This window comes from Lutra lutra, chromosome 9 (genome assembly GCF_902655055.1).
Source record: "Lutra lutra chromosome 9, mLutLut1.2, whole genome shotgun sequence".
Classification (NCBI taxonomy): domain Eukaryota; kingdom Metazoa; phylum Chordata; class Mammalia; order Carnivora; family Mustelidae; genus Lutra; species Lutra lutra.
The window spans coordinates 52,479,680-52,601,575 of record NC_062286.1 but is presented as its reverse complement, the minus strand read 5'-3'; the positions used below and the strand labels follow the sequence as shown (position 1 = coordinate 52,601,575).

General features: G+C 47.2%; 1 protein-coding gene and 1 long non-coding RNA gene across 6 annotated transcripts; one reads left to right on the top strand and one right to left on the bottom strand.

Annotated features, from left to right (window-relative positions):
- Positions 1–606: 606 nt before the first annotated feature.
- On the top strand, positions 607–76,712 carry LOC125109540 (uncharacterized). Of its 4 annotated transcripts, XR_007130267.1 has the most exons (6): positions 607–724; positions 911–985; positions 4,194–4,297; positions 7,334–7,412; positions 56,770–56,814; positions 76,575–76,712. It is a non-coding gene; the product is annotated as an uncharacterized LOC125109540 (long non-coding RNA). The 4 variants fall into 4 exon arrangements; XR_007130268.1 differs by lacking the exons at positions 56,770–56,814; positions 76,575–76,712 and adding an exon at positions 27,482–28,582; XR_007130269.1 differs by lacking the exons at positions 56,770–56,814; positions 76,575–76,712 and adding an exon at positions 27,479–28,582.
- LOC125109539 (L-lactate dehydrogenase A chain-like) lies at positions 41,236–42,821 on the bottom strand. Of its 2 annotated transcripts, XM_047746566.1 has the most exons (2): positions 42,100–42,801; positions 41,236–41,830 (listed from the first exon to the last, which is right to left on the bottom strand). In XM_047746566.1, exons 1-2 carry the CDS (start codon positions 42,784–42,786, stop codon positions 41,675–41,677), a joined length of 843 nt encoding a protein of 280 aa, XP_047602522.1. In that variant the 5' UTR covers positions 42,787–42,801; the 3' UTR covers positions 41,236–41,674. The 2 variants fall into 2 exon arrangements, with proteins under 2 accessions (XP_047602522.1, XP_047602521.1); XM_047746565.1 differs by having other exon boundaries at positions 41,236–42,821.
- Positions 76,713–121,896: the final 45,184 nt, after the last annotated feature.

Genomic DNA, 121,896 nt, shown 5'->3' with positions numbered 1-121,896 from the left:
TTCCTCCCCTCACCTTCAGCTCCTGGCTTGTGGCCAAATGGAATGCCTGAACATCTAGCCGGGGCTCTTCCCTTTGGAATTCCTCCCTCCTGCTCCTCATTAGCACTACTGTAGATGGCATAGGGTGATCACATGTTCCCATTTGCCTGTAATGGTTGGGATTCATACCTGTTGTCTGGGTATAATCATTAAGAGTGTCCCCTTTGACTCTTAAGAGTGTTGCAATTAAACTGTCACTATATATAAGGAAGCTAAACTAAAGAAAACCTTGTCAAAGGTCATAAAGCTAATAAGCACCTCAGCCAGGACTTGACCCAAAACACAATTTCCTCCCAGAATGCCTCACAGCCCTCCCAGATTGGCTCACGCCCCTCCCAGTATGCAGCAGGCACCTCCCACCCACGATGCCTCACGCCCCTCCCACGATGCTGCTTGCGCCTCTCCCACGATGCCTCACACCCCTTCCAGGATGCCGCATGCGCCTTCCACGATGCCTCACGCCCCTCCCATGATGCCGCATGCGCCTTCCACCGATTCCTTACGACCCTCCCAGGATGCCTCACGCCCCTCCCAGAATGCCTCACGCCCCTCCTACAATGCCTCACAGCCCATTCAGAGGGCCTCCCTTTCTGGTTCTCCCTCTCCCTGGGGGTAAGGGTAGTGTATATCAGAGTGTGAGCCTGTGTGCTGGTCTCCTAAACTCCTGACAGGCCTTGAGAGACAGGTGAAGTCACTTCCCTCTCTAATAATCTTTCCCAGCTCTAGGGTGCACCAGAACCTGGAGAGGTTTCTGCAGCCTCAGATTTTGGTGCATGGGTGGCCTGGCTGAGACGGAGGTTGAAGCCTTACTCAGGGGCATGGGATCTTTTTGCAGGGTGCTTTTTGTTTTTTTCCCCTCAGGCTTGCTCAGAAATCTGGCTGTGGAAAATGTGAACTTCCTGGGAGTGGAAGACACACAGGCTCGCTCTTCCCGTTCTCTGGAAAGGTAAGTATGAAATATGGAGCAAGGCAGGTGGATCTGGGAGTTAGTGGTGGAGTGGGAAAGCAGGAGCTAATGCTTTGCATGCTGCTGGGCTTAGGGCATGAGGCTTGGGGCCTGGGGCCTGGGGGCAGGATTTTGGGATAGAAGGACAACATTAGCTACAGGTGCTGTGTGCTAGCAGTAACTGCCCCCATGAACCTGGAACATGGTGTTGGGATAGCAACTTTGAGGCACAAGGCCACCCCCAAAGGCTCCTGGTATCCTTGTTTTTCCAGGCCACCCATAGGCACTGACCTGCTGACAGGTTTCTGGCTCTATCAAGGGTACTGGCCACAGACTCAGGAGGCCTGGGACATTGTCCCACTGGACCCAAGCCCTGAGGCTTTGCTGGGAATTTGCCATATCCAGTCTAAGGACTGTGCAGGAGACACAGGTGAGGGGGCAGTGCAGGGTGCCTCCCCCAAGAAGCAAACTGCTGGTCAGGGATGGAAGAGCAACATATTCTCAAACACATGCACACACACAGACATAACTCATATGGACCACATTCACAATACCCACATAACCTATGCACACCCAGACTCATACCAAACACAGGCACACTCACATCTAGATATCTCACACATACTCACTCATCCTTATCTATGTACGCTTATACACATACATGTGTACAGATACAAACACACATAGTCACACACATATTCATACACACATGCATATGGATACATATGCATAGCTGATATAGATAAATATGCAAAGAAGATACTCACGTGTGTGCAGGAATGGGGACTGGTCCCCTGCCTTGAGAAAGGGGACGTGCAGAGCTCTGAGAACAGAGGCTGTGAATGGAGACTGCCCCGGTTCTTAAGGAGTCGGGGCTCAGGAATACAGGAAAGAGTGGGTGACTGTTGGATCTTTTGGCGTGTGAAGGTAGCATGACCAAGGCAGCCACTCTCAAGCAGGTTCCCACTCCATTGTCCACACTCTCAGTGTCCCAAGGGATGAACTTGTTGCCCCTTCTGCCCCTTAGCCCTCTCCTCCTGACTCACTGGAGGAAAGAGATTACTTACAAAAAGAAACCTAAACCAGATCGGCACCAGACTTCTCCCTGGCAATGATGTACACAAGAAGGCAGTGAAATCTCATTTAAATGATTCCAAACTGGTCTCTATTGAATTATGTTGCGGGAAGCAAGGGGAAGGTACTATGTCTAGTTGAAGTTGGAAGGTTGAAGAGAAAAGTTCTTCAGTGATCCTTTTAGAGGACACTTCCCGTCAGGATCCTGTGGGTCAAAGACCTTTGAAAACCTCAGTGGAGCATTCAGACCAGCCTCCTCAGGCAGGTGGCGCTGGATATAGTAGGATTAGAGTGAGCAGAAGAGATGAAGGACTGCTTGGTGGGGAACTCCAGGGCAGGGGTCCAGAGGCCAAGCAAGCTGGTGTGTTTGGTAACTATTTGGCCCTTTCAGATGCTCCAGAAGGTGCTTCTGAGTCATCCTTTCTGGGAGCAGTCACTCAGGACCTGTTTGCTACAGGTGGCCCTGTGTTTGCCCAGATTAGACCTTCCTGCTCAAGAGCAGGAAGCCCACATGGCTGTCACTCAAGTGTAGCTAGACTGGTGCACCTTTGGGCCCATGAGGCTATGCTATGATTTGGTGCGTTCCATTAATCCTGTTTCAAGGTCAGAGGTTAGTCTGTGGTCAGGGTCAGGGTCAGGTTTTGTAGCTAGGGTCAGGATTAGTCTTTGGACAGGGTCAGTTTTGTGGCCCGTGTCAGAGGTTGGTCTTGGCTAGGGTTGGAATCCGTCTGAGTCAGTGTCAGGGTTGGTCTGTGGCCACAGTTGTGGTCAGTCTGAGGTCACGTTGATGTGGCCAGAATTAGGTCTGAGCATGACTGGGAAGCAGTTCATCTTCAGTGTAACTGATGCGGATGAGACCGGCATCACAAAGCCCTGGATGATGAAAGGTTGCCCAGCCCCTTCTCCAATGGAGACACATGCAATGTCTTGACATTTACAGCTTTGAGTTCTGAAGTCCTTGGTGAGGCCTGGGGTTGGGGGAGCAGCGGATCTGCCAGGCCATGTATCCCTACAGCTGGAAGGCCCCAGCTCACAACTGAAGGGGTTCTTGCACATGGCCACAGTCTGGGGGGTCCTGTGGGAACCATGGCAGATGGTGGCCCTGACTGGAGTTTGGCATCTGGAGGCCAGGCTTTGGCATGGAATGTGGCCCATGGCAAGGGCTCTTCAGATGTGCATGGCTGTGTGTGGGCCTTCAGCATGGCTGGGTGACAGCCCTCATCCCATCCAGGCCCATTCTTCATCCCCTAAAACAACCAGTGTGCTCGACGCTGCTCCTCTGCCCAAGAGAATGGTTCCTTTGCCCTGAGCTCATGCTTCTTTCATTGTGTTGTCCCCTAAACTGCTCATTCTAGAAGGAGAAGCAGGGAAAGGAAAGGGCTTGGAAGGCTGGGAAAAGTACGGGCACTTCCGCTCTGGGTCAGCCCAGTGTCAGAACAAGCTTGCAGGGAATGGGGTGGCTGGACGGGAGGGCTGCAGTCCTGGGACGCTCAGATGCAGGTCACTCCAGTGGTATCACTTGAGACCCTGCTGTGCTCTAGACCCTGGCCTGGGCTCTGCAGGGAAATTAAGAGAAGAACTAGCTCCTCTTGTCCAAGTCTTTACTGTCTGTATGCAGACAGACAGCAAATGCTAGACTTGCTCCCCTGCTCAGTGGTCCCCAACCCAGGCTGCACACTAGAATCATCCGAGGAGCTTTTTAAAAATAGGGATGTGTGCACTTTCCTCTAGATGAGTTGTAGCCTGAATGTAGGGAAGTCCACGGCCAGGGAGGAGCCTGGGTCTCTCCTAGGCTCCATGAGCAGAGGTTTCCTTAAAGAAAATTGGGAATGGTGGTGACTCTGATGCTGATGTATGGCGGAAGCAAGAGCAGGAATAATCACAGCTATTCTTTGAGTCCATGCCTCATGCCCCCAAATGCTCACAACAAAGGTGCTGGGTTTCAAACATGGCTGCCACATTCTTTGACATCCTTTCCAATAAGAGGTGGAGTCTCTGTTCCCCTTGCATCCGGGCTTTGGGACAGCTTGGCCAACAGAAAGTGGTAGAAGTAACCCTCTGTGAATTTCTGGGACCAGGTCTTAAGAACCTGGTGTCTTTCACTTCCTAACCTTTGGGACATTTGCTTTTGAAGTGAGGGAGCCAGACAGCCACATGGAGAGGTCACACACAGGTGATCTGACCAACCGTTCCAGCAGAGGAGGTCCTGGCTGACAGCTGCCACCCACCACCAGAGAGGTGAGTGAGCTGGGCTTCAGACAGTTTCTTCCCTTGGGTGACTCACTCCTGGCCTCGAGCCACCTCACATGACACTTGAAGGAGCAGCGATAACCCATCCCACTGAGTGTGGCTCCAAAGCAGATTTATGAGTGAAATAAATGACAGATGATGTGTTAAGCCAGGGGCTAGAAAACTTCCTCTGTAAAGGACGTGATAGTAAATATTTTGGGCTCTGTGGGCCCTCAGGTCTCTGTTGCAATGACTCACCTCTGTCGTCCTGCAAAAGCAGCCACAGGTAGCCTGTGAATAAATGGGCGTGGCTGTGTTCTAATAAAACTTTATGTATATTGAAGTTTGAATTTTGGATGATTTAAACATATCGTGAAATAGTACTCTTTTAATATTTTTTTTAACTTTTTAAAAACCTAAGAAACTGTTCTAAGCCCATGGGCTGTACAAACCTAGAGAATGGCCCAGAGTTTGCTGACCTCTGTTTTAAGTCGTTAGGGTGTCCCGCACCCAGAGATAACCAGAGTAACTCAGCTGCGTCGGTGATTTTGTGAAATTTATGTGAAATCGAGGTATAGGGCATTAAGAAACTCCTTTGGGTCCACAGCTGTAGTAACTGTGAACTTAGCTCATTGATGCTTAGCTCATTTACAAGAGGTCAGGTGGGTTGGAATGGTGAGATGAGAATGAAAAAGATCAGAGAAACAAGAGCTGCGTGCTGTTTGCCAACCCTGTTCAGGGAAGAGAGGCTCAGGAAATGGGCTGGGGCACCCACTTGCAAAATTGAATTATTTTTTTGGACTTCCCTAGAGCAAAGTAAAATTTCCCTCCAAACCAATCCATAACTCTTTCCGAGTTCCGCATTCACCAAGCCATTTTCTGGGTAAGACTTTGCCTTCTCAGGTAGTAACAGTTGTTACAGTTAACATTTATTGCATGCTTAGTGTATGCCAGACACTGTTTTAATCTCTTTGCATGTACTAACTCATGAAATATTTACAATAATTTGTTACTATCTCAGATTTGTAGTGAGAGAGTATAAGCTCAGAGAGCTTAAGTGAAAAGAGAGAGCTAGGATTTGAACTCAGGCAGCCTGGCTCCTGACCTCATGTCCTTAACTATACTCAGCCACTCCGTTCCTCACCCTGACCTTGGGAAAGGGTATCCTGGAGTGGAGGGAGGGTGCATTTTAGGGTCTAGAAAGGGACAGTCCCTGCTGCAGAAGAACAAATTGGCATCTGGTTTACACTCTGGCTTGGGTAAATTGAGTTAATGCAAGACTGTGTCAAGTTCACTGAGACTCTTCAGCCCCCAAGGACTGGAGAGGTCAAATCTTCCTCCTGGAACGGGAGGCCCTGCAACCTGGCTGGGGCTGGGAGGGCAGCTGGTAGGGAGGGCAGACCGGCAGCTTGCTGCCCCTGTGGTTGCTGCCACAGGTCAGCAACCTGGTCATCCTGGTTCTTATTTTACTTGATATCTCAGCAGCATACAACTTTATTCTCACACATTTTTAAAAAATCACATTCTCTTAACCTTTTAAATCTTTACATCTGCAGAGATGTCCACTTTCTCCTCTTGTTGGTATTGTCTTCTCTCATTTCATCTCTCTTGCTTTCTTTCTCTTGATCATTCTCATTAGTGGTTTGTTGATTGTATTAGTTCTTTCAAGGACTCTATTTTTCTCTTTGTTGAACCTCTTTATTATATATTTGTTTTCTATTTCATCATTCTCTGCCTTTATTTTTAATATTTCCTTTTATTATTTTCAGGTTAATTTTGATGTTGTTCTAACTTAGCTCATTGATGCTTAGCTCATTATTTTTCGGCCTTTTGAAAAATATCTACTGTAAGGCCGTAAATTTCCATCTTTCTGCTTTGGTTACATCACAGACTTCCATATATAATATTTTCATTACTGTACAATTGAAAATATTTCCTAGTTTCCCTATGATTTATTTTTAACACGGGGTATTTTTAAATTTCTAAACATAAGGGGATTTTTCTGTTATCTTTTTCTTTTTGTTACACTTTTCTTGTTTGATTGCACTGGGGCTAGGGAGCATGCTCAATGAGTTCATTCTTTCACATTTTTTGAAATCGGTCTTGGAACCAAATATATGGTCTATTTATAGAAATCTTCTAAGTATGTTTGAACAAAAAATGTATCTTCTGCACCTGTTGTCCTGTTTCCTACATAGGTGAATTAGGTAAAATTTGTTTATCCTGTTTTTCAAAATTTCTATGCCCTTACTGATATATTTTTTTCCTTTTATTATGTCAGTGACTAACAGAATGTCTTAAAATATCCTACCATGATTGTAGACTTGTCACCTTTTTTTGAAGTCCTGATAATTTTTATGTTTTATACTTTTGAGGCTCTGTTATTAGGTGCATAACATTTAAATTAGTTACACGTTTCTGATGAACTAAATCTGTTATGATTATGAAGGAATTACCTTATCTTTATTAATACCTTTTCCTGAAAATCTCTTGTCTGAAATTACACAGCTATTTTAGCTGTTCTTTGGTAAGGAGCTCCATGTCAGAGAATCTTAGGTTTTTGATATATTATGTAAATACATTTAATTGGATTGTAAAGTTATCTTTTTACGTAGTATAATAGTGAAAAAAACAGACTAAAGTATGATCCCAGTTACATAAAATTTCACAGTGTGAGTTGCTTTGAACTCACCCAGTGATGCAAATTTGGTTGGTGGTTCCAGTGGGGAGGCTGTGTTTATTTTATGACCTCTCAGTGGTGGCTTTTCTCATCTTCTCTTTCTTTTCCTTCTTTTCTTCCTTTCTTTCTTTTCTCCCCAAATCTGTTCTGTGTCAAGTCAGCTCTGCACAATCCTGGGAGGCATGTGCGTGTGTGCCTGGGTGCATGCATGTGTGTGTGTGTGTGTGTGTGTGTGTGTGTGTATGCATGTGTGTGTATGTGCGTGCATGTTGAGCATGTGTACATGCCTAATCCTCTGACCTCATCTTTTCCAAGCTTCTCACACTACACCCTGGTCACACTGGTCTTCCTTTTTTTCCTCTTAGGCTTCAAGCTCTTCCCCACTCAGAGCCTTAGTGTTTGATCCTCTCCTCTGGAAAGGCTTCAAAGAACACCCGACCTAAGGTAGGCCCTTTTGCCCAATCACTCTTTATTGTTTATCTTTTTTTGTTATTTTCATGGCCCTTATCACTGCCTAAGATGATCTTGTGTTTGTTTTCATGTTGATTTCACATTGCCCTCATGCCACCGGAAGCTAAACCTCTGTGAGCAGAGAACGTGGTGCATCCAACTTCATGTGTGTTAGAAACGTGTTGCATCATTGTTGAGTGAATGAATGAGTGAATGTTTTACTTCTTTTCTCTCTGTCTCTCCTTCTCACATCAAGTATTCACCATGTCTTATGGTTTCCATTTCCTAAATATGTCTCGGGATTGCTCACCTCTCTTCACCTCCTTTTAGTGCCTGGGTTCAGGCTACTGTCACTGCTCAGCTGGACATCTGTAAGTGCCTCCTAACAGGTCTGCCCACATCCCGCCAGGCCCCCTCCCATCTACTCTCCATGACCAAAGGATCCTTCTCATATATAAATTGATCAGGTCAACCCCTGCTTAAAATCCTTCAGGGCTCCCTGTTGCCTTCAGGCAGAATCCAGGGCACGATGTGGCCCCCACTCCCTCTTCTAATCTTGTCCTGCCCCTCCTGTCTCTCCCCCTCTCCTTCTAAGCACAAGCTCTTCTGACCTTCTTCCATATCTTCAGATGGCCTCCCTTCCTCTCACTCAGGTCTTTTATACCCAGGCTTGCTTTCTAGAATCCCTTGCCCCTGTGCCTTCCTGGCTTTCAGAGGTCTTCCCAATCCCTATCCACCACTGGCAGGGCTTCCAGCAGCCCTCCATCAGTGTTTTCGGCATACCTGGTTTGAGCAGCCACCTATGGGCTCCTGGCTCTCTTTCCCCCTGCTGCCCTTGGTAACTAGCATACCACCTGGTGCATGGTAGCTCTTGGGGCATCTTTGTGGAGTGAAGGGCCAGTGCCCCACACTGGGACCCGTGTGGCCCAGCCCCTTCCCCCACAGTGTTGCAGATCTCTGACAGCCACAGCCTGGGGAGGCTGCCAGGTGGCTCTGTGCACACACCTTGCCGAGTTGTGTTGACTACCTGGCCCTGGCTGTCAGAGACAGTGAGGGGAGGCCTGGGCTTTTTCACCTTCTCACAAGACCACAGCTAAGAGGGATTCCTCCAAGTTGGAAGGCTGTTTAAGGGGGGGGGGGGGGAAAGCACTGTGTGCTAAGTGTGGATCATACTGTTGACAGAGAGAAACTGCTGGACATTGTGGGATTTGGGGCCCAGGCAGTGATGCTTCAGAACCTGTAGCACAGTAATGGGGACGGGGATGTTCTCTTCATTTCTCCATGAGACCTGATGTATCAGACCCTCACCCAGGGAGGATCAGAAAGAAAGCAGTACTTTGATATTCTGCAGACTGGCTAACTTTGGGAGCTTAGGGACACCTGGGCATGGAGGAGGTTCCCAAGGGATAGTGGCATCAGGGTGAGACTTCTTCAGATGGCTTATGGTAAGCAGACAGATGAGGAGACTTATCCCTAACTGTGAGTGAGCCCCTGTCTGGGATGTCCTGGGAATGCTGGGGTGTCTCTGCATAGGCAGGAGGGCCTCAGACCTGGAGTGGTTCACCTTATTTATTACTATCTAATCCTGAAGAGGGATGACACAGACTTTCCAAAATTTAGAACTCAGAACCAAGGTTGTGCCCCAAAGGAACAACTGAAGGATCCTGAGAGGAGACGGTTAAGAACAGAAAAGTTTGTCAAGGGTGTTGGCTCAAGCAGCACCTTGGCTCATCTTGAGGCCAGCTGGTCCTGAGGGAGGAAGGGCCCATGGCTTCTTTCTCTGGGCCCCTTCCTGGGTCAGGCGCCTACTGCTTACTTCAGAGATCCCTCAGGATTCTGAACTCCAGAATTTTCCATGTCTCTCACTTCCATTTCTGCCCTGGCCTGAGTCTTCTTGGAGAAGAGACCTCAGCATAAGTCCTTCTGGAACTGGAAGATGCATGGAGTCTTGACCAGCTGATTTGGGGAATGAGATATCCTCTGTTATCTGCCTCAGGGCACAGCCGTGCTTCCCTGATCAGATTGGTGATTCCGGAAGATGCCATCAGAGCCAATTTTCTTGGTCCTCAGTTTGTTTGCAGACTTTGCCAGAGCCACGGGCTCCATCGCCATCAAGATCCCTCCAGCTCCTTCCTTCAAGTCTCTGGCTCTCATTTCCTTTGTGAAAAGGAGATCCAAGCCAATTTGGGAAACGCTCACTGCAGAGGAGGCTGGCCCCATGTCCAGGTCGGCAAGGCTATATTTAACTGCTATATTTGCAGTTCCACTCACTTGTCCCAACCCCAAGCCCTGCCTGCCACCCCTTTCCCCTCCCTGTCCTGCACCATCGGGGCCCTATGTCGCCCCTGCTCACCCTGCTCCAGCTGTGCAATTGTGGTCTGGGCCACAGGCTATTTTTTGCTTGGTGCCAAAGATTATTCAGTTATCAGGAATGTGTGTTTAAGTGGCCGTCTCCGGAACGTGGATTATAAATAGGAACTTGGGGTCAAGGCCTGGGCCCCTGTGTCCTCCTTCTCTTTGTCCCAGTTCCTGTCCTGGCTCCTGGATTTTACTTGGGGTGAACACCAGGAGGCTGTGGCGAGGTTGTCTGGGGAAAGGACCATAGGCTGGAAGGCCAGAGATCCAGGACTGACAGCATCCTGACAGGCAAGTCACCCAACCTCTTGAGACTTGCTTTCTCCATCTGAGAAATGAGGAAACTCAGATCCACTTGTCAAACGGCGAACACATAGTGGATCTCTGTCAGTCTATGGAGGGAAATCCACGTTAGACAGATGGGTATCTTGTAGGGCAAAGTATCAACCATGGAAAGCCAGTTTTTTGTTTTGTTTTGTCTTTGGTTTTTTGCAGGGGAGATGGGGGGTATTAAAAAGAAAAGAATAAGCAAGAAATAGTCTTGGGAGTAAACATGTAAAAGTGGAAGGGAGAGAGATCCAGAGTTGTTAGGGAGCCCCCAGTCTGATGGTGGAGGCTGGGCCCAGTCTCAGTTCCGGCACAGAGTGGCCTATACAGAATGGAGTGGGCACGTTTGAGCACAGGTACTTGAGATGAGGCTAAATCTTTCTCTGACAGAGTGAAGGGTGATTCTCGAGATTCCAGTTCTCTTAGACAACAGGTCCAGGCCAGAGGCCCTGGTCTAGGCAGTTTGGCTGGTGAGTGTGAGGGCACCTGGTCAAGAAGGCTGGACTACTTCCTTGTGACCAGTGGCCCCTTCTGTCCTGTGGAGAGCTGTCCTCTATGACCTGGTCCAGGAAGATTTGGCTCCACTTCACCCCACCCAGGGAGATGAGGGGCAAGGACAAAGTTCCACCAAAATATGGGGCTAGGACCAGTGTCTCCATGCTGCTCCCCTGGGTTCCTCATCAGGCTCCTGCCTATGAAGAAGGGTGTCAGCAAGGGAAGGACACAAATGTCATCACTTACCTTAGCTTTTCTGTCTGAAATGACAGAAATAATGCACAACCTATATCCTTGTAGTCATTAGTTATGAGAAAGATCAAAAAGGATATTGTTACAGGAAATGGTCATGATTATTCTGAGCAGAAGGGTACTGGCTGACTTGAGAGGGGCCAGCCTCCTGGACTCTAGTCCCCACACTTTGGGCCTCAGTCTTCCCTGTGGGTGTAGTTCTTTCATCTGCCCTGCTTTCTCAGTGCTCTTTCCACCCTTCTCTTCCCTGAGGCATGGAGAGCCCTTCTCCTCTCGTTCCAGCTTTCTGGACCCAGTAGCCACTTAGCTCTTTCTCCTTTGGTGGGGCCAACACCCTTCCCATATTTTGTTAGCAGGTTGGGGCTGCATTGGCAGGCATGGCATGGCACCTGCAGCTTTAGCCTTCATTTTGGAGTCATTGATGCACACAAAAGTCTCTTCCTTCTGATCTTGTTTGTGCATTGAATGTCCCCTATAACTGGAGTTGGGTTTTTTAGTACCTTGGTAAGACTTTTCATTTAAGTTCACAAGTGAGCAAACAAAATCCTTTAGCAGGCTACATGTTGGTTTTTAAAAGAAAGTAGCCATGGGTGGAGGAATGAGATATTTCCAAATGGAGGTGGAGCTTGGGCAGGGGGCTGCCCCCCATCCCCAGCTGATTCAGAAGGCTCTGCAGTGTGAGGAGGGTGGGTGAATGGCCAGGCTAGCCACTGACCAGGTTGGAGCTCTGGGGATGGCAAGCACATGGAGGATCTTGACTACAGGCTCTTACAGAGCCCCTGCTGTTTTATTGTCAAGGACTTCCTTTGCCTTTACTTCTGGGGACTCTTCTAGCTTTTTTTGACCATGCTGAGGATCCTAGGGGAACTTAGTCCAGTTCACAGGCAAGAGCAGATGACATCTGAAGGAATTTTCTAAGAGGCCCCCATATGCAGTATTGAGGGGTGGTAATCAGGAGACAAAGAGGGAGTCAGAGGGAAGGGGCACGCTTGGCTTATTCAGGTCCCCATACCTCACCTGGCCCCCTACCCCTGGCTGCTCTTCGGCTGGCTTATGTGACAGTTTCGGGGGTGGGAATGTGGACTTGTACTAGGCCGCCATCAAGATCCAGTCACACTGAGGACTGAATCAAGAGGGAGGCTTGAATGGTTTTATCTGAGGGCATAGCTGCCACCTCCTTTTTCTATGACAAGGTGAGGATGACCCCCAGCTCTGCAACTTCCTCAGCCTTTGGCCCAGTAGCCCCTACAGGAAAGAATCCATTTCCTTACCTCTTTTTTTAAAAATATTTTTTATAATTAATTAATTAATTAATATTTAATATTTTTTAAAAATATTTTATTTATTTGACAGAGAGAGACACGGCGAGAGAGGGAACACAAGCACAGGGAGTGGGAGAGTGGGAAGCAGGCTCCCCCCCGAGCAGGGAGCCCGATGTGGGGCTCAATCCCAGGGATCATGACCTGAGCTGAAGGCAGAGGCTTTAACCCACTGAGCCACCCAGGCGCCCCTCCTTCCCTCTTTCAATGTGAGCACGGCCCTTGCTCCTTGGCTGGTGGTGTTCACTTGGGGCTTTGTTTTCATTATCATACCCCTTTTATCTTCTCTTTCCCCTTCAGTCCAGGCTGGCAGTGTTTCTGTTAGTATGACATCCTCTGGAGCCTCACTTAAGTGACCCAGACCTTCTTCCCCTTCCTGTCAGGCTTACGTCTTAAACCCTACTGGCTTCAACTGCCTGTTTTGGATAATAGGCTTCTGTCCTCACCACAGGGGGTCTGATGTAGGACCCTTCTTCTCAAGAGAAGCAGGACTCTAACCCCAGGGCCAGCACTGGGGCAAGGAGAAGTGGTGTTGGCCAGCACATCGGCAGCCTGGACACTCTGGAAGGCAGGGCCAAGATTCTAGACCTGGACCATATTACCGTGGACAAGTCCACCCCTTTCAGGTAGAGGCAGGACCAGGGCACTGGGCTATTACTCTTCACAACAGCAATCTGAGGTGGACGTTATATACTGGTGGAGGGATGAGGAACAGAAGGCCCAGAGAAGAACAGAGGGTTACCTGAGTTCACACAGCCAGGAAAAGACAGACCAAGGACTAAAAACAAGGTGTCGCTGCCTGCCCCTCAGGACTCCTTACTGTAGAGGTATGAGGTGACCTGCAGACAGGTTACTACCTCCAGTTCCAGTACCATCATTAGGCTTGGGCACAAATGGCCCTATGCCTTGGAGTTCTTTCCTGGAGATATTTGAGTTTGCCTTCTGTGGTTAAAACTGACTGGATTTGGCAGTGCCCTCTTAGTGGGGCATCCTGAGCTTGGACGGAGCCTTAATGGTCCCCAACCCCTCTTTCTCTTCCTTCAAGTTCCCTCCAACCTTCTATCCCACGTGTGGGGTTGGCCAGATGCTCCCAGAAGTAATGAGGCCAATGCCTATGCAGTCATCCTGAGCCCTCATGGACATACTCGATTCCAGGCAGGCAGTCTGGCAAGTGGGTTGCTCCCCTGGCTGGTAAAGTATTTTTTATGTGCGATCACAGGGGACTGGGCTTTCAGAATGGGGCTGACACTGATTTTTTACCTACTCAAATGGTTTACATAGACAGGAACCTGGCAAAAACTTTTTTTCTGGGGTCCCATACACCTTAGGGATGGCTCTGCCATTCCCCTGACATTAAGCCATCCTGCTGTGTTATTGCTTATTTCATTAATTGATTTTTCTTTTTGTTGCCCTGAAACCTCTTTAAAAAGACCTACACCAAGAGAGTGTTCCCAAATTCCCTTTATTACCCCCTCCTCACCATGTTTCACAATCCTTAGATTTTAAAATTGGATCCAGATCTAACTTCCAGCCTTAATTCTTCAGCTCAAACAATCTCCCTTTGTCCTGGCCTCTGTGGACAGTGCTTAGCCCCACCCGACCCTTAGCCTTCTTGCAAAAAAGCAGGAGGCCCTCTCACACCCTGGGATTTCCAGGAGCCCTAAGATGTAATAAAGCCTGTCAGAGATCATATGGCTGTCCAAAGAGGTTTAGGATTGTCAGTTTATACTTCCATCCTGAAATTGGGTGCTCTGGGTTGTCAGTGGAGAATGTGGCCAGAGAGCCCAAGGGGCAGGCATCATTTGTGCCTGGCACCTGCTCCTCTTCCCTCTCTTTTCAGGCTTCTTCTCAGGGTCCTGACCCCCTGTGCCTCCTTCTGATGCATGCTCTGGCCTGTGCTCCCCAGTGAAACTGGGATGAGGGCTTGGAATAGAACAACCATGGTCTGGGGAGTGATTGTCCCTTGGCAGAGAGAGGCAAATGGACCATCCCTCATCCCGGGAGGTCAATGCTGTGAACCATGTTTCCTTCCCAGCAGCATCTGCCCATGGGCCCCTCTCTGAGCCTCTTTGTCTCTCTCTTCTCAGTGGGGCTGTCAAAAGCTGAGCCTCACAGGTTGTGACTAATCACTAGCAGATTTTTTTTTCCATCCAAGAAGAAGAAAAAGCTGAAGGAGATGAAGAAAAACCCCAACAGTGAATAACTCGGAAGAGTTTCCAACATGTGGGTGTTTTTCTGGGACCAAAGATCAGGAAGATTCCAAATGTAAACAATCCCAAAATAACTCAGCTCTCTCAACCCCAGGCATTCCCAGGACTGGATGTCCACACTCCCTCCCTCTCCCTCTGGGAACTCAAGGTCAGGGAGAGGTGGCAGGCTTGGGCACTGTGAAGAGCTGCTTGAGTGATGGCTTCAGGCAGGGCATAGGCTCTGTGAGCCTGGAATTGAATCTTCTTCATCAGATAATAGTCTTTTTGAGAGAGGAACTTCTTTCTGCCAGATCAGGTCTCCCTGGGATCAGGGACCATGACTATGGCTCTCTTTGCTCAGAGTCATAACCCATTGTGCTTAAACCAAGCTCCTGAGATTTCTTGCCAGCATAGTGTAATGGAAAGAATATGGACTTTGAAGTCACACAGGGTTGGAATCTTGGCTCCACAACTTATTAATTGTGTGGCCTTGAGTATGTTATTTAGCATCTGGGAATCTCAGTTTCCTCCTTGTAAAACTGGGGCAATGATTCTTACCAGAGGAAATAGTCTAACTAATGTGCCTAGTAGGATGCCTGTTACCTAGAAAGGGCTCAGGGAGTGTTCTCTTTACCCCTCCCTCTTCCCGTGTAGGTGGCTTAAGCTAGAGAAACAAATAGGTTCTCTACTACCCCTCTCTTTGTCCAAAGAAGGATTCTTCTACATGTTAAAGGTAGAAATCAGTCCTTCCCACATAACTGAAAATCACTAGTGTAACTTATATGGAAGAATATATTCAATATATAGTTAAGAAAACATTCTAGAGGTCATAATGCTGGAGGAGATGGTGGAAGTCTTGGTGAAGATTATGGAAGCGGTGACAGTGAAGTTGACGGTAGTCATGGTGATGAGATGATGGCGGAAGGAGGGGTGGTGATGTCAAAAATGATGGTAGTGATGAACACCTTGGAATAGATGATGGAGAAGGTGGTGAAGGTGATGTTGGGGGCAGTGGTGGAGACAGTGGTGCAGGCTACACCGAAGAAGAGGTGAGGGGAGTGGCAGGAATGAGACTAAGTGATAGTGATGGTGGTCATAAAGGCTGTGTTAGAGGTGATGATGTCTGTGTTGTTTGGAATGATTGTCCCACTTTATTTAGAGTCATGGTGAGATAGGTGATCAAGACTACCTTCAACAGTTGTCCACTCCTGAAGAAAGGCACAGAGGGAGCAGGCAAAGCAAGGTAGAAGAATGCTTTATGATTAAGTGTTACATTGGCCCTAAACTCCAATAGAAAACATTAGACTTCTTAATCATTGCTGATTGAACTCACATGTTTATCTTGGCTACTTCCAGAAGCCCCACTAACATGTTATTAATGGATTTTTCTTTGAAGCATAAACCCACAGTGAAAAAGAGAATGGGAGAGGGAACAGGAGCATAAAAGAGAAGTTGAGAATCTGGAAATTAGAAGGTGTATAGATGAGTGGTACCTGACTTAGCAGACCACAGAAAGCTGAAACTCAAGCCCACGAGGTTGTGGGGGTAGATGGCAGGAACCAATAGGTAGCAAAATATTTTTAGCCATAGGTTCCAAGAAAAGTCTGGGAATTGGAGGCACCAGTTACTTCTGAAGGCAGGGGTTCAGAATGCAGGTGGAAAATAGGATTGTTTGTAAGTTTTTTAAGAAAGGAGTAGAAAGCTCCCCATCCCAGATTTTCTCCTCTACCCTAGGCGTCCAGGTAACCGTCCCCTTCCATGCTGTCAGAAGACAGAAGATTTATGCTCAGAGATGCTGAATGTATAAGGTTCTGGACTTAGGTGGACCAGGCACAGCTGGCGGTGGGGAGAGGAGTCATTCTGAAAATAGGGATTAAAGATAAGCCTGTTTTCTGAAAGGTTAAGTTCTCAGCTCTCTTCCTCATCAATCCCTAGAACACTGGAAGCCAGGGTAATACCACATCGGCAAGATATTGGAGGAAAGTTTCCTGGGGAAACTGATTTTCCCAAGTTTTCTCCAAGGTTTGGTATTTGATCTCCTCATGAAACTGTGAGTGCCAATCAATTACCCTTTGGTAAAGCCCAGATGTCAACAACTTTCTCTCTCCTTCCACTGCTTCCAATCAGGACTGCAGTGCCTCACGCATCAATATGAATGGACAGCTAAGAATTACTTGGTATTTTAAGAAGACCTTCACATGAAAGGAAGACATCCAAACTAAGAGGGAAAAGGAATATAGAAAAAAAACAGTGAAGAAGAAAAGCATGGAAACTATGATTAACATTTTTAGAATGATAAAAGAAGGTTATGTCTTCTTTAAGTGGGAACTGGAGGTGATTTTTTTAAAAGGAGAAGAAAGAAAATTCTTGAACATGCAAATATAACATCCATACCTGATTAAAAGTCAAAGGAAGGAAGAGTTGGACTATAAAGTCAGGACAAAGTCTCAAAAAGTATAACAAAAAAATTTTTTTTTGTGGAAATTGGCAGAAAAAGTTATATGGGCAGTCTCAGAGCAGCATATCAAAATGTAAGTCCTACAGAGAAATATAATTTAAAAAGGAGGAAAATTTCCTAGAACTCCAAATAAATTTAAAGATCAAAATATTTCTATGAATATATGGAAAACTGAATTTAAAAACAAAACAACTAATCCTAAGGCACATTGCAGTGAAATCTGAGAACACTGAAATGAAAACTTTAAAAGTTTCCAGCATGGGGAAGGAAGTTTATTTACAAATTACTGTGAATTAGAATCACGGATCTCTACACCTACCATGTAAGAAGAAGAAAGTGAACAATGCTTCTAAATCCTGAGGAAAATGATTTTCACAGAGTTCTGTACCCAGGAAAACTAGCAATTGAGTATGGTAATAAAAATAAGGATACGTTTGGACATGAATGGACTTAAGAATTTACCTCCTAAGCAGTATTTTCCAGGAGGATCTTGGGGAGAGTTATCCACCTTACTTAGGAAATAAACCAAGGAAGAGGAAGGCGACAAAGGATTCTGTAATCAGGGTAGAGACAAGGGAATTTTGAGAATGATGGTGAAGAAAAGTGTTAGGATGACAGTCAAGTAAAATTTGTAGAAAACAGTCAGTCCACATTAGCCATGAGGATGCAGGACTCCAAGAGGGAGGTCGCCAAGAAGAAAATGAAACTGACGGTAATATACATTCAAAGGGAATTTTTAGTTCCTATGGAAAGTTCAGAGATGAATTAATAAATGATACGTGGAAAAATTAAGCAAATAGCAAAGCAAGGTAATTATTTCAAAGGGAAACCAAACAGTTGTAAAAGAAAAGTGGTTTAATTGTGAATGATAGTAATGCAAACCCTTAATATGACTACTCAATATCAATGTTCCGTGTGTGTGTGTGTGTGTGTGTGTGTGTGTTTTAGAGAGAGAGAGAAAGATATGGTGTAAGACAGCTGAATCCTCATCTTCCTTAGTAGGTCAATAGCTAAAACCTAATACTGAGCAATATAAAAAATATAAATATTACCATGTCAATTAGAAATAATCAAGTAAATACTAGAGGAAAGAGTTAAAATATTCAAAGTGCTTGCCTCAGGAAAGGAGGACTCAAAAGTGAGCAGGATTGGAGCAGAAGTCTTATGGTTTTCATTAGAAACCTTGTAGAACATTTTACTTTCAAAAATATGTACATGTATTACTTTGATTAAGAAAATAAAGATTTAAATAGAATATAAAAATGAGAACTCTAGTGAGCCATGCTAGATTATGTGGGGAACTTCTTGACCAAATAAGTCAGTCCAAATGGCTCAGAACCAAAATCAGCTGAAAGACCTGTTCCATCTACTGCCTCTAGGTCCAAACCCAAGTCTTGGATGTGTCCACATTCACCAGAAAGCCACAAAAGGGAGTGCAAGAAACACAGAAACATCTTGCATTTGCTCCATTTCTCAAGTCTTTCCAGGACCATGTGGCTGCCACATGGAAGAAAGAGAGAGAAATGGGAAGAAAAGGTTCAAGCCAAAAATAAGGAGAGATGATTGGGCCTTCTCCCTGGGGGAGCAGGCCCTAGCCCTCATACTGCACCCATGTGGGCTGGATGTTCAGTCTGGCACTCTGTCTCCCTAACTAGCACAGTGCACCATAAGATATTCTTGGACTTGAGTAGCTATTGCAGTGTTCCTCCTTGAGGGTAGAGCAAAGAGGGAGGAGAGAACTGTGGATAACTTCAAGAATCCAATAGTGATGGTAGCAGTGGAGCTGAAAGTGATAGTGTGATGTTGGAGCTGATAGAGGTGAGGAAGTGGCAATGACATTGGGAATTTATAATGAGCACAATAGAGGGAGTGACTGGAAGAGTGATAGATATAGAGATGGGGCTAGTCATATGGAAGGGATATTGATGGTGGTATTGGAAGTTATCATGCAAATAATTCTAGTGGGATGATGAAAATGATTGTATTCATGATGATAGAGGTATAGTGGCTGTGAAGATGAGATGTTAGAGGTGGGGATGTTAGCAATGATAGTGGAGGTGATTTGGTGGTGACAGTGGCATGGTGAGAGACATGGTATTAGTGGAGTTGATGGCAGTAATGGGAGGCAAACAAGGGGAAGTAATAGTAAGGTGGATGGCATTGATAATTATAGCAATGAAAGTGGAAGTGATAGTGGTGGTACTTGGAGATGGTGAAGGTGGGAATGATGGGAGTGATTATGACATTGATATCAGAAGTAGTGGTGGGAATGTTGGTGGTGCGATGGATTTCATAGCGTTGTGGATGCTGGAGTCGTTAAGGCCAAGATGGGGTTGTATTGGCAATGGAGGCAATGATACTGGACTTGGCAATGACAAACACAATATTATAAATATGAGAATATTGATCAAAATCATGAGACAGATACATATGTAGGGTATTTAAAGACAACAGTCTGAATAGTCTGGGTTATGCTGTAGTAACAAACAGCTCCTTTGGGAGTTTATATGGCAAAGTTTAATTCTCATGCTGTATGTTAGAAGGTGGTTCTGTTCTCATAGTCACCTATGCACTGTGCTGATGGAGGATCCAAGCCTATAGGCTTTTAGGATCACTGTGGCAATAAGAAGAGAATGTGATGAGTCATGCATTGTTTCTGTATTGGTCAGCTTGGGCTAGGTAATGCAAAACCCCCAAATTTCTGTAGCTTTCAACAATAGAATTTCTCATTCACATTCTATGTGCATTGCTCAGAAATGACACATATTGTCTCCGCCTACATTTTCTTGGCTGAAGTGAGTTTAAGCTCAAAAGAAGCAAGGAAGTGCAATCTTCTCAGGTACCTGAAAAGAGAGGAACTGGAATATTTATGTACTCTTTAATGACAGGCACTGTTTGCTTGTTGGGTACGGGAGGGAGTAGGACAGTGTAGGTATCATGGAAGGCTGCTATGGCCATAGAAGAAAGACTTGGTCAATGTGGAGGGCCTTATGGAAAGGGGAAAACGATTTAGAGGGAGGAGACACCAGGAGCCAGAGGCAGGACAAATTATGGCAAAGTTCACAAATGTGCTTGCCATCGCCCCTCAGTTCCCCTGGTATTTCTGGCTTCCCAGAAATCCAACAGATTCTAGTAAAGTTTTTTTGGAGCACAAGACTCATAGGAAAAAGCAGCAGAAGACAAGGATGGAAAGGTCAGCTAGAGCCATAGCATGGAGGGCTTTGAATGCCATACTGAGATATTTTACAACATAAACCACAGATAACATGCTACATAGCCAGATAATCTTCACCTTCTTGTACATTAACTCTCTTCAAACTGGGAAACCCACTGGTGATAACCCTGCCATCTTCAACATATAGCTTCCAGTACTCTGGGTGTTAACATCCTGCTCCTCAGGATGGGAAAGAACAAGGAGTGGGGTCGTGGGAGAATTTTATGGGTCGGGCCAGAAAATGGTGTACATTGCTTCTGCTAAAGTATCATTGGATTTAACTTAGTCATGTGTTTGCACATAACAGCAAGAGAGGCTGGGAGTGTAGTCCAGAAGTTTGCTCAAACAGGAGAGATGAAGTTTTGGAGGGCAGTGAATGTTCTCTTGACAACAGCTCTCCTCAGATCTTTAAAGGACTTGAAAGTGAATGAGGGCCCAAACTTTTGAGTATTGCTTCAGAGAGGAGGAAGAGATAGGGAGGTAGATGTTGGTTCAATGAATGGAAGGACTTCTTTGACCATTTTAGCGTAAGCATGGACTGTCAGGATTGGGAGGTACCTGGTGTGGCCCAGTCTCCACCTGGGCTGGAGACCCACTTCTAAGAACTCTGTTTAGAAACCTCTAGGGATGGAGCCCTCTCCATGTATAAGGTGGCCTATTTCATTTCCGGAGTTCTGATGGCTACAAGTATTGGCCACTGAACTCACACAGTGCTGTGAACAGGAGCATATGAGCAAACGCATGTATTTGTACTTCTTGTGTCCATCCCCACCTACGTACCTTAACACCTGGCTGGCTCTTAGTTTTAACTGATGGACACCTCGCCCCACAGATTTCTTCATATTCCTAAGTACAGGGCCACAGATGTGACAGCTTTTACTTATATTCTGGGGGTGATGTTTTAGAGGTTGTATCTCTGCAAGTATGGGCCAGGTGGGAGCTTAAAGAGTGACCTCTAGCCCTTGTGTTCTGAAAAGCCCACTCTCACCTCTGCTGCTCATCCTATTAACTGTATTTCTCTGGCAGGCCCAGCCTGGCGCTCATATATTGCCAAGCTCCAACCCTCTTCCCATTCCGAGGCACCATTTCCTATATCCTTGCCTTCTCTCCAGAATCTGTCAAATTATTGTTTTTGGTATGCCGAGAAAATGAGTTCCCTTCGTGTCCCAGCTCTTTTCCCTGAGGCCAGCTTTGCAAACCCTGTGGTTCTTCAAGGCACTCTGCTTCACACGAAGGTGTCTATTTGCAAGAGACATTATATCATTCCCATAGGAGGCAAGATCAGTGCAGTTAGTCAGGTGTTAGACGACTTTGGTTCTTTTCTCCCGCTATTCAGCCATCCCTCCATCCATTCATTCAGCACATTATTTTTTTTTTTTTTTTTTTTTAAAGATTTTATTTCCTCATTTGACAGACAAGTATGCAGAGAGGTAGGCAGAGACAGAGAGAGGAGGAAGCAGGCTCCCCCTGAGCAGAGAGCCCGATGTGGGGCTCGATCCCAGGACCCCGGGACCACGACCCGAGCTGAAGGCAGAGGCTTTAACCCACTGAGCCACCCAGGTGCCCCCATTCAGCACATTATTTATTGATCACCTACTATCTGCTGGGCACAGGTAAAGTGCCTAACACAGATTAAGGACTCAGTTACTAGTAGCTCATTTCCTTCCCTCCCTTCTCTTAGAAAATTCTCCCTGCAGGGGAAATGATGCCACCAAGAGCCCTTTAGTTCTAGATGGGGAGAGCTGTACGGCTATGGGATCGTCTTCCCCTGAGTTCAGGGCCCTGTGTCCCTCAGGCTCCTGCAGTGGAGACAATGACCTAAAGAGGGGTTGCACCTGAGTGTTTGACCTCCAAGGCCACTTCTGGCCTATAACTTCTGTGACTGACAACAGCAATAACCCTGACAGTCAGATGTCATCTGTGTAGACAGGAAATCTAGTCTTTGCAGGTGGTAACCTCACAGGGCTTCTGGGTAGTCCTCCAGGGATGTCTGAGCCAGTCTTGCAGGTGCCAGACCTGGCCAGTGTGTCGCTTTCTCTTCTATAGTCTCACTGATGGTCTCATTTACTGCAGTGTGTCTCATTGTATCCTGACCTCGAGAGATGCAATGGGCTTGCTTCCTCCTGTTGCCTCCCCTTGGGAAGTGGCACGATCTTATTTAGATTAGAATCTCCTGTGCTGGACTATTCTGCAGGGATCTGGCTCCCAGAGTGCCATCCAACGGTCAGATGACTAGGGCACCCCCATTCTCCATGTAGGGAAACTTCCAGACAGCCATTTTCCCCAGCTATAGAGACAGGTGTGCAGGTGTGTACCACTCCCAAGAGCATCACTCACATGACGGGGCACCCTGTTCTTACAGGCTGCAGTGTGAATGGTGGCGCCTGTGGTTGTATAGTATAGCAGCCACAAAGTCAAGTCCACTTTATTTGCATCAGTAATGTGCTTTCCTTGAGTGCAGAGTATTGTAAGCTTCCAAAGCCCAGATCTGTGCTTTCAGTTGATCCTCCAAACACTCTAAGATCAGGTGGCAATTCCATTTCATGTAGGGGAAACTGAGGAAGACAGACTGGCTTCCCCAGGGTCACACAGCTGGTGAAGCAGGAACTGGGCCTGGTGCTGTGCTCTGACTCTTAGCACAGTGCTCCAACTGCTGCATCATGTGGCAGCTACATGCCTCCTTCCCGATGTGCCCAGCCCCACCAGTCTCCTGCCACCCTGACTGCCTCCTCTGCTCTGTTTCCTATTCCTTTTGGGTTCAGGACCCTCATTTTCATAGCAAGTATACGGTAATAGCATGCGCTGATGGGAAAGGACAGCAGTGCCATCTCTCCAGGTAACACAGATGCATTTTTTTAGGGACCTTATCATTAGGGCCTCCTTGGTCCCTTAAAATGGAGGTGGGAAGGAAGGTAGCTTTGGTTCTTTTCCTGTATCTGGCCTAGGATGAAGCAGAGGAGGCAGGAGCAGTGCTGGGGTGGAGGGAAATACTGCTGGCCCCCTACATCCTACCTTGGGTCCCAGCCCCCTTCTTGTCCTCTGCTCCTGTCTGTTAGATGCTCCTGACATCCAGAAATCTGAGATGCCTGGAAAAGAGGGGAAGAGGCGGCAAGCGGCGATGAGCTCATCCTCACTGGCCGGCGCCGGGTGCCCCTGCGGGACCCTTTTTCCATGGCGGGGTCCAGGCTTCTCGGGTGGCGATGACTTCAGGGCTAGAGATTCCCCACTGGCTGCCCCGGGGGATGGACACTGGCTTGTAGTGCATTCCAGCCATGCTCCCCTCAGCTCTGGTGACGTGAGAACCAGAACCCTCGACCCTCTGTCTCCCCACTACTCTCCAGGGGAACCTCAGGCCTAGCATGTCCCCAACCGTCTATTTGGCACCTCCTCCTGACCCAGACCTTTCCAGTCCCCACTCTTCCTGTTCCAGTGATGGAAAGCCCAGGACCAAGAGATGGGTCCCTCCTTCTTCTTCCCTTTGGCCTAGCTTTCCCTTCTGCCTTCCTCTTCTCCCCATCAAGTCCCCAGTCTGCCCCTGAGCCCTTGGTTCTTCTTGCCCAGTGTACATAAGCTTGGACAGAGCCAGTGTCCCCAACACCGGACAATGATGGTCCCATGAAAGCTGCCTAAGAGAATCAGGTGTGGGTAGCCCCTGGATCCCCACGCCTGCTGCTGATATCACTTTGTGGGAACTTTGTTTCTTCTTCCCAAACCTGTCATGAAATACCATCCAACCCTTGTCCAAACATGCCTCCTGACTAGTCACTAGAAGTCACTGATTCTCCCACCCCAACCATTGCCTTCGCAATTCTTTCCATTCTCTTGATCTACGTGATGATCTTGGGATATTTTGTGGGGCCTGTGGATTGGTGTGTCCCTACCTAGGAATGATACCGCCTGTGTCCATGCCGGAACACTATGCTCTAGCCCAGGACTCAAGAGCATTCCCATGACTATAGGGCTTCCCTGTATCTTTTCCTCACTCCGCCTCGTCTACTAGCACTGTGTGCCTCTTACCATTGTCTGTGCACTATTGGTGATCTAGCCCACAGCCTGTCTGTTCAGCTCCCACCCTCAGCCTACCTTCCTGGAGCTGTTTGCACTTGCTTCTCTCTTCCACTTCCATTGGCTCAGCCTGTTCCCCTCAGAGCCTTCCCCTGCACTGAGTCCATGCTCAGCATGGTCATCAGGGACCCCATTGCCAGGTCATTCTCTGACCTCACTCTTTTGACCTCTGTGATAGCCCATTATATTTACCAGCCTCCTCCCTGGCCTTTCTGCTACCCTCTGAACCAATGGACCCCAAGATACCAAGATACAGTGGCTGAAGCAAGATGGAAATCCATTTTTCTCTCAAGAAGGCTGGGGGCATGGCTGGTGAGGCAGCTCAATGGCGTTAGGGTCCGGCTCCTTTGTGCTCTGCCATCTTCCGTGTGCCACTTTGGTTTCTTAGCCCTGGGTGGCTGCTCCTGATCCTGTCATCTGTGGGAAAGGGACAACGAGGAGGGGAAGATACTGCAGTTCCCCCTCAAAGGCAGATCTCTGAAATTGTAGTGTCCCTTCAGCTCACGTCCCACTGGTCAGAAGGCAGCATGTGGCTGCACCTTGCTGGGGACTATGCTGTCGAGCCAGGCAAAAATTCCATTGCCAGGTAAGGAGGAGAGAACAGATATTGGTGAACAACTACCTCCGATTGCTCTTTCTTAATATTTTCCCTGGGCAGTTCTCCTCTATCTGCCCCTGAAATGTTGGTGCTCTCTTGTCTGGCCTGCTCTCCTCCCTCTCTGTGTGTTCTCTGCTGGGTGCCGAAAGCAGCCGTGGATTCGAACCCCAAAGTAAGGTGTTACTTTGGGAAATAACCTTCCCAAAGTAAGGTGTTCTGCCACCTCTGTCTTTGCACAGAAGTACCTCCTGACCCTGCACCCACACTTCCACCACACAACTGTGCAATTCCTTTTGGAGGCCCCACTAATACTTCAAAATTAATAGGCCTCCAAACCCAACTCATTATTTTCTTCCCAAATCTCCTTTTCCCCATGGGGCTGTTACTCCTATGTGTGGCACCATCCTTCCGGCCCCAGGCTGTCTCCATCTGTTCCCATGTAATCTATCCCTCAACCTTCCTCACAGCCATCCCTTCCTCATCCTCATCTCCCTCCTGCCTCAGTCCAGGTGTCTTCTCTTTCCTCCTGACCTTATAGTTGCCTGCTAGCTGTCCCTGTGGCTCCTGTTTGCATCTGCCTCCCCAGGTATACAGAACAGCCACACCATGTAAAATGTGTACCCTCTGCTTATACACCTTCCATGGCTCCCCACTGCCCACAGAGTATACCCCGTCTGGCTGCTGCTCCTTCTTCCAGCCCGCGCCCTGCTTCTTCCTATTCCTGCTTTGCCATTCCAGGTGGTTTCATGAGCTCTGAGAACTGCACATCCTGTTTCTTGGTCTGTGTTTCTCACCCATCCCTCCCTCTCCATCTGCCCAACAAGGTAGATACCTGCTTAGCCCTCAGAACTTGGCCCAAGTGTTGACCCCTCTGGGAAGCCCCTTCTCACCTACTCCCATGCCTTTTGGGAGCTGTAAGATGTAACTCCAGCCCTTGGCCTCTATGGCACAGGCTCTGTCTGTGTCAGAGCAGAACTGTAATGCTCCATTTCTGTAACCCTTCCACCAAGGGCCCTCCGAGGGCAGGAATGCACTTTCCTTCTCTCTGGACGCAGCATCAGGCACAAGGCCTAGAAAATAACAAGCATCCAGAAAGTGTTTTTTGAATGAATAATTGATCATGTCACCCTGGCTCACAAAAAATCAGTGGCTCCTCACTGACTATATTATAAAGTCTAAGCCCTTTTCCAAGGCATTCAGGCCTCATGTGATGGGACCGTTGGGGTTTTCAGGCTCATTGTCGAGTCCATCACCCAGACACACCATTTCTTGTCATATCTGTTTACTCTTAGACTCCTGCATCTTTTGTCCCTTGCTTCTCCCAACCTGGAGTGCATTTTCTCCTCTCTTCACTGATCACACACCTACCCAACCTTTAAAACTCACTTCTGCGGTACCTTCTTTGGTCTTCCCAACTCAGTCACATAGTCCTCACTCCAGATTCCTACTGCGCATGCTGCGTGATGGTTCTGTATTGTCGCTGTCCATAGAGTGCTGTGTCCAGCTGTGCAATTAATACCCCACACCCCTCCTTCCATCTGGAGTCTCCTCCTCTCTCTGCTGTTCCCATCAGCACATGGTTGAAAAGAGGGGACTGCCTGGGTGTTTGGCAGCCCTACCTTTGTGGTCACTGTTGGGTCTTGGCCGAGCTAGATCAATTGTAGCTCCTTACCCTTCTGGTTCTAGTTCATTGGTCTAAGACCAACCACTTCACTCAATTCAGGCTACTCACAGTCATTCCCTGATATGTTTTTTAAAACAAAAACTGAGATGGGGTGCCTGGGTAGCTCAGTCGGGTAAGCGTCTGCCTTCGGCTCCAGTCATGATCCCAGGGTCCAAGAATTAAGCCATGGCATCAGGCTCCCTGCTCAGTGGGAAGTCTGCTTCTCCCACTTCTTCTCTTTCTGCCCCTCCCCCATCTCATGCTTGCTCTCATTTGCTCTGTCTCTCAAATAAATAAATAAAATCTTTAAAAAAGTAAAAATTGAGAAAGAGAATGGGGTGGAAATAGTATGATGTAAAACTTAGAAGCTCTTGGAGGCCGTGTCTTCTCTGTATGATGGAAACTACTGTGCAGTAAGAGAAGGAAACTAACACACAGAGAGGCATAGAGATATATATGGTGAGAGAGAGAGGAGAGAGAAGCAGAGAAGCAGGCCTAGAGGACCTTGAAGGATTCCTGAAGCCCATTTGCATTCTTGCTTTTGCAATGACTTGGTTGGGTTCTTTGAGTAAATAATATCCATCTTTCCCTTAATCTGGTTCAAGTTGCAACCGAGATTCCTGACTGATACATATACCTATTTGGTTTTGCTTAGTCCTGTAGCTATTTGAGTGCAAATGCGACCCCTCCCATGTCTGTCTCTGTGTTTGTAGAGGGCGCAGCCACCCTATTGGGTGCCCTCCATCCCCCAAGATGGTAGAGTCCCTTCTCAGGCCTGTGACCCTAGACCAGGGCTGGTCCATCTTTGCTAATTCATGAGTAATGAATTGCTAGTTCGTGACTAAATTCTCCCACACAGGGTGACTGGGTTACTGCCTGACCATGGCTTTCTTCCCATTTTAGACTGTGTAAACCCATCAACAATCAGCAAATTAGTAGTTTGTGATCCAAGGTCACTCGTGGTTTGTTTATGGCTGCCACTTTCCCCAGGGCTGAGGAGTCCTTTCCACAGGTGTTTCTTCAGCCTGGGCTTAATTTATTCCTTTTTTCTTCCCTCCGTCACCCAGACTAATTCTTGCTTTTGTTTATAATTGAGTTAAATAAACTGACCTCCATCTTCTCCAGCAGAAGCCTCCATGCCTACATGGCCCATTAATGCTGCTGTGGTGTGGCTGGACATCAGCCAGGCTGTAGGACACCAAACATCTGGATACTGAGAAGGCTTCAAGGGCTGCTGCCGAAGGACAGTGTCAGGGCTGGGTGAAAGGGACATGACAGCAGACTTTCATCACCAGTGACCCAAGACTTGGTCTGGCACTCACACCAAACCATTCCTGATGTGAAGTAGTGAGGTCAGCTTGGGTGTACATTCTGAGCTGTAGGCCATGCCTGGAGGGGAGCAAGATGTCTCCCTGGGAAGAGACCGTGGAACAGATCTGTGGAAGAAGCAATGACCAAATGGTTATGGATGAACAGAGGAGGCTGTGATGGGGGAGGGGAAGACAGTCCTCAGCCGGGTGCTACTGGGATGGGCAGTCACTGGCCCCTTCTGGCGCATCTGCCTGCAGGGGACCTGGAGCTGTAGGGATGGAGTCCAGCACTCTTCTAGAGCCCACTCCAACCAGGGACCCATAAATATTGGTCTGGTTTTGGTACAAAGACCAGCCCCAAGCCCATCAGCAGGGTGTTTTCAGCTGGGAGGAGCAGACATATTCTTTCACTCTGGCTCTCATGTGGTCCAGCACATGGGGAGCTGTCTGGGTGGGGGCTACCAACCAGAGCTTGGCTGCCCCCCAGCCCCTTGCCCTAAGCCCTGACGTCACAGCCCAGACATCTGGCTGTCAGATCTGATTGAGCTCATGCCTGGAGAGAGCTGGCAGGCCAGGAGGCCTAACTCCACACACATCCATGCCCACCCAGCCAGGATCTGCCTTCCCCTGGGGCAAAGCACTAACCACTTGGAGACTTGCTATCCTCATATGTGGAACGGGGATCATGATAACACCTCCCTGGAAGGCTTTTCATAAGGATTAATGAAAATGATGAGCTGAATGTCATCAACATACAGGACCTGGCAGATAGTAAACACCCAACTAGTGATAAGCACTACAGTAATGTATAACAAGATGCTCCTCTTACTCTCTGGGACAGTAATGGCCTGTGTGGTATTAGGCAAGCCACTCTTTCTGAGTCTCAGTTTCTTTACCTGTAAAGTGAGAGTATTTCTATCAAGCTTCCTTTTCTTTTTTTTTTTTTTTAATTTTTTTATTTTTTCAGCATAACAGTATTCATTATTTTTGCACCACACCCAGTGCTCCATGCAATCCGTGCCCTCTACAATACCCACCACCTGGTGCCCCCAACCTCCCACCCCCCACCCCCCACCCCTTCAAAATTCCCAGATCGTTTTTCAGAGTCCATAGTCTCTCATGGTTCACCTCCCCTTCCAATTTCCCTCAACTCCCCTCTCCTCTCCATCTCCCCTTGTCCTCCATGCTATTTGTTATGCTCCACAAATAAGTGAAACCATATGATAATTGACTCTCTCTTCAAGCTTCCTTTTCTAATCCAAAGTTTCACTCTCAGTGGAATGAGGATATTTTTGTATTTATTTAATGGGGGAAATAGAAAGAAAAAGGCTCAAATGACATATAGTCAATATGATAAAGCTTTGAAAAATATAAAGAACTGTTTTAACTCAAGAGATGATAATGACAATGAGCAATAATGTAAATGCTAATTAATGCTAGTAGTTTCCCAATATGCTTTATTTGCTTGCTAAAGGGTTGGAGGGGAGAATTTCCAGTGTATGTGCTGAGGAAGAAGACTGGCAGAGTGGTTCTGGGCAGAATGTAAGTTGTGCAGGGATGTGGCTGAATTGGAGACATTCAGCCCACTCTTAGGATATCTCCAACTCATTAGGTGTGTGGTTTGGATAAACCCTCCAAGTGGTTCTGAAGTTCTTGACTCCTACCTCATCCCCCTTCTTGGGTATTCCTCACTTTAGCTCAAAGCTTTGAGGCTCATTTAAATTCAGTGCCCCAAGGATCCCATTCATAACTGTTCTCAGATACTCATGCCTGTGTCTGATTGGAATTCCTGTAAGGGAAGAGTCTGGGCTAAGAAGGCTGTAGACTTGGAGTTGGTGTATAAGGGGAGAGCTCCGCAAAAGGGAAGATTGCACGCGAGCGCTCCCTTGGCCAGTGGTCCATACCTTACATGTCTCACCTTTGTACTGGCAGAGATAGTCCAGCTGCCATGTTCTCAAGAGCTAGCACAGGGTCTAAATTAGTGGTATCTTGGCATCTTTAATCCCATATTTCCCTCCCTGTCCTCTGTTGATCTGCCCCTCTCTTAGAAGGAATTGTTACTATTTTTTGTGTATCTCCATGACTCAAGCATGGTATGGTAAACTTTATTTTCTATACCTTGTATTGTGAGAACAATACACATTTCATAGAATATTATGAAGTCAGTTAATTGTCTGAGGTTGGGATACCCTAGAAGTAGTACTAAGAAAAGGATATGAATGCAAGTGACCTCAGAAAGCTCCGAGAGAGTGCAGAAATGAGAAAGTGAATGGAAGGAGCAGATAAAGATTGAGTAGCTATTGGTATGGAAAACTGGGGCATAATCTCAGTGAGTTGTCCCAGGCAAGGGGAAGGAAGTGGAGGTTTCTAAGCACCATATCCCCATCTTTGGCTGAGGACTGACTCCAGGAGCACTAAGCCTCCATCAGCTCTGGCTTGTCCTGAGCTCAGGCAGAGACGTGGCATAGTGGGTAGTCTTCAGTCTGGAGGTGACGCTGAAGACTATGGCAGAGAACCAAGAGAGCGTGCTGGAATATGCCTTTACAAATGAGGTACATCTCTCACTCTTGCCCTCAAACTCACCGAGACTCTTATGTGCAATTCCCATCAGATCTCTAGGCTGGGATCTCTAGGCTGGTGCACTATGACACAGTTTTGGAAAATGCCATGGCTTGTCATTATGAGATGAATAAAAAAAACCTCTTGATCCCCCTGTTGGAAGACGCTGTGTGTGTCTCATTTTTCTGCACGTCTTACCAGCCCAGACACAGGCTTCCTTTGTTCTTGACTGCCTTTTCAAGGTTGCTTGTGTAGTTAATGGTCCAGGAAGACAGAAGTGTCTCCCTGTGAAGCAGAGAGCAGCTTTGTATGCTGTCCAGAACAGTAAAGAAAAAGTCCACTTCTGGGTCAAAATTTAGGCAAACTTACTGCCTATTATAAAGGATTCAGGATCCCTAATCTCAGAGATCTGTAATGCAAACCACGGTGCAGCACTCACCTGGCCTCTTTGCCTAACCCCGTAGAAAGTAGGGTTCCCGGGACTGGCACAAATGCTGATGCTCCAGATACTGTTCTCACTGTGAGTAATAGAGTCCTTTGTCTCTGACCCAGGAGTCTCATGTCTCAGCCAGTGTCCATGAAATTACTGGCAGGCAAGCTTTCTAGCTTGCGAGAAGTGTATAAATCTTGCTCCTTCTGCAGCTCTTGACACCTCTCCTACTGGTCCCCCAAATCAAGTGCTTGGTCATCATGTAAGTGATGTAAAGAGACGTGAGACCTTCTGCTCAGGAGCTCAAAATCTATTTGGGCAAATAAGACAAATGAATAGGAAGTAAAAAAATAATCTGTAACATAGTCTGATCACTAATAGCATAGAGTGCTTGAGTAGGGGCTTTGCGGAAGGGGGTTTGGGAGGAGAGAGAAGAGCTGGAGCAAAGCAGGGAGGCTTGGACTGCAGGCCAGTGCTGTCCACACCTTGTGTAGGTGAGGGTCAGCCCCAGCACAGAGTTCATCGGAGTGCCAGCTAACGAATGCACACTGAGTTTGGAGGGTGATGGGGAGCCCTGGAAGCCCTTCTATCCCGCTGCCCTGCCTGTGTCTCCCAGGCACCACCCTTATCATCTCTGGGACTCACTGGTCTGACACCTTCATTTCCATTGGCTCACTGTGTCCAAGGTGCCTTGGAAAAAACCCCACAGAGTACGTGGCACTTTTGTGAGGCACAGAGTTGTTTGTGTGGCCCGGAAGCCATGGTGGGGACTGAGTCCTGAGTCCTTAGAGCCCTCATCTGCACTCTTGGGCAGCAGCCAAAGACCACCAGAAATGTCCAACAGGCAGATTTATAGCCGAACGAGGAAGAGCATCCCTGTGAAGATACCTACACAGTCGTTTCAACAGGAGAATTTACAAGCATCCGTCCTCCTTCACTTGCTACTGAGTGGAAAAATACACTGGGCCCAGAGCCGTGAGCTCCTTGCCAAGGCCTGTGACTCATCCCTAAGTCATAAATAACGGGTCCCTTATGACAAAGCAGAGAAGGGAGCCGGGCCCAGGGCCACGTATTTATTAGAAAAGAGAGTAGAACCATTAGTCGGGGGGCTTGGTTTCCGGAAAACTCAAACCACACTATGTTAGAGAAGGTCAGGAGGCACTTCCACAGGAATTCAGACCTGACTTTTTTTTCCCCTCTATAATCTCAACCTGTTATCTGGGCTGGAGCCCCGTTGTGCCTCCACCAGAGGCATCCCTTGGCCACACCAGTCCTGTGGATGAAGGCAAGGCTTCACCATATCCCAGGCCCTGCTGGGTGCCTCCTGACAGCGACGAGGGGAGGAAGGGCCACATGTCCTGGTGACTACCACACCTCCTGGGACCTCCATTTCGGAAGGCTTCCCAGGTGGTATCACAATGAGGCGGGAGGGGAGCTGCAGGTGTTGTGCGGGCCGTAGGACTGGCTTGGGTGTGTGACGGGCATGGTCTAGGGGCAAAGGGAAAGAGAAGGAAAGGTTCGCTTCTCTCTGGAACGTACTCCCGGGACTCTCTTCCTGTCTCTGTGTCTCTTTCTGTCTGTGGGTATATAGGACTAAAACCCCAAAGGGTAATGGATGCAGACAGGAGGGAACAATAAATCATTTGCAGCCTGTCAATGAAACCTTTAACGCTTGAAGGAAATATAGGCATGTGTGATTCCGGGAAAGCTGAACTTGTCATCTTCCCCCATGCCCTCTCCTGTGTGTTCAGCACAGCTCCCGAGCTGCTCAGGTCGGAAAATGGGGTGTCCAGGATGACACCCCACTTCCCCCTTCCTGCACCTGCTAAGGGCAGCACCACCCTTACCTGATGGCCTCCTAACTTACGGCTAAAATCCATGCCCTTCAGTGTCACTCTGAGGCCTGGTGCTACTGCACCATTGAGGCTGTTTAACCTTGTTCTTGTTCACCTGCCTGATCCTGGCTCCCTCACCACAGCCCAAGGCCAGCACCTCCGTCCACATGCTGATTCTTTAGAGCCACCTTGGGCAGGTGCACACCAGCCTCCTGAAACCTCGGTAGCCTGTGACTGCTGCTGCCCTTCTGTGTCCCCAGCTTGGCCATGCACACCTCCGGGCAGAGATGATCTTACCTAACCCTCCCTGTCCACATAGCTCCTGTTGTTCCACTGCAGCCAGGGAGAACTCAAGGAGTGAACGATGAATGGCCTAAGAGATGAATGGAGTGGTGAATCAACCCTGTCTTTATGACAGCCCTTGGCACACACAGGAATGTGTGCTGAGTCTGCTTCCCCTCTCTGAACTGTGCCCTATTTTCATTGCCTCCTTCTGGCCTCCAAAGCCAAGGGCCTTAACTAACAACTGGCCTTGACTGCAGATGACTAACAGAAGCTCCATGCGTGGGTTAGCTCTTTGATCTTTGCTACCTCGGCTATTAGGGAGACGGCACTCTTCTACTCAGAGTGACGCTGGGCATTTCGGGCAGCACGTAAGAGCCACAGGTCTTTTTTAATGTGGATTTCCAGGGCCCTGGTTTTGGGTTACTGTGGTTAGAAAGGCATTCCCCTACTGTGTTTCCATGCACACTACAATCAGACTGTGAGCATTAAAATACAATGGAATCTGAGAAGCCTCGTAGGAACCTTCTGGACCAACCAATGCATTCACCATACAGATGAAACCCTCAGCGACAAGGCTTTGGTCCATAGCCTTTGGCGTTGGTGGGAGGAGCAACTCTGGAACCCCAGGGGTTGTCAGGGAACTCACTGCCCCAGGCAGTTGACTCAGAGTCCTCATCTTGCCCCTGCCCTCTTCATCAGGTCCCGAGACCAACCCCTCCCCCGGGCTGGGCGACTCCTCCAGAGCCTCCCAGGCCCTTGGCACATTTCTTGGCTGCTGTGCTTGTTTCCAGGTTTGCTTGTTTCTGTTCTGCCTCCCATCAAGCCCCAGGTGCTCAGGCTCTATGGAGAGCACGAGAAGGCTTCAGCCTTGCAGATGACGGATTTGGGTCTCAGGTCTTAGAATCAAGTTCTGGGGATAGATTTAAGGTAGAGGGCCATCAGAGTACCTTCCTGATCCTGTCCTAGCACCTGGCATGCTCAGCCAGGGCTGAGAAGGGCCTGCTGCGGAGTTACCACAGGCCCATCCATCTCAGTGGGGCCACTGGGCATTCGCTGACTGGGGAGAACACTCCCAGCTGTAGGCCAGGGATGAGAGAAACAAGTGTGAAGCAACACACGGCAACCCCGGGCCTTGAGTTTACCACCCAAGCATCTCCAGAGTCAGGGGGACATTTGGGGAGCACTCTCTGGAGGGGGATAAACTCTGGGAAGTGTCAGGGCAGAGATAGCGTGGGAAAAGAAGGACAGGCCAGAAGGATGCCCTCTTCTCTGGGGACCTTGGTTAGTGCTGGGGCAGGAGTAGCCCTGTGCCTCGCAGCCCTGTGGCAGGTGGCTAGGAAGGGTGGGGAGTTAGAGTCAGCCTAGAGGGGTCATTCAGGCTGGTGCCCTGGGCTGGAGCCCCCAGCCTCACCTGCCCTAGCCTCTGGGGGGGGGCATTACCTCCCTGCCGTCGGGCTTCCCTGCACCTTCCAAGCCAAGCTCTCCTTCCACCTGGTGACCCTTGCCTCATCAAACCACGTCTCTGGAGAGACACAAAGTCTCCCAATGAGCAGGGGGAGCTGAATTCCTGGAGTCCCTCCTGAGCCCAGTGGGAATCTGCTTCATGTGTGGGGGAATGAGAACAAAGAGACAGGCTTCTAAGGGGCCTGGAGGCAACAGGGGTGTGCTCAAGCTTTATCTGGAAGGATGAAGGTGGCTGATTACACTGCCGGTATGCAGGAGGCCTCCTGGGGAGCTCTCCAGCTTGGAGAGAAGTCAGTATTCTTGGGCTCTTTTATTGCCCACCATCACCCTTGGCTCCCACACTTCACCTCCCCAGCTATGGAATCATCTGCATAGTCTAGGTTCTGGCCCAAGGTCTTTTATCTGCTCAGAGGGCTCTTTCTACCAACTTCCTAACCTCGTCTCAGCCTTCTTGCCCTAGATAATTCCTACTCAGTCTTCCAGAGCCCCTTCAGATACCAGGCACATGATTAGCCTTCGTTAAACAAAACTCCAAGCCCTGATCCAGGGTGGGGGGCTGCAGGGACAGAGAGGTCTGAATTCAGGCTTGGTTCTCGTCGCAGATAATCTTCATCTGATTTTCTTGTGATCTTGGGCAAATCTCTCCCGGTGTCTGGTCTCAACTTCTTTATCTGTCAATGCAGCCGCTAAGTTGGCTGAGCTGTGAGCCTTCCAGCTCTGACACACACCCTGGGTGGCAGCGAGGCCAAGGTCCCGGCCCCGTGCTCTCCCCACTGGCCTGCCTCACCCTCCCCAGCTGGGAGGAACATCCTGAGCAGCGTTAAGAATAATAAACACGGGCTGATAAACATCAATAGGCCCACCCGGTGCCAAAAGGGAAAGAGGGAAGACTGTGCTCTTGCTGGCTGGAGCCTCCCTGGACCAAGGAGCTGCTGCCAGCTCCTTAATCATCTGGAGACAGCCGGCTGGCTCCCCCAGCCCCGCCCCAGGCCCAGGGCAGGCAGAGGCCAGGCCAGGCCCTGGGGGAGCCCGCCACTGGGTCCTTAGCTACAGGCTGGTCATAAATGGCCCCCTGACCCCTGTGCCAGGCCCTCTTGCTGGCCAGGGGTTATGTCACCACTCTGCCTGAAACCTGCCGTGGTTCCCCACGGCCCACGAGACACAGCCTACATGCTCCAGCCTGGGCATGGAAGGACCCTCATGCAGGCTGTCTCTCCGACCTCATGGCTCGCCTGGTCACAGACTAGATCCTCAAAGGGCATCTTGCCATTTTCCAGAAATGCCAAGCTCTTATTCTTCTGAGATTTCTCACAGACTGCTTCCTCCTGCCCCGGCAGAATCCTACTCTGACACTCCATTTAGTCCGGGGTTTAGAGTCAGAATACAGAGAGGCTCTGTATTCTAATTATCTGGTGCATGGCCCCGCTCTCTTACAGACCATGAGCTGTTAAGAGAGGAGCACTGTCAGTGGAGGAGTAAGGCAGGCTGCCACCTGGAGCCCTGAGCATCACCTGCCTTGGGTTCTAGAGGGACGCCACCAGGAGCTGGGCATTGCTTTGCCGTGCGCTCTGAGGCAAATCACTTAACCCCTCTGTGCCTCAGTTTCCAGTAAGATAAGGATGGCGTGAAAGTTTGCTGCTGGGCTTACATGGACTGACACATCTGGAGCCCTCAGCAGAGGCTGAGGCCCAGCAGTGCCCTCCAAGGTAGCTCTTATCATTTAGGTTGGTGCACTACGCACTACCAGCGCTTGGAACAAAGTAGGCCTCAGCCACATGTGGGGGATGACTGCGTGACCGTCTGCTTCATGGCTATAGAAAGGACCAGACACCTGGCTCCTGCATCCAGTCCTGGTCTGCTGTTATTATGCAATGGATTTCTGCTGAGGGCCTGGCTGTGGTGGCCAATGGTGTGGCTACAGGACAGGTACCCACTGAGGGCAGGAGCTGCATTTTTTCTCCCCACCGGACAGGGCGGTCATTTCACGTGGAGCCTGTGGGTTTTGGTGAACTGGGGGACTTCTGGTTGCCTAGGTCTCTCCAGGGGTGCTGAGGAACTCAGTGGTTGGTGGCTCTGGGTGCTGAGTCATGTAACTCTTGGAGTTAGTGGTGGCTGGGGGAGGGAGGGTGACCAAGGCAGGAAGTGGGCTGCTATGTCCAGGGCGGGCTGCCTCTATGACCTCCTGGGCCTCCGGGGCTCTTCCCAGAGTTAGTGACCTGGCTCATTCATTAAACCACAAGTCCAAGGGCACCACCATTCCCAGGGCGGCTTGACTCGCCGACTTCCAGCCTTCCCGCCTCCCTGGGGAAGCTGTGTCTCCCTGCTTTGGTCCAATTTTCCATGTGGGATTTCCGGAGACACCAAATGGGTCATGTGATAGGAGACATGGTTCGGGAACTTCGTACATTTCTCAAATTCCTGACCCTATTTTCAGATGCCTGCTCCCCTCTGCATACCCCTCCCCAGGCGTACCCTTTTATTATGAGCAATATCCTCCTTTCCAGTGGAGAATAAGAAACATTAGCAGATAGATGCATGAATCAGAGTTCCAGTGGGTTGGGAATCATCTCTTAATTTGAGAAGGTCTTTCTGCTAGACTATGTATGGTTAAGGCTTGCCTGAGGGGTCCTGGTGGGAAATGCACAGTTTTTGGAATAAGAAGACGCTGAAGAAACTCAAGCACTCTGTTCTGGGTTGGGGATCATGTATCGTCTGTTTACTTACAGCAAGGGGCTGCCCTGGCTTGTCCATCAAGGAACTTGGGAATGACCTTGCCTCAGGCCGTCTCAGGGAAAGTCATGTTACAGCTCTGTTTCTGGGGACCACAGTAGTGCATGGGCACATGCCAGCTCTGGGTTTTTCATTTTTAGTCACTTAGAGAGGGGAAATTCTGGCTAGATAGCCCTGAAAAATTGGCACCAAGAAATGGTTGGTCATGGGGGACAGGGCCTCAGGCTATGAACAGAGAATGTACCCGGGGAGACTGGGGTTCTAGGAGGAGACAGGGCCAATGCTGAGAACTAGAGGAGGTGGGACTCAGAAGGAAGAGGGGACCCAGATAAATGCCCAGCACTACAGCTATGAGCCAAGATCACACCTTTGAACAATCAGAAAAAGGTGTCAGAGCACAGCCCTGAGCCAGAGTGCAGACTTGGTGGACAATGCTGGGCTGGATTTCAGCCTTCTGTGTGCCCCTCCTGCTGGGCCCTTACACAGTGAAGGCATGACCTGCACAACCTTTGCGCTATGGCCCAGAGCCCAGGAACAGAAGTGCTTGTGTGTGTGTGTGGGAGCTGGAGCTTCCTGGATCAAGGACTGGGTCTCCTCTCCCCTCTATGTCCTTCTGCTGTCCCTATTAGGGGAGTCTCTCCTCTCTGGGGCCACAGTGTGGGGGCTGTGAGGCCAGCATGGAGGGGTTAGCTGCTATAGTCTGGGGCCTTATTAATGGAGCACTGAGTGCGGCCAGGGTGCCCTCCTTCCCTCTGCGGAGGTGCCCTGGAGACAGCTGATTAAGCAGGTTGGCACAATGTCTGCAGTGATTTATGGGCTACCCAGAAGCTTCTGCCTGGAGAGCTGGGCTGCTGCATTATTCATGGAGGAGAGCTGTAAATCTGCCTCTGGAACTGGCTCTAGCTCTGCCCTGGAAGATGAGGAAGGAGGGATGGGTGGGGGAGGAGGGGCAAGGTGCTCAGAGTGCGGGGTAGTTCTGAACGGGCATCTGACCCCTACTTGTTGGTCTGGCGTGTATTTACCGTTGGCAGTCATCTTGTCTGTTTCCTTGCATTTCAGAGGTGATACTCTATGCCTGCCTTTGGTGACGCTGGTCCAGTAATTCTCTTGTCTAACCTGGATACCTTTTGCTAGCTGAAGCCCAGGGTTCCTGCCTGAGGCAGTTCTTAACAGGAATTTAAAATATCAGATCACATTTCTCTAGAACGAATCAGGCAGTGGGGTTCTCCATTAACAAAAGCTGTGCGAGTCTTACTTCTGGCTGTCCTTACTTTTCTCTCACTCACTAATATCTCTGTGTGAGAAAATGCAGGGCAAGACATAGCCTTGAGCATGAGAGGAACCATTAGTGCAGTTAGCTTCTTGAACTTGAGCTTGCATCAGAATCACCTGTAAGGGTTGTCAAACATTGATTTCTGGGCCCTGACCCCAGTGTTTCTAAATCAGGAAGTCCTGAGTGAGGCATTTCTAGCAAGTATCAATGATGCTGCTGACCCAGAGGTCACACCTTGAGAACCACTACCTTAGTGTAATTTAACCCAGTTTTGTTGTGCTAACATCACTTAATGAGGGCAGGAACCATCGGTAAAATATGCAGTCATTGAATTTATTAATTAATTCATTCAATAAATGCTGACTGACACCTACTAAAAACACAGATATGAAAATCCAGTTCATAGTTCAGCAGGGACGAGAAAGACATGTGAGCAGACTGGGCATTTGCTAAGTTGAATCAAGCGATTCAATATACTCAGCCTCTGTTGAAGGCTTAGAAATACCTTCACTCTCCACTGCTGTGATCTAAATAAATAGAGAAGCCGTAGTAGCATGGTGCTTTCTTTTCCAAGTCTGAAAGGAGAGCCACCTAGAGATTACATGGGCTGGGATTTGGTCAAGTTTGGAGGTACTACTGTCCTAAAAAGGAGATGTTCTTGCAGACTGGGAGATGAGGGAGTCTTCATCATAGAGGAGGTGAGACTTGAAGGATGAATTTGAGAATGAGGGGAAACTGGTAAGTGTGGCTATCCATGCTAGAACAATTTCTTCAATTTCTCAAGTGTGACTGTCCACTTGCTTTCTGAGCTGAAGCTGAAAAACCTTTCCTCTGACCGTCCTGGTCCCAGGTTTTCAGTTTCTCATGGTTTCTCCCCTGTGTTTTCTCCTGGAACTTGTAGACAACAAATATGCTTGTCTCAAAGATTTATAAGTGCAAACAGAGTAACAAGTGAAGGTGGTCTGGACAGTGTCTGAGACTGGGTTGGGGGAGAGGATGAATAAGGAAGAGGTTTTGTGACAGAGCAGAGATGAGTTGCAAGGAACTGTAATAGGGATGCCTGGTTGGGAAAGGGAAGAGGGCATGGGGTAAGGAGCAGGATAGCAGGATATTTAGATGCTATAGCAGGAAGCCCTGTTAAGACATCTTGAAACTGTATCCCACTCCCATCCTACTGCTCAGAAGGAAGCATTTTATTTATTTATTTAAAGATTTTATTTATTTATTTGACAGACAGATCACAAATAGGCAAAAAGCCAGGCAGAGAGAGAGAGGGGAAGCAGGCTCCCTGCTGAGTGGAGAGCCCGATGTGGGGCTTGATCCCAGGACTGGAGATCATAACCTGAGTCGAAGGTAGAGGCTCAACCCACTGAGCCACCCAGGGGCCCCAGAAGGAAACATTTTAAACTATTTTAGTATTTCTTTTGGTATTTCTATTTATATCCCTAGCTAAAATGAATGCATTGCTTTCTCTTTATCCATTAACTTCAGATATTGACTTTCTGTCATGATAGATGAAAATATAAACTCACTTATACACACTTCCGTACACCCCCTATTCTCCTAATGTCATTATATCTAGATTCTTAGTAAAAATCATTTTCAGAGTTTTCATCATTATGGCTATAAATTTTGCTTACTGTTGACACAAATGGTGTCTAATTACAACAGTCTAATTACATATCATCTGTTGTATAACTTTTAACTTTTCTTGGAGTTAATAATTGCCTCCGATTTTCATTTATTTTCTTTTCTTTGAATGGCCTCCTAAGTAATTTCACACTTTTTCATAGCTCTACAAAATACCTCTCAGTTGCAATTTTCTGATTGGTAAGCCTACCAGATAACTTACCACTTTCATTTTCTCTCCCCGGGAGTCCTATCTTCTTGCACACTGAGATCTGTGGCTCCATCCGGACTCACTTCTGTCTCTGGCTGGTGCACAGCCTCATCCTGCCCCTTCCTCTCTCTAACATCCTGGCATTGCCTTTGCCCTTCTCTTATGTTTATTCCTGGTTGGTTTGACTCTATGTCATGTCTGCCTGTTTCTTTTTTTTTTTTTTTTAAAGATTTTATTTATTTATTTGACAGACCGAGACCACAAGTAGGCAGAGAGGCAGGCAGAGAGAGAGGAGGAAGCAGGCTTCCTGCTGAGCAGAGAGCCCGATGCGGGGCTTGATCCCAGGACCCTGGGAATATGACCCGAGCTGAAGGCAGAGGCTAACCCACTGAGCCACCCAGGTGCCCCGATGTCTGCCTGTTTCTTGATTTACTCCCTTGGCTTTAGTGGTGCCAAACCTCCAATAGCTTCCCATGAAACAGTACAACAAAATTAAATGTTAGGAGATTCTGAATGTCTGAAATGGGTTTATTCTACCCACAAACTAGACTGAATATAGGTGGAGAATTGTCAGGTGAAAATAATCCCCCCTCATAATTTCTAGCTTCTAGTGTTGCTGTTGAAGAGCCCATGCCATTCTTATTCTCAGCCCTTTGTTTGGGCTATCTTTTCTCTTTAAAATCTTTCAGATATTTAACCCTGGTATGTTAAAGTTTCCTGACATTGGGTCTTAGTGTGGATTTAAAAAAATTGAATTTCGATCTAGAGACCCATGATCTTTAATTCCAGTGCGGAAGAACTAGCTAGCTAGGGACAATAAACCTAAAGAATTGTAAGCAATAAGATGCTCATTGGCTTAAGCCACTAAATTTTGGAGTGGTTGCTATGTAGCAATAAATAACCAGAACAGTGGGAGGAGAGAGCATAGGTCTATACTGCATGATTCAATCTGCAGATTTTTTTATTCAATGCCCTATATTAGCTGGCTCCTTACCTCTATTCTCTCTGCACTTAGATTCAAGAGCTTCTATAGTTTGGACATTTATTGGCCTAAATTTAACTACCTGTATTGGCTCCAACATTCAAATTGTAGCATTCAAGATCTTTACTCCGATACAGGTCAAGCCTAAAATTTCGCACTATGATGACTTGTAACTTTTTTTTTTTTTTCACTGTTCAAATTTTATTTGGTATTTTAGTTGGTACAACACTTCGTTGGTTGCATGGTCTTTTTACATTATATGGCAATGTACACTATATTCTGACATACATGGTACACGAAGTAAGATCCTTTGGAACAGTTATGCACAATACATGCAATAATGAATTTATACGTTGGAGCCCAGGATGTGACTGACTGGGAAAGATGGACTAGGCATGTTGGGTGTTGGATCAAGGAACCAGAAGTCCTAGAACACACAGGAAATACACATCTGGTTGGAAGAGCACCTGCTGCATATGCAATATTGGCAGTGGTGCCTCTGAGATGAACACATTTAGGACTACAAAGGCAAGTATCATCCAGCATTAGGGTATAGCTGCAGTGTTTGCTGGACCATTCCTATTTAGAACTTTAGGAAACCGATGTTTTTTCCTTAGGCCATTTTGATATTATTTAAGTAACAGATCAAATAATAAGGACGATGTACACAACCTCCAACTAAAACCCTGTCATAGTCTAGACAGTGAAGTGGTACATTAGAAAACTTTAAAACTGCAGCTCCTTTTGGATCCCCCAGAGTGTGTCTGCACTCTTCTTCAAACGGGCCTCCTCCTCAGAAGTTAGAGTCACCTTCACAACATCTGAAATTCCATTCTGTCCCAAGATGCAAGGAACACTAAGGAAGACATCATCTTTTATTCCATAGAGACCCTTAATCATGGTGGAAATTGGATGCACCCGCCTAAGATTCTTCATTATACTTTCTGCCAAATCTGCCACAGACAGTCCAATGGCCCAGGAAGTGTAGCCTTTCAGTTTGATCACCTCATAGGCACTGTCAACCACCTGTTTGTGAACCTCTTTCCACTGTTCCTTATCTGCATCAGTGCCTAAGTCAGGGTGCAGATTCTTCAGAGAGACACCAGCAATGTTTACTCCACTCCATACAGGCACACTGGAGTCTCCATGCTCCCCGAGGATCCACCCATGACAGCTTAATGGGTGAACTCCCAGTCTTTCCCCCATTAGGTAACGGAACCGGGCTGAGTCGAGATTGCAACCACTTCCAATAACACGGTTTTTGGGAAAGCCACTTATCTTCCAAGCCACATAGGTCAAGATATCCACTGGATTGGAAACAACAAGCAACTTGCAGTTTGGGCTGTATTTGACAACATTAGGAATGATGAATTTAAAGATGTTCACGTTACGCTGGACCAGATTAAGACGGCTTTCTCCCTCTTGCTGACGTGCCCCAGCTGTGATAATAACCAGCTTGGAGTTTGCAGTCACATTATAGTCTTTGCCAGAGACAATTTTTGGTGTTCTAAGGAAAAGGCTTCCATGCTGAAGATCCATCATCTCTCCCTTCAGTTTGTCTTCCATGACATCAACAAGAGCAAGTTCATCTGCCAAGTCCTTCATTAAGATACTGATGGCACAAGCCATGCCAACAGCACCAACCCCAACAACTGTAATCTTATTTTGGGGAATATGTTCTTCCTTAAGAAGATTCTGAATCAGCTGATCTTTCAGAGTTGCCATTTTGGACTTAGAACCAAAAGGAATCCGGAGTGCACGTCGGGAGGGCGGGCGTCAGCGGCGCGCGAGAATGGATCCGGACTTGGCAGCAGCGGCTCCGACCGACTTGTAACTTTTTGATCCAATATCCTGACTCTAGCTAAAACACCTTTTTTTTTTTTAAGGATTCCATTTATTTATTTATTTATTTATTTATTTATTTATTTTTGCCCTGCAAATTCTAGCCACTTCAGCAGCAATAAGTTCCAATATCACTTTCTTCCACTCTTTAACATTTTTCCTCTCTGCCAGGCAGAAAGATATGATAAAACTACCCTGGTGTATTTTACTTCTTCAGAGATCACAATCTTGTATTATCTGTTGCCTAATACCCCCCAAAACACTTGCTTTATGACTTTGCTCCAGTTTTATAGTTATTTATAAAACAAAAGTAAGTCTGATGCTCATTATTGCATCACTTCTTTTTTTTTTTTTTTTAAAGATTTTATTTATTTGTCAGAGAGAGAGGAGAGCGAGCGAGCACAGGCAGACAGAATGGCAGGCAGAGGCAGAGGGAGAAGCAGGCTCCCTGCCAAGCAAGGAGCCCGATGCGGGACTCGATCCCAGGATGCTGGGATCATGACCTGAGCCGAAGGCAGCTGCCTAACCAACTGAGCCACCCAGGCATCCCTATTGCATCACTTCTAAACAATATATCTTTTGAACTTACATTTTCATCAAAATCTTAGAGTCATATTAGCTTACTTTAATTTATGAAAAATGCTCACAAAATAACCTATTTGACAAAATGAGTTATTATCAAACCATCAGTAAATCATATGTACTTTCTTCCAGATCAAAAGCCTAACTATTTTTAATTTTTAAAATTTATTTTCAGCGTAACAGTATTCATTGTTTTTGCACCACACCCAGTGCTCCATGTAATCCATGCCCTCTCCAATACCCACCACCTGGTTCCCCCAACCTCCCAACCTTCGCCCCTTCAAAACCCTCAGATTGTTTTTCAGAGTCCAGAGTCTCTCATGGTTCACCTCCCCTTCCAATTTCCCTCAAACACCTTTTTCATCAAGCTTGCTCCTCTCCCTAACCTGACATTTCCTTTCTAATCCTTTTCTTCATAGTCCACCTGCATCTTTTGAGAAAATGGAATTAAAATTCCTTCTGCACAATGTCTTCCTAGAATTACTTCCACTCGTGTAGTTCCTCCAGCAGATGTAATACAGAACTCTACTGGACACTGGTTCCTGACTGCTGATGATTTTAATGGAGACAGAGTTTGCAGGCTCTGATGAGGCCTATATGCTTTTCCCTCGAAAAGTCTAAGAAAAACCTAGAAAGAGATGAAAATGTGTAACATCACTGAAAACCAAGGCTGATGATGATATTATCAGATTATTAGAGGAATTCTTATTAAAGACAATACTGATAAAGCTGTATCACGAAAGGAGAAACAAATGGCACACTCATGTTCCTTTTGACATAAAGCAGAACATTTCTTTTCTCCTCCTCTGATTGCCCCAAGACATTCTGATACCAAATGAAAAAACTATGAACCATCCCAGTACTGTGTGAGTGCAGCTTATTTTGCCTTCCCACTAATATTTCTACATTCATTTGGGGAGTGAAACTGCCACAAAACAGCAGGGCAGTATAGGCTGACCTCAATGGTAGTGCTTTGCATTCCAGGAGGCATAGGACCCTCATGCATAGCCCCACACCTATGGGTAGGACCGAGCCTTAATAGACCTGGAACAAAGCATGCTGGGAATCAGTTTCCAAGTTCTAGGAAGCCATGAAGGAGGGGTATGACAAGACTCGACCACACCATGACAGTACCATATTAAAAGAAAGCCTGGGATCCAGACCTTGGGAGTTGGGCTGAGGTCTCTATAAAATATATAGCCCTCAAAAGCCCTGATGTTATAGCTTTGTGAAGGGGATTCAACTGATTCCCGATAAACAGTGGGAGCACCAAGGGAAATCTACACATTTTGTTTGATGCTAAATGGAATCTTGATTATGTCTCTTTTATTTTGAAAATGAATAAAAAGATCAACTTGATCTATTAAAAAGAAGATGAACTGTGGAACATGAGAAAGGAAACTTTATCTTGATGACTCAGATGTGCAGAGAGTAACAAGAGTTCAATTTTAGAAAATTATTTGGAACCCTCACTTAGTTGAAAAAAAATGTGGCCTCTGAACAGCTAAAGGAAATCATAAGGGCAGAGAAGACCACAATGAAATAAGATGAGATGAATAGATGCCAAAGTGAGGTGAAAAAGAACTAAGTAAGATGTTAGAGTGTGTCAAGTTACCTACTGCTATGAAATGAACTGTGTTAAAACCTAGTGAGCTAAATCATACCATTTCATTCTTCACAATTCCGTGGGAAGGAATTAGAGCAGGGTGAATTGATCAACTCTTCTGCTCCATCTGGTGTGGGGTCTGCCTAGGGGTGGTAGCATTTAGTTGAGAGGTGGCTGGAGCTGGAATGTTCAAGATGACTTCACTTCTCATGGCACGTGGCTGGAGAATTGTGGGACCCTCTCTCTCTTTCTCATGTGGCTTGAGATTCTTTATATGGCAGCTAGATCCCCTAAGTGAGAAAGTGGAAGCTGCCAACCTTCTTTAGACTGAGGATTGGAAGTCCTATAATATCCCTTCTGATACATTATGTTGGTTAAATCAGGTCACAAGATCAGCCTGGGTTAAAGGGAAGAGAAAAATTCTCCACCTCTTGATGGGAGGGGATATGTGTGCATACAGGGTTAGGAGGAATAATTTGACAGTCGTTTTTGCTGTCAATCTACCTGGGAATTGTAGTTTCAAAAGAAGGATGGAAAAGAAACTTAAAAAGAAAATTTAGGGGTGCCTGGGTGGCTCAGTGCGTTAAGCCTCTGCCTTCTGCTCAGGTCATGATCCCAAGGTCCTGGGATCAAGCCCCACATCGGGCTCTCTGCTCAGCAGGGAGTCTGTTTCCTTCTCTTTCTCTGCCTGTCTCTCTGCCTACTTGTGACCTCTGTCTGTCAAATAAATAAATAAAATCATTTAAAAAAAAAAAAAGAAAATTTAACATCCACACCAAAGGAGGTGAGGAGCAGAACTGACACTATGGAAAACTGGAATAGTGGTGTGGAACACAAATTTGCGTAGTCCCAGAAGGTATGAGTGGATATAGAGATGAAAATAATGAATGAGAGACAGAGGACAAAGAAGCAAGGTCCTAATGGAAGTTCCTTTCTATGCTTGTAGAGTTTCCCATGTGAGGTATCTTGGTGGTAGAACTGTCCCACACATTGAATCTGAAAAGGCCAGAATTTCATTTCCTCAGGCTTATTGCTAAGGTGCTGGCATGTGATGTGTGCTAGCCAGTCAGGCACATACATCTGGGACTTTGAAAAGGAAGCTTGCAGCACAAAGATGAAAGGACTAAGGAGACTTTTCTTGGAGGGTGGCAGCACTGGGTTCAGGACAGCACAAGCCGCAGTGTCCAGGGTCCAGGGCTAGAGCGGTAATGCTGTGAGGAGCCCCCAGGGTTTGCTGGTAGCATCCTGGAGTCCTCACTAGATGTGTTCTGTGGTGCAACTTGGTTGTCATTCTGGTTGCTGTTGAGCCTCCTTCTAGGCTGCCCATTTTCGGAGCTTGAGTCTATATATATATACGTGTGTGTGTGTATACACACACACACACACACACACACACACACACATATAAATTTTTTTGGTAAGATTCCCAGGATCTGTTTAATAAATTCATTTCACTGCTAATTCAGCCAGAGTTAGTTTGGTTGCTTGAAATTAAGATCCCTGACTTGTACAAGGATATGAACAAAGACTAACAGGTGTTGCTGTGGGAGAAAAACCAGGATAACTGGAAGAGGCAATGATCGGTCAAAACAAATTTTCTTTTTCTTCTTAGAAATCAAAAGGGAATCCAAGTATGTGTCCAGAAGTGTTTTTCTATATTTTAAGCAAGATGATTTTAAAAAGAGATTTCATCTGGACATATCATGGAAATAATTATATTTCATAAGAAAAAATATTAATAGGAATCAAGAAGTGAAAAAAATAGATTATCCACAAGTTAGGAGGACTTCAAACTTTTCATCTGCAACACTAACTGCCAAAAGAAAAGATAGCAATGTTTCCATTTTTTCAGTTTTGTGGGTAGAAGTCTGGGATCCACATTTTTTCTTTAAAAAGAATTATTTGAAGATGTTTAGCTTGAAACTGAGTGAGTGATTCTCACACTTCATTCTTCTTCCTCAAAATTGTTTTAGCTATTCTAGGGCCTTTGCCTTCCACACAAACTTCAGAATAAGCTTGTCTATGTATATTAAAAAGAAATATTACTGGGATTTTGATAGGAATTGCATTAAATCTATAAATCATTTGCATAGGACAGAAATCTTTATGATGTTGAGGCAGCTAATCCATGAACACAGTATGTCTTTACCTTTATTTAGATTTTCCTTGATTTATATCATCAGCATTTTGTAAATTGTAGCATATAGATACTGCACACACCTGTTTTGGTAGATATATATCTAAGTATTTAATTTTCCTTGGAGTTATTATAAGTGGCATCATGTTTTACATTTCAGTTTCCATATGTTCATTGTTAGTGTGTTGACCTGCAATTGATTCATATGTTGACTCTGTATCCTATACCCTTACTGAACGCACATATTATAGTTTTTTAGTAGATTCCATGTGATTTTCTACATAAACAATCATGTCATCTGAAAATACAGTTTTATTTTTAAACTATATGCCTTTTATTCCTTTTTCTTGTCTTATTACAGGGGCTAGGGCTTCTAGTACTATGCTGAATAAAAGCAGTGAGGGCGGACATTCTTGCCTATTCTCGATCCAAAGGAAAAGCTTTCAGTCTTTTACCATTAAGTCTGATGTTAGCTGTAGGTTTTTAAATAGATGCTCTTTATCAAGTTGAGGTAATTCTCCTCTGTTCCTAATTTGCTAAGATTTTTTGTCAAGAGTGGGTATTGGATTTGTCAAATGCTTTATCATGGAGTTACATATAAAACATAAAACTATAAAACTTTTAGGGAAAAAATAGGAGATCTTGGATTCTGGATGTAAGCAAAGAATTCTTAAATTTGACACCAAACTATGATCCATACCAAATAAAATAAAGATAAATTGGACCTGGGGTGCCTGGGTGGCTCAGTTGTTAAGAGTCTGCCTTCAGCTCAGGTCATGATCCCGGGTCCTGGGATCGAGCCCCGCATTGGGCTCCCTGCCTGGCGGGAAGCCTGCTTCTCCCTCTCCCACTCCTCCTGCTTGTATTCCCTCTCTTGCTGTCCATCTCTCTGTGTCAAATAAGTAAAACTTTAAAAAAAGATAAATTAGACCTTATCAAAATTGAAAGCTTTTTCCCTGTGAGGGTTCATATGAAGGGGATAAGACAAGCCACAATATTTGCAAGTCACATATTCAACAAAATGACTGGTATCTAGAATATGTAAAGAACTCTCAAAACTTAATAATTTTTTAAAAAGTCCCATTGGAAAATGGGGAAAAGACATAAAAAGATATTTCACATAAAGAGAATAGACAGATGGCAAATAAGCACCTGAAAAGATATTCAGCATTATTAGTTTCTTCATTCATCATAACCCCAAACTGGAAACAATCCAGATATTCTTCAGCAGGTGACTGGTTAAACCAACTGTGGTATATCCATACCATGGAATATGACTCAACAATAAAAAGTAACCAACTATTAACACATGTAAAAACGTGAATGAATTGCCAGAGAATCATGGTGAAAAACGCCAATCTCAAAAAGTTACATATTATATGATTCCATTTATATAACTTCCTTGAAATGACAAATACGGGAATGGAGAGCAGATTAATGGTCGCCAGGGGCCAGAGATGGGGTGTAAGGGCGACGGAGTGGAAGCAGGAGTGGCGATGAAAGAGCAGCGCGAGAGACCCTTGTGACGAGGAACTGTTCTTTATTTACTGTGGAAGTGGATACAAGAAATTACACGTATGATAAAATTCTACAGAATCAAAACACACACACACACGCACGCACAAATACAAGTAGAACTGGGGAAATATGAATAAGATGGGTGAATTGAATCAGTGTTAATATTCTGGTTGTAACTACAGTTTTGCAAAACATAACTTTGCAGGAAACCTGGTAAAGAATACATGAGGTCTCCTTATGACTTCCAAATACATGTGAATCTATAATTGTCTCAAAAAGTGTAATAAAAAAAATGAAACAATCATTTACATTAGTCAGAAGCCAGACAGAGATGCCCACCATAACCATTATTTGTTGATATTGTTCTAGAAGTTTTAGTGAATACAATTATTTAGGCAACTGAAAAAAGAAACAAGGAATAGGAAATGAAATTATCATAATTTGCATATAATTTTTTTTTTTTTACCTTGAAACCCCTAGGGAACAACAGAAGACAGTTCATAAGGAAACCAGTCACAAATTGAACTCACTTAACAAAGTCTTATAGAATAGCAATAGCTAGTTAAGAAAACAAAAAAAGATTTCCCTGGCATGAACTATTGAAAACTGTGCTAGACCCATAGGAATAAAACCATAAAACATTACTGAAAGGCATGAAAGAGGTCTTTAATAAATGGGAGGTTAGGCTTCTTGTTGGGAAGATTCAATATGTAAAAATGTAATTTCACCACAATTTAATTATACCTTTAATAAAATTCTGATAAACATCTCCATGGAAGTTTTTCAGAACTTAAAGAGAATACAAAGTTCATTTGGAAAAATAAATGGGGGAGAAGTACTTCATTATTATGCTAAACACTAAGCACTCAATGCAAGAAACTAAAAAAAAAAAGAGAGAGAGAGAGAGAGAAGAGAAAAAAACCCAAAGGAAATAAGGAAAAAAAGTAATAAAGCAATTAATTACACAAAGAAAAATAGGATTAATAAATATAATCAACAGCTCTTTCTTTGAAAAAAGTAATAAACACATTCTGCCTGATACTGTTCATCATAATAAATAATAAATCCTGAAAGAAATAAAGTATAAGAAAAAATAAATCTGTAATTCGATTTTTTAAAAAGATTTTATTTATTTATTTGAGAGATAGAGAGAGAGCACAAGAAGGTGGAGGGGCAGAAGGAGAGGGAGAAGCAGACTCCCCACTGAGCAGAGAGCCCAATGCAGGGCTCCGTCCCAGGACTCTGGGATCATGACCTGAGCCAAAGGCAGGTGCTTAACCAACTGAGTCACCCAGGGGACCCTGTAATTCTATTTTTATGTTGGGAATAATATAATTATGCATATTTTAATTTTTTTTAAAGATTTTTATTTATTTGTCAGAGAGACAGAGAGAGTACAGGCAGGCAGAGTGGCAGGCAGAGTCTGAGGGAGATGCAGGCTCCCCGCGGAGCAAGGAGCCCAATGTGGGACTCGATCCCAGGACGCTGGGATCTTGACCTGAGCCAAAGGCAGCCGCTTAACTGACTGAGCCACCCAGGCGTCCCTAATTATGCATATTTTAAAAAATAATTTGTTCAGTTGAGTTCTCACTAGCAGGTTTTTCAGTTTCTCTAGCTTTGTAATGTATTTAATTAGCATAGTAGTTATACTTTAAGTTCTGAAGTGATTGAGTCCAGAGTTCAAATACAGGCTCCTGATATTTAGTACTTCTGTAATGATGGGAAACTTTGTTAATGTCTCTCAGGTGCATGTAATAGTACTTCCCTAAATTTTTGGAAGGAGTGAATAGAACCCACAATGCATATGAAATACTTAGCTTTGTGCTAAGTACAGTATAAGCACTCGATCGATGCTATGTTTTTAGTGTCCGATGAGGCAACATCTGACGGTTTTAAAGACTGTCCCATTGAGACCGCACTGACTTTATAGATTTATTCAAGGCAGATAAACATCTTTACAAAATCCCATCTTCTTACCCAGAAACAGTCCCTGTCTCTCCTCTTACTCAAGTCTCCTTCTATGTCCTCCTGCGAAAAATATTCTACATTTTCTCAATAGATACACATCACTAGCATCAAACCTCTAGGTACTGTGTAATCTTTGTTGGTATTTTGTTGGCTTTTCAAGCCAGATATTGTTGATTTATGGGAAAGTTACTGATTTTGGAGTATTTATTCTCGATGAACAGGTAAAAAAAAAGTTTTTTGCTTTTTCCTTTCCAACATTTATTCTTTTTTTAGTAGTAATTTATTGACATCGATGAAATAGCCCTATGTGGATAAGCTTGACTTTGATTCTGTTACTTGCAACCAAAAGAGTGCTGACTGATTATGTCTTGGAAAAGATTGAATTAAAAAAAAATCCATTTGATGTCAGCTGCAATCTCCACATATCTCCTTATATCTACTCACTTAAAGTGAAGAGATTTCCTAATGTTTACCCACCCCTGCATTCCTGCAGTTCAATCTGCTTGATGATGCATTACTCTTGAAATATATTGCTGAATTCAGCTTATTTACTTTGTGAAGCTTTGATTTCTTTAGTCAGGTTTGATATCAGAGTTTTGCTAGATTTGAAAATGATTTGAAATATTACCCATATTTTTCTCTGGTCTTAAAACAGTTTATATAGTCCAGGAATGATCTATTCCCTCACAGTCTGAAATACTTCTGGGCCCATCACCTTTTGGCAGGTAAATCTCTAAGGGTTTCTTAATTTATTTCAAGCTTATTTCTCTATCCTTTTTGTCTTTTCTTGGAATCAAGTTTGATATTCTCTCTTGCCTTCTTCCCTCCTTTATGATTTTTCTTCCTCTTTAAATACCAGGAGCAACTTGGTAGGTCTGGATAAGAGAGTGGTTCAGACAGGGTAGGCAATGCCCATGGCTTTAACTTGGGGTGTCAGAGTTCAAACAGGTAAGCCTGCATGGGGTGGTGGTGGTAGGGAAAGGAAACTAGTTATGGGGGTGGGGGGTGATCCAATAAGTAAGTATATTAAGAATAATGAGAGTCAGGTCCTTACTGTCAGTGAAGGGTTTTACAGTTAGGAAAAAGAAAACTAGAGTGAATCCTAGAATTCAGTAGAGTGGTACTGAATTGGAATTGGAGGTATGGGTGAACTCATAGTTTTCAACATGGAGCACGGATATAGCTAGCAATAAATGCATGTATTTTGTGTGGGGGGGAGGTTTGGTTTTCTGTTGCTGTGTAATAAAGGACCCCCAAACTTAGTGCCTTAAAACAACAGGACATATTTATTATTTCATAATTTCTGTACATCAAGAATCTAGGAGTGACTTAGCTGAGTGCCTCTGTCTCGAGGTCTCACAAGGCTGCCATCACACTGTGGTTGGGGCTGTAGTCTCATCTGAAGGTTCTATTAGAGAAAGACCTGTTTCCATTCTCACTCATGTGGTTGTTGGCAGGTCTCACTTCCTCGCGGGCTGTTGGCTGGAGGTGCCCTCAGTCCCTTGCTATATGGACCTCTCCATAGGGCAGCTTGTAGCATGTAGCTGGCTTCCTTCAAAGTGAGTACGAGAGAATATTTAAGATAGAAGTCACAGTCTTCTTATAACCTGAACCTCAATGTGACATAAACCTAAACTTGAATTCAAACTTTTGTCAAATTCTGTTTGTTAGAGGTGAGTCAGAAATGTGCATTTCACTTTTGAGAGGAGAAGGTTACATAAGTATTTGAATATCAGGAGGTGGGGATCATTTTGGGGGCAATCCTGGGGCTGCCTACCACAGATAGATGATGATAGATGACAGAAAGATAGATAGATAGATAGTTAAATAGATAAATTGATAGATGATTGACAGGTGGGATTGATATTTTTTGCCTCTGTGCCCTGAGAAATCTTAAGAGCAATGAACTCATCTCCTGTCTAGATCTTTGTTTTTTAAGTACCTTTCTCCACTAAAAGGACTTGAAGAAATGGTGGATTCCAGGACTGGGGCAGAAAAAGTACAAGATGAGCCTGGAACATCCTGTTGTTCAAGAAAGTAAAGATGTGCTCAAGGAATAATGAGTACAGATCAAGAGGGACATAGAGACCAGATTGAAGAGGTAATACTAGCCAATCTGGGATAATTTGACAAAATACAAGAGAATAGTAACAGATTTTTACCATGGAATGAAATAGGGATCAGGAGTCCACAGTGATAAAATAAATAAGTGAATATGTAAGTGGAGAAGAGAGAAAAACCTTTCCTTAAAAGTAGAATGTCAACCAATGTAGAAGGGATGAAGGAATTTGAAAATCATCATTTGGCAACCATCATGGTAATAAGTGATGCAGCTAAGAACCAACCATCAGTGGATATTACTAGGGTAGAAGAGAAGCTAGTTATGTAGTCTCAAAATACTTTCCCATAAAATAATTATTGATTACAAAGGGCTTTGGAAGAAGAATCCTTAATAGAAGACATTCCCTTAATTCAATAACCAAGGTCAAAATGAAATCATGCGACCCATGATAGAATGCAATAAAGAACCATAGTGTGTGATGTTTTTGTTCAAAATATGTAACATGAGGGATGCTTGGGTGGCTCAGGCAGTTAAGCATCTGCTTTCAGCTCAGGCTCAGGTCATGACTCCAGGGTCCTGGGATGGAGCCCAGCATCTGGCTCCCTGCTCAGTGGGGAGCCTGCTTCTTCCTCTCCCTCTGCCCCCGCCCCTGCTTGTGCTCGCATGTGCTCACGCGCGTGCTCTCTCTCTCTCAAATAAATAAGTAAAATCATAAGGAAAAAAATGTAACATGAGGAAATACCAGACAAACCCAAACTGAGGGCCATTCAACAAAATAGCTGACTTGTATCCTCAAATATATCAAGATCAAGAGAGTGTTACAGAACAAAAATCCAGTGGGTACATTTGAAGATCTAACTGGCTTAAGTGATTGGTGAAATCACTTAAGTGATTTGTGAGTCCAGTAGCAACTCATCTAGCAAATAGGAATATGATCTAAGGAGATGTACAAAATGGAAGGTTTTTTATAATCAGGAGGGTGGAGTAAGGAAGTTAATGGCAAAAGAGAAGGAAGAGATGTTCTAGGCCAGGATATGTATTTTTGGAGGCTGGGGGGGTTGGTGGTGGTAGGGGGATGATAGGGTCTGTATCCTGCAAATGGCTGGCCAGGAAATTTCAGAACGACTGTTAAAATGTCACATTCCCCAGGGTAAGTTGAAACTGTTAAGTCTCAGTTTGCCATCACAGGGGGCAAATGACTCCATATTGAACTTGTTGTTCCCTTTTTAATAAGAGTAAAGACAAGACTGAGGTATGGTTCCATATCAAAGGGAATTGACAACTCAGTGCAACATGTGATTCCAGATTGAAGCTGCTTGCTTATGGAGATTGTGGAGGTAGTTGGCAAAGCTTGAATGTGGTCTGTGGCTTGAACAGCAGAAGTGTATCGATATTGTCCTGGTTCCAATGGCTGTATTGAGATTCTGTGGGAAGATGTCCATACTTTAAGGAAATACACACTCGAGTATGGAGGGGTATAGGAGCATCCTGTGGGGAAATTATTCTTACATGGTTTATCAGGGAAAGTTCTTAGTGTTGTTTTAGCAAACTTTCTTTAGTTCTGAAATTATTTCTACATAAAAAGAGAAAAAGAAAGGAGACCCTACTGGGTGAAGCATATGAACCTAACTATGTCAAATAAACAAACTTGCCAATTAAAAAAAAAAAGAGAGAGAAAAAAATCAGTTATCCTAGTATCAGTTTGTGTGTATTATTTTCTCTTAATTTGAAATTCTCTGGAGTGGTTGTATGCCTTTCTCCTCCACTGTATTGTGTGTCTGTGGCCATGATGTCTTTTCTCCTTGATTTGCCCTGCTAGAGGAAATGTGTTATGACTAAGAGCATGAGTTCTGGGCATGGACCGATCTGGGATCCAACACTTAACTCCCAACACCTCAGTTTTCCCATCTTATGAAATGGGGATATCTGTACTTCCTAGCACATGGGGTTATCCTGAGATGAATGTGTAAATGTCAAAGTGTTTAGCATAATCCTTGGCCATTAACTGAATGCCCAATCCATAGTCTCTGTTAGTATCCTAATTATAGTCTTTTCAAAGATCCAGCTCTTAAATTTCTCAGATCTATAGTTTTTTAAAAATAATTTTTAATTTATTTCCTTCATATTCACTATCTTCAAATTCTTCCTCTGGCTTTTCATAGCTTCACTTTTTTACTCTTTTAAGAACTTTGCTTTTGTCTTGCATACTTGTTTCATTTAATTCTGCTTAATGAGAAAAACAAAACTATATGTATTCTGTTCTTTAGAGCTTTGTATTTTCTCTTTGGCATAGCTCCTCATTGTTGCTTAAACAATCATTAATTATGGCTTCAATGTTCTCTTTGACTCTCCAGCTATTAAGACAAGTTTCCCAGCTCCCCAGAGTGGCTTCATTTTGTTTCTTTGTTTCTCTTGTGCTATTAACTTCTACTTTTGTTGCATTGTGGTTTGAATTTGTGCATAGTACTATTTCTGCTTTTGAGGCTTTAATGAGATTTTCTTTGTGGCCTAAGATACCAAATTTGTAACTCTTCTTTGGCCATTTGAAATGAGTATGTATTTTCTGTTTCTAGAGAACACATTCTGATATAGATCTGTTAAATCAAAATTTTAATAATAGACTTGAACTCTTCTCTCTTCTCATGAAATTTCTGTCTACTTGGTCTCTCAGAAATGATAAGGCATATTAATCCTTCTGTTATCACTGTGGTTTTGTTCAATTACTCCTTAATTGCTAGCATTTTGGCCTTGTACATTTAACGCAATATTCAGTGCACACAGAATTCATGGTTCTTATATTCTCATTAGTTTCTACAATTTGCCAATATAGGATACCCTTCTCTCCTCCCCCACCCCAAGGTAGTTTAGTGCTTTTTTGCTATGAATTATGCATTGTCTGATGTGAATATTGCTTTCTTTTTGTTTGTCCTTGGGTAATGTACACCAAGTAGATTGTCCATCCTTCTCCTGGAAGGTGGTCCACTTTGTGGGGAGTTCTTAAGATCTTGTCCCCAGCCACATTTGTTTGCTCCAGAGATGGGCAGCTGAGGCAGCAGGGCCAAGCAGAATCCTCCCTAAGTGTTGGGACTTGGGACACACACTTGGTTGTTGTCTGTGCCATGGCCATCTTCCTATGGGTAAACTGGAAAACAGGGAGTAGATTATTGCAAATGGTGAAAAGTAAGTAGACCCAGTCCTGAGAGATGGGGGAGTCCCCAGCATGGTGGTCCCAGTGTTGTTTTAGTCCTGAGGCTCTGGAGTCAGGATATTTAATCACTTGTCTCATATGATGATAGTATTTTGTCCTCTTTATGCTTCCTTATATTTTCCTTTCTCATATTGCCATTTGCTCAGGTTTGCTTTGCAAGTTTATAGTTAGAAATCAGAAAGTCACATTCCCATTTCTAGCCTACTCCTGGTGCCTTCAATCATACACACACACACAGACACATGCACACACACACATCCCATATATATACTATTGCCTTATCAACCTCAAAAAAACACATAGTATGTATTTATTTCCCCTGTGTATGATAATTTCATACTTTTCAAATTTCCTCCCTACTTCTCACCTCCTATTTTTCTTGATATAAAAAATTAAGATTAGTATTATGAATTTATTTCTTACATGTATGTATACTTTCTCTTGTAATTATTTTGGACATTTATGTACCTTCTCTTTCAGTAATTATTTTGGACATTATATTTGGACATCAATAATGCTAATATTGAATTTTTATAACTTAATCTTGAGTTCTATTAATTTTCTTATTCATTTCTTGCTCAGCTGGAATATACTTTGAACGAATTTTTCTGCATGTTTGAGTGTGTGGTATACATTTGAATGCTTAAAGGTTTGAAAAATGTCTTTTAATTGACCTCACAAATAAATCACAGCTTTTTTTTTTTTTTTTTTTGTCTTGGAGTCTTTTTCTCTTGGAACTTTGTTGATATTATTATACTTATCATATTTTGTTTGTATTTATTTAGGTTTGTAAAGGAGAAGACTCAGTTCAATCATCTTTACCCTGACATGTAAGTTTTTTCCCCTCAAATACTTAAAGGTTTTGAAACTTTATCCCTGACATTCTAGAAATTCACTGGGAAAGATTTAAATATGGTTCTTCTTACATCTGTAGTGCTTGGTTGTCCATGGGACCTTCTACCCCTAAGATTAAAGATATTGTTCATTTCTCACATTTCCCACCCAATTCATCTTCTCCTCTTTCTCCTGGAATAACAATGGGGAAGTTGTTTTGAAATGCAGGCTTTTGGTGCAGCCACTCTAGAAAACGGTACGGAGATTCCTCAAAAATATGAAAATAGAGCTATCCTATGACCCAGCAATTGCACTACTGGGTATTTACCCTAAAGATACAAATGTAGTGATTCGAAGGTGCAACTGCACCCCAGTGTTCTTAGCAGCTGTGTCCACAATGGCCAAACTAGGGTAAAGAACTTGGATGTCCATCAACAGATGAATGGATAAAGATGTATGTGTATATATGTGTATATATATATATATATATATACACACACACAACACGTATATATATATTTAATGGAACACTCATATATATATATATGTTGTGTATATATACATGTTGTGTATATTATATATATATATATACATATATATATATATATATTAATGGAATACTACTCAACCATCAAAAATGAAATCTTGCCATTTGCAATGACATGAATGGAACTAGGGGATATTATGCTAAGCAAAATAAATCCGAGAAATACAATTCTCATATGATCTCAGTCATATGTGGAATTTAAGAAACAAAACAGAGGATCATAAGGGGAAGAGAGGAAAAATAAAGTAAGATGAAACCAGAGAGGGAGATAAATCATAAGACACTCTTAATCGTAGGAAACAAACTGAGGGTTGCTGGAAAGGGGGAATGGTAGAGGGATGAGGTGATGGACATTAAGAAGGGCCCATGATGTAATGAGCAGTGGGTGTTGTATAAGACTTGATGAATCACAGACCTCTACCTCTGAAACCAACAATACATTATATGTTAATTAATTATATTTAAATAAAAACAAGAAAGAAATGTAGGCTTTGTTATTATTCCAGTATGGAGAGGCCACAGATCAGGAGATGACTGGCATTGAAAGGATAGTTTGTGACTCATAGTTCCCTAGAGGAAGGGGCCCACCACACTGCATGGGGTCACGTGGAGAAGCACCAGGGTCAGTCAGGAGGCAGAGGGCGTGAGAGGAAAGCATGGGCAAGAGCCTTCATTATGGTTTCTGTAAAAAGGAATGGGCATAGTAAGCAGGCTTAGGATTGCCTAGTTTGGATAATTTCAGCAGACTCTGGGGCCAAAGGGCTGATTGATTGTCTTATAGTTGGCCCTGGGGTGGTTAGGGCAGGTGGGTAAAAGAGGTAGTTGGGCCTGGGCTCAGGATTGGTTGATTTGCTCAGGAAAGATGCTTGCAGGTGAGTCCTTTCCTGTCTTTATTCATGGCCAGCCCTGGGAGAGGCAGTCTTTCTGGGGACAGCAGGTTCCCAGCTATCAAAACATCAGGAAATACAGAAAATGGAAAGGCATGATGAATACAGAAGTAGCTCCCAGAAGCCCCCAAATAACTATTTATAGTTATGTTTGCTTGATTGCTTTATAACAATATAATACTATTAGTATAATAGATTATGTTTTTTCCCAGTCATATTAGAGGGTTTTTTCCCCCAAGCAACCACTTTTTTATTTCATTGTTCCCTTCTATTTTTGTTATTTATTTTTATTTTATTATTTTTGGCTTTTATCTTTATTATTTCCTTTTCTTCTTCTTTCTTGGTTTGCTTCATTATCCTATTTCAACTTTTTTTTTTCTTAAAGATTTTATTTATTTATTTGACAGACAGAGATCACAAGTAGGCAGAAAGGCAGGCAGAGAGAGAGGAGGAAGTAGGCTCCCCACTGAGCAGAGAGCCCGATTCAGGGCTTGATCCTAGGACGCTGGGATCATGACCTGAGCCGAAGGCAGAGGCTTTCACCCACTGAGCCACCCAGGCGCCCCCTATTTCAACTTCTTAAGGTGAATCCTTTGTCTATTTATTTTACATCTTTCTTGGTTTCTAATAAACATATTTAGATTTAGACATTTCTCTCTAGGGACCCCTTCAGAAATTTTTATATGCCATGCTCTCATTCTTGTTTGGTTCTAAAGTGTTCATAAGTTTTTAAAAGATTTCCTCTTTAACTTATAAATTATTTGGCAGTGGAATTGTTTTGCTTTGTTTGTTTCCAAATATATGGAGTTTTGGGGGTGCCCTCTTTTGATGGTTTCTTTTGGGCTTTATGGTGTGGCAGTCAGAACATGTGGTCTGTTTCATATTGAGTCTTTGCAATTTGATGAGACTAGTTTTACCAGGCAGTTCAGAATGAGTATTACAAACGACCCATGCATGCTTGAATGATACGTGTTTTCTACTTATTGGATGCCAAGTACTATATGGCTGTATTATAGCAAATGTGTCATTTTATTGTTCAAATACTTGTATTCAGTTATTTTATAATCTGAGCAATTGTTGACCGCATAATCTATTCATTTCTGAGAGAGTGACCTATTCTGATTGTGGATTTGTCAACGTCTCCTTTCAATACTGCCAATCACATGTTTTGAGTTTGTTTTGTTAGTTATATACAAGGTATTACTGTTATTTCACTTTATTTATTTATTTATTTTTAAAGATTTTATTTATTTATTTGTCAGAGAGAGAGAGAGAGAGCAAGCACAGGCAGACAGAATGGCAGGCAGAGGCAGAGGGAGAAGCAGGCTCCCTGATGAGCAAGGAGCCCGATGTGGGACTCGATCCCAGGACGCTGGGATCATGACCTGAGCCGAAGGCAGCTGCTTAACCAACTGAGCCACCCAGGCGTCCCACTGTTATTTCACTTTAATGGATACTTCTTTTTAAGACTAAGAAAGTGTTTGTCATTTCCATAAAGTTAAGGTTTTCTTCTACAAAATAATATTTCATCAGTTCCCTTTTGATTAGCATTGTGTATGTGTGTTGCATAACCTTACTGCCAATATGTCTGTCTTAATTTTAGATATTTCTTTCATAAATAGGATATATGTGAATTAAAGGAAAAAACCTAAAATTTTATCTTTTTTTAAAAGATTCATTCATTTATTTGAGAGAGTGCATGCCTGTGAGCAGTGAGGGAGGGGCAGAGAGAGGGAGAGAGAATCTCAAATAGACTCTATGCTGAGCGCGGAGCCTGATGCAGGACTTGATCTCCTGACCCTGAGATCACCACCTGAATCAAAACCAAGAGTCAGACTCCCAACCGACTGTGCCCCCCAGGCATCCCCATAAAAATTTATCTTTTTTTTTTCATTTTATTTTATTTCTTTTCAGTGTTCCAGAATTCATTGTTTATGCACCACACCCAGTGTTCCATGCAATACTTGCCCTCCATAACACCCACCACCAGGCTCACCCAACCCCTCACCCCTCTCCCCTCCAAAACCCTCAGTTTGTTTCTCAGAGTCCATAGTCTTTCATGGTTTGTCTCCCCCTAATCAAGGCTTCACACACTCAAATTCATTTATTTTGAGTATCAATATATTTGAAATTACTTCTGCAATATCATTTTTGTTTCTATTTACCACACTTTACCTTGCCTCCCCATCCCCCCCATCCCTACTTTCTGTTGAATCCATTTTTTGTGTTCATTTTTTTTGCTACATGTTTGTCAATGGCACATCCTATTTCTATCCTTTGGGTGGATAATCTCATTTGAGGGTTCATCTCTCCTGGGGGTGTTCTGTCGTGTGCCCTTTCCCGCAGGCTGGTTTTGTGGTTGCCTAAGCTCCACCTCCTTGGGCTATGGCATTGTGGACAAGGTGTTCACGGAAGCAACTTTGTCTGCATGTCTTCTCCATGTGGATGGAGGAGTTCTTAACTTTCCGCCTACACAGGGACCATGACCAGGGCTCATTTTCTTTCTTGGGCTGCATCTCAGTTTCTGGTCTGGGATAAACAGTGTGTGTCCAGACACCTCCCCGATGTGGGCAGTCAATCCAGCCTTCCAGGGTGGGTCAGCTGGAAGCTCAGGGCTCCCTGGCTTCACCCAGGAGCCCTGTCCAGTCTCAGTGACTCGTCACTGTTCCTGTTATTCGCTGCATTTCAGTTTCTGCTTATCACCTTGGTTTCCTTCTCTATTATTTGCCTGTGAATATTTTCCTTTCTTTATTCTCTTTAACATGGTTCTATGCATACCTACTAAATAAACAAACATATCTGTCATTCCTCTATGCAGAGATGGAGGTGAGAGGCTGGCCTCCTGACCTGAGAGTCCCATATTAATTATTCACAGATATATTAGACTGAAGCTGAATGTCAGTTCCTGTTGGAACATTTCTGGGTAAAAATCCTCTCTGGGAATATTCAGGACGGAGGGGTCCTATCCTCCTCAAGCAGCCCTAAGGCCCCATCTTCTTCATTTCTTCTATGTCTTCCCAATTGGCTCTGGGCTCTTGAATGGGACCCCGCCACCCTTACTGCCCATGCTCCCAACCTCACAGGCCTGGACTGGGAAGCCCAGCAACTTCTCCGGAAATACCCACAGGCAGTTTGAAGGTCCAGAATGGCAACCCAGAAATGCAACAGCAGAAACAGAAGGGTGCTGATACAGAGGGATAGGAGTAAGGCTAAGGAAGAGCTTTTCCCAGGGTGGTTTCTGGACTGTTCTGGACCCTGAACAAATGTGTTAGACCTTTGCCCAAGTCAGCTCTGGGCTGACTCTAGAGCTGCTGGCTGGGAGACCACCCAGGCTCTGGAACCTCCTGTCCGTCTGTGGACTCTGGCCTCAAGGTGCTGAGGACTTGGTGCTGCAGCTGACCAGAATTCTAAGGTGTAGCCTAGGCCCCTGGCACACGTTTTCCCAACCTTCTTCTTGCCCTCTTGAGTCAAGCAAATTCACTGCGTGCTTGTTGACACTCTTGGAGCCTCTGCTTCTGGCCCACTCAGGAAAGCACACAAATCTTAAATATCATTTATTAAGCTTCATTATGTGCTTCATGGCAGAGAGACCTGTGCTAAGGACTGTATCTTCTGTCACCCCATTGGGTTCTTGCATGAGCACTATCATGGCATGGGGGCCAGTGTTATCACTATTTTATAGATGAGGACGCTGAGGCTTATAGAATTCAGGGCCCTGGCCCACGTTCACACTCCTGTCACATGGCAGAGCTGGGAATGAAACTCAGATTTGTCTCATTAATATGAGAGCTGTTGCCTCTCCACATTTCTGCTGAGGATGCAATCAGAGGTGGTTGTAATATCAGTGTTTGCTTCCAAGGCAGCTTCCAAATTGCCCATCTTTTCTGGGGGAAAGGGGCTCCACTGTTCACTGCTTCTCCAGAAAGCAGTCCAGCACTCCCAAGATCTTCTGGAAGGAACTCTGTGCATTGTGAAAGAAGGCTTGTGAGATCTTTCTGGCAGCTTTGGGAGAGGAGGGGTTTCCGGGGACCTGAGAGGCAGGAGAGGTCAGGTGCAGCATGAGTAAAGGCTAGTCCTGACCACAGGGAAAGGGGGAAGTGGTGGAAGGGTGTCTGGGGGTCACTTGTGCCCTGAAACAGCCCTCTATTCACACCAGTCAGGCAGCTGCCACTTCGGGAAAAGTCTGCCCCCACCCCTACCCCTTCCCCTTCCACAGGGATGCCCTCTGAGTGCCAGGTTCCAGCATCTCTCCCAGTGTAAGTCCAGCTTCAGAACCACCTTATCTGGAGGGGTTAATTTACAGTGCAACTGTTTTCCCTTTAGCTGTCTCTCAGAAATGTGAGACAGGGGAAGGGAAGACTTCTGCAGGAAGATGGGGAAGACACCCCAAGGGAAGGGTTAGTACCCACACTCTCCACAGGGCTCAGAGCCACTTCCGGGAGACTCTTCCCCATGTCCTGCAGCCTGGTCCCTGCCTTTGCAGTGTGTGTCCCAGGCCTCATGCCCCTGGAGGGCCCTGTGCCCTGTCCAAGGGGTTCACCTGGAGAATGGAAAGTGTGCTTAGATAACTGGGGTACCAGGGCCCTGGACCTGTCTGCCAACATGCCCAGTTGCACCTGTGCCCATCTGTCACTCGAGAGACCCTGCTGATGCTCAGCCCAGGGGTGGCTCAGCTCCTTCTCTTGTATGAGGCCTGGACAGCTCCAGACTCGAGCCACCTGGATCTGGGTTGTGTGAAATTAGACCTCCTTGACTCAGCCGTCCTGACCTCAGAGGGGCCAGATGACCCTGCAAGTCTGAAAGCTCTCTGTCTCAGGGCTCTTAGAATCTTTGTCTCCTCTAAGGCCCATTTCTCCTTACCCCACTTGACCTGTCTGAGACAGGGCGGTGTCACTGATGGAAAGGGGCTCCCTGTCCTTTCCCTCTGCTGAACACTGCTGTGTACATCCAGAGGAATTTACCTCTTCCTCCTCCTAGAAAGAGAAGACAGTCAGGATGGGCTGAGTTAGACTGCAATAACAAACCTCAAATTCCAGCAGTCTGGAGCAGTGAAGACGTATTTCTTACTCTTACGCCCTCCCCCACTCATCCATGTGCACTATCTCTCAAAAAAAAAAAAAAAAAAAAAGTACTCTTCCCCCCAGCTGCTTAATAATATCCATGTGGCACAAGAGAGCAGTGGAACGTCTCCCTACTTGCCCATTCTTCTTTGCTTTCTGTCCCAGGCCCCACATTTCTCCCAGTAGTCCTAGGCACTCTGGATCGTCCTGCCAAGCCCAGCTCCAGACTGGCTGGAGGGTAGAACTTGTTCTCAGCTCCTCTTCCATCATTTGCTGAGGACTGATGGCCGGTCTGCTTCAGATCTGCTCAGCCCAGGTTCTCACCTGCCCCTGCCTCCTACTGCACGAGGAGCGACCCCAGCCCAGCTGGCAGGACCCCAACCCCCAGGCTTCCTCAGCCCTGCAGTGTGCTTGGGAAGGTGCTGGGGAGTCCCCTCTGCAGAAAGGATGGTAAGATTACAGAATCATTCTAAATAAGGCAAAGCAAAGCCATTTATCTTGGGACATTAGTCACTGAGCTGCTGACACAGGAAAACATGCTGTACTCCTGGCAATTGCCATTTACATTAAAACAGGATGATTTGTGGGGTTGGAGGCTTGAGACCCTTACAGACTACACACCCACCTCAGTCAGTCCTGGGAGGTGCCAGAGGCTAGGGGAGAAGGGCGGCCTTGGCCTGGGCAAGATAGGGTCCGAGGTCGCAGCCCCATTTCCTTCCAGGTACACATCAGCTGTGGGACCACAGGACATGCTTAGCCTCCCAGGGCTGCACTCACTGGCTTCAAGGTCAGCATCACATTTTATGTGTGTTCTTTTTTCTTGGATATGACTATTTAGTATTTAAGGAAGGGCTTTCAAACCTCACACTTCCCTATATTCCAAAGGCAGATGAAGATTTAGAGACCATATGCATACAGTTCCTCCCTCTCCCTCCCAGCTCTGCTTCCCCCCTTCTCTCTCTCTCTCCTTCTACATTCCTCCCTTCCTCCCCTACACCACACACACACACACACACACACACGGATGAAAATGGCACTGCTGAGATCTGATGCTGTCTTCCTAGCTTAAGTAATATGGAATTGATAAATCAGGAGAAAAGAAACTTGGGAGGACTTGGGGGCCCAGCATTTCCTTTTAGTCTTCTTTTCAAGACTTATGATTTGGTCTGAAGCAAATCCCAGGTGACCTTTCTCATCCACAGTCATGCATAGGACAGGTGTCTTCTCCAGTCCCAGGTTCATACTCGATGCTCCTGGCTACCAGGTTCTTCACACCTACAGTGCACCTGGGGAGTCAAGAGTGGAGGGCGAGGCTTGGCCTGAACCAGTGAAAGAATCATATTCTCCCAGTCTCAGTGATTGGATCAGAGATGGAGATTTGGCCCAGTCATAGCCAATGAGCTTCAAGGAAACATTTGTTGCATTTCTGAGAGAGTAGAGCACCAGCAAGAACGGGAGGAGGGGTGAAGGTGTACATGTTTCTGGCACCGAATTCCTTCTCCTGGGCAGTATGGTCTCAGGAGGTCAGGCACTGCTGCCTGGAGGGGAAAGCTGGAAGGTGCTAGAAGGTCACCTCATGAAAGTATAGTTAGAGCAAAGACACGGAAATGGAATCTTGGGTGATGTCCTTTAAGCCTCTGGGTCAAGCTTCTCTGGCTTAACCGGTTGAGTTTGGATTAAAAGTCAAGACATACTCTGTGTTGTTTAAGTCAGTCTGAGGTGGGCTTTGTGTCACATACAGACATAAGAGCCTGACCAGTACAATAAGTAAGTGTGATCAGGGCACAGATGGCCTTGGAATTCAGCCTCTGAGCCTTTGCTCAGGCTGTTCCACTACCGAGAACCCCATTGTATTCTAGCAAAGCTTTAATCCTCTTCCAGGACCCTGTAATGCAATCTCCCCTCTTAGAAGTATTCCCTGACTCTGGGACCCAGACTGCACCTGGGGCGTGCTCTGGGCTGCAGGGTAATGCCAATGAGCTGATTGGTTCCCATCCATCCTCTGCACTGGAAGACGGACCTGTCCTTGCCTCCTGTTCCTGTGGCCCCTGGCACACAGTAGCTGGACTGTTCTGCTGGCGAGAGGACTGAATGGGGGATTGGGGAAGGACAGGAAGAGTGCAGATCGGAAGTTGTGAAGGCCCAGACTGGGCAGTGGAAGTGAGATTTGGGACAAGGAGAGAAATTGCTTTTTAAAACAAGGGGGAAAGTGCTGTATGTAACCTGGAGCTGAGATCTGTCCACTTTCATTTGGGGAGTGTGATGAGTGGCGTGGAGGTCCTAGGGCAGAATGACAGGAGAATGGCTTCAGGTTGGGGTGGGGTAAAGTGGGGGTGGGGCAGTCTCTGGCCACAGCAAGGCGTCCTGCTCCTCTGTGCTCCCCGCGGTGGGACAGCCCAAACCAGCAGATGTTCGATGCCCCGTGCTTGCCTGGGTCATCCAAAATGGTGGGTGGGAAAAGTAAGTGATCCTGATTGACTCTGGAGGGCATTTTTTTTTTTTTTTTTTTTGGAGGGCACTTTTATACTTTAAGTGATAGAGAGGTGCCTGGGGTGTGGATGTAACTCCAAACTGATGTGAGCATTGGCCTAGGAGTGGGGAGTGGGGAGTCAGTGTGCTTCTAATCTCCCCCAACTGAGCTAACACCATTTTGAGGATATGTGGAACTATCTTGAGGAGCACCATCTTTTCTCTTTGGACTCTGGACCTCCCAGACTGCCACCCTGGCTGCTTTCAAGAGGGGGCTAAAGGGCAACGAGCGTAGAGTCCTGGGGGTAGGGGTGGAAGACTTGAGGCTTCTGTCCCAGCGGGAGCAGACCTAAAAGTGGGGAACCCGGAGCATGGGCAAAGGGAGGAGGTCTGAAGAAGGGCTGCTTCCAGAGGTGCTCGAGGGCTCATCAGACCTGCCCTCTCCCAGCCACCAGAGCAGGACCTCTAGAATTTCATTGCCAGTAGGAGAAGGGCCTTCCAGTGTTCTCGACCAGTCTGTGGGCTCAGAGGCAATGCAGGGACAGAAGTTGGGGTGGTTGTGTGTAGCCTAGCTAGGAAGGGAGTCAGACTGTAGCCTGTCCCACCCAGCAGCAGCTCCCTGAAACTTTCAGCCTGGAAGCTGATGTCACCCAGCCAAGGGGCCAATGCAGGTGGGTCTTCTGCCCACCTGGAGCCCTTAATAAGCATCTCATCTCAGGTGCATGTGTGAACTCTGGGTCCCCCCAAGGCTGCCATACTGCAGCCCTCTGACTAATAGGCACTTGGTGGGCTCCTGAGCTCTGCTCCCTGGTGGCCTTCGTTCCACTGTCTGCCCAATCTTTGGCTTTGCTCCTCTTCCTCTAGGCCTGGGCCCCTCCACCCTCTCTCCCATCCTTATGCCCCATGCCAGCCCAGCCCTTCCCGCTGGTGGGGACCCTGCTTCCCTCCTGAGACAAAGGCCTGAGCTGGGGCACAGTCACCAGCAGGCCTTCTTAGCACTTTCCAGACCCCTGGTGGCTTCCCGCTTCTTTGGAGTTGGCCTCCACAGTGTTGGCCTGGAGCCCCCAGTAGCTTCTGACTTGGATTGAGGAGGAACGGAGTAAAGTAAGGCGACCCAGGGGTGGACCTCTCTCTTGAGTCCCCTCCTGCCCCTGCTTGCTCTCCCTAACTTTCTGCCCAGCCACACTCAGGCACAAGTCTTTAAACAGACATGTTTCATTCCTCTTGGGTATATATCTAGGTGTGGAATGGCTGAATCACATAGTCAGTGTGTGTTTAATTTTGGAACAAACTCACACACAGCTTTCTAAAATACATACATGCCCCATCTTAAATTCCCTCCAACAGTGTGTGAGAGCACCAGCTTTCCCCCCTCTTGGCCAGCTCTTGGTCTTGTTAATCGTCTTCGAATGGAGCTGAAGGCAGGTGGGTTATAGCGGTAAGAGTAAAAGGACAGAGCTGGAGTGAGAGTACAGGCAGAGAATAAACCAAGAAAAAGAGATTGGGTTTAGAAATGCACTGTGCTCTTTGCAACTCTTACCATTGCTTCTTAGCCCTGTGAGCTTAGGAAAGTACTTGAACCTTTTTCACCTGAAAAACAAGGGTATCACCTTTACCTTGGTTGAGATTAAATGAGGTAATATATGGAAACCTATTTTCATAGTGCCTGTTGTTCTATGCAGCGGCTGTTGGTCTATGCAGTGGCCTCGTGTGAATTAGGTAAAGGTGCCTCTTTAGCTGGGTTGATTTGGCCCTGGGTCAGGGTGCTGGGAACTCTGCATTTTGAAGCTATTTTTCCAGGGATGGGGAGGCTTTGGTAACGCACTGCCTGAATTATTTGCAGTGATTCTCTTTGTCCCATAAATTCTCAACAAAAGTACACTGAACAGATGAAGTTGAAAGTAAGAGGTGAATGTATTTATTATTGGGGTCTTGTGTATATGTTCGCCTCTCCCCCATAGCTGTCTCACTTGATCTGGTGACTTCCCTACGTTCTGCCACCTGTACTTTGAGTCTCTGAGACTTTAAGTCCCAATCTCCAGGTCAGATCCCACTTGGGGAAACACCTTTGGAGTCTGGTACCTGTATGGAGTCATAGAGAACTGGGTTTATTTTCGTAGTCTGATTCTTGGAAACACTTCAGTGTCTCAGAGGTGTGCTTGAGACAATAGCATTTTATGGTGACTGGATTTGTTCTTTGTTTAGGGAGGGACAGATAGAGGCACAAAATAGTTGGGGACTTCAGGAAATATGGCCAGAGCAGAGAGGTCCTGAGGAGCTAGAGACAAAATCACAAGACTCCTGCAGGTCTGAAATGTCGTTGGGTTTCTGAGGTGAAGCCTTTGGTCAGGAAATCATCTCTGCTTTGCTGTGGCCCCAACAGACAGAATAGGCCAAGATACATTTCCCTAAAATGAACTCAAGGGAAACAACCTTAGCTCCAGACATGCAGCTTGGGAGATGAACAACTCAAGGCAACCAGGCCTTTTGATTTATGTGTTTACATCCTCAAAAGGAGCCTTTCTTTACCTGAGGGACTTTTGGTTGGGTACCTTTAATTAGGAGAACAGGACATGTAAACTTTGTTTATGGAGAGGCTGGGGTGGGCCAGGAGGCAGAGGCCCTCAGAGCTGGGGGCTGTGGCTTGAGAACCAGGAGAAGTTTGCCTCTGAGCCTTCTGTCCTCCTGGCCTCAGCCCCGGCATGGCACACAGTAGGACTCCCTGGTTGTGACGCATCAGTCACTTCTGGGACTCGTGTGAGTCACTGGAGAAGCAGTGTTATCTTTCCAAAATCCAATTTACCAGTGATCTCGGGAGTTGAACTGTGTGTGTAGTGAGGGGTGTCCCACTCTGGGGCATTCTCTTCTTTCTCTTTCCAAGCGTAAGGGAGTGAGGTTAGACTTCAGGAGAGCTCTGTTCAGCCAAGGGAACTCACTAGAACCCTGTTCCTTCCCTCCAGTCTTTCAGGGCCCAACCTTGCCAGGCCCAGGAGAGTTGCCCAGATGCAGCTAGGGCCCCAGGGCAGAAGTGACAGTCCTGGGCAGTGGGCCTGGGTGCAGGCCGGCAGCCTTAGGACAGAAAGGCTGCCTGGGAGGGGCCCCTGTGGCTAAGAGTGGGGCAGGGGTCAGGCTGGAAGGGCACCTCCGTGCTCCCTGCTTCCACCCCCTCCTGCCAACCCTTCTCTCCCTTCTCCTCCACTGCTGCCGGCACAGTGCTGCCTCTGAAGGTGACTTTCACCTTCCTCGGCGCTCCTGCTCTCCCGCCCTGCTGACTGCCTGCCACCGCTGGCCGTGGGGAGACAAGTGACATAAATCCTTCCGAGTCCCTGTCCCGCAGCGCTTGCCTGCGCGGCCGCGGGGAAGACGCTCCAGCGGCTGTAAATCACCGTCCCCTCCCTCGGGCCACCTGCCCTTCATCACTGTGCTTTACGGCGCTGACACGGGCCAGGATTTAGTGGGCCCAGCCAGACTGAGGCCGCCTCATTGAAATGCCCCCTCCACCCGTCCCACCTCCTCCCCTTGGAATTAAGGCCCCCCATAAATCCTGGAGATGCCCATTTGCATATCCATGTGCATACATTTGCCCCTCAAATTGCCAGCATCAGAACTCATGGAATGGTGGAGCCTGCCCAGACTGGGAGTTTCTGTCACCCCAACTCTGGTTGAAGAAGGGAAAACGGAGGCAGTGAAGGCACAGGGACCTGTCTCTGGCACAGCAGAAGGTGGTGCAGAGGTGGGGGGTGGCCCAGGAGGGATGTAGCTGAAGTAGGTCCAGGAGTCAAAAGTTGAGTGAGGGACAGTGAGCGGATTCAAACTTCAGGGTCTGGCTAGGTTGAGGCCAGGAGCTGCGGGGATGAGGGCAATGCAAGGGCCAGCCCCAGGGACACCCGAGGACGCCTCTCAGGAAGGTTTCACAGTGGTGGGGACAGCAGAGGGAGCAAAGCCTGACCCCTCGGGGAAGGACTATCAGGTGTGAGCTCACCAGGAGGCCTCCCTATAGAAGAGGGGGTGGTTGGGGGAGCAGGTGCTGCCTGTGGTGGTGATCCAAGCAGCCCTCACAAGGCAGACTGAGGGCAGGGGCTAGGAGTGTACACACCAGGGCCTCCCCTGGTTCCTTCTGCCTCAAGGAGGTGCCAGCCACGACCAGGCCCCTCTCTGAACACGAATCATCTACTGGGAAGGGTCAAGGCCTGGTGGAAAACCTGTGGAACAGACAGATTCTTTGAGTCTGCTCTCCTGCCCCACACCCCAGTATCAGTCCAGCCCTACTGTGCCTGGGAGCATCACTCACGGGTTTAGAGATGGCTTCTCTGGGCAACTCTGGACAGGCCCTCTCCAAGGGTGAGTGCCCAATGAATCCCTCCCTCATGCTCTTTTCCACTCAAGGTAGGACCGTAAAGCTAAGGCTCAGATAGATCTTCATAGGCTCTTAGGGTGAGGGGGGGGCCACAGCACAGCCAGCAAACCTTGCCCTCCTTACCCTAGGCCTCACTCAGTCTTCCAAGGAGAAGCTCCATGCTGGGGACCCAGTGTCCCCAGGTGGGTCCAGAGCCAGCTGAAGACCAAGTCGGGGGTGCTCCACCCAGATAGGATGCCTCTGGCTCTGCATGTCTGTCCCTCTTGTCCCTGCTCTTCTGTCCCTCACCCCTGTGGGGTGTGCATCATATGTTTCTAATTGATTCATAAAAAATGCCTTCTCATCACAGGCTTGTGTTGCAACAGTGTGGGGAACAGCACGTTTTGGGGGGAACCTGTTGCTTCTTCTGAAATCCGGAGTTCTGACAGGATTCAGGTGGGTTCTTCCAACCCATTGCCAGAGCCAGGCCTGGGGGCTCCCTTTCTCCCTCTGCCAGAGCAGGCCCTGGAGGCCTGAGTGTGGAGCCCTCCTCTCAGAGTCTCCTTTACTGGCTCAGCCCCTCTCTTCACCCTACACCACCCCACCCCATCCCACCACCAGAAGTCTGGTGAACAAATCCCAAACAGCACAGAGCAGCTTAGGGACTCGGTGGGGCTGAGCCCTGACACCAATGTCTCTGCCTTGAGCCTTCTCTGATCCCTCCAGGGCTCTGTCCTCAGCAGCCCAAATGAGGCCAGCTGCCCCAAGATGGGTCTGCCTTTCCCCAACACCCCAGCTCAGAGAGTGGTTGATGGTGGGGATGGGCCTGGAGTGGAGGTTGGGTAGCTGCTCTCAGTGACCCTAGTCCCAGTTCCTTTCTGCTCCCCTGCTCCTCTCTGTCCCACCCCAGCCCCTGCCCCACCTCTCCGCAGCCACCTTGGGGCTATTCTGTTTTTTCTTCTCTTTTGAGTTTCCAGTGGCCTCTCCTGGCCTGGGGAGATGCCTCCTTCCTCTGGCCCTGTGCCTTCAGGTCAAATGGCCCCACAAAGTGGATGGAGGGGCCAGGACACTGAGAGAACATCTTGGAGTGGAGGTGGAAGAGAGCAATAAAAATGAGACCCAACTCTATGTCTGCAGCCTTATAATAAGAAAGAGTAATCATAAAGGGTGAGATAAGGCCCCCTATTAGCTCTGGGAGGCTGGGAATCACAGAAGCAGGGGCATGGCTCAGAAGGCCGTCCCAGAGCCACCCCAGCTAACATTTGCTGGGATTCTTAGAAAGCGCCGCACAGACTTCGTGGCGGCACAGCCGCAGGCCTGGGCAGAAGGGCCCCCCATCTGGAAGCCTTTAAGGTCTCCCTCCCCCTCTTCTCCAAATAGCTTGTTCCCAGAAAACAGGAGGAGAAGTTACCCAACAACAAGCTGGAGCTTCCTGTGGGGTGGGCGGCCCCCTCCTCTGCCTCTCCCAGCACATCAGGCCTTCACCTGCTCCCCAGGCTCTGCTCATCCAGACTACTTACATACTGGAGAGGTGGTTTCTGTCCCCTGGAACAAGATATGGGCACACAGCTCGCCTCCCCCAGGAAGCCCTCCAGAGCTACCTCTCTTCATTCTAGGAACACTTCCACCTCCTTGGTGAACACACATATCTAGCCTGTGTGTGTCCTCTCAACTCCATTCCAGGGCTGGTGGTCTCTCCTTTCTCCTGGTCTGAGTTGGAAGAGTAGGGGTTGGTGAGCCCTCCTTTTATTTTACATAATGGAAAATCGAGGCCCAGAGAAGCCAAGAGACTTACGTCAATACAGACAGAGCGGAAAGTGGATTTCACCTTCCCTCCTGTCCAGTCCAGGGATTGGCTGCCCTCCCATCATGTCCACACGGTTGTGCCTCTCTCCCCGGACTGAGAGCACAGGCCAGGGAGAGCCCCCAAGTTCTGGCATGCTGGCTTGATGTGGGCTTTGGCACAGCCAGTGTGCTGTCTGGGTGCAGAAGCTGGTAGAAGCTGAAAGGTAGGAATGCCAGGGAGATGGGCAGGACTGGCCACTGGTTGGGGGAGGTGTAGTCATCACAGGGAGGAACTGGGGCCCGTGAGTACTAACTTCTACTCCGAAGGCCCTGGCTGGCTGGCCTGCACACTGACTGCACACTGACCTGCTCACTTGGCATCTGAGGCTTCTGATTTGGGGCAACCGGGAATGAAAAATCTCCAACAGAAAAAAGTTGTTTTTTTTTCTTTTTCTTTTTCTTTTCCTTTTAGATAACCAGAGTTCAGCTTTAGATGGCATTGCAGTTTGTGTAAGATCTCACCCTCAAGTCAGTGACTGCTGGGTCTCAGTTTCCTCATCTTTAAAACGAGGATAAGAGCACATAGAGTTCATGAAGAAGATGGAAATGGGCTTTGAAGGAGGGGAAGGAGGAGCAAGGAGAACCTTCTAGAGCAAAGCACAGGCAAAGATTCAGAGGGCTGACTGGGCATTGACTGTTTTTGAGTATGGAGGAGGCCAGGCTCTGTCTCTCTTACAGCTGTGTGACTCAGGACAAGTTCCTTAATTTGTATGAGGAGGATGAAAATAGCATCTCTCTGAGACAGGTAAGGCCCTGTTGTGAACAGTGTGGTAGTATTTGTCAAATTCTTACAGTCATGCCTGATGCATAGTTAAATGCCGCACGAGAGGCTTGTGTATTTGTTCATCTGTTTAACAGTATGGTTTTCTTTGTACTATCCGTTTTAATTCCTGTAAGCAACACAAGATGGCGTTTAATCAAACTTGTGACTCCTGGATACTGGGCCTGAGTGCCAGGGCATTTCAGGGAGAGAGATCATGGGTCGTGTTTACTCTGGCTTCCTCCCTCAAGATGCTGTTGGTGTCTGGAAGGTCCTCCGGACTCCCTGAATTCTTCCCACCGTTGTGGGGGAGGTCCTCTGTGCTCTGGGGCCGAAAGGGAGGTGGGGTGAGATGGGAGTGGGGTCTTTCTAGGGGTGAGGGCCAGTCTCAAGGCTCCAGAGCTTTCCAGTTCCACTGTGTCCATGACCCTGGGATGGTGAACAGGGGTCTGAATAGGAGGCCATTCTCTCAGTCCATACTGGCCTGCACCAGGGACCCGAGAGCCCATGATCCCTGACACCAAGGACAGGCTGAGTACAAGTGGGTGAGTTAGTGGGGAGGGGTCCTGTGTGACCAAGGACTGCAGCTCTAAGTGAGAAATAAGTAGGAACAGATGGAGTCCAGAACACAAAGTTCCTTTTTCATGCAAATGTCTGGGACAATAAAAGTCAGGGGGGTGCAGCTAGGGGTGGGGTGGGGGTGGGGTTGGAGGGGAACTAGACACAAACAGGCTGGGGGGTACACAAGGAAGATGCCATGTCAGCAGAATTAGCTCTTATTCAAAGAGTTGCTCTTGAATTGGTTGGGGAATGGGGGTGGCCTTTCCAGCCGCCTGTCCTGGGCCCTGGGGCAGCAAACTAGGGCCCAGGCTGGCATGAGAATAGGAGTGGTCTGGGCCTGCTGGGGACACCTGACAGCAAGTACTCATTCTTGCATTTCTCGGCCTTTGATACCTAGCATTAAGGCAGGTCCAGGCCCTCATGGCCTCTGGGCTCCCAGTAGCCCCTCCTGCCCTCAGGGTCCAGACCACGTGGTAGTGCTGGCCAGAGAGGTCAGCCCAGCCTGGCATCCATGGTAGGCCCCGAGTGAGCTAGCGCCACAGGGATGTGGGCCTTTCCCCACTTGGGGGCTGCCAAGAGCTGCGACTCTGGGTGTGACTCACATCCACTTGTGCTTGCCTGTGCTTATTGCACTGGCCCTGTGTCTTGACACCCAAGGGTTGGGCACAGAGGTCACTAACACCAGGCCATGGGAGGCTGGGGGCTGGAGCCCATGTGACCCAGATCGATGGCAAAAGGCAAGGCTCAGAGCCTGCAGCCAGCCTGCTGAGAAGGCAGAAGTCTGTCTTGCTGGAACAAGAAAGAACTGTACCACTGGCCATACAAACTGGTCTTTCATGGGCTCCCAGTTGGGAGGGATTCAGAGCTAGTCTAGAGGAGAGTCCCCTACACAGACCTCCCACAGAGGAACTCCTTAACTCCCCCACTGACCTCCAGGGCTCCGTTCTGTGCTCTTCTGCTCTTCTTCCCACTGGACCCAAGCCCCCCCAGGGAACTAGCCCCAGGGGTCATTCACTGGGAGAGAAGGGCCACATAGGGCTCTGCTCTGAGTGTTCAGGGGTGCAGGTGAGCTCCTGGTGATGCACTACCCAGATGTGTAAGGGTCCCTCACTCCTGAGGGAAGCTTTCCTGGGTGCCTTTGCTTGGGATGCTCTTGGGAGGGGTCGGGTTTAGGGAGCTACCTCAGCTCAGGGCAAACCACTTCTTGCCTGGCTCCTTCCACACAGACGTCTGTCAGCAGGTGCTGCCTTGGTTTCCTTGGCCGAAGTCTGTGAGGCAAGGCCAGGTGCAGGGCTGGCTGAGGGCAGGAGGTGGGCGGTGGGGAAGGCCCGGAAGGCTAAAGCTTCTGCAGTCACAGACCTGCAGGTCAGGGGGAGGGGTCCTTGGACAGAGTGACAACAGTGCTCCTGCCTGCCTGCGTGCCTGCAGTGGGGCCCTGGCTCTCCATGGTGCCCGCCCATGTGGAGAGGATTAGGGCCCGGAAAGACATGTTCCCCCCCGCTTCTTTCTTGGAAGGAGGATCAAGGGGACCTGGTGACAGCCCAGAGATTCGGAGCGTGTGGACAGCCCCACTTCCCTTCCTGTCCATCTCCCAGGCAGCCTGGAGATGCACACCATCTGCTGGCGGCCCCGAACCTCAGGTTCACAGCCAGCCCAGAAAAGGAGCCTCTGGCAGGATCTGTCGGTCCATTCCTGGAGCCCCAAGTGGGGGGGCCAAGGAGAGCCCTGGGCTGGGGTCTTCCTTGGGCATTAGGCAAGACTGTTGTTGGGCTTAATGGACCTAAGAATTGTTGGTCAGGAGCTGCAAAGTTGTAGGCAGCTCTTCCCACCCTGACTTTCCTGTGAAGCCAGGGGCCAGCACTGGTTCCGGGCAAGGAGTCATAGGACCTGCTGGCCCTGGAAGCTGGGGCTGGGACTGGGGATGACACCGAGGGTGGTCCTGGGATCCTGCTCTTGTCTGTTGTGTGTGTGTGTGTGTGTGTGTGTATGTGTGGTGGGTGGGGGTGTGTGTGTGGGTAATTCCTAAACCCAGATCCATGCGCACGCACACACACACACACACACAGTGCCCAGCATAGTGCTCGAATATAGTATGTACTCAACATGTATTTGATAAATGGATGGATGAAGTGAATGAACATTCCTGATAGTTCTAGTTCTAGCCCTGGGAGTTTTTCTTCCTCTGTACTCAGAGCCTTCTTTTCTTCTTCTTCTTCTTCTTTTTTTTTTTTTTTTAAGATTCTATTTATTTATTTGAGAGAGAGCATGAGATAGAGCATGAGCAGGGTGAAGGGCAGAGGGAGAAGCAGACTCCCCACTGAGCAGGGAGCCAGATGTGACTCGATCTCGGGACCCTGGGGTCATGACCTGAGCTGAAGGCAGACGCTTAACCACCCAAGCCACCCAGGCACCCCATCCTTTTTTTTTGAGGCTCCTCCATTCTTTATTCCTGCCTGATGATACATACTGGGTTACCTGGTGTGCTTACACCACTCTCTAAATCTCAGCATGGAAGGAAATTGTGGTTCTGGGGTAAGAGCCCTGAGCTCACCCCACAGAGTTCCTATGTGCCTGTCTTGGGCTTCAGCCAGTCCCTGATGCTGGTTTCTTAGGGGCATGTGCTAGGTCCTGCAGAGTTCAGGGTTGGACACAGAATGGCACTTACTGTTCCAGGCTGTTGCCCCCGTGAGCAGTCAGGTGGGTGGGGAGCACGTTTTAGCTGGCTAGGCTAGATCCAGGGCTGGGGAAGCAGGCAGAATTAGGACAGAGACAGAGACTGCTAACCTGGAAGTAACCTACCCCCTAAAACCCCACTCCTCACAGCTCTGTGTGATGTGTGCACCCATGTGTTCAGGAGCACAGGCAAGAACAAAATGTGAAATATTGATCTTTGGTCTGCACAGGGATGGAGCAGTGAGAATGGACACCAGGCAGAAGCAGCTGTGTTGCCCTTTTGCCTCTCCCCTGCCTTGCCCTGCCCTCCCCTGCCCTAACCCCCATCCCTCTTTCCCCCTCCTCCTCCTTCTTTCTCTTGGGCACTGCAGGCTGAGTGGTAGCAGTGCTTCATTGCAGTTGCCTTCCTACTGCCATGCCCATGGCTAAGGGGCTAGAAATCTCCAGGCTGGTCTAGGTCCTGACCTTGAGGGAGGGCTATGTCTCCCCCACCTCCTCTGAGGCCTCAGCATAGGTGGACTGGGCACGTGTGGGCGGAGGGGCTGGAGTGCTTAGTCATGGGCTAGCAGTGGGGTCTGGAGGGCTCTGAACTCGGTGTTCATGCTTCGTTTTCAACAGGAATCTTCTTTGGAAGTGACTCAGTATGACCGAAGTTACTCTCTGCCACACACGCAACGGGACTCCCAAGGATCCCAGTTCCTGAGTCACGTGTCCTAGGGTTGCTGAGCCGCAGAATGGGTGGGGAAGTGGCTGTGACCCGACCCGTGACAGGACCCGGCACCTTTGGCTGAACCTCACTCTGTGTGTCTGGGTGTGCACCCATGTGCATGTGTTCCTGCCCGAGTGGGGCTAGCGGGTGTCTCTCTGTGCACACGTGCCCACGAGTGAGCATGGGGGTAATGGGCTGCGTGGGGACACTTGCACATATGTGCATGAACGCGTGTGAGTCTGTGTGGGGCTTACATGCCTGTGTGTACATGCTCATGAACGGAAGGCTTGGCTGGGAAACCCAAATCTCCCCCTCCCGGGCCTCAACCAATGTTCCCTGGGGCCCTGATGGAGGAGAACAGAGAGTCCCCAAACCCCGCGATCTGGGGCGGTGGCTTCTGTTGGATTCCCCCCTCCCCTTCTTTCTTGACACAAATAGCCTGTGGAACAAAGGGAGCTAGGGATTTGGATTATTTATACAGTCAACATTAAGCAACTTGTGGTCTATTTAAATTCTTCTTTATTAGGCCGGGAAATTCCATGGCAAATACTCAGGCTGTAAGGAACCCTCCAACACAGCAGCTCCCAGCTCCAGCCATGGCATTGGGTTCCTCCTCTCCTCTCCTGCTCCCACACCTCTGACCCCTGCTTCTTCCATTCAGCTTCCTGAGGCCATGCCCAACCCCCCTTCCCCACAGCATGGCCTCTGGATCACCCTTGTTTTCTCCCATCCCTTCTACTTCTACTTCTCAAACCTCCACTGAAGAGCCCCTGCCTCACTCCCCCTCCCCACCAAGGCTTTCTCCATCTTGGGAAGGGCAGCGGACACCAGGACCCACGAGGCAGAGTCTGTTCTGTAGGCACAGTGTGGGGTGGCAGGGGAGGAAATAGGGCTTGTGGGAAGGTTGGGGAAGGACAGATTGTGGCTGATGCAGTGATTTCCTCAGGGGGTCCAGGAGGCTCAGGACTTGTACTTCCCTAGGATGCCTCCTACCCATAGGAGGAGCTGCCCTCCAATTCAAGCCGGTGACAGCCTGAGGCAAGATAAAAGAACTGAGGCTCATCCTGAGGATAGGGGGCTGGGGGACTCTACTGTCACCTGGCCCAACGCCCCAGTGCTCCACGACCTGGGGCTGTGACAGACAATTTGTCTGGGCCAGAGGAAGGGAGGTGTGACGTGTGACAGTCTGTAGGGCCTGGCTTCTTGACCCCTGCAGAGGACTCTCCATCTCCCCAGGCATGACCTGCCCATCTCAGTAGCCCTGAGGCCTCTTCCAGCTCATCCAGCTGAGGGCAGAAGGAAAGCTTGGGGAAACGGTGGGGAGGTTGAGATCCAGAAGAGCCCCTGGGTTACTAGGGAAGCCCGGTGGGCAGCCCCTGTGTCCTGTTCCTGGGCAGCGCCTCTCTCTAGCCTTCTGCTCTCTGAGACTGTCCTGTCACTGCCCTGACCCCTACTGACATCTCCTCTTCCCTTGTTCCTCTCAGATTAGACTGTATAAGCCTCCTGAGGACAGAGAATGCAGACATTACCTTAGAAGCCAGAACCTGGGAGGCAGGTACCAGTAGGAGCTTAAAAAGTGCTTCATGAGCTCAGGGAACTGGCCACTCAGGGTTTCTGGCCCAGCCCAGTCCTTCACCTCTCTGTCCCTCACCTCACCCCCGGAACCCTCTCCTTTCATGCCTTTCCCAGGGGACAGAGCCTGTGTCCAGTTTGATGGGAGCCCACTGAGGGCTGGAAGGCTCGTCTCAAAACTTCTCCTAAGACCAGGATGTGCTGGGAGAAGGGACTCAGACCCCGACAGTTTTGGAAGGACGGTTACTTCGGATGGGGACTCCAGAGGTAAGGGTGACCACTCCTGGCTCCAGCGTCTGGAGAGTAGGCCAATGCTCCAGCTACGGTTTTAGCTGATGTGAGGGCTTTGAATGAGCCATGAGTCCCCCCTCTCCAGGCAGACAGGGCAGGGGAGAAGTTGCCCCTCTCAGACTGCAGTCTCCAAACGGCAGCCAGCCGGAGAGGGTGGGGAGACGGACCTAGAGTTTGCTGCCAATTATCACCTCGCTGTCGGCCCTGCCCTCTGGGCCTGTCCTTGCTGCCACCTCTGGGCCTGTGTTTCTGATTAGTGGCCCCAGCTGTGCAGCATTAGTTGCATTTTTCCAGGATGAATCTTGGTTGGGACTTCCTGCCACGGGTCTGAACCAGCTGCCTGCCTTTGCCGCCTGCTTCTCATCCCAGTCCCCTGGGCTGCCCCAAATGCCCGCATTCCTAGGGGGCTCTTCCTCAGATGCTCAGGGGTTTATCTCCTAGGGCTGGGGGAGACATCCCTCAGTCTGCCTAGGGCAGCTCACAGCACAGCCATCGCTCACCCAGGAGAGTCCATTCCGCTTTTCAAATGTGTGGCTTCAGAAGGATGCATGGGCCCCAGACCTGAGCATCCGTGCAGATGCCATGGGGCCAGGGGAAAGCAGGTCAAGGCCAGGGGCATTTGGGCAGTTGGGAAGAAGTTGTTCAGCGAAGTCTCTAAAGGCAGAGGACATTACCGTCTGGCTTTCCTTTGTCTGATCATGGTCTTGATTTTACTGGTGTCCCAGTCTTCAAGTGTAGCCCCGAGCTGTGTCAGTACTTTCTCTGGCTTCCCCAGTGCCCTTCAAGGCCAGCTGCTCAGGGAAGGCCCTGACTCAACATGCTCAGCTTTCAGCTGAGAGGGTGGGTTCCCTGTCTTGCAGGTATGGGAGTGTGAGCTGGAGAATAAAATCTTGTAGATTTCCTATAATCCTCACTCCATTCCTATAAGAGGACCAGCTCAGGAGGCATCTCCGCCAGAGGAGGAAGCTGAGGGTGGGGAGTAAGCACGTGAGGGAGGGAGTGAGTGCTGGATTGCGGGCTAGAACCTACATGGGAGGCCCGCTCAGTTCAGTGTGAATTTGATCAATGTGCTTCCTCTCTGGACCCAACCAGACTTTGAGAGTCAGCCCAGAGCGCAGCCTGGCAGCTGGTGCCTCCTCTTTCTTCTCACCCGGCTTCCCAGCTCCTGGCCCGCACTCCCAAATAGTCTGACAGCCCTGTTCCAGACAAGCTTGGTTCTCACTGTCCCTCCTTGCCCCCACAGCATGGCATCAGCTGTAGTCTTTGGCCTCTGCCAGGATCTGTGACCTAGGACAGGTCTCTGGAAAGCAGAGCCCCAAAGGGATTCTTGAGGCTGTCATCAGCCCAAATAGGAAGTCCGGAAGAGGAAGCAGCCTGCTTGTATCCCCAGTGCCCAGGGCAGGCCCGGCACATGGTGTAACCCAGTCTGAGGTGTGGTCCAAGCAGCTGGAAGGAGTCAAGCAGAGAGTAACATGGAGAAGCAGCCACAGTTGGCATTGGGGCCCCCAGGGAGTTGGGGAGAGCCGCTGGCTCTGGGAAGGAAGCAGAGGCTGGAGGCGGGGGGCCTGAGCTCTCCTGAGGGAGAGGATGCTTGTGTCCTGGAAGCATCTGGCTCTTAGAAATGCTGACTAGAGGAGAGCTGGTAGCAGTGTTGGGTGCCAGACATTCTGGGTGGGATACCATTGTGTTGTGGTCTTAGGGTCAGGGCTGCCCAGAGAGAACCAGATGCTGCTGCTGAGAGCTGGGGGCTGTCATGGGCTGTCCTTCACCTGGGCTGCCGCAGGAGCCCCAGCCAACAGGCCTCTCAAACGCTCCTGGTGTGGTAGGTGGGGTCCAGCAGGCACCAGACACCCTACCCTGGGAAAGCCTCCCTCCCAAAGGGGGCCACACGGCCCCTGACCTCAGGTCCATCTGCAGCTAGTGACACATTGAAATATCATGGCCTGCAGGTCTCCTTTGTCCTGGAACTAATGGTTTTATCCCTTCAATTTGTCATTATTTTAGGCAAAACGTGAGCTGTCTCTTTAATTATCTGCAAGGAATTGCCAACAACTCCATTTGGCTAGACAGAGTATGAATGAAACTTGTGTTTGTCTCTCACAGTCTTGGTTGGTGTTAGCCTTGCCATCCCCTGGATGGCTGGTGACGGATAACTATGTGTACAGATCAGCTAATGGGAACACAGTGTCGGTTTCCCTGGGGCCATGTCAACAGACTCTTGGGGTGGGTGGACCCGCCGCATGGACCTTTTACTTGAGAAAGCAGTTCCCCTGTTGGAACTCCTTCAGCCTCCATCGCATACCTATGTAGACAGGGAGCTCACCATCTGCTGGTTGATTTTAAGTTCTGTCCTGTGCTCTAGGGCTGCAGGCCAGGCCAGGGGGTCACAGAAGGCTCTCCTGCAGAAGCAGCTCCCGCAGGGTCCCCTGGAGCCCCCTGGTGGTCACTGTGAAGGTGTGCTGCTCTCCCTGGGGTTCTCCGGCAGCCTTCAAGTGGACAGAGGGAGCTTCTTCTCTTCACAGAGGCTTCCTTGTGCTTGCCTTGTGGCTGGCAGAGGTCCTAGAGTTAGAGTTCCCTTGCGGCCCACCAGTCATGATGAAGTGGGCACGAGGCACAAGGTCTAGGTCAAGGCCCACCCTCTCTCCCTGCAGTGAACCACTTTGGGCACCTCTTTGCGAACATTCTCACCCAACCCTGCCATGTCCTCAGAATGAACCTGAGATTTCCGTGCTGAAAGGCCCCCACCTTTTAACAGAGGGCGAGCACTCATGGCAAGGAAAGGGAAGGGACTGCAGACAGGGAAAGCCAGGAAGCTGGGCCGTGTCATCATCCTTGACTGCCATCAGGCCAGGGCCCCTGGCACCATCTAGCCAGACAGCTCAGCCTTGGAGCCAACCAGCTCTGGGCTGAAACGTCCTGGTCCCTGTCAATCCAAAGGAAAAGGAGGGTTTTATCACACCTGAGAGACCAGGAGAAGGGATGTAGCTACCATCATGTCCTGGCTTGGAACTTGGCTGCCTGCCTGCAGCCCCAGGGATGGTGTCTCTGAAAGAGGACCCTCCAGCTTCCCCAACACCAGCCACACCACCACAGCCACAACCACCTTCTCTCCAGCTGAAGCTTTTCAAAGCCATTCCTTGGTAGAGGGCAGGAGGACACTCTAGCATATGGTGGAGACTGGGCTGAGACTTCAAATCAGAATCACTGAACAGCTGGGGAGAAGGGAAGGGAAACGAGGGACCAGCAGGGCTCCAGTCAGCCGTTGGGCCAAACCCATGCAACTAGGGCACTCCAGCCCGGCTTCTGGAGCTGTCCTAGCTCCCTTGGCAGCCCGGGAGTCCTCCTGCCTCAAGACTGCTCAACCCTCTGTCCCACTGTAGACAGCGGGCAGCGTGGGCTTGTCTCCTGGGCCTCGCAGGAACTAACCCCGTGTCCGCTTGGTTTGGGCTTTTTATCATGTCATAGCAGCACAGTAGGGAGTCTGTGGGCCTGTCCTGTTGCTTGAGACAGCCTCCCCCAGCCGGAGCTAAAACCCACGCCTGGAAGGCTTTCCTGCAGCCCATGGGGTTTCCTCTCCAGCCCTCGGGCAAAAAAACCATTCCAACAAAAACCTCCATAGCTTCCCAAGAACTTGCCATAATTTATAGGCACTAGGCAGCCCAAATCCATGCAGAGAAAAGTAACATTCCTCCTCCTCAAGAGGAAACCCTGCCAGCTGAGTTGGAGGTGATGGTGGTGGGGGGCGGATTCTGTGCAAAGACACAGCCATTTACAAAACCCACAGGGTAAAGACATCTGAAAAGCCAGAGGTGAGCCCACGTCATCCTCCCAGGCATTTGGTCTAAGGGTGACCTGTTATCTCCAGGGACCAGAGGGAGAGGGGGGAAAGCTTAGGACAAAGGAGGGCTACTAGCTTTTATTTACCCCAAAAGGTGGTTTTCCCAGAACAAAGGGACACTTTTTTCCTCAAAGGTGAATTCAAGCTACTTCCTTTAGAGAAGCCCAGAAAGATTTGCAAGTTTTTAATGAGTCTTTCCAGCATCCAGGCCATTATTCAGTTTAATTTTTACAATAAACCAGGGAGAGGAAGTGTGATCATCCCCACTTTAGGAAGAAACTATGTTTCGGGGAGCCTAAGTCATCTCTTAGTCACCTCTGGTGAGGTACCAAAGGAGGCAGCCTCCAGAGAGGAGCTAGGGTGGTGCGGAGGGAGAGGGGACCCCGGGCTGTGGAGGAGTGCAGGTCAGAAGAGAAGGGCCTGTGGGGCTGCTGCACTGCGAGGGGTGGGCAAGAGCCAGACTGCGCCGCCCCTCCCCCTTCCTCTCTTCCTCTTCCACTGAGTTGACCTTTAAATTATGGCATCAGCTGCCATGCCAGACACGCTGTGATTTCCCCTTACTCCATCTGCCTAGCCTTTTCCTGGCGCAGTTTCTCCTCTTGCTGCTTTCCCTCCCTCCTTCCCACGCACTCCTTCTCTCTCCTCTGACCCGACAGCTGCCTCCTCAGGTGTCCCCATTCACAGCATGCCAGCCTCAAAGGAGGCCCTGCTGCAGGTGGGCATTGCTGGCCTTACCCTTGCCGCCTACCCCCCTCCTCGCCCTCCCCCTTCCCTGCCCCACACTGGGAATCTGCGGTCCCCAAAACCACCTCTGCCGGGTCCTGCTCTGTCCTTCCCTCCTGGGGCACCACAAACCTTGCCACCAGCCCCTCTGAACTGCCCACCGGCCCCACTCACAGCTACCCCAGCCTCACCCCTCCCAGGCAGGGATGTACCCTCCATTTAATGTTCATTTACATTTGGCCCCAGGCCTAAAGGATATTTTTTTTTGGCCTACTGCTGTAGAATATAGCAGACATTAAATCTTATCAGTTTAATTTTCTCTCAGATAATAGGACAGCCTTTGATTTTTTTTTCCAAACTATGGAAAAAGTGTCAAAGAAAAGTGGAACATTAATCAAGGGACTTTGATGAAAGGAAAGAAAGTGTTTTCCTAAGAGCCCAACATGTGGTGCAGCTGCTGGTGGATATTTAAATGACGTTTTTCATATGTTGCTGTAAAAAAAAAAAAAATCTCTTTGAGTCGATTCTGGAAATATATTCCAATTTGCTACAATGCCAGTGGTTTTAAAATTATTTAGAAATAAAATGTGTTTATGATTTCTGCTCTACTTTGTATATTTGACTGCTGCAGACCTCTTTCCTTTGAGGAGTGCCTCGCCTTGTCTCTTCCAGAAGCTGCGGAGGCTCTTCAGGACAGAAACCCCCTCAGCCCAGGGGCCCTCAAAGATAGGAACCATGTTTTCTTCCTCTGTGGCCTTTGGTCCAGTTCATCACCCTTTCCCAGAGGTTTAAAGACAACAGGAGGGATTTAGGCAAGGAAGAAAAAGAAGGTGGTAGGGGACATCATAATGACTAGGCATGTCTGGGGAAACCTTGATAAAAGGCATGATTGCTCCTGCAAATATGAGAAAGAAATTAACTCATTCAACTCCCAGGGTGCCTTATAAGCCTGCACACGTGAGTGGAAGAAATCCAGAGGCTGCCGGGCTCTCCTGCTTGAGGCTTATCAGAGTGGCCGAGGGACCCCTGGTGCCTACTTGGGCTGGGGGAGACTTGAGTGTTGGCCTCATTTTTGGAGCCCACTGGACTGTGAAGTGCCCCCCCCCACCTCGCTGGAACCCCTTCTTCAGAAGATCATTTAGAGCTTGCCTAACTCCTGCCTTCTGGACGACCAGCTTCCTAACCCTGCCATCCTTGGGGACTTGCCAGACCTTCCAACAGGGGAGGGAGAGCGAATTCTGAGATACCCCCTTTGGAGATACCCGCTTTGGAGCCTGCATGCTGAGACCTCTGCCACGGGCTTTCTGACCATGAGGGCAAAGCCTGGGCAGCAGCAGTGAGAAGTTAGTTTCCAGGGAGAGAGAGAGAGCGACACGCCCCCCCCCTTCTCAGGGCCAGGAGGGCAAATGACCTGGAGGCTCCTGGTCCTTCCCTGAGGCCAGGCTGCCCCTGGGGGGATGGCCCCAGCCCTGCACTGGCAGCGGGTCCTGTCCTTGCTGACCAGTGGGGGGCGCACTCTCCCTAGTTTTCCTCTCTCCGCTGGAGTTTGGACCTGAGGGAATGTGCAGGGGTGCTGTTGCCTCTACACTGCCAGGGGCTTCCTGGGGTGTTGGGAGGGGTGTGTGGGGGAAAAATGGGTGGAGGCCTGCTCTTTCCCCATCCACGAGTGCCATCTCCTAGCTGCTCCCTTCTCCTGTAGTGGCCTGTGACGTCCCCCAGGTCCTCCCAGGCAAAATCATTTGTGGGTCTTTGTGGTATGGGCAAGGGGAGACCCCTGCCCAGACAGAGGGCTGAGATGAGCACTGCTGAATTTCTTTGGCTATGAAATCAAGTCCAAACTCCAGCCTCTGCTTCTTCCAGAACTGTCTCCCCCACCCCCAATCTTATGCCCCTACTTCTTACCTCTCCCTGCTCGGTTCCACACTGTGGCCCAAGTGTCCAGCCCAGTCCTCCATCTACTCTGGGTCCCCATGAAATGCCTTCTAGTAGTCCCAGCCAAGGCCTCACCTTCCCCAAGGGTCCTCATTGTCCTGCTCCAGAGAACACGCTGACAGAGGCTGAGGAAGGAACAGTACAGGTCTTACCGAGGCATTTACCCATCTGTGTTGTTCTTGTATTACACCCTTGTACAGTGAGCCACTGGGCAGGGTGGTGGGGGCCCTTGCTTTGTTTCCCCTGACACTGCTTGCTGCCGCTGAGGGGCAGAGCAGATGCACCTGGGGGGCTTTGCAGCAGTCCTCTTGGACAAAGTGCATAGTCCTCATAGAGCCTGAGTCCCAGGACGTTGCCCTAACAGAGCTGTCACGACAGTCCCATGCACTTGCTGGTCACTGATGCAAGAATGCTATGTGACGGAAGGCTGTTGGGGGCTCACAGGAAGTGATTCTCTTCTCCTAAGACAGAGACACAGGAAGACAGGTCCTGTGCCTTCCTCTGGGCATATTCATACCCAACTGGGTTGCCAGGAAGTCCAGCAGCACCTGGAGGTGAAGCTGAGACACAGGAGATCAAGTGCATTGCAGAAGCATAGAGCGGGACTCCTGACGAACCTTCTTAGAATAAGAGATCACTGATTCCCCTTACTGTTTCGTCTGGTTGGAGATGGACATCATGTTATTCACAGCTGTAAGCAGCTACCTGGCAGGGTGAGAGTTGGGGTGCTGCCCAGAGAAACCCCATGACTGCCACTGAACTGGGACTGCCTGATACCAGAGCCCTCTATCCCACCTTCCTTCTTTCCAGAAAGAGAGAAGAGCTCTGAGTTTTGTCTCAGACCACCTGTGACTGAATGGGTATGGCCAGGTCTGCCTCACTGAGCCATTCTGAGTATTGTCTCAGGTAATGCACACACAAAAGGCTCATCAGATTGTCCTTCCCTTTCCCATTCCCCTGCTGTCTGGCCTGCAATGACTGTCTTTGTCTATCTTCCCCACTGCATGTTGAGAGTGGTCATTAGTCTGGAAAAGGGAGCTGAGGCCTCATGTAGAAGAATCCTCATGTCTGAGTCAATCAGACCCAAGGGGTTTTCAACAGGAAGGAGTAGTGCAGAGCCCCACTGTGATCAGAGCACCGTATTTTATGATTTAATGTCATTGAGAGATGGACTGTATCTCACAGGTGGACCAGAGAATACAAAGGTTGCCCCTCCAGAGGAACTGCATGACATTAGGGCTGGCCCCAGCAGCCCATTCCATGGTGTGTTAGGGTTGGGTCTCAGCAGCCCAGGTCATATCCTAGCAGTTGCCCCCTGAGAATACTAGCTACTGGGGGGCTGGATCTGGTGACAACATGCCCAACAGGGTAAAGGACAGAACCATGCCTCACCTGTCCAATGCTCTTGACTTTCGAGTGTTAAGCACAACTCAATGTTAACTGGATCCCCAAGGAGTCCCCTAAGCCTTGTGCCCTGAAAGCCGGAGCCAACCAATGAAGCATGGTGGCAAGGCTCCAAGTGTCACCATGAACTGGTAGGTAGAAAGAAGCTTGAACTGCAGTCAGTAGGGTTTGGGTGAGTGCAAGGAGATGTCCTGAAAAAATGGATGGGCCACTGGTAGAAATGAGCAACCAATAGCATTTTCTCTGCTTCTCTTTTAGGCTCGGGTGTCTTTAAAGGTAGGAGGGCTACTCAGGGGACAGGTGTGGAATTGATGCTCTCTTAAGCCAGATGCTAGAATTAAGTGACCTCCTTCCCCTCCTGCCCCTCTCCAGGCCTGGAGAGGGATGTCTGCCCTCAGTCTCAGTTCTGAAACACCAAGGCTGAAGGGTTGTATGGCCTGACTCTTGTTTACTGGGACTTTCAGGAAACCCAAATGCAAAGCAATTGGAGTGGGGGCTTTTTATTGCTCCACATGAAAATAGTTTCCAATTCGGCAAATTCCTTTGTGGGCTCACTTGCTAGCATTTTTCTCTCTCTCAGTTGTGTTAGAAGTTTGGTCATCAAGTTTCATGAACACACACAGAAAGACAAAGGGAGCTACAGTTCTGTGTATGCGCCTCAATCTCTGGCAGGAAAAGTTGAGAGGAAGGCAATGGTGAACTCTCTACTGAGAGCTGGACTCCGGGAAGAAGGAGAGAACAGCTGGGGGAAGGACCCTCGTGGGTGTTTAGTCATTCAGGTGGGAGAGGAGCAGACAGTGCTCACCTTAGACCCATCGCTGGGCTGTGTTCTCATGACCCACCTAAATCGTCTCGGGCTGAATTTTATGGGGAGCAACATATTTCCTCCCCTTGGGAAACCCTAGCCTGACAAGGGAGTCATCAAGGAGCTTCCAGGTAATCCCTGGGCTCAGGGGGTTTTATGTGAATTGGCTCAGATATAAAGCAGAGAAAGGAGTACAAGACAATAGTTCTAATACTTGCACAACTAAGTCTTTGGACCTCGATTCCCAGGATCCCTTTTGAGGAAAAATTCCAGTGGGCACCTGCCTCTCCAGCGCTGCAGCCTTGCCGATGAAGCCACCACCCAGCAGCCTGTCACCTTTCTGCCCCAGGCCACTTCCACTGGGCAGCTGGGGAGATTTTTCAGAACACAGATCAGATCAACACCCTTCCAGATTTCAGTGCACTGGTCCCTGACTACCCTCTGACCTCAGAGACCTGGTATCCCCTCACTTACTACAGCTACACTGGACCTGCCTCATGCCAACTTCCTTACATCTTCACACATGCTCTTCCCGTGCCCATCACACTTGTCCCCATCCCCCACCCCATCCTCACTCTCTTCTTTTTGCCAACTTGTACCCATTACTAGAATTTCGATAGAAGTGTCTCTTCCTTAGAAAGGGATCTCTTACCTTCAGGTAAAGGCCTTCAGGTAAAGTAAATTCCCTACCATATGCTCTTAGCATTACCCTAAACATCATGATATTTCCATAATCATTTAGGTAATCATGGTATCTTTCCCTTGACTATAATAAGTACCTTGAAAGGAGGCTCCCATCTGCTGGCTGAAGTTGCTGGGCTGACTCAGCTCACTCTAGGCCTTCACAGAAGAAAGTCCAGAAGACGCTGCCTGTTCCTTCTTCTCACTGACTGGCTGAGGGCTGTGTGCCCTGTTGGAGCAATGGGGATGGAAGCAATCTCAGCCGGAGCTGATCATCTAAGCACATTTCAACCAGAACTCCAGCTAGACTGCTCCATGCCTCTGTGGGATTAGGAAAAGATGTTCCTTCTTCTGGGAGGGTGCAGCCCAATAGCAGGGCACGGGCCTCCATGAGCAGAGTCTGGCCTGGCTACATTTCAGCCCCAACTCATGCCCTGGGCGAGCACCTTTTTATAGGATATGCGGTCACTAAGACCCAGGTACAGAAAAGAGTGAATTTTCAAGCTAGCTAAAGACACTAACCCATGTTCCAAAACTCTGCAGCTTTCTCAAGACCCAGCTGGGCCTCAAGAAATTGTGTCTTCTCCCCACAGGGCTTTTGAAGCATCTCTTGGAGTTTTATTTCCTTGTCTAGTTCTGCAGACATCTCAGGGTCTTCCACAAGTTCTGGGTGCTTCCCCTCCCTTAGGCCCTCCAGATCAATTACTCACCCTCCCCTACTTTCTCCCGACTTCCGCTGATCGGGATCATGTTCAAGGAGGGGTTTCTGCCATGGGGACAAGGTATCCCCAGCACAGCATACTCCCCTGGGTTCCCATCTATGCCTCTGTGTTTAGTGACAGCTGCAAGATGGGTCCCCTTTGGTCAGAGGGAAACATGGGTGTGCATTCACAGAGCAGGATCTTGGGAACCAGCAGAGAAGCCAGAACTGCATTCAGCAGACCAGCAGGAGGGCCCACATTCAGTGATAAAACCACCACAGCCTTCCCAGTCCTCAGTAAGGTCTGGATGACCGGTCAGGGAGCAGCTGCACTACAGCTGGGACAGCTCCGGCCCACCCTGTCCTCCCCATGTCTGACCTCCACATGGCCCCAAGGATCACACTGCCCACCAAGCCAGCAGTCTGTCGTCAGCATCCGATTTCATTCTCTCCCCATCCTCACAGTGCACTCCACGGCTACTCCAGCGTGGCTGGGGCAGAGCGAAGTCACAAGTGGGTTCCTCCTAACTCAGATGGCAGATAATAAGCACACCAAGCCCCATCAGGACTGAGCCTTTGGCCCTTTGAGGCCTTCCCCACACACAGCCACAGGGATCCACTCTGGCCATGTTCTCCTTGTCTATGCCTGTCTCTCCCTAGCTGCTGGGCTCTTTCCAGGGCAAAGGAGCATGCTCTTGGAGCTCTGGGAGACCCATATCTGTGGCTTCTGGCCTGAGGTGATAGATCCATCTTCTCCTCCCTCCACCAGCTGTCCAGCCTTTTGTGTGCCCTGCATGGTTTTTCTTTCATTCTGCCTCTGAAAAGATAGCCAGTGCTGATAGCTGAGATGCCCCAGTCCTTTTCCACTTTGATCCAGGCTCTAGTTCAACAGTTCTTGTCAAATAAGGAAGTGAAGTCTAGGGTTCTAAATTTCCCAGCTCATAGGATGATTTTCTCAGAAACCCCCCTTCCCTTGGGAGCCAGGTTTTGGTGTTATAATGGGAAAGAGAAATCCAGGCCATGCTCACCATAAAGGGCACATCTGTATCTTATTGCCATTCAGACTTCCATCTTCATCACCATCACAATGGTCATGACAATGATCACCATTGCCACCATTCAGTAAACATCAACTGCCATCATCATCCCCATCTTTGTCAACTTCTCCATTGTTTTCACCATGACTGTCTTCACCATCACCAACAGTCACAACCACCACCACTACCCTCATCCCCAGTTATCATTACTGCACATTGCCACCATCATTACTGTACACTGCCACCATCATAATCACGTTCACAAACATCATCAGATTCCCTATCACTGCTCTCAGTGCTAATATTCTCGTCTACACCACACCCATTACACGCTCACTATCACAAACATCACTGCACACTGCCAGCCTTGCCCCCACCACTGCTATCCCCAAAAATCCCACCACCACTAATACCATTACTAGCATCAACACCCATGACCACCACCCAGCATCACATATCCTCTTCACCTGGGTGATTTCCTCTATAGTGAATTCTACAAAATTTAGCTCTGTTTACAAAACCTTGACTGAACACATAAATGAGTTCAACACACAGTGGTTGTTGAGGTTGAATGAGTTGGCTTTCACTGCATGATGATCGAGCCCCAACATGAGTGGCTTAAAACAATAATCATTTAGTTATTGAGCACATGATTCTTGGATCAGGTGGGAAGTTATTCTGGTGCAGGCAGCCTCAGCTGATCTTCACTAGGCTTCCCTGTGTGTCTGTAGTCGGCTGATAGGTCAGCTAGCAACCAGATGAACAAGGATGGCCTCGCTCGTGTCTGATGGGGTGCCTTGGTCCTCCTTCATGTGGCCCCTCATCTGCCAGGAGGCTAGCTCAGGCTCAGTCACACAGAGGTCGCAAGGTTCTAAGCTTAGCACTCCTGTGCATGGGGGGCTTGCCAAGCCTCTACTTGTATCAAGTTTACTAATGTCTCAAGGTCTAAAGTCAGTTACCGGGTCAGCACAGATTCAAGAGATGGGGAAACAGACTCCGGTTCCTGATGGGAAGATCAACAATGTCACATTGCAAGGGCCTTGGCGAGGAGAAGAATTTATGGCCTTTTTACAATTTACCACATGGGTGAGCATAAAAAAAGAAAGAGAAGACTTTTCTTTAAAACTAACAGCAAACACTGGCCAAGAGAACTCTAAAATAATGTGCTTTTATATCCAGAGAAATGCCCTTGGAGTAACTTCCAGAACTGGAGTAAATTTACACCCAGAGTCACAGAGTCCTTCTACTTGGCCTATTTCAACTTCCATGAAATCTTCAACATACTACTTTGTCTTTTCTATCCCAGATTTCCTTCTGCTCTGACTTTCCCTGATCTCTAAGGCCCCTGGCTCTCTGCAGGAACCCCTTCCCATCCTCCTCTTTAAGGACTCTCCCTTGCCACTGGACACAGGTTGTGAATCTTCTCAGATGCTCTCAGACCTTCAGCCACTTTCTCCTCCTCGGCTCCCTCCAGTGTCAGCTGACTGTTCACGTGCCTGCTCGGCCCTACCACCATCTGAGGCTGACCAGTTGCCCTGCTCCTATTGCAGCTTCAGACTTGGAAGAAGCATCAATATGCACAATGCAGGATCTGACTTTGTAAGTAGCTGCTGAGGAAGCCAAATGATACAGTCAGGAAGTCAGTTACCTCCGCATGAGACGGATTTTGAAAGACAGAATATGGAAGAGGGCTTCAGATAAAATTATCTACCCTTTCCCTTTCAGATGGCACTGTTTGGAGGTACGCTTTTTCTGTATAACCTGTCCAGAGATGTCTTACCTGGATGATGAGAACCATCTACGTCTTGATAAGCTGTGTTTTTTGCAACTTGTTAAGAAGCAATGGCCAGGGCAATAATTTATCATCTTACCTTGTTCCCTATCCTTTACTGCTTCACTTTTACTTTGCTTTACCTTGCTGCCCTGGATTTGCATCTCCCAAATAAAGCATTAGCACATAAGCCTTGCCTCCAGCTCTATTTTCTAGGGAATCCAAACAAAGATATCACCCAAAAGGAGGTCACTGCTAGAGATGTCTTAGAAGGAAGCCAAGGACATTAGGGGGCTATGTCTTTTAGCAAAAGAAAGCTCTCAAATAAACAGAAATTTGTGGTGTTACAGAGAGTAGAGGTGGTGGGACATTCCTGCCCCCTCCAAAAAAACTCTGTAACCCATATCTAGGATGCCAGGACTTGAAGATGAAGGTCCAGGAATTTCCTGTTGTTCTATCTATCCAGGTAAAGGACCTCTTCCCCTGCCTTCGCCCTGCCACAGTCTTCCATACCCCAGACCTGGGAGGGACCAGCTTTATCCCTGCTCAGACTTTGTCTTGGGCGGGGATCCCTGACTCTACTTTGGAAGCATATTTTTAAAATGGAGAAAAGGGACAGAAACAGGAAGAGCCTGACACTTTGTACATTGCAGGGTCTTGCTCCATATTTGACAAATGAAGGGATGGTAGAGACACACAAGGCAGTGTCAGGGAAAAACAGCAGCACAGATGCCTCATCTTCGTGCAGTTTAATGAAGCTCTGTACAGGCCAGGGTGATAGAGATACAAGGTCATTATGGAGAAGGGAAAGAAGAGTCTTGACTTTGCAGAGGAGTGTGCATTTAAAAAGATGATTATTGGGGCACCTGGGGCGCTCAGTCAGTTAAGGGTCCAACTCTAGATTTTGGCTCAGGTCAGGATTTTGGGGAGCATCAGGCTCCATGCTCAGCCTGGAGATTGCTTGGGATTTTCTCTCTCCCTCTCTCCCTGCCCCCAACACTTACCTCCCACTAGCACATACACACTCTCTCTTTCTCAAAAAAAAAAAAAAAAAAAAGAATATTATTCAAACAAATCCATAATAGGTACATTTTGGGGCCATTGGGGAAAGGGGAAGGAGAGAGCAGGGGTAAAGACATGAGGTGGTTGGGACTCTGGCCACCTCTAGGCTCACCTTCCCCAGTGTTCCTGTCCCAGGAACCTCAGGTTCCCCCACTGTGCCCTCCACACCCCCAGGAGCTCCAGGGCTTTCTCTCTTCATATGCAGGGGAGGTGGGGAGTGGAGGGCATCCAGGGTGGTGCTGGCCATTCTGGAGCCAACATCTGCCTGGGACCCTTCTTTCAAGCTGTCGAGGCCACTCTTTGGACCTCTCCCACCAGAAACCCAGATACATCCAAACAGACAGGCCATGACTTAGCACATGGAATTTCAGGAGCCACACAGGCCTCGGGGATGACATAAGTATGTAAGAAGTATCCTCTACACTCAGACGCAGAGTGCTGCTGGGGACCCAGGTGAGGGTCAGGGGAGAGACCCAGAGCCTTTATTGTTTTCCTCCAATGCAAAGCTTACTTTAATTGCAAAGCCTTCATTTATAGCACATTCCATAAGGAGCACACAGGAGAGTTGTGACTTTTGAACACAGGAATACATAAAAGTCTCATGAAATTCAGGTAATCAAGATGAGAGCATTCCACAAGGAACGCACCCCTCATTTTTCTGAAGATTAACTCAGAATTTCAAAGTAATAGGATAGACCTTGAAGCCCAGAGAAGAAGAAAACCTTTTTTTTTTCCATATTATTAGACAAATACATATCAGCAGCTCCGCTTGATAAAGCAAAATGGATGCCCTCCTTGGATCAGCTGAAGGCAGGACACTGAGTGAAAGTTGTGCTGGGTATGGATGGGAAAGCAGGAGAAAGGGAACACCACATACCAGATACCGGGCTGCGGGCCCTGACCAGGAGGAAGAGGGTGAGGAGGCCTTGCCAGAGGTTGGGGGAAGGGTTGTGGAGATCCAGGCCAAGATTCCTGCAGGTGATTTAGAGCCAGAAAGCTTGAGAGGTGACTGGAGGGCAGAGTGGGGTGGGTGGGGAAGGAGGCATGCTGTTCCTGGGAGCCTACACCACCTTGGTGGCCTCCCTGTCACTCCCTCTGGAATGCAGTGGAAAAATATGGGGTCCTGGCCTATTCCTGAGGTCTGGAGTCTGGGGTTAGGAGATAGTGGCCACCCTGTGCTCTGGGTGCTGGCAGCAGGAAGTGACCTTGCATCTGACCACCTCAGGAAGGGCTGCTGAGGACAGGAAGAAAGAGGCAAGGCAGTAGAGATGCGAAGGCACACATGAGAGAGGCCCAGGAAACTCAGTCCCTCTGCAATAGTCATTAGGTTTTCAGAGCTGGGTCCAGCTGGGACTCCTCACCCCTGAGGGTCTCCAGGATAGGGCCAAGCTCTGAGTGCCCACAATCCGGTCTGGGAGGATGGAGCCACCTGATGGAGCCTGGCGAACTCCATATAGCTGCGGAGACTGTAGCCTGAAGGATCAGGGGACTGTCCCCAAGGCTCTGGTGACACTGGGCACCCAGGAGGAGAGGAAGGGCTGAGCAGCCAATCAGGAAATGGAGGGCTGCAGGACTTGGGCCGGTGGAGTAAGGTGGTCCTCCAGGTGATGGTCTGAGTCATTTCAGAGATGGGGCAGACTCTGATGAGGGACAAGGGAGATAAGCCATCAGGTGTCCATTGCACAGTGAGTGCCTTTCCTTGTGTTTTCCATCACGTTATGGGCTCTACTTTCTCACCAGTCCTTTTATAGTGGGTTCAGGCCTCTGCACAGATGTTTGCTGTCTCCCTTGTGCCAGCACTGCTTGAAGGACTCAGGATACATTGGTGAACAAGAGACACCAAGGTCCCCACTCACACAGGCTTCACATTCTAGTGAGATCCCAGGCAGTCTGGAGGAGCAGTAGTGGGGAGGTGTGAGGAGTTTGGGAGTAGGGAGGGGGCTCTGGCCTCCAGAAGGAGACATTAGAGCAAGACCCAGGCCTGGGCTTCAAAACAGTGCTCAGAGGATCTCAAAGTGGAGATTCAGACTTGGCGGATGGGTTTGGGAGGACCCCGAGTCTCAGGTACAAGGTGTTTATGAGACTGCAGGTGCAAGGTCAAGGCTGCCAGAAGGTGAGCCTGCTCTCCGTGTGCTCCTCATTGCTCTGGCCCCGCCTGAGGGTGGGTGCTGAGCTGCTGGCTGTCCTTGGAGCACAATGTTGGACCAGGTAGCTCCAATAGCCTGAGACCAGGCTGTGACAGAGTCAGCATTTTCCACAGAAGATCCTCAAAAAGAGGCCTTTCTCCTGGAATGCCTCAGATGCCTTAGTTGACTTCCTGAGTGCTCTGGCAACTAGGGTTTCATGTCAACCCCTTACTGAAGTGAGGGGTTGGGATTTCTCTCCCTTTTGCATATGGTTATATTGAGTCCCTGACCACTGGTAGTGAGCTTCTGGGAGAATTGGCCTGGCTGCTTTCCTCACACAGGTGGGACCCAGAGCAGGATCCCAGAGTGGAACATGCCTTAGATCCTCCAGATGTAGAGGGAAAAGGAGGGTTGGTGGGCCCCAAGCCCTGAAGTCTCAAGATGGTGCCTCCGGTGTGAGGGACCCTAAATGTACACTTTTGAGGAGGAAGTAGAATGTGTCAGGAAATCCCATGTCTTTCTCTCACTCTCCTTCCCCATATTCCTAGGGGCTGGGGTGAGCTGAGAATGGAGACTGAGGGCCAGGGCTCCATGGTAGAGGTAAGGGTGGGACATGCCATGGAAGTCCTGGTCAGGGCTCTTGAAAGAACAGTGGTGTGGTACACTTGTCCAACTTTGGCCCATCAGAGGCCTTCTGGTGTGTCAGCTCTTGGGCAAGCCCAGCATAACCTTGACTCTTGGCCACTTGTTTCTCCACTCTGCTTCTCAGCCTGAAGCTGGTCACCCCCTCCCTGGCACTTTGTCTCCTCCCTGGGACCATCTTTGCTTGCTCTGTATTTGTTCTGACCCTCTTTTTCTTCCTGATCATGATCTCCCCGGCCAATCAGTGGTCAATCTGTATGATCATTGCTGCATCTATGCCACAAAACCAGTCTCTAGAGAACACTGGCTAGATTGCTCTAGAAGACCCTATGTGGCCCCGCTGAGATGCGCCATCTTTCTGTGTCAAGGAGGCCCCCCAGCCCGGGGGTGCAGCTCTCTCTGGTGGGTCTTTGCCCTTCTCTGGAGATGCGGTGGCATTGGATGCCCCCAGCTCTGGCCCCTTCTCCTTGCTCTTTCTTTCCGATCCTCAGCTCTGGCTGCTTGGATCCCTCCCTCTACAGGCAGCCTCCTGGCTGACTTCACTCCATGTCACATTCCTGGCTGTGAAAGGGACCTCTTCCAGGGCCCTGGGGAGATGACATGAGTTTGTTTGTTTTTCTCCTGTCTCCACTTCAAGGGCTCCACTGGCAAAAACAACACCCTGATGACTTCCAGCTCTTCTCCTCCTTTGCCCTGAAGATGGGAAAGACGGCCTCCACTCTCACGTGTCATCTGAGGAAAGAGGAGCACAGGGGCTGGCTTTAGGAAGGTCACTTGCTCCTGTTGCCTTTTTGAGGAGCAGTCATAGAATCACATGTCATCCACAAAGATTCCCCTGTGGGTCCAGCCCCAGGAGCCCCTCAGGGCAGACAGGAATACCATTGTTTAAGAAGAAAGGCTAGAGGAAGACAAACCTCAACCCAAAGGAATAAATCTTATGGGAAAATACAGATTTGAAGATCAGAACCCAATACCTCCCCCAATACCTCACACAAAACTGCAGGAACAAACTTCCTTATAGCAATGGTGTGTGTCCCTGGAGTGTGCTAAATATCTAAAATCAGGAGTGTAAGAGCCTTCCCTCTAATGGGAGGGCTGTCACACAGAACCAGTGAGAAGGGATTGGGCATGGGGCACAGTGTATGTCTACCCTCTAGGTGTCAAAGATGAGCTTGCTGAGAACCAGACTCTCTTTTACAGGACAAAGAGTAGTCATAGTTCTCTTTAAGGGACAGTTTTTGGTTCCAAGAGGTTAATGTTGAGAGCACACTGGAAGGACAAGTTGAGTGAATACAGACATTCTAAATACTACATCACCCTCCACAACTTTGGCATTGACGGGGCTGCCATCTGGGGCCTCAGGCCTGTTGTTGAGAATGGCCAAGGTTCTAGGGTGAGGAAGATATTGAACTATCTCCAAGGATAGAGCAGAGCTTTACTACCTCTTTGCTGGCGCACCAACTTCAGACAAGCCCAGAGGCCACAGAGAAATGGGTCCAGGGCCAGAGAGCCCCTTCTGATGGCAAGTGTGTTTCTGTGAAGCAGTGAATACAGGGGTAACTCAATTAGGAACTCTTAAAGAGCCAAGCCAGAGCCATAGACTGGTCTGATTAATCTCCCATGGATTCTCAGAGAACAAAGAAAGACTATGGGGCTCCAGGTGCTGAAGTAGGAGCTGAGAGAAAAACAGGACAGTGGGGGAGGAGAAATTCAGCGTCTTCAAATCCTTGAAGTTCAGGCCTGTGTCCCCCACTTTGCCCAGGGCCCAGCCACTTGGCCCGCGGAGAAACTGTTGTATAAAATTCACTTGTGGTTGTAGAAGAGAAACAGTGTCATCTTGAGCTCCCTTAAGTACTTGCTTTTGTCTGCTCTGGTGGACAAGATTCTGGATTAATTGTTCCCATAAGACCAGATCTCATGGTCCTTCCCTATGAGTCCTTTCCCTGATGAGAAAACAAGCAAGAGCCTTTAGGGAGTCCCTATCTCTCCTGATCATTAAAATACAGTTCTTGTCCCTGGAAAGCCCAGGTCTGACACCCCTGGGATGTCACCCCTGGGATCTGTTGGTCAGCTTGAAAAAGAGAGCACTCATGGATATGAGGCATATACATGAAAATACAAAATGGACTGTTACCACAACTGTCAAGTGGAGATCCTTGAAACTGTGCTGGGGGTGCTGGCAGACTGTGGAGAGTGGGACAAGAGAAGGTCGGTCAGGAGAGCCTTCGGGGGTGGGGGTTGCAAAGATAGTAGAGCTCATGGATTTGTAGAGAGGCAAAAGGAGGTATTGCAGAGGGGAGGCTGGAAGGAACAAGCAGTCCTATGCAGCTATGCACCAACATAATGGGGTACCGAAGGGCAACAGCATTCTAGTGTCTTAGGACACAGAAATGTCCTCCTGCCCATGCTGAGTTGTCTTCTATGTCTTTCCCCTACATATTTTCTCCTGGTGCCTGCTTTAAAACATACCGCATATAGGCCATCTGTATTCCTCTTGACATGTGGTGTCCAGAACTTCTCTCCTCCACTCACTCAGTCCATACATACTTAACATCTTCTATGTTCTAGATGCTATGCTGGGGTACAAAGATTAGTAAGAGCCAGTTTGGTTCTCAGGGAGCCCTTAGCACTGCTCAATAGAATGCAGCACGGTTCAATAGAACTTTCTGTGATGATGAAAATGTTGTGATGTCTCATGGGAGTCACTGGTTACTTATGGCTATTGAACATCTAAAATGTGGCTAAGGTAGCTGAAGAACTGAATTTTTATTCTATTTAATTGTAACTTAAATTGAATAGCCACGTGTGACCAAGGTGAACCATATTAGACAGCACATACATCACTGAAAAGAGAGACAAGTAATCAGAGTGTTATACTCTTAGGACAGTGCAGTCAGACCTGCCATTGTGGTCTGGTCAAGGAAGTAGGGGAGAGGGAGTGACTGGATTTGCCTGGGAATTAGGAAGTCTTCCCAGATGAGATGAACTTTGAGCTAAGTCAGGGATGATGAACAGGACATACGTGATGATGGGGAGGGGGCATGTGTGGGCAACAGGCTCAAACTAGTGATTCCTGCATTTTTGCTAGACTTCCCAGCTGGGCTCTTCCATAGATTAACCAACAAAGCTGGACTTTAACAAGGAGATACAGATGTGCTCTGCCTGCTGGCCTGGCTCTCTGCCCTCCTCAGTTCCCAGGGAGGTGGGTGATGACAGATGGACTCATGACTCTCCCTAGATTGAGGGATCCAAGGGGCTGAACTGACCCTAGGAATGATGATTGCACCCAGGGGAGAGGGTGCGGGGTATCTGGAGACCATATGGGAAGCTGGGAAGCATTTAGGGGAAGAGGACTGACGCAGGGGGAGGAGGTTGCTGGGAGCCAGTTTCCCAGTAGAGGCCAAGAGTTACTCCCAGGGTCAATTCTATCCTCCTGTCCAGATGGAGAAATGGAGGAGGGGTACTGGGACCCTATGAGGCTGCTGGAGAACTGTCATTGTGGGGCTGGGGCAAAGAGTGGGTAATGAGATCTTCCAGGTCCCTCCTGTGTTTGAGTCATTGGTGGTTGGCTGGTAGTGGCCCATACCACTCTCGTCAGACTAGGGTCTGCCAGGGGTAAGGCCCAGTGTGTGGTCCAAGAGAAAAGAGAGTTTGGAACGTAGATATTTAACTTCTACATGACTGAATTAGGGCTTTTGATTTACCTTTACAAGACTCACCCCTTCCTAGGCTCTCCTATCTTAAGATGGTATCACCACCCAATAGAGTTGCTCCATCTAGAAACCTGGGAGTATTTATGGATTCTCCATGCTCCTTTATTTCCTACCTTGTCTTCATCATCACTTTCTCTTGATTCTCCCTTCAACATACATCTCTAGTCCACTTACTTCTCTCTGTTTCCACTGATACCATTCTGGCCCAAGTTTCTATAATTTCTCATCTGGAAATCTCCTTTAACTAGTTTCCCTATTTCCTTTGCTGCCCTTTCCTACCCATTTTACATAGAAGTTAAAGCAAATTAAAACAAAAAGGAAATTGGGTTACTTTATTTACCTGCCTAATGCATTTCACATCTTACTTAGAATAAAACCCATACTCCTTAACATGGTTAAAGAGGATCTGCATGATTTGGCCTTGATACTTGTTCAGTGTCATCTCACATGAATATACCCCAGCACACAACGTTCCTATTGCACTGGTCTTCCAGACCCTTGAGCAAGTCAAGCCCTTTCTTACTGCCAAGACATCACCCATGTTGTGGCCCCCTTCCTCTTCATTAAGGTGGCTTCTTCTCACCCTTGACACCTCCATGTGTGTACCTGCTCTACTACTCTTCATAGTACACTCTTCTTTTCCCTCATAGTAGAATTTGAAATTTATTTTCTTGTTGACTGTCTCTTTCATTAGACTCTAAACTCTGTCAAAGCGAGGCAATGTCTACCATGTTCACTGGCAGCTAGTAGGCTGCTTTGCACACAGAAGGAACTAGGTATGTATTTATAAAAAACATGAATGAATGGTATTTCTCCTTATGTGGGCCTATAAAATCACCACTCTTCCCTGTTAGGAAGAGCTGGCTAGCCCCAACGTTGTCTTCAGCTGTTATTGAAGTTTGCCCTACGTTTTTCCACTCTCCCTTTACCATATCTAAGGTAATAAATCAGATTTTTCAAGAATCACCAAAGCCCCTTGGGTTTCCAAGGATTCTATTCATTTTGATGTCCAGTCTAGTGTTTCTAAACATAAGCACTATTAGCTGCATGAACATTATGATGGGGTCAATCTTTTCTCAGCCTGAGTCTGGCTGGGATTTCCATAATTTTTTCCTTTTCTTAGAAACTCTCCCTGTCTAGAAGAATGTGGGTGGTGTGAGAATAGGAGGACTTGATCTTTGAGAACCATTTAGGCAGCAGTATTGGAGGCAACCAGGCAGCTAATCCTAGTGAAAAGGACTCTGCGACCCAGAAGAGGCCTCAGATGCAGCCAGGAACAAGGAGATTGGTGTCTTCCTTCCCTGAATTTTCAGTTTCAAGATATTTTTAGCCCAGTTATGAGCAGTTATGAGCAGACCAGCCTCCAGGGAAGTATAGTGGTGAGGCTGAGAGCTCAGGTTTGGGAGGTAGACTGCCTGATCTCAAAACCTGTGTATCTATGGGCAAGTCACTGACTATGAGCACTGGTGTCTTCATCTGTCTTCTGAGTACCTCTTCCTGTCCATCAGATCTTGATCCTGTTCTTCATCTTTCTAGAGCCCATGTGGAAGGAGCAATTGGTGAATTGGGCTGATCTGAGTATCTGACTCTTACATGGTTACTGTCAGTGCCTTGGGTCCAGGAAGGACAAAAACCTAAAACCTGGGCCTGAAAACAGAGTGTGCTACCATATTATTTTTCTATATCCTTGAATCTTGGCTCATATGTGCTATCCACATGGAGTCAGTAATTTTTTCTCCCTTAACCAGGAACTCCCCCTGAAATAGAAAAACATCACAACTTACTTCTTACTTTTTATAAGAAAGTTTGTTCTTCCCCCCACATTATAATAGCAATTCATAGAAATACAGAAACCATCTAATGTTAAGAAATTTATTCATGTAATTCATTACACAAATAAAAGAAAAAATGCATAATCATAGCCATAGACATTTAATAAAATTCAACACATATTCTTAATTTAAAAATTTCAATTAGTTGGGCCTATAGTGGTATTTTTCTTACTTGGTAAAGAGTGTCAAATGTTATCCAAATCACTTTGTTCAGAATGTTAAAATACTAGAGGCACTCCCATTAAAGTCAGGGAGTACTATTGCTACAAATTTTCAACATAGTTCTGGACAACCCAGATGATGCAATAAGAAAAGAAAAATTGAGTAGCATACATATTGGAAGTGAAGAGAAAAAAAAATCATTATTTTCAGATAATTAGATTGTCTCCATATTGAACATCTGTTGCTTCTCCAGCACCTGTTGCCTTTACTTCCTGAAAAACCTTACAAACTTCACTTGAGGGTCTACTCCTTCACACACTTTCAACCTGTGTGTTCTCCATGGAGCTCCTTCCTCAGCAACAGCAGTCAAGCATATGACCCTAGCCCAGCCAATCGAAACACTCCATTCTCCTGGGTTATTTGGCAATGGCCATGTACCAACCACAAAAAACCTGAGAGTGAATTTTATACATCCCAAGATCAAGGGTAAAGATGGAGAAAAAACATGTCGTCCTGATGTTTGTCTTTGTTCTGGAGTTTCCATTGTCAGAGCAAATAAATTTCTTGTTCACTTAAGGCAGATTAAAAAAAAATAACAGCATTATTGAGATATAATTCATGTATCATGCAATTTACCCATTTAAAGTGTACAATTTAATGCCTTTTAGTATATTCCCAGAGTTGTACAACCATCACAACTCCTCTCCACCCCAGGTAACCACTAATATACTTTCTGTCTCTATAGATATGCCTATTCTCAAAATGTTATAGAAATGAAATCATGTACTATGTAACCTTTTGGTAGTGACTTCTTTTACTTAACATGTTTTCCAGGTTCATCCATGTTGTAACATGTGTCAGTATTCCATTTCTTTTTATTGCCGAATAATATTCCACTCTATGGGTATATCATATTTCATTCATTCATTCACTCACTCATTCATTCATTAGGCGATGGACGTTTGACTGTTTCTACTTTTTGGTTATGAAGAATAACACTGTTATGAACATTCATGTATAAGTTTTTGAATGAACGTCTGTTTTCACTTCTCTTGAGTATTTACTTATGAGTGGAATTGCTGGATCACATAGTCACTCTATGTTTAATATTTTGAGGAACTGCCAGACTATTTTCCAAAGTGGTTACACCATTTTGTATTCCCATGAGCAGTATATTAGGGTTCAAATATCTCTACTTGTTATTACTAGCATTTTTTTTTTATTATAACTATCCTACTGGATAAGATGTGATTATCTCATGGTGGTTTTGATTGGCATTTCTCTCCTGGTTAATGATATTAAGCATCTTCTCATGTATTTATTGTCCATCTGCATATCTACTCTGGAGAGATGTTTATTCAGATCCTTTGGAGGTTTTTTTTTTTTTTTTTTCCATCTAATTTTGGGATGGGGAAGACCTCCCTAGGCAATACACAAAACTTAGAGGTCTTAAAGGAAAACACTGAAAGATCCAACTACATGAAAAATTTAAGTATCTGTGTTTTCAAAGACAAACACAGTTAAATGAAAATCACTTTTCCTCTGCTTTAGAGGAGAAAATAATTAAAGTGAATGTAACAAGGGTCAGTGTTAATAATATAAAAAAGAAATTCTACAAATCAGTAAGAACAAAAGCAACTGAAAAGCAGACAGGGCAAATGGTAAGAATGAGCATTTTATGGATGTGCCCACAGCTAATTAACATATGAAATGGTCCCCAACCATTCTGCAGACCAGGGACTACAAATTACATAAACAAGGAGTTACATTTTTTTTTTTCACCAATAGTTTGGTAAAATTTTTTAAGATCACTGTTATCCAGCATTAACAGTGGGTCTCAGGAAACAGGAATCTCAAACACCCAGTTGGCATGTACATCATTACAACTTTCTTGGAGGTCATGGCAAGATCTATCCACATTGAAGTATTAACAGGAAAAATTTCAGGATAGTTAAGTTTGAAGTTGGCTTTGGCTTTCTGTTTTTTAGTTTGATGTAGTCCCACTTGTCCATTTCAGTTTTGCGAGATGAGTAAGTTCTAGAGATCTCCTCTACAACATCATTCTTATAGTTAACAATACAATAGTGCATACTTAAAAATTATCAAGAAGATAGATCTCATGTTACATATTCTTACCATGATTATATATAACATATATGGAAAATAACAAATAAACCAGAGATAATCTGCTTTTCAGCAATGCTCAAATAAAAAATGATAACCTACACCAAAAATTGGTAAGAATTAGTGTTCCTGATTCCTACCAAGATGCAAATACTCATGATCATGATGGCTCCCTCCCTGAGCATCAGCCCCAGAAAATCTATAGAAAGAAATACAGAATCTAGTAAATAAAAGCAAAACCATCACCACACACACACACACACACACAGACACACACCAAAAACAATCCCCAAAGCTAGAATCATGTAGGGAGACCTAAGGCTGCTTTGAACTGCTATGTTGGGTGTGGCAAAGGCCAAGATGGAGAGTGTCTGATGATGACAATAAGAGGTTAAATTAGAGAAAAGTGGTTTAAAATCTGTTATTGTTTTCCCCTAGATCACACTTGGACAAACACTGCGTACCTCTTATTACAAATTTTGGAGGCAGCGGTCCAGGAATGTGGGCAAATGTCCATGGGGATAGTAGCAGGGAAGTGCACAGACCCCTCTAGAGGGGGTAATTGGGGAGAACAGGTTTGGACTGACTCAGGATTCTAGTCTCCCCTCTCTTACCCCAGATTGGTGGATGGCCTCTAAGAGACCATCTCCTGATCTGAGGAGTTGCTTTGTAGTATGATGATGAACAGGTGCATGGGGCTCTCTGCATATGACTAGGGGGTGTCCTTTACCTTTCATCCTTCCTCAGCTCTTCTCAGAGAGTAGCTGAGGCTCCTGGAAAATATGTGCCAAAATAACTCAACTCCTGGGGATATGCTACCATCTCAATAGGAAAACCACAATTGGATGACAAATTCCCTCTGAAGCAGAAATTTTAGAAAAATAGATAAAAACTTAAATACATTTAAGCAAAACAGAGCACAAAATATGTAATATGAAACAAGAACAAAAAAATCTTAGAAAGTAGCAACTAGAAATATTAGCTAAGAAAAACTTAATAGTTGAGATGAATATAACAGATTAAATAGTGGGATGGATACAGCTGAAGAACAAATCAGTGAACTGGAGGATCAGATTGAGGAAATCTCCCAGAAGGTAGATGGGAAGGATAAAGAAATAGAAAATCTACAAGAAGAATTAGGAAATACAGAGGTTGGTAGTACAAGTGTTAACATCCAGATGAGAGGGTCCCAGATGAAGTTAAAGATATGTAGAAAGAATATATTTGATGAATAATAGAGATGTATTTCTCCGAATTAAAAACAATCTAAGATAAAAAGGATTGATAGAGTGCAAATACAGGAGAGAAGGAAAACCTCACTCCTAGATACACTGTGGCAAACTTTAATAATATCAAAGACAAAAAGAACATTTTAGAAGTTTCTATAGAGAAAGAGGTGAACAATTACAAAGGAATGAGAGTCACAGCATCAGACTTCTGAACAGAAACACCAGATACAAAAACACAATAGAATAATATGCTTCAAATGTTGAAAGGAAAACTTGGAACAAGGACTTTTGTATCTAATCAAGCTGACATGTGAATGACAATGCATAGTTAAAATATTCTTCATGATACAGGCCTCAAGTCACCAGCTGCAAAAGACCCACATTGAAGACTTTTTGAAGTATTCTTTAAGAAGATGAATTCAAGCAATGCAGCAAGATATAGTAGAAGCAAAGGTAATAAAACATCTTGGTAAATTTATTTGTTTGCTTTTATGGACAGGATCAAAGGAAAAAAAGGAAAGAACCTATACAACATGGATAAATTATAGTAGCATAATTTTAACTGAAAAAGGGGTATTTCAGAAAGTGTGGTGCTCAGCCATTATTACCCAAGTTTGAAAATGAATAAAACTAACATATATATGCTTATATTTGTATATATATGTAAATATGATATATTTGTATTATATATATGTAAATATGTATATATGTAAATATGATATATTTGTATTTAATGTATATGTGCATACATATATACTTAAATATACATATACATCTGGTAAAATTACCTATTTTTAATAGGACTACCTATTTTTAGTAAAAACTACCTGTTTTTAAGCTACCTATTTTTTTTTTAAAGATTTTATTTATTTATTTGACAGACAGAGATCACAAGCAGGCAGAGAGGCATGCAGAGAGAGAGAGGAGGAAGCAGGCTCCCTGCTGAGCAGAGAGCCCGATGTGGGGCTCGATCCCAGGACCCTGAGATCATGACCTGAGCCAAAGGCAGAGGCTTTAACCCACTGAGCCACCCAGGTGCCCCTAAACTACCTATTTTTCAAAGTAAACATGATATTCAGCATAGTTACTCTGAGAAAATGGGGTCAGGGGCAGGATGGGAGAGGAATATAGGTAGTTGTAAGTTATCTGTAATGTTGGGTGGTGGTCTGTGATGTTCAGTTTCTACAAATTAAAAAATATGTACATAAAAAGTAAAGGAGAGCCATGTATGAACCATGATCCTAATGGGCCAGGAACTAGGATTAGTATTACTGTAGCTTTTGCACCTGAAGTCCATAAGAACATGCAGTTAAGGGAATGCGTGATGGTGCTATTCATTTGTCTTCTAGAGGTTGCATACTGTTTTCCAGCCAGTGTGAGCTTGCCCACAAGCCCCCTGCACGAAGTCAGCCTGGCCAGAGACAGGCCCCAAGGTTCCCATGTGGCCACAGGCTAGGGTCCCTCACCTTAGGTGCCTATAAGGATGTGTTTGTTATAAGGAGGGGTTTGAACACGTGGCCAAAGAGAGGAGAGCTAGAGAGTGATCAGGGCACAAGTTTTGAGGTCAAACAGCCTGGGTTCAACTCCCATCCATGCCCCAGAGGAACAATTGTCATCTGATTACTGAACCCCCTCTAAGCTTGATGAAATGATACACCATCACATCTCAGAGCACTTAGCACATGGCACGTGCTCAAAAATATTAGCAGAATATACAAAGAGAAGGAAGATTAGAACCATAAAATAAGAATAAGAAATAAGAAGCACCTCTCTAGAAACAAACAAAAATCTTGGGGGGATTTGGGTCAGGTTCTTTGACCTAAAATTGTTGATGAATTCTGGAATTCTGTGATCGTTCCTCAACCTTTGTCATTTGCCTTTAGTTTTGCTTTGTTTGTTTCTTAGTTTCCTAGTAAACATTTTGAAAAAGTCCAACCTTATTTTGGCTGAGTGAAGGGGGAAAGGGACTTGGCTGGAAGAGCAAGAAGGAAGCTATTTGCATTCCTGCTGAAGGGGGCCACCCAGGCCTCTTGAGCTGCAGGGTTGGGATGGGGACAGTAAGTGGACCTCACGTTCTTTGAGCCCCCACTCAGAGCCAGGCACTGTGTTCATTGTTTTCGTGAAGGTCAGAGCAAGGTTGGGTGTTGTAGCCGCTCCTAAAATGCCAGAATTCTATACGTTAGGTTTCCTAGGTCTCAGTGAGTGAAGGTGATCTCAGAGAAGCAGTTGGCAGGTTTGTTCTTCATCACCTCGTTCAAGGTGAGGATGTGAATGGCAGAGGCCCTGCAGGCCATCCCTGCAGGAGTCCACCTGCCTGTGGTAGCCCCATGAATGCTCTAAGGTGCTTCTCCCCCGCCAGGCCCCCAGGGAGGCCTGAGCCCCACCCCTGCCCTCCTCCCTACACCGACCACCACTTCAGTTGCTAGTAAGGACCCAGAGGTGTAGAGGTGCATGCGATCTACTTGCCCCCCTTTTGGAAGCCAGTGGCCTCTGGGCCTTCCTGAGGTCATGTAGGCCTCTACGATCACCCAGGCTCTCCCCGCAGCTTGTTCTGGGGTTTCTGGGAGTTTCCCGGATTGTCTCCAGTTTGCCTGAAATGCAGCCTCTTTTCTCCATCCCGCTGCCCCTCCAGCTCCCTTCCGGCAAACCCTTGGGAAGGTGCCAGCGTTCCCTCTCCCAGCGTGCGAAAGCTTGGATCTCTGAGGGCCCTGGGTCCTCACTGGCAGCTGGCACTGCACACACAGACAGCCCACGGGTGGGGCTGGTCCCAGGGCGGAGAGCAGCCCTGAGAGGTGGCTGTCGATAGACCGCGGTCTCAGCCCCATGCTGACTTCTCCGTGACATCTGAGTCTTCGTTGCGTTCGACGCTTCATCTTTTGTCTTCCTGCTTTCCTGAAATAAGGAATGACAAATCATCCCAGAACCGGAGCCACATGTCCCCAAATGCGTGTGGCTCAGCATCAGTCATGTTTTTCCAATTATCCCTTGTTCCGAATGCCATAGTTAATACGCGCGTGCACACTCACACACATACCCAGGACAATTTTTAGCTAGACATCCAGGCTCCTCTTTTCCCAGAACCCCATGGCCCTTCAAGGCCGCGCCCCATCCAGTCCCTCCATCTCTGCTCCACACCCTCTGGAGCCCCCTGGCCTCTGGGCTCACCCCTGCTCTGGGAAGGCCAGTGTTTCAAGACAGGATGTACTTATTTTTGTGTTGTCTGGAACGCCCTCCCCGCACCCCCCCGCCTCTGGATTTCTAAATCCTGCCCATCCTTAGGACCCAGGGCAAGGCGGTCTATCATGACCGCTTCCCGAGGCCTGACACCCACGCCTACACCCCAGAAACCCGAGGTCCTCCCGCACTCAGGCGTCCAAGTGAGCACCTCCCAGATTTTCAGAATTGAAGAGTACTTCCTGTGGAGTTTTTAAAAATGGTATTTGGGACTGATAACAAAAGGAGAATAGGTTGAACGGAAATATAAATAAAAAAATTAAAAAAATGGTATTTGGGACTGATAACAAAAGGAGAATAGATTCACCGGAAGTACAAATAAAAAAATTAAAAATAAGTAAAAATCACTCTGATCCTTTTACCTAGAAGTAACCACCAATCACATCTCCATGAGGGTCTGAAAGAGAGACACACACATGCACTCACACTTTTTAAAGAAAAAGAATTGAGGTCATAATTACATATGGCTTTAGAGCTGCTTTTTCTACCTTAACAATGTAACAGCTTTCCACAAAGAATCCCTTTCTACGAAGAACCCCTGTCAAAAGATTCCACGCATGACCACAAGAGTATTTATACTTTTTAGAAAAAAATGATTTATTATGGAAAACTTTAAACATATAAAAATAGAGGCAACAGCATCATAGCCCCCCATGTACTCATCATCCAACTTCAATAATTATTAACATTCTCTCCCAGTTTCGTCCACCCCCTGCCTCTTGCCCCTGGAGTATTTTAAAGGAGAGCCCAGATATGATTTTATTTCACTGTAAGTAAGAGTTGTCTTTATAAGGTCCACTCCTGGAGATGAGGCTTAGTAATCTACAGGCAGTTTGCCTGCGGGCCCACTTTCTAGCGAATCTGTTTCATTCATGACAGCAGCATCGATGATTTGAAAAATAGTCACACATACACGTGCAAGTTGTATTATTTATTCAGCCTTTGGTTGGTGCTTGTAGGGTATATGGATGTACAGCTCCTTTGCAAGAGTTCCAGCCCGCAAACCAGGCCGTGCTGGTCTGATCCGCTCACCCCGGCATTCCATTAAACTGCCTAGCATTTGTCTCTGGTTGGTCCCCACATGTGAGTTTTCTCTCTCAGCCTCAGCACTCTGCCCTTACGCTCCTTTGGTGTCTGTGCTGTGCACAAGGCGGCAGGCGTCAAACTGAACTCTGGCCATCAAGATGCTCGGGGGACTTCCAGACCCATCCTCTTAGTCTGCACGTGGGCAGACCAAAGACCAAACGCAGGAGGAAGGATCCCCTCGGGGAGTAGAGCCAGGACAAGATTTCAAGTCTCCTTTCTCCCTGCCTGTTCTTTTGCACTTTATCACTCTGTCTGTCGGGTAGAACTTGGTGGAGTGGCCAGGACATGGGGAAAGTGTGACCTTGAGAATGACATCTTTAGCATCTTAGCTGAGTTGCTGTGGCGTTCGTTGGTCCCTTGTGGGGGGTTCCAGGGACGTTTGGAGCCTCGATCCTACTGCTTACCTCCCTTCCTTCTAGGTTTCCTGCCGAGGAAGGCTTGAGGAGGAAGATAAAATCCATAAGGGAAACAAAGTAGTAGCTTCCTAATCTCCACCCGAGTGCCCAGCATCTCCTTACACCAGGGCTGCTCTGATATACTAGGCTGGAAAGGAGGCTCAGCCTGGAAACTGGACGGGAACGTCCTTTTCCCAAGTCCCTGTGTCTCCGTGCACCAGCCCCGCGTGGCAGATTCTGCATCTGTTCCCCTGACCCTCTGTAAGCTGGGCACACCTTGTGCACCCAGCCACAGGCAAGCCGTGAAGGACACAACTGTTTTTGCTCCTGGGAGCCACACTACATCATCACAAGTGAGAGCTGGCAGGAGGCTGGCTGGGCCTACCTAGGAGAGCTGAGTCCCAGGAAGGAGGGAAGTAAGTGGCACCGGGGTGAAATCTGGCCAGGGGAGCGTTAGCTCTGACAAGACCAGCAACTCTTTGAGTAAGGAGCAGATAAGAGGGAGATGAGAACAAGGTCTTAGTTGCCCCCTGCTGACCTTTCCTGGATTGGAGAGAAGCTGGGGTGAACCCCTGCTCCGTGAACCAAGCTGAACTGTGGGGCTCTAAATCTTGGGCCTCCCCATGCCTGTGCAAAGGCTTAATGTTTACTGTTGTGCCTATAACCTATAGTCACTTGATTAAAACTGCAATCAGTTGTCTTTGTGAGCGACTGTACCAGCCAGTTGTGTGCCTCAGTCATACCAAACTGTGCTACAGAAAGTCAAACTATTGTATTCCCTATTTTTTTTTTAAATTTACTCTTCTTCTACCAGAAGTTTTAGATCTGAAAGCTGATTTTCTTCTCCCGTCCTCCTTCCTCCTCTCCCGTCCTTTCTTGCATCCATCTGCATCTTTGGGGTACTTACTGAGGGTCAGATTTTTCTGCCAGGCTCAGGGCTTCTGCCATTCAAAGACTTCCAGATGGGAAGGAGGCAGCTGGACAGAGGCAGTGGGAAGGAGAGGGGCCTGCGAGAGAAGTCGTTGTAAAAACTTGGCCAGCCATTAGACACACCCTCAGCTCCATGCATCCTCACCCCTGGCACTGAGGAACAGAAATCAGTCACCATAGCAGCAACTGAACCAAAGCCTCTGCTTTGGAGTCTGGCCAGCAGAGCTCCTGGGTCTTCAGACAAAGCGAGGAGGCTCAGGATAAGACCTAGCCTGTGTAGCATAAAACCCAGGGGCACTGGCTCCTCAGAGCATCCAGGGCTGTTTTGAGAACCCCAGGACTTACTCAGTCATCTCAAACAGTCTAGCTCTTTCCTTTAGGGTTAGTACAGTCTCCCATGCGTGGCATACAGGGAGCAGGTGCAAGCTTGCACACACGCGGACACACACACACACACACACACACACACACACACGCAGTGGGATAAAGCTCCTGTCCCTCACCTAGTCAGCATAACCCCCAAGTGTCCTTCCCACCCTCTCATTCCTATCATTAAGAAGCTGGGCATGTTCAAGTGGACGAACTCTGGGGCATCTGGGTGGCTCAGTTGGTTAGACGACTGCCTTCGGCTCAGGTCATGATCCCAGGGTCCTGGGACGGAGTCCTGCATCGGGCTCCCTGCTCAGCGGGAAGCCTGCTTCTTCCTCTCTCTCTGCCTGCCGCTCTCCCTGCTTGTGTTCTCTCTCTCTGGCAAATAAGTAAATATAATCTTTTAAAAAATGGATGAACCCTTTCTATGTATTGGATTGATTATAAACATTTATTAAGCACCCACTATGTGCTTAATTTTAGACTGGGTCCCTTTGGAGACAGAAGGAAAAAATATAAAAGTCCTCCTCTCCTTGGCCCCATGAGAAGATTTTATTATGGCTTTATAAAGCGTCAGTCTAACCTTCAGAAACTGAGGGAAAGACAGCCATCCAATTGTGTGGTTCAGGTTCTTGGACTGGGAGCTCCAAATGGGAAGTGGTCTTGGGGGTTTCCTGGAGGAGGTTTGAGGGTATCTCTGACATGAGTCCTGGACAAGTTGGGGGTAAACGCTCTTCCAAGGGTGGGAGGAGGAGAGTGGTGTCCAAGTGGAGGATAGAACGTAGGCGAAGGCCTAAGGCAGGAATGAGCCCAGCCTGCACCTGGGATGGAAAGGAGCCAGCCCAGGGTGGAGGGCAGGTGCGCCAGCCAGAGAAGAATGTAAGGAAAAGGCTGGTGTGGGAACAGCCGACAGCAGGGGCCTGCGTCACACATTTGTAGGACACTCTGCCTGGAATTTTTCCGGAGAGGTAGAGAATTTGGGTCTGCATGTATTTTTAGCCTCGTCTTTTCCGCCCTCTTCTAAGCAACGATCCTGAGAGCTTTCAGCCTGAGGTCATCTGTTTTCCTAGTCCCTGTTCCAGGGAAGCAGATGCCAGCACCACCACCTCACAAGGAGGCTGCTGCCGCCCCGGCGCTGACCCCAGGAGAGCGACGTGTCCACTGGACCACAGGAGCAGCCTGTGGGAGGCCGCCCCCGTGGCAGGCTCAGCAGCCACGGGCTCTGCCAGGATGGCACCCCTCTGTTCTGGCATGACCCTCTGTGGTGCTGAGAAACCCTCCAAGGCCTATACCCACTTCCCTTCGGGGCTGACAGGGTGGGAGGCTGTGGAGGGACCTGGGGTATCAGATCTAGCTTTCGCTACTCTGCTGGTTATAGGGGACTCTGCCTTTCTTAGCTCCCTGCCTGCCTGCTCGCTCCCTCTCTGTCGCTGGCTCAGCAACTCCCTTCCCTGCCCCCACTGTGGCTACTTCCCAAGGGCCACTGGCTCCATGGAAGCATCTGCAGCACACCCCCAGTCACCCTTGGAGGAAAGCTCATTTGCTTCTTTGCCTTCTAGACCCACATTTTCAAGTCCCAGGTAGACATAACTACGGGGGAAAAAAGAAAACAAAAACAAAAACAAAAAACAGTACCCAAACCAACTCATAATCTTCCCTCTGGAGCGTTAACTCCTTTCAGCCATCTTGTTCCTGTCAGAGGTAACAATCTCTAATCTCCATACTGGAAGCCCCTTAGGCAGGCCCCTTGCCTCCTCTTTAATGCTTCTATCCAGTGAAAGGACAAGACAGATTCATTCTTTCTCGATCTGTCTTTTGCATTGATGCTATACCCACCCCTTCGATCTTGGCGCTCATCGATGCTTGGTTGGATGAGCCCAACAGCCTCAGATAGTCTCTTCCCTGCCAGCCATGCTTACCCCAATGCTCTATACGGCCACTTCCTGTCTGATGGAGGGTCTTCTGGGTCACCTCTTTTCTTGTCTCATCAAATCTCAGGTCCTCTCCTTGGCTTCCCAGTCCCCACCTCGGCCTCTTCTCCTGTTCAGCTTTAGCTTCTCCCCTCCTCCACTCCACTCGCTGGGGACTGCTCCCCAGGCCAGGAACGTATCAAGCTCATCCCATCTCAAGGTCTTTGTCCTGGGCTTCCCCCACCTTCCTCCCATCTCTCCACTCCATTTCAAGTTCCTAGCAAAGATTCAGTCCTGTAGAAGGGAACTTTACTTCCTGGCTCAAAGCACACAACCCATTCCAGCCTGGAAATGTCCTCAGAGAAGGTTTGCAAGTCAGAGAGGAAAACCCATCTCATTGTTAAAATAGTTTCTCTATTTCTGTTTCTATCCCAGTGGTACAAATCATTCACTTTTATGAGTTTGGGTCTTCTGCAAAGCTTGCAAGACATGAGTAGACATGAAAGAGATTTCTTGGGAGAAATGCCAGTGAATGATAAAGGAAAGGGAGCTTGAGAAGGTGAGATGAGCCTTCACATGGTAGTGCAGATCTGCCCCTGGTGAAGGACAGAGGAATGGAAGGATGACTGGGGAGGAGGAGCCTGAGACCTTGGTGCAGTTACAGCAAAGTCTCAGTCGGGATGAGGAGTCTGATGGGGCATCCCTTGGCTGCAGTCAGCTGGCCAAAATGTCCTCCATCTCCAGGAGTGGGCCAGCCTCAGTGCCCCTGCCGGATCTCATCATTGGCTGCCATTGCCCCTGGGAAGCATGGCCTCAGCACAGATCCTGTGACAGATCTAGCAGGCAACGCCTCAAGCCATCTTCCCATATGCTCATCAAATCAGGAGTTTCGAGCCATGCATTTGCTTGTCTGCCTCTCGAGGCTTGATTTCTGCTGCCGAAGAAATATTCGAGTAAGGCCTCAGATACGGAATCGTTCCGAAGTTGAAGAGTAGAGCCAAAGTTATTGGAATGAGCTGGGCATTCCTAAAGAGAATTCCTTGAGAGAAGGGAGATCTGTCTTCATGGTCACATGAAGCCATCATTGCCGTGATTACCGTCATCACCACCACCATCACGACCATCATCACCACCATTATCCCTACTGCCACCACCATCACCACCATCGCTACTCCCGTTGTCGTCGTCACTACCAACAAGTGTCGTCACAAGGATGAAGTCAGAGAGTATGGTGTGGGAGAAAGGATTCTGCTTAAAGACTTAACACCTGGGCTTTAACCCTGTGTCTGCCACTGGTTTTCTGTACGACCTCAGGCAACACTGCCTGTGAATCTTTATATCATTTTTCCATGTAGCAGATAACTACAGTGCATCTTCTCTAAGTCAGGCAGTCCTGGGTGAAGCAAAGCGTAGGCTGAGATTGTCATAAGTCTGCTTAACTGCCACTTCTGAAGCCAAAGAATCAATGGCATTGCCTGATGATTGACCACACCCAAGGTTTTGTGAAAACGGTGGTCATGGTAGCTGCCGAATGGGATGTGACCCTGCCCTGGTTAGAATACCCAAGGGCAATAAAAGAGGTTTTATATTTTATCCAGTTCCTGTGGGGAGCCAAAAAATACATCAATAAACTCAAAGTCCTCAGAAATGAGGAGGAAATTCAGGAGAGGACTTGGGGCTTAAACTTCAGCACACATCTATTGAGGCCCAGGGAGGGTAAGGCCTCCCCCATGGGTAGCACAGCACGGTATGGCTGAGCTGGGCCTGTGATTCTCGGCCGTCAAGTCTTCTCTGGAGCTGCTGGAGGAGGATGGTGGCTGGGGTGAGGCCTGTCTGGGATAGGGACAGGAATGTTGCTAGAATACAGCTCGAGGGTGAAATGAAGGCCATAGGCCCTGGGTGATGACAGAGGCAGCTGCCGCAAGCCAGAGTCCCAGCCACATCTGGGCTGCTGATTGCACAACCCAGCTGTCGGCTGGGCCTCCTGACTCCCCAGTGGGATGGGCTGGCTGGGGGACTGGAAGAGGGTGGGCTGGAGGCCTTGGGAAAATTCAGCACCTGCAGATGGGTCTGGTGAGTCCCTTCTCTTTTCAGAGGATTCCCTGGCTAAGGATGAAAGTTGGGGGTGGGGGCAGGAAGCCAAGGGGTCCTTCTCAGTTTTTAGTATTCCCTTTGTTTCCACCAGCCTCTGCTCTCTAGGTCACCCCCATGTTCCTGAAAAGGGAATTTCCATAGTTCCCTTCCCACCCATCCTAGGGACTGGCAGGGGTGGAGGGTGAACCGAGGGGCAAAGGGGAGGTGGAAATTCCCTTAAAGTTGGCAGTAGTGGGGATGCCATGTGTAGGACTGAAACTACTAATCTGTGACTTCAAGTTCATTCCAGGAAGGATGTGTTTTCTGCTCCACCCCCCTCACCCCCTGCCTGGAACCCCTGTGTTCCCTGGAATCTGAAACAGGTCCTGATCCTGCTCAAGCTGTCCACCTTTTCATCAATCTGTGCCCCTTGTCTGCTCCCTCTTCATGCAGATGTTAAGGCTGATACCTGGCAAGAGGAAGACAGAGTCCTGTATCCTCAGCAATCTGAATTTGGCTGTTTTCTTTGACCTTGATGTAAAATTGTGTATTAAATCTATATTTTTAAATATTTTACTTTGTTAAGCCATCCTACACTTTTCCAGCAAATTTATTAGTTTTCTCTTGCTGCTGTAGCAAATTATTACCATCTTGGTGGCTCAGAACAATATAAATTTATTATCTTGTAATTCTGTGAATCAGAAATCTAAAATGAGTTTTATTGGACTAAAATCAAAGTGTAGGCAAGGCTGCATAATTCTGGAGACTCTAGGAGGAAATCAGGTTCCTTGCCTTTTCTAGCTTCTAAAGGTTTCCTACATCTCTTGGCTCATGATACTTTCCCCCAACTTTAAATCCAGAAGCATAGCATCTTCAAACCTCTCCTTAACTCTCCTTCTGTCATCACATCCCCTTCTTCTGCTCTTCAAAGGATTATTTGATTATGTTTGGCTTAACCAGATAATCCAGAATAATCTGTCCTTCTCAAGGTGTTTAATGTAATGACATCTACAAAGTTTTTCCCATGTAAAGTTACATACATATTCATAGGTTCCAGGGAATAGAACTTGGATATTTTTTTGGTGGGAGGCATTGTTCTGCCTACCATAGTTTTGGTCCTGATTCTATCATCTAATGCACTAGTTAATTTTATTATATAGCATCTGTCATGTTAGTATTCAGTCATTATTCTGATCCTAATTATTGATTAAGAAAAACTTTGAGGAAGACAGGATTTTGAACACTAAAATCCTTCAGCAGGCTGACACTGATTTATTAGCTAAGTCTATATATAGCCTTCTTTTCCCCCTCCCTATCTTTCTTTTTTCTTCTACCTTCCCTCCCTTCTTTATGTGAATCCAAACTGCATAAACACTGCACCAAGTTTCAATGTATGGGAGGGAACAAAATAGAAATTGTTCCTTCCAAATTGGATCTTTATGGTAAACTGGCGAAGAAATATTACTGAACAATTCTATCAGTTAATATTAGATATGGCAGTGCTTACTAACAATCCAACTTAAATTCCCTAAACAAAATCTGTTAACTTTCCCGCATGAGAGAAGCCTAAAAGTAGGCAACCCAAAGTTGGTACATGTGCATTTATCTTATCTGGAAAATACATATTCATTTTTGTTTTATGAGACTTACATTTTCTTTACATTAATCTGTGACAAAGTCTAAAGTTACTCAATCCATAAACTCTTTTTCTAAGCAGTACGAAGACCAAGCACTCCCAAAATTTTATTAACATTGCTTTCCAGTATTTCATTCCCACTTATGTAATTGCCAAATTTAACCATAACAATAATTATTGTTTTATAGATTTGATACCTGTTTAGATTCACCTACATGCTGATCAGTTTCTTTGCTCATTATCGTTTCTCCCATCCCATTGCTGAGCTCTGAGAAACTTTCTTTCCTTCTGAAAAACACCCTTCTGTAGTGTACTCTCTCTACCTTTGTGAAAATATTATTTCATTTTCATTTTTTACTTTTATGGTAACTGAGTGTGGAATTGTAGTTGACACTGAATGAGTTGCAGGGTTTATTACTTTGAAGATGCCCCACTTATTAATTGACTTCTTTTGTTGCTGATGAAAGTCTGCTGATGGTTTAAAAGTTGGTCCTTTGTGAATAATTTTTTTTCCTCTGGCTACTTTTAATATCTCCTCATTATTTTTTGGGTTCTGTGATGTGTCTAGATATGGATTTATTTTTATATCTCCCATTTGAAGTCGTTATTTCTTGAATGTGAGTTGTATCTTTCATCAAGATACTTGGGGGGCGCCTGGGTGGCTCAGTGGGTTAAGCCGCTGCCTTCGGCTCGGGTCATGATCTCAGAGTCCTGGGATCGAGCCCCGCATCGGGCTCTCTGCTCAGCAGGGAGCCTGCTTCCTCCTCTCTCTGCCTGTCTCTCTGCCTGCTTGTGATCTCTCTGTCAAATAAATAAATAAAATCTTTAAAAAAAAAAAAAGATACTTGGAAGGTTCTTAGCAGTTATCTTCAAATATAACATCTCCTTCATTCTCTGTTCTCCCATTCATAAACTTTTATTAGAAACATGTATTTTCTCATTCTATCTTCCATATTTCTTGAACTCTCATTATATTGCCCATTTGTGGTTCTTTCTGTCCTGCAATTTTTGGGTACTGCAATTCAGAAATGACTTCCAGTTTACTGATCCTCTCTTCAGGTGTGTTTAATATGCCCATTCACTGAGTTTTTAATTTTGATGATTGCATTTTTCATTTCTAGAAGTTCTAACTTGTTTTTTTTCAAACTCATCTGATCTTTCTTAGGGAGCATTTTGTTCTTTTCTCATATATTTAATTTTTTGTCTTTGATAATTAAGATGTTTATTTCACACTATTTATTTGGTAGTTCTACTCTCTGAAATCTAAGGAGTATAATTCAGTTACTTGTTTTGCTTACCAACTCTTACTCATGACAGAACTTTTTCCTTCCGAGTTTTATCTTCAGAAGGTCTTTATTTATAGGCATCATGTGCAATATGGGTTGAGTATTTGCTCTTTAAGGATTTTGTTTGCTTCTGCCAGACATCCTAGGGATATGCCTGGGATGGAACTTTTTTTCATGAAAATCCTGCAAAGTATGCAAACATGAAGCCCAAACTTGCATGAGGGCAGGTGAAAGGTTAAATATTCTCAGAGATTAATTTTTTCCACATCTAGATCATAGAGAGACAAAGTAGGTAGTTGAATAGAATACTATTCTATTCTTGTATATCCCAAGATCCTGGCATTATGAAAGTTGATAAATTCCAACTCCCTAGCGTTCATGGGGCCATGTTTAGTCTCTTATTTCCAGTAGAGCATTAAAACTAAAGCATCTTAATTTCTGAGTTTTAGAAACCTTTATGTATATGAAACCATCCAAAACAGAATCTCTTTTCTTGGTGGGAAACCAACTAACCTCTTTCACATAATGGAAAAACAAACAAATAAAGAGAAACAATTGTTTTTGAAAGATAATCCAGGCTTTCTGCTGAACACTGTATATCGACTGAACATTGCATCATCTCATTTAATTCCCAGAGCAATCCTAAAGACAAATATTATCTTCATTTTTACATATAAGAAAACAAATCCTTAGAGAAGTTAAGTAATTTTCTCAAAGTCACACAGCTGTAAGTTTCATAGACAGGCCATAATCCTAAATTTAATAGATGTTACAGCCCAGGCTTTCTCTTCATTATATACACATATACATATGGTATATTAATATGATAATATTAATATAGTGTTGGTATTATAATAAACATTAGAATATTATTATATTATTAATATTAAATATTATCCAGTATATATTAAAATGCTACCTCCTTCCATCTTTAAAAAAAAGTCTTCCATTATCTGTGCTTCCCTTCAGTTAATGCCCTAATTCTCAACTTAATCACAAAATGGAGGTTTTTGGAAGATTGGTGGAGCATGACCCTATTCAGGAGTCTTTGCCATCAGACTTCCCCTCCCTCTGTACCCCAAGAACACTTCTGTTTTTGTCTCTAATGCTGCATCTGTACCCTTTGTCCACCTTGTCTTTGGCATAATATTTTATTGTTTCTCAAGTCCTTGTTAAAAGCACCTTCCTCCTTTAGCTTATTAAATTCTGCTGATTCTTCATTTCTTTCTCTGCTTTATATCTCTTCCTTTTTTTCATTTCAAAGTGTATGTATTTTCCTACTTTTCCTCATATTCTCCTTGACCTATTAGTCCCCTTTTTTTTCCCCTGGTTGTCTCACCAATCCCATGGCTTTGACTTCTGCCTATAAGCAGGTGACCCTTGAGTCCCCCCTCCAGCTCAGGCTTCTCACTCCAGCTCAGGCCCACATGTGAAACTACCAACTAGACATCTCTGCCTGGATGATTCACAGAGAACACAGATTCAATGTACCCAAACCTCTACTCATCATCTTTCTCCTAAAACCTGCTTTGGTCCTATCACAGACAGTACCACATCAGTTTCCATTCAAGCCTAGATCTCTGGTCTTCTCATAACTTCCTTGGGTTGTATATCACCTTGAAAATTTTCTCAACCCATGACTCTGCTAAGATTCTACTATTCTTGTGGCCTCACTTCCACAAACTTACTCTTGTTTTCCCCTATCCATGAATGCCTCTTCTCTGTTTCTGGCATTCAGACCTTCCCCAGCCTTCAGAATCTACCTACATTTAACTCTTGTAGGAGACATTCCTGATCTTTGCCTCCTTTAAACAAACTCCATAGTACATTATAACAGATGCTGTTGGTGTCTTCTTGTCCTTTCCATTTTAGTGCATCCTTGTTCAACTGCCAACCAACCGCACTCACACTTGCTTTCCTGCAGGGTTTATCTGGTTACTGGTAGCTTTGTTCTCTGTATAGTAGGCTAGAAGTACCTGGGAGTATTTACGCTCCCTGAAAACAGTTCTCAACCAATAAATATCTAGCTCTCTCACTCTTGGGTAAAATAGATGAGTGGGTGTCTTATGCTGGCCCCCAGAGAATCTCCAGTAGAATTAGATTCTGGTTGCTGGCTTGTTGGAGCACCCGTTGACCACACTCTATTCCCTGTCCCATGTTCCTGCTCCAGTATTGGTGTTTCTGGGAAGCACCTTACATATAAACTACTCAGCTCAGATCCTTATTTCAGGGTCGGCTTCTGGGGGACCCTAATTAGGAAGCATGTCGTCTCTGTCTCTGCTAGCACACTCAGGTCTTGGAGGGCCAGGCTGGGCTTGATCTCTCTCCGCAGGTCTGATTGAGCCTCTACCCATCAAGAGCAAGGGAATGGTAGTTTAATGAAGAGGTTTTGGAGACTAGGGAGGAGTAAGCTATGGCCTGCTCACGATATGTCCTGTCAGAAGGAGGATACTGGACTCTCATCAAAGGGTGGGGGGAAGAGGGGTTATTACTAAGCCATATGAAGAGAACACCCAGAAGAGAGAGACAGGGGGAAGTAGAGTCCTTAGTGCTATGGAGGCCAGCCTGGGAAAGCACCAATGGATGTTTCAATAAGCCAAGCTGAGACAGGTGAAGCTGAGGGTCATGAGTGGAGAAAAAGGGAAAGATTTACTCTAAAAAAAAAAAAAAAAAGCAAACAATGAAACTTGAAGGATATGCCACTACTCAGGCATGACAATTCTATCCTAGGTAGGTCACACTAGACTACTGTGGTAGTCTTCTGTCCCAGGTAGGTCGCACTAGACTACTGTGGCCTCACGGGGTTTCTCCAGGCCAGTAGCTCCCAGAGCCCCATGCCCTGGACACCTGCCTGTCCGTCAACAACTATTCTTAGTGAACCAGTGCCCCTCCTGGGAGCCTAGGGCTCCTCCAGGGCCTAGATAGCAGGACCCAGCCTCCTGAGTGCCCTGACCCTTATGTCAGACACTTCCCATGTATCTGCTCTGCTATTAATCCCAGCTTTACCTCTGAGTTGTTCCTGACTCACTCTGGTCCTTTCCTCTCTGTCCTTCCAGGACAGGCCTGGGAGCCCAGTGAGCCTGGGGACTGTTCTGAGAAAGAAATGTTTCAAGCCTTCATTGCCTCCCTCCCCCTTCTGCAGGCTAGGACTGTGCCAATAGGACACTTCTTCCAGTAAATGTCCCAAACTCATCTGCAGGCACCTCAGCTAGAACCTCAGAGGTGTGACCCTGGAGTAGGTTTGGAACGTGTCAGGATTCAAGGGGATAGGAACAAGACCAGAAGGCCCCACAAGGTCATGCCTTAAGGCCAACATTTGGCTGGGGTGCCTTCCTACCTGCCTCAGAGACAAAGGACCTCAGGCAGCGCTCACCCAGCCTGCCCAGGGAAACAAATGGAAGTTCTGCAGAAAGTTTCAAAGTCTGTAATGATAGGCAGCTGTCGGAGGGAGATGAATAGGGATCAGCATGGAAAAAAGGTTGTCAGGCTTTAAAGAATTGTCCCTGGCAACTCTGTTCCAGAGATTTAAACTAGGTGGGAGCTGCATGGATTCAGGTTAAGCACCAAGAAAGGACATTATTGAAAATCAATTTAATAAAGAATGTTGGCCACCCAACCCTCACATCCCTGTGGTCAGAGGCAGAGAAGACTCTTCTCCTGGTAAAGGTCCATCTTTCCTTCCATGTTCCTTACCGGAGCCACTCTGGCTTTCTACCATCCCATAGGTCTCTGCTCTGGTTCTGTCTCTTCATAGGAGCCCTGAATCAGGTCCTCCCCAACGCTGTGTCCTCTTATCACCCTCAGAAATGATATTACATACTTACTTGCTCATTCCATCCTCCCCTTCTTCCTCCTCTTTACTTTTAAACCAGAGATCAAGCCTGATCTCCCTCTGGCCCTGCGACTAGACCACACCTGGGAAACTTGGGCCACAGATCCAGCAGAGAAAGCCAGAGGGGACAAGGCACCCCAGATGAAGGGAGAATAGGCCTGGGAGTGAAGGGAGGGGAGGCAGAGGTCAGAAAGGGCTGCAAGGGAGGGTAGGGGGGAGGTGACCCAACTAGCCCAACTGACTGTCTCCTTTTAGTCCATCTTCTGGAGTATCCTCTCAGCATTAGCAAGGTTTGGAAGAGATGCCCCAGGGCAAGGAGCTCAGGCCCAAGGTCCCAGGCCCCAGTCCCACAGGCCTGGAGTGAAAACCACTTTCCTGACAGAAGTCTGACAAAGTCTCCCCTGGTGCTGACTGTGAGGCTGTGGTAACTCAGGGCTCCTGGTGAATCCTGGTAGATATCACAGGAAGTGACTGGTATGGTAATTAGAGTGACTGAGTTCAGATCTAGGGCGGGGTGTTTCTCTTCTCTCCTCAGCCACAGACAGAACCTCTCACAGCCCCAGCAGGCTGGAGTTTGACCCCAACTCTGCTGTGGGCAAGATCACTACTGTTTCCCAATATCTGGTTTCCTGCCCTTGAGGTACTTGGGGGATTGTACTTCCCCATTCCCTAGACATTGAGTGGTCATGTGACTTGTGTTGGCCAATCCAATGTGGGTAGGGGGTGCACCCCTTTCCAGTGGAAAGATTAAACCGGCTGTGCTCACCCGGGCACCTCTTCCTCTTCCAACACAGCAGCTGTGGAGGCATCTGTTGGTGTGGAGGTACAACATTAAG

Excerpts from the sequence above, each read along its gene's own strand:
- LOC125109539 (XM_047746565.1), bottom strand. The coding sequence starts at position 42,786 with ATGGCAACTCTGAAAGATCAGCTGATTCAGAATCTTCTTAAGGAAGAA.